Source organism: Cibotium barometz, chromosome 30, assembly GCF_041138505.1.
Source record: "Cibotium barometz isolate CiBa-2024 chromosome 30, ASM4113850v1, whole genome shotgun sequence".
In the NCBI taxonomy this organism is placed as follows: domain Eukaryota; kingdom Viridiplantae; phylum Streptophyta; class Polypodiopsida; order Cyatheales; family Cibotiaceae; genus Cibotium; species Cibotium barometz.
Window position 1 is genome coordinate 40,416,003 of NC_141075.1, and position 144,179 is coordinate 40,560,181.

General features: G+C 43.6%; 1 protein-coding gene across 5 annotated transcripts; it reads left to right on the forward strand.

Annotated features, from left to right (window-relative positions):
- Positions 1–37,146: 37,146 nt before the first annotated feature.
- On the forward strand, positions 37,147–112,906 carry LOC147621487 (GDSL esterase/lipase 7-like). Of its 5 annotated transcripts, none has more exons than XM_086824239.1 (7): positions 37,151–37,373; positions 37,452–37,568; positions 43,094–43,405; positions 57,644–57,768; positions 57,867–58,106; positions 77,267–77,522; positions 112,536–112,906. In XM_086824239.1, the coding sequence occupies exons 2-7, from the start codon at positions 37,544–37,546 to the stop codon at positions 112,754–112,756; spliced, it is 1,179 nt and encodes a 392-aa protein (XP_086680365.1). In that variant the 5' UTR covers positions 37,151–37,373; positions 37,452–37,543; the 3' UTR covers positions 112,757–112,906. The 5 variants fall into 5 exon arrangements, with proteins under 5 accessions (XP_086680368.1, XP_086680365.1, XP_086680366.1 ...); XM_086824240.1 differs by having other exon boundaries at positions 37,536–37,568; XM_086824238.1 differs by having other exon boundaries at positions 37,151–37,568.
- Positions 112,907–144,179: the final 31,273 nt, after the last annotated feature.

Consider the following 144,179-nt stretch of genomic DNA (forward strand, 5'->3'; position numbering starts at 1 on the left):
TTCATAGCCCGAGATTACTTTTTGGGTAGAACCTATGCACTTTGGAGCTTGTAAAAGTAATCTTGGGCTGTTTGAAAGTAATCTTGGAAACCCGTGAGAGATTACTTTCATAGCCCGAGATTACGTTTGGGGCAGAACCTATGCATGTAGATCCTCTTACATAGAAAGAATGAAAGCTTATTATTGGGTAAGCCCTTACTCTTGTATTCTATCTACTATAATATTCAACTTATCTTCACCAACTCTTATATGTACAATATCTTACCCAAAGCTCTATCCTTACTTGCAAGGTCTTTTAATGTGCTATGATTAGATGTGGTATAGAATTATCAATGTCTTTTCATGTGCTATAAGATCATATGGTATGGTTAATAATTTGCAATGACTTTTCATGTGGTATGATTAATCATTCAATTGAAGCCTTTGAAGATCATAAAGCTAGGGCTCATACTTAAAACTTACCTAGAAACACAAGACCATCATCAAAATTGACGAACATGATCCGCCACTCAATACAAGACCATCGTTAAAAGAACACAATCTCCATGAAACTAAAGACCTTAAATTTTCAATACAAGACCATCATCAAAACTGGCCTCAAGAAATCAATGTTACATATAAGCAAAATAGAGCTTGAGCTCAAAGTTACATAAATATCCAAGGCCAAGCTCTCTTAAAAATTACCAAAAAGCTCTCCATGAAATCAATTTTACATATAAGCAAAATAGAGCTTGAGCTCAAAGTTACATAAATATCCAAGTCCAAGCTCTCTTAAAAATTACCAAAAGTCATATCTTTGCACCACACATAAGAACTCCTTGAATCCAAGTTTGCATCTCTTCCTTTAACTCCTTGACATTTGCATTTGAAAACCACTTCTTCGAGAGCTAAAAACAAAGAAAGTAAGTTTCATTATAAAGAGAGCTTCAACACATAATTTACTGCTGTGAAAGTAATCCCGAGTTCCCAGCCCAAATCATAAGGCCACATAAATAACATTGCACATAAGATACTTCCTTGGATTGCCCTTGCATGAGGAAAAAATATTACAAGTTGTACTTACACAAAATATACTTCTAGATTTAGCATTAAAAGGCTAAAAGTGAGATAGACTACAAGGTAAAAAAGGCTAGAAGCGCGATAGATTACATGGTACAAAATGACATCAAAGAAATTTTAATTGGATTGGGATATCTTCTTTAAATACAAGCAAGATCCTCATATTTTGGAGGCAAGAACTCTAATCTCATTACTCGCATCCGGAATGCTCAAAGTAAAGGTGTGCTCTTCGTCTTGTGAGTCAAGATACTATTCTACGATAGAAACTATGGGAGTCATTACAAACTTGAGCCTCCTTTCCCACAAGAGTCGACTCAACACCATTAGAGCAGTGTCTCTTATGACATGTGTAACAAGAAAATATTGTTGCAGCAATCATTGACGTTGGTTTCCATTTACCCCATGCATCCAGCAGTTTGGATCTTCCTCAACCACCTTAAGCATAGCTTCTAATTCTTGTTGTGATTTATCAATAACCAGAGCAATAGGATGGGAATGGCCCATTCTAGAAATTTTTTTGTGAAGTGTCAACTCTAGGGCAATGACATCATGATGAGCACCTGCATCCATTGTACACAACGTAAACCATATTGGAATGCCCACGCCAAGTTGATTTGGCAACACCGTTGTAAACAAGGGTAGGCCAATTGCGTTTGTATTGAAGGTGTTATCAATTGCCCAAGAATTGTTTTGGGAAAAATGCATAGATATCTCTAACATCCATTCATATTGGAGAGCTAAGATGAATGGCCTATCTTTTGGATCCATCACATGAATTCCTCAACATCTACATTATCACAGCTCTCATCCTCACTTGTGCTACTTTCAAAGTAATCTTCGATGTCATCACTCCTTTCACCTCCAAGAAGCCAATCCATGGCGGGAGAGAATGTAAGACAAATGACCTAGCATGAAAAAGGGAATAAGAAGGAGAGGTCGAAGCTTAAGTGGAGAATACAAGATTGCATGGGTGTATGAATGTGTGTGTATGGCTGATACAAAGAAGAGAGGAGAGGTATGGCTTGTGTAAGGAAAATGAAACTTTCTACTTGAACCCGAGATTACCTTTTACCCGAGATTACCTTTTACCCGAGATTACTTTTTTACCTGAGACTACTTTCTGAAGGCCGCCATAAGTAATTATGTACCTCCAAAGAATATTCAAAGAAGATATGGTAGTTAATGAAAATCTTATAAAAGCTTGAATGGACCTAACCCATTGAACTTTTTTAATTCAAAAAGATTCCCGTCATGCCGCCGCCGCCGCCCCTCCTGAGATTACTTTTTACCTTTAGATTACTTTTCCCGCCCGTCGTCGAGATCTACGGCTCTCCTTTTAAGATGTGACTCTCAACACATTCCTACCCTTGATCCCATCTCCAGAGGCGTGTATTAGTTCGAATTGAGGCTAGGTCTAGGTGCTCGAGGGTGGCCGGACTCCCCATGCTCTAGGTACATGTAGCATTCCCACATAACCTTTGCCATAATTCCCCACCTCATTGGATCACATTTGCTATAGCAATTTGAGTTCTCTGAGCTCTCGAGCTAGTGCTTCATCTATTGACAAATGGGACACCATGGCACCTCAAGCATCTTGCATTGTGCCCTTGACTCATCCTTTCCCTTGCCACATCAACCTCTCTATTTGATAGCACCCCCCCTTGCTTTCTTCTGCCCCCCTCCTCAAGCCATTCCTCACCCTAAGGAGGAGCAAAACCAAGAGTGACAGATTGTTGGTGGTTGCAATCATTGGTGCAATGATGAGGGTCAACCTTAGTAATAACACCAACACCAACGTCAACACTTTCTCCCCTTCATCAAGGTGCCCCCCCCATGATAAGGGCCTTTGCCTGAGTTAACGATCACATCATTGAACTATTAGGCATGTTAACCTTGGAGATCTCTCTAGAACTACCCTAAAATCTAAGACTTGATGCCCCCTAGGATCTTGGGTTAAGCCCACATTGAGCAATTAATCAGCTACTCTCCCTCTCCACCTCAACAATCCCCTAGGAGTAGGGCCGACCTCTCCCCCTTGAGGAGTCAATTCAACTTCACTCCCTATAGGATGTGCCTATTGACACCACTGGGTGGGTCTCCTCCTACAGGATGTGCATTTTAACCCCACTAGTGAGCCTCCCTTGCCACTCCCTCCTCCTTTCCTTCCACCCCCTCCTCCTCCCTCAAGCCCGCCTCCACCCATGGCACAAAGGAGAGACTGGCCTTCTTCCTTGAGAACCCAACAACCAGTCACACACAATCGATTGTTATGGCTCACCCAAACCCCCCTTGAAACACATCCAACAAGAGATTACCTGGTGAACTGCAACTGTCGTTGAGGATCTTTCCAATGGTCAAGCTCGTAACCCTTGAGGTCTCCAAGATCCACAACTCCTTGAGGAGCAATTCCACCGCGTCTTCTACGAGCGTTGTCACATCGCCGTGTTGCACTACGTGTACTCGTCCCTCCTCTCACCTCACTTCACTCACACGTACTCACTAACATGCATTGGAGAGAGAGATTAGCAAGAGGATTAGCAAGAGCAAGACTGTATTGCACAATGGGAGAGTTCTTTGTATTATGAGAGATATTCACTTATATACATGGCCATAAGTATTCACATTCGTTTAAGCTGTGGGCCAGTCGGGCACTTTAGGCTCATAAGAGACTTAATGCTATTACAATGACTACTCTCATAATATATCTATGAAGTACCTCACTTGAGACTTCATCCTAACTTACTACCACGTGTTCTTGAAGCGAGAAATCACCATAAATATTCCATCAGACCATTACAGGCACCCATCCAAGTTGTAGATTTAGACACCATTGCTTCATATCTTGAATGTATGACCTTTTGGTGTATCCAGCTTGACTCCTTGATATAAGATAATTGTTGAGATATCGAGCTCATCTAGTGAGGCGGTGGACACTGATGACCCGCCTGGGGAATAGGCCCACACTTACACCACTGGCATGGTTGGTGAGATCATGGGTGATATGCGGCCAGTGGGATGACAGGCTGTGTGACAGCCATTCTAGAGACTGGCATAGTTATAGCGCCAGCTCATTTAGTTGGGTTCACACTATAGAGAACCCTAGTATGTATTTGGTTGAGTACCTTTTCATAGTGTGTACTCTTATCTTTGTATATGGTGTGTTGAGTGTTATGTGAAGAAGAAGAAGATTTTCAGCCTCTCACCTTGTGTGTTCTCTTTTAGGGTTTTGTGAGTGTGTGTGTGCTTTGCAAGAGCTCAAGCTCTCTTCTCCCTTGCATCTTTTCATGGTATTAGAGCTTGGTTCATGCTAAGGGCTTAGCTGCAAGCAAGAGAAGCACAGGAAGCGGTACGAGGGTAAGAGCTTCATCTACTCTTTCCTATTTGTGTTGGCGACTACACCCTTGTCGTTCGGGAGCTCTACGGGAGGCATCGGCAAACGATCTCTAATTTTGAGGAGCTTTCTTCGCGGGAATAAAGCTATAGGGCAACTATACTATCCTATCGGACTATATTTTTTGGGCCAAAAACGCGTTTCGGGCGTGTTAGGACCTCCGTTTTATGGAAAGCAGGCGATTTTGAGCACTGCAGGTAAGTCATCGATTCTCTGCAGAACTCTGTTTTACGAACTGCAGGAAGACAGATTGGCTGTGCAGACATTGTGTGTGCTGCAAGGAGGTCAACAGTTGCCATTGGGTGTATGTATGCACATTGAAATCACTGGTTGTGACATTTGAGTGTAGTACAGTACCGCTGCAGAAAATACAGTAGTTTGTGCAAGACAAACCAGAGTGCTGTTTCTGATAAATTTATGTGTCTGGCAAGATGTCAAATGATGGCATAAACCAAATTGTTGTTGAGAAGCTTAACGAGAACAACTTCCATGCTTGAAGGTTCAGGTTAACAAATTTCCTGATGGGAAAGGGTTACTGACTGGGACCGGAGCATGAAGAGGCACAGGAGATATCGGAGATCAATCTGACTGCTGCAGATGTGAAAGACTTCAAGGATTGGAACCAAGGAGCCAGAAAAGTTATGTATTGGCTCTCTATTAGTATACATGACACCATGATTGGGCACATACAGGATGCCAAGTCCCCCAAGGAGACGTGGGACACCTTGGTAAAACTCTATGAAACGAATACCAAGGCATCAAAGATACAGTTGAAGAATGAACTTCATATTGTGGAGAAAAAGAGTATGTCTATGAATGACTATGTAGCATTGAAGATCAAGGGTATTGTGGAATCCCTTGCATCTATTGGCGTTTCAATAGATGATGATAATGATAAGGTGGAAGTCTGTCTACGTGGTCTTAGGCCACAATACAAGGCGTTCAAGACGTCTATTCAAACTCGGGAAAACATTCCCAATTTCACATATTTGGTGTCTATGTTGATTATAGAAGAGAAGAGCTTGGGTGAAGACCAACAGTCTTCACAAAACAAAAATAATTCAGAGCAACAGGCCTTCTACACAAGCTCGGGAAGAGGACGAGGTAGAGGAGACCGTGGACGCGGCCAAGGAGGTGGTCGAACAGGTAATTAGAATTATGGCCAGCACAACAACAACAACAGTCCCAGAATTCACAACAACAACAACACGCAGGTGGAAGAGGCCAATTCAGAGACAGGGGGAGTCAAAGAGGTCGTGGAAATTGGCAAAGGCAATATAATGATACACGTGGATGCTTTTATTGTGGTGGTAAGCCTTCATGTGCAAGCAGATTGTTATAAGAAGCAGGCTAACATGCAAAATGAGAAATTACAGCAAAAGAACTATGCATCCTCGAGCAAAAACAATGAGGATAATGAAAGATTGTTTGTTATGTAGCATGTCGTTAATGCCATGTCTGAAAATGTTAAAGCAACACAAAAAGATGATGTATGGTACGTTGATTCAGGCGCTTCGAACCACATGACAAGTCATGGGGAGTGGTTCAAGGAGATGAAAAACTTTGAAAGACCAGGTTTTGTGAAATCAGGGGATGACACTGCTCATCCAATTGCCCATGTTGGAGATGTGCCATTGTCTATGCAAGATGGCAAAGTGAAGTACCTTGCAGATGTACTTCATATTCCGAACATAATAAAGAATCTGGTTTCAGTTGGCCAGATGATTGAGTAGGGTTTGCAGGTTCGGTTTAACCCTGATGGTTGTTATGTTGAAGACTTTAAAGACAAGTGCAGGTTGGTTGCGAAAGACAATAGAGTGGGCAGAATGTTTACATTGAATGTAAACATGCCTGAAGTGAGTGCTGCGATGTTTGCAAATGGTTCAGGAATTGTTGCAGACATAGACATTTGGCATAAAAGAATTGGACATGTGAATGTGCAGAGAATGAAGTCTATGCAGACTAAAGGAATTGTGACAGGGCTGCCAAAGTTTAAAGTTGAAGGTATGCAGAAAATATGTGAAGCATGCCAATTTGGAAAGCAAACAAAGCATGTATTTCCACGTAACAAATGTGAGCAGAAATGCACTAGATGTTGTGCAGTCACATGTATGGGGTCCTACGAAGACCATGTCTATGGGAGGCTGCAGGTATTATGTGACATTTGACCACACAAGGAAAGTGACATTTGACCACACAAGGAAAGTGTGGGTATACTTCATGAAGGAGAAGGGTGAGGTGTTCACTCATTTTCAGAATTTCAGAGTTATGGTTGAAAAGCAAACAGGGAAATATGTAAAGTGCCTAAGGTCAGATGGAGGGGGAGAGTACTTCTCCAATGACTTCTCTAAATTTTTGAAGAAGAATGGTATTCGGAGACAGTTTACATGCAGATACACTCCGCAGCAAAATGGAGTTGCTGAGCTGAAAAACAGGCACATTGCTGAGATTGCGCGAGCATTGATGGAAGAGAAGAATATGCCGCATAGCTATTGGGCTGAGGCTGTTTCTACAGCAGTTTTACATCATGAACAGGACTCCAACTACAGCCATACATGATGTAAGTCCAAAGGAGAGGTTTACTCGCAAAAAATCTGATTTGTCCCATCTGAAAGTCTTTGGATGCATTGCATATATGCATGTGCCAGATGAGCTGAGAACTAAGCTGGATCCAAAAGCTGAAAAATGTGTGTTTATTAGGTATTCCCTTGAGCAAAAGGGATACAGGTGTTATAACCCTGCTACACGTGAGTTGTGAGGGTAAGCATAGGGATGTTGTTTTTGATGAGATGAGCAGCTGGTATGCTGCTGAAAAAGAAGCTGTTGGGGCTGATGTGAGTGGAAATGTGGTTGCACAGAATACAAGTTAGCAATCACAGTCTTTGAGTGGACCAGGAGAGTCCTCATCTAGTGGTTCAGTTGATAGACCATGGAGTGGCAGGCTGCGTCATAATACCAGTCTTGCAAATGTGATTAGTACATCACATAAAGGCAAAGAGAAAGTGGTTGAGCCCCTTAGTATGCCTGACATTTCTGTAGGGCGTCTAGTGGCTCAGAGATGAGCCTTGATGAGGATCTTGGGATACCAGCTATGAGAACACCTAGTGTAAAGAAGGCTATGGAAGCCATAAATGCAAAGCTGCAAAGATCTGGGAGAGTGAAGAATCCTGTGGGAGGTTTACCTGTGATGGTTATGTGGCACATCACTATGCATACATGGCAAAAGTTGTGCAGGTTGTAGAGCTCCACATGCATTGATGAGGCTGTTGGAAATGTGTGTTGGGAGAATGTTATGGATGAGGAGATGGATGCACTATATGGAAATGAGACTTGGGATTTAGTGCAATTGCCTGCTGAAGGCAAGAAAGCCATTGGATGCAAGTGGGTGTACAAAGTAAAACATAACAGTGATGGAAGCATAAGCAGGTACAAGGCTAGATTGGTAGCCAAAGGATATGCGCAGACATATGGCATTGATTATGAGGAAACTTTCAGCCCAGTTGCCAAATGAGAGTTGTGATAGCAGTGGCTGCGTCAAAGCAATGGTCTTTACATCAGATGGATGTAAAGAATGCATTCTTGCATGGGGATTTGCAAGAAGAGGTGTATATGTTGCAGCCACCTAGTTATGAGGATGTGAGTCACCCCGAGCATGTTTGTTTTGCAGGTTGAAGAAAGCCTTGTATGGCTTAAAACAAGCACCAAGAGCATGATGTGACAAGATTTCTGAATATCTTGTCACTATTGGCTTTCATGTAGCCAATGCAGATTTCTCGCTGTATGTGAGATACAGTGATAGAGGGGTTGTGCTTATTGTCATCTATGTAGATGACCTGATCATTACGAGGGACCATGATGCAGAGATCTTTGATGTAAAGATCTTGCTTAGATAGAAGTTTGAGATGAAGGATCTGGGGGAGCTCAGATATTTCTTGGGCATTGAGGTGATTAGGTCACCACATGGTATTGGATTACTGCAAAGACAATATGGCTTGGACATGTTGTCCAAGTATGGTATGACAGGCTGTAAACCTATCTCAGTGCCATTGGATCAAAATGGCAAGTTGAGTGCAGATTCAGGAGAGATTTTGGAGGATCCTACTGTGTATGGGCTCATAGTAGGAAGCTTGATCTACATGACGATCACCAGGCTAGATTTGAGCTATGTTGTTGGGTTGGTGAGTCAGTTTATGCAGGTTCCTCGGAAGCCACATTTGGATGCATTGAGACGCATACTGAGGTATGTGAGGTCTACTTTGCATTGTGGACTATTTTATGAATCTGGGATAGAGATATGTGTACATGGGTACACATATCTGGGACAGAGATATGTGTACATGGGTACACAGATGCTGATTGGGCTGGTAGTATCTCAGATAGAAGATCTACTAGTGGCTTCATGTTTTCTTTGGGGAGTGCTGCTGTGACTTGGAGCAGCAAGAAGCAGTCTACGGTTGCTCTATCCAGTAGAGGCCGAGTACAGAGGTGCTACTATAGCAGCATGTGAGGTAGCTTGGTTGAGAAAGCTACTTGCAGATTTGGGTCTATCAGTGGATAGACAAGTTGTCATTTTCTGTGACAACATTAGCAGTATACAGTTAGCCAGGAACCCAGTTTTTCATGCTCGCACAAAGCATATAGAGGTCCACTACCATTTTGTCAGAGAGAAGGTTTTGGCAGGAGACATTGACCTTGTTTATGTCAGCACACATAGGATCAGGTCGCTCACATCTTCACCAAAGCATTGGGTACAGAGAAGCTCCGCAGATTCAGGGCTTCGCTTGGTGTACATGAGATGGAGTTGAGCTCGAGGGGGAGTGTTGAGATATCGAGCTCATCTAGTGAGGCGGTGGACACTGATGACCCTCCTGGGGGATAGGCCCACACTTACACCACTGGCATGGTTGGTGAGATCATGGGTGATATGCGGCCAGTGGGATGACAGACTGTGTGACAACCATTCTAGTGGCATAGTTATTGCGCCAGCTCATTTAGTTGGGTTCACACTATAGAGTTTGGTTGAGTACCTTTTCATAGTGTGTACTCTTATCTTTGTATATGGTGTGTTGAGTGTTGTGTGAAGAAGAAGAAGATTTTCAGCCTCTCACCTTGTGTGTTCTCTCTTTAGGGTTTTGTGTGAGTGTGTTTGTACTTGCAAAAGCTCAAGCTCTCTTCTCCCCTGCATCTTTTCAATAATGGTATTAGATCTTGTTAGCCCTAGGAATGGGTTAACATTCCCCCTTCCTAATGCTGTGATCGCGTCCTCGTGATCGCGTTGAAGACTTTTGTGTGGGGAGAATTGGCAAGTGATGGCTTTTGATATTAAGGGACATTAAATGGTCCTTGTTCCTCCAGAAGGAATAAGAAATGCTAGCTGTAAATGAAAAGGTTAGAGGTTAGAAAAAATTCATAATGGGGTGGGGTGGTTGGGGTATTCGCGAATGATTGCATTTTTATGTTTTTGTGAGCCCTCTTTTTTCGGGATATTTTTTGCTCACGTTGTTTTTGGCAATCATAAGCAGAGTTACATGGGATTTATGTTAGTTGGAAAACTAAGAGATGTTAATAATGGGGGAGAAGAGAAGAAAGGATCTAGAGGAATGTAGACAAAATCATCAGAATGAGATTGTGATTCTCAGTTCCTCATTTGATTCATTGAAGTAACAATCATCATTTGAATAAATTGGCCTTCGATGACGTCCCTTCTTTGTGGTGGCAGGACTCTTGGCAAATGTTGTTGAGTAGGACATGTTCTTGCATGCTTCTTCCCATGTGCGTTTTATGCATTTATGTATATTTAAGTGCTATATTAAGAAGATCTGCATGGAGTACAAGAATTGAGTCACATAGACTCTTATTGAGCTGCTCTAGTTGAAGTAGCCACTTGTTGGGCGAGGCTTGAAAGAATTATGTCAACTTGCGAGGCTTAGATAGATATCTTTACCAAGGATTAAAGATCATTGTGTTGTGAAGATTCTAGCTTTGTTTGGAGAGGTTTATAATTTGAAGGAAAATTTCAGGAGATGGGTTGTACCATAGACCAGGATTTCGTGCAAATGTCCTCCAGTGCATGAGTATGGATATGTACTCAATAGAGCAGTTGCTACATTAACTTAGTCAAAAGAATAGTAAGCTATAGGCTTAACAAAAATGTAATGGCTATTGAAGATTGTTGGGAGTTGCTTGTGATATTCTACCATTTTTAGGTAGGCCATATGTGTGACTCCCTTGTGTTTGTGTTTGTGGTTTTTTTTTTGTTACCTCCTTGCAACAGGTTCTTGTGTCTACTCTCCTTTTTTGGGAGAATAGGCTCTTATGTCTGCTGCATAGCTTCTGCACTCATGTTTCTCATCTAGAGGGGTGAAAAGAGCATTGTGAGTTTAAACATCTTTGATGCGCTCATAAGCCTTCATTGAAAACGTGGGAATTGATTCTTAAATTTGTGGTTCAAGTGTTATGGATTCGGTAGGCACAGCTATTGGTTGGTTGCCATTGGATATGAATGAACACACAAGCTCTTGTGTAGGTGGTCAATGCGCGAGAGGGGTTGAGTGGTTTGCTTGGTGTTTCTTGGGCCTCCATTCTTATCGAATCTTAGGTAAAGCTGTTGGGGTTGAAGTCGATGGTGAGGCTGTCATCACTTTGTTCGATTTTGGAAACCATATGAAAGTATTACCATCATAATACCTTTGTTGTTGAAGCATGTGCATAGGCTTAACATCATTGCCCGTAGGGAAATCTAACCATACCATGATAGAATATTCAAGAGGAACCATGGATGTTTCAGTTTTTGTTTCAGCTTCAAATCCCGTTTCAATTTCATATTTCCATTCACTTTCAGCCTCTTCTTGGCTTTCAACTTTTCAAGAGTGCCCAATGTGTATAATGGCACACTTGGTCCTCTCACAATTCTAACCGAGGTCTATTTGGAAACTTGTGAATCCTCACAGTCCTGTGTTATGTAGCTCTTGATGTCTTGGTAACTCATGTTTAGCCTTGAAAGTTGCAAGGGCTAATGCTATGTTGGCTTCACCATGAGAGAAGAGCACTCCTCCAAATAAGGATTTGAGAGATTGCTTTAATTTTGTAAGGGATTCATCAAATTCCTCACGTGCTTTTTCAACCGCATCATTCGTGCAATCTGCCTCTAATGACTCTTCTTTAGAGAGTACGTCTTTCTCTTGAAAGGGGAAGTGATGGTTCTTATATTTTGGTTTCTTTTTTAGAATTGGCATTATGAGGTTCAATCACAACCAGTGATCTTATATGACACTTAACAATGCTAAGCATGCTCTCCTGAGCTTGCTTTTTGCGTTTCATATATGTCATGCGATCAAGATTTTCAGTTTGGGGTGATTAGGCAGGTTCTAGTTTCTTGATTGATCTATGAGGTGCACCTAGTGACAAAACAGAGCTTGTTTCATCCTCACTAAGTGATGTACTAAAACTTGTATCATCTTCTTACTTTCCTTGGATCGTCAGGTTTTTATTAGGTTTGCTCATGCGACGAGAACGAACTTTCTTTCGGGCTTTTGTATCTTGTGTTGCGCATGTGGGTGTTGTGGTTTGTGTGGTAGCCTTTGAGCTGGATGCTTCTGCATCATGTGTAGATTTTTGCTATATTGGGGTTAGGTCCTTGACAGGATCCTTTCCCTTGTGGTTTATTTCAACCTTGGTTTTGATAATTTTTTGCCCCTTGTTTTTCTTGGGTTTATAAGGTTTTGCTTTCTCTTTTGGCTTCTGCTTTAAAGCATGCTCTTCTACCCATTTTGAAGTATTTTCTTTTGCATTATTTTTTACTATATCTCGTGCCTTGACTTGTAAGCGTGTAAGCACATGCAAGGGTACTGTCGACAATTTCCCGTTTTGCACACTTAAGATGTTAAGAGTTGTATTTTGTGAGATAAGTTGTAGGGAAGAAACTCGCCTTGGGCAATCTTGGAATATGTAATTGATGCCACATCGTTCACATATGGGTTGCAAGGTGTCAGTGACTATAGGCATGGAAGTATTCCAAACTGTGCAGTCTGCCACTTTGTCAGGTCCACGACAATAGAAACACTGAAGTGTTTGGTTAACAGCTTCCTGAGTAGTTTCTACTCTTTGGACTGTTTTTACTTGGGACACGGGAGATGGAGGTTTTGAGTTAATTATAGATAAATTGGGACATAGGGGTGTGTCGTGGACCAAAGGTTTTATAATATATACAGTACAGATAAATAGGCACCTTGTACGCACAATGAGGACTAGGATGGACATAGTGATTGCACTGAACACAAGGCATTTCACCCATCACTTAGAGAGGCATTAAGAATGGTTGGTTTTGAAGGATCTCATCCTCTCTTAGAGATGTCAATTGTAAGCTTTTAAGCAAGGCTGCATAGAATTTAGGGAATGATAATTTCGAGATCAAAATTTTTTTAGCCATTGCTTCACTTGGTTTAGATGAGGAACATATCGTATTGTGATCATCTGCCATCATGTTGTCATCTAAACATATAGCTTCTTTACAACATTGATCAAATGTTTCTAGATTGGATACAATGATCAAGTTGTGTAAGCTGTTATTCTTTAAGCCCATCATGAAATGTCTCTTTAATTGAGTATCATTTAGTTTCTTCTAGGGCTCATAGCATGAGTCCATGATTTTTATCCGAATGATAAAATCTCTAATGATTTTATTTTGTTTCCGCTCAATTGAATAGAGTTCTTTCGTTGCACTCCACCGATCACCTTGTCTTGAGAAGCTATGGATAAAGGCTGTTCTCAAAGTCTTGAAGTTTGACTTGATCACATGCATTAATGTGATGAACCATCGGCTAGCCTTGTCCACTAAGCATAGGTTTAAAGCATGTACCTTGGTGGGATAGTTTAGATTTCCAAAGGCTCGTTGTTCAAACATTTGTATGAATTGAACAAGATCAGTCGTTCCATCGTATTTGCCCATGATTTTGGAAATATGTACAGTTGTATTTTTGTATTTGTTGAGGTCATGTGTGGGTGCTAATGTGGGTATGGACTCATGTAGACCTTGGGCAACCCCCCTTCCTAGATTAGTCAGTATATCCAAGGTATGACCATCTACGGGTTGAAAAGGGTTGGTACCTATAGGAATTGTAGGAATGTTAGGCAAAAGACCAAAGCCCGATGGGATTGAAGTGATAGGGGGTATAAAACCAGATGACACGCTTGTTGTTGACATGGCAAATAGTATTGGGAGGCGCATTTGGGGCATGGATCTCAATGGCTCAAAGATTGGGTGGTTCAGTGATGAGGGTGTCGGCCCACGTAGTCCCTCTTATCGTTGCCATGTCTTGATGCTGCCAATTGCTTCTTTAATGAGGAAGCACATTTTTTTTTTTGCTTTTTAGGTTTTCTTATAGCCCGTTAACAGCTTCAGGATGCCCGACGTACTCTTTGTTGGGTGAAATGAGTGTCTGTTTGCCCTAATGAGCTGACGCAACACGCACGTGAACGACATATATATTTTCTCGAAAAAAGGTGCATGCCAGTAGCATCCCATATGGAAGAGGAGGTTTGAAAACCTATTTTCCATCACTATCTTAAGATGAAATTTTTTTCCAAAAAGATTTTCCATGTTTCGCAGCCTATTTTTGAATGTTTTCTAAAAGGAATTTGGAAAAACTATGTATGAGAGAGTTGTAGTACTTTTGGAGTACTGGAACTTTGTCTCTCTGCTTTTTTCATGATTTTGTCGTTTAGGCACTCAAAATGTAGCCCGAATATGGTGTGCAATCGTTTTTATGCTGTCTTTGGTGATTTTTAGTGCTTTAAGGGCCGTTTTTGCCTCGATTGCTGGGTCAAATTTTGAGGTTGGTCGGAAGCCAAAATGGTGGATTTTGTCCTCGAAAGCTCAAGACCAATTTCGAAGAGCTCGATGTCAGCTTTCTGATGAGCGCTAGAACACGTTCATTGGACTCACAGTTCCAAAGATACGGGCCTTTGAACAGGGCTGATCTCGAGACGAACCCTTCACATCGTGAACCAGTAAGGTGCAGTTCACGGAGTGAAATGGACTTCATGAAAAAAAAAATATTGATTTTTTTTTTGGCGTGAGACCTTACAGTGTGAAACGTCCGGGTTTTTTTTTCGCCGCTAGGACTATTTCACGATGTGAAACATGTGACTCACGTTTTTTTTTTTGCGGGACTGTTTCACGGCATGAAAGTTTAGAAATGGTTCACGGCATGAAATGTGTGGCTCACGAAATTTATTTATTTATAATTTTTTAAAGTCTAGAGGAAAATTTGAATTTCCTTGTTTGGGAGAAATATTTTTTGAATTTTAAATTGGGAAGATATGGGTATTTTCCCATAAAGGCAAGTGGAAATCAAGAAAGTCAACACTTTTATGACACCTCCTTACACCCTTCATAAATGACTCCCAAAATGGACAATTTGACAAGTCATTGGCATCTTTTCATTAGTCTTAATGAGTTATGTAAAAAGTACTTAAGACTTAATAAAGGATTAATTCTTCCACTAATCTTTCCCCCCTTTTGGACTAATCAATGGCTCTAATTAACCACTAATCACTAATTACTTCACAACATTGAGCACATCATTGGATAGAGCATGGAATTGCTAAGCTATATGCATCAACTAATATGTAAATTATTCTATAATTAGAGATTAATTAAACTCTTAATTCTCATCTCTTCTCTTTATGTAAAATTAAGCAAAAGAGAACCAAATTCCTCCAATTGATGTAATTAGATGTTTTTATGCATTTAGATGCTCCCAAAACCACTAATTTCGACCTCTTACATGATCAATTTTGACCCCAAAAAACACATTTTCTAAATTTTTTACCTCTTGAATTGGATTAATCACCCCTTAATGACAAAAACTAGTCAATTAAGGAAGATTAGTCGATTTCAAGGGTTTTTTATGGTTTTGAGAAACATTTTAAAAGATTAAGCTACTCCTAATGCTTGCTAATACTCTAATGCATATAAACCAAACAAAAAACACACAAATCAAACAAAAATTAATGATTCTAGCTCTATGTTTAACTTAAAAGAGAACTAAAAATCACTAAAAATTGCATTCTATTACATTGTTTGATGCAATGGATGCATGATTCTAGCTCTATGTTTAACTTAAAAGAAAACTAAAAAATCACTAAAAATTGCATTCTATTACATTGTTTAATGCAATGGATACAAACTAAACCTAATACACACTATGTGCAAGCCTTGGAAACATTAAAAACCACATTAACAACAACAAAAACAACGATGTAAGCTAAAAATTAAGCAACAAAAGCATTCTTTATAAAACAAAAAAGAGAGCTAATCTATACCAAATCATATACAAATCTCCATTAAAACCACATTTTTTCATGGGAAACCATTAATAAAGACAATGGGCAATGGGTACTGTGTAAATTAGAGAAAAACAATGAAAAAAGCCAAGGGATGACTCCCCGATAGCGGCGCCAAAAATGTTATGGCTCACCCAAACCCCCCTTGAAACATATCCAATAAGAGATTACTCGGTGAATCACAACTGTCGTGAGGATCTTTCCAATGGCCGAGCTCGTAACCCTTGAGGTCTCCAAGCTCCACAGCTCCTTGAGAAGCAATTCCACCACGTCTCCCGCCCGCGAGCATTGTCACACCGCCGTATTGCACTACGTGTACTCGTCCCTTCTCTCACATCACTTCACTCACACACACACTCTCACTAGCATGCATTAGAGATAGAGATTAGCAAGAGGATTAGCAAGAGCAAGACTCTATTTCATAATGGGAGAGTTCTTTGTATTATGAGAGATATTCACTTATATACATGGCCATAAGTGTTCACACTCACTTAAACTATGGCTAGCTGGGCACTTTAGGCTCATAAGAGGCCGAATGCTATTACAATGACTACTCTCATAAGGGGCCTAATGCTATTACAATGACTACTCTCATAATATATCCATGAAATACCTCACTTGAGACTTCATCCTAACTTACTACCACACATTCTTGAAGTAGGAATTGCCATAAATATTTCACCAGACCATTATGGGAGCCCGTCTAAGTTATAGATTTGGACACCATCGCTTCATATCTTGAATGTATGACCTTTTAGTGTATCCAACTTGACTCCTTGATATAAGATAATGGTAGTAGCTCTTGTTAGCCCTAGGAATGGGTTAACATCAATCCTTTTAGATCTTTTTTGACCTTGTGGAATCTTCTCTGCCCCAGTCACCAAGTTCACCCCATATTCATTAGGAGGTCTTCCCTAGTCAATGGGGATACTCCCTACTCATGGCATGGATACTCGATGGACTACGTCTTCTTTTTTCATGCTTACAATGGAGGTGGGAGAATTTTCCTCCCTCGAGATGTGCATGTACTCATGCACCTCCTACCCCACCCCTATCAAAGTTGGATTGGTAGACTTCTCCTTCCTCTTGAGCATGGCTCCAAGGATGATTTAGGAAGATGTGGCTATGACCCAGATGTCACACAACCAATCTGTGTAGTATCACTCTTAGATTATGGGAGACATTTGGGTCATAGATGCCATCAATGCTTCTTACGAGACCACTAGGATGGAGCTCCTTCATCTCATCAGCTACACCTCTTTATTTTCTTTCACCTTTGCACTTGGGGTAGGTGTTAGAGCATGTTTGGTCCTCAAAGTAGAGGGGATTGTAGCTTGAAATGCATCTTTACATTTTGTATATATAGCATTGTGTGTGGGTGAACATCTAGGTCAGAAGATAATGATGTATCTTGTGAGGAGCTCTACATATTTGATATTCTTCGAACTCGAGAGTAGCATATGGGTAATGATGCCTAGGGTTGGTAAACTCATACAATGGAGTGATTCAAGGATTCTTCTGAAACATGGCCAAAATGATGAAGTAATAAGGTGTGGGCCAATGATGGTAATGGGGTTTTTAGATCTTGTATTTGAAGGTGTTAAAAAACAAAAGTTTATTGCAAATTTCTCATTAAGGTGTTTTACACCTTAGCATGAGTGGCCACCTTTGGTTAAATCGACACGTTGGAGGTGATGAAAGAGCGAACGAATCTGTGGTCGCTAGGAGCCTCCAGATCGCCGAGAAGGAACAGCCACGACTGAATTAGAAGGAGCATGGTACTGAGAGAATGTTTGGGGTGATGCTGCCGACTGAAGAAGCAAGGCAAGCATGTGAAGAGCTGAGGTTTCTTGCACTAGAGAAAGCTGCCGATGTTGCATCATGAGAGCTGAGAAGTTTGTGCAGAAGTGGTTTAGCGCAACCAGTTTGATTCCCATCATATCCATGTTAGTGTTGCTGCCAAGCACTGTTCACACGAAGGGATTTTTTTGGGTGGCTTGTGAAGCTTGGGGCTTTGGTTGGGAGGCTGCTTACACATCTCGGCTGTACAATCAAAGGCATTGGAGATCATCTTTGTTTGATCCCTGACAAGGCTATCTTGTTGTGTATGTGTGATGTGAGAGTATGTTTTGGGATGATACTCTTTATAATGGATGTGTGATGTTGATGAGTTTATGTCATTCTGGTTGTGCCTATTCAATTCCAAATCTTGTAAAACTTCATTCTATCCGAGTGTGTGTGGGTGTGGTCTGTGGGGGGTGTTGTGTGAGTACACTCTCTTAAAATATCCACTTATAGGCATCATATTAACTGGGTTTTGAGTTAATAGGCTATAAGATCAATTTCAAGGAGAGAAAGGTTAAACATAAACTAGAGTCACACCTCATTGAGAATTCACAACTTGTAACAATGAAAGCGTTATATGCTGTATAAGGTGTGTGCTCGGGTGGTCAAAAGATTTACACCTCTCTCTTGTACCGGAACCCTATCTACAACACATATCCACTGTGGGTTTTCCACTCAACATTGTAGGTTCTTTCCACACTGATTATGAGTGGTTTGACCTACTCCAGTTACTAGAGGGGTTGGGTTGTGTTTGTATTACTTGAAATCTTCCAGACTCGATAATAGATGTGGAGATTATGGAGGAGGAAGATGTGGATAGTAACTAACTTTATCTGGATAGTAACTAACTTTATGTGGATGTTTTGTATCTTTTAGTAAACAAAGCCATGTATCTACCTCATTGTTATTCCCAGAAGTGGTTCTTTGTATAAAATCAAGTTTCTTATTATATATCAATAGTTTTCATCTTCCTTGGGATGGCTATGGTGATGGGTTGGTTGGTCATTATTCTCATGGAGATTTTACGTGAGGCTCTAAGAGTTGTGTTTTTTATTCTATTCAAGTGTGTCAGTGGCTTGCTTGTTGTCAGTTGGGTGTAAACTTACCCAATATCTAGCATTTTACCATATTTGCTTATTTGGAATAAAAATCAGTGTGAAATCCTCTTTGGAGGTTCATGTTTGTTCAGTAAGGGTTGGCCACGGTTGTTTTGGGGTTCAACAAAGAGTCTTAGGGTGTTCCTCTCATATGCTCTAAGGGTTGACGCTTGACAGAGAGGAGTTTTAGAGGCAAAGACTGATTGCTACTCGTCACCTCACAACATCGAGAGAGGGAGAGAGCTGCAGTAGCTTATGAGACTCATGAGCTCCTGCATACATCAGCACCAGCGTACGATCCTACCTTTGAGGCTGACCTCCCGCAGAGATTTGACGACCTGCGCAACAGAGCAGCCGGCACAACCTCCTCAATGTGAAGAGCATCCTCGACATGCACGTCGACCACCAGTCAGAGATGATGATATTGATTCGGTGCCCATTGATAGTGACTAAACTCACACTATAGCTCGTCACCTCAGAACGTCAAGAGAGGGAGAGGACTGTAGTAGCAGCTTATGGGACTTAAGAGCTCCCACGTACATTAGCACAAGCTTACGATCCTACCTTTGAGTCTAACCTCCCCGCAGATATTTGACGACTCTGCAGCAGCAGCAACAACAACCATCAGCAGCCGACACAGCCTCCTTGATGTGCAGAGCATCCTCGACGTACACATCAATCACCAGTCTCAAAGATGATGATATTGATTGGGTGCCCATAGATAGTGACTAAACACAGACTATAGCTAGGTTAGCTCACTTACATTGTTTTTAGATTTATTAGCAGTGACTAACCTCAGACTAGTTGGGGTAGCTCATTTACATTGTACTTTGATCTATGGAGATAATGGCTAAACCCAAAGTAGCTGGGTTAGCTCACATTATGATGTCCTTAGTTAATGTTTATATTTTATGAGTTGAGGATCATTGCATTTTAGTTTATGTCCATCGTTTGTGGATTTTTTTAACACTTTGGCTATCACATTGTCCATCGCTCTTTCCCATGCCTTCACCATGCCATTGTACCCAAGGATCGTCCAATGGTGACCAAACTTTGCGAGCATGTGGGGGGGACTCCCCCCACATGCTCGCAATGTTTGGTCACCATCTGACGATGTTTGGTATATCAAGTAGCACCCAGTGTGCAATTTTCAAGTCTCTTACTACTCAAGAGTCATGGAAAATCCCACACTTCACCATGCCATCGTACCCAAATATCATCCGATGGTGACCAAACTTTGCGAGCATGTGGGAGGGGCCCCCCACATGCCTCGCGAAGGTCCCCCCCACATGCTCGCGAAGTTTGGTCACCATTGGACGATGTTTGGTATATCAAGTAGTGCTTGGTGTGAAATTTTCAAGTCTCTTAGTACTCAAGAGGCCATGGAAAATCCTACTCTTCACCATGCCATCGTACCCAAACATCATCCGATGGTGGCCAAACTTTGCGAGCATGTGGAAAGGGACCCCTGACATGCTCGCAAAGTTTGGTCATCATCGGACAATGTTTGGTATATCAAGTAGCATCGAATGTGCAATTTTCATGTCTCTTAGTGCTCATCCAATGGTGACTAAACTTTGCAAGAATGTGGGGAGGGAACCCTCCCCCCTCCCCTACATGCTTGCAAAGTTTGGTCACCAATCGTACTGTGTTTGGTATATCAAGTAGCGCCGAGTGTGCAATTTTCACGTCTTTTAGTGCTCGAGAGACCATGGAAAATCCCACTCTTCACCATGCCATCATACCCAAACATCGTTCGATGGTGTCCGAACTTTACGAGCATGTGGGGGGTATATCAAGTAGTCCCCAGTGTGCAATTTTCAAGTCTATTAATTCTCAAAAGGTCATGTAAAATCCTACTCTTCGCCATGCTATTATACCAAAACATCGTCTAATGGTGACTAAACTTTGCAAGCATATGAGAGGAGCCTCCACATGCTCGCAAAGTTTGGTCACCATTAGATGATGTTTGGTATATCAAGTAGCGCTTAGTGTGCAATTTTCAAGTCTCTTAATGCTCAAGAGGTCATGGAAAATCCCGCTCTTCACCATGTCATCATACCCAAAGATCATCTTATGGCGACCAAAATTTGTGAGCATGTGGGGAGACCCCCCCACATGCTCACAAAGTTTGGTCACCATCGTATGATGTTTGGGTACGATGGCATAGTAAAGAGAAGGAGTTTCTATGACCTGGCTCCCCCCAGATGCTTGCAAAGTTTGGTCACCATTGAATGATGTTTGGGTACGATGGCATGGTAAAGAACAGGATTTTCCATGACCCCCCACATCCTCGCAAAATTTGGTCACCATCAGACGATGTTTGATATATCAAGTAGTGCCTAGTGTGCAATTTTTAAGTCTCTTAGTGCTTGAGAGGCTATGGAAAATCTTGCTCTTCACCATGCCATCTTACCCAAACTTCTTATGAAGGTGACCAAACTTTGCAGTAATGTTGGGGGGGTCCACCAAACTTTGCGAGCATATTGGGGGGGACCCCCCCACGTGCTCGCAAAGGTTGGTCACCATCGAACGATGTTTAGTATATCAAGTAGCACTAAGTGTGTAATTCTCATGTCTCTTAGTGCTTGAGAGGACATGGAAAATCTCGCTCTTCACCATGCCATCTGTACAGGTATATATTTTATCATAATTTTGATGCATAATGATCTTGATTTAATGTGTGCAAAAATCAACTTAATGGAATGTGCGAATGTGCACAAGATTATTATATGTGCACAAGATTATTATATGTGCACAAGGTTATTTCATGTGTAAAGGCCCATTAGTATTTATATTTGGGCAAAGGTTTTTATATGTACAAACCTTAGGGATTTTGATATGGTTGATAATATGGTTTCATGTGTAAAGGCCCATTAGTATTTATATTTGGGCAAAGGTTTTTATATGTACAAACCTTAGGGATTTTGATATGGTTGATAATATGTAAAGCAATACCCAAAAAGTGAGAAAAGCACACCCAATTTGTACGCTCAACTATTAATAGCTCCTTGGGTTATTTTTATGAATAGAATTCTTAAAATACTCATGTCGTGGAAGTGGAGCTACACGCATGAGGGGGGAGATTGCACCCAATCTTGTCTTGATGGTGATGTTATTCTATTTCTCTTGTCTTATGCTATGTTCTTGATTTCAATTAAATTCAAGTCTTTGTTTAAATTTTTGATGTATTTTGTGAGTTTTTAATTATTTCTTCAAGAAGTACAAAAGGGTCCCGTGACACCATTATACCCAAACACCGATGGTGACCAAACTTTGTGAGCATATGGAGGGGACCCCCCACATGCTTGCAAAGTTTGGTTACCATTGGATGATGTTTGGTATATCAAGTAGCGCCTATTGTGTGAATCATGGGGACCGCCATGCACATGCTCTTGATGGAATGTAAGCCCAAGATGCTTGGTTCTGTGTCACAATCATGGGGACCTCTATGTCGGTCAATAAGGCCACCATCCACATACCAAAAAAATCTCATGATAATCCGAGCATCACGTGAGGGATAGAATGATGCTGCACTCCCACACACAAATGCTGGTAGCACCACTCGACCACGTGGCACACATCTCTGAACCGCTCAACAACATCTTGCCACAATTGATGATGTCTCAAAGCACATTTCACACATGCGCCCGCACCATCATGCTCACCCTTCCTGTGGCTAGTCGCAACAAAGAATGATCAAATCACTGGGATACTAGACTGCACATGCCACCCATGAACTCATAAAAACAAGTCTTGGTTATTGTTTTCTTTGAGCTATTCTAGTAAACTTAGTTTATTTACGGATCCTTGAGAACTAGAAGTACTACCTGTAGAGTCAATAGAACTGTCGGGCTGACTTGAACGGCTGACTTGAGCTGTGCACCACAACCATTCGAACAAACCCATTGTTGACGCCATGTGACCCCACAATCTCATAAAAACTTATCATGGAGATGGAAATAGTGTTGCACAAAATGTGCATCATGTGAGTGATCGTCAATGGATATAGAAATCGTACTCTCGAGCAATGACATGGGTCTCAGGGGTACTCTCGAACAATGACATGGGTCTCAGGGGTACTCGCTATCCCATCTACATGTGCCTCTACATGTCGATAGCTAATGTGGACCATAATAGCAACCTAGTGAGGTTAGGGAGAGAGACGATTAGGACACCAAAAATCAATTAAATAATATAACTCAAACAAGAAACAAATAATATGAAATATAACCATTACCTTCTCCAAGAAGTAATACTCTGATTATACCTCCTAAAAAGGTGTGAAGGTGTAGTTCTCTACAAAATTGACCACATAGACTACCACACCAATAGGAAACTCTGCCATCCATACTCTAAATTGATGATTCTATCACTTGGCACAATGAGTGTGCCGTATATAGGGGTAGATTAGCTCCCTAAATGTGGTTGTGAAATGACAATGTGGTGCATGTTTGTCTACAAGCTGTAAATTCCTAGACTACCCCACCACTCTGGAGGAGCTGATGTGTCACATACTCATAACGTCACTATTTCACTATCTCTTGGTCACTTGCATCAAGATCTACCATCTGTAGCTGTGCAAGTGAACCACATGATGTGCAATTTCTCTCCACACAAGGCATCATATGGTAATGGGCATCCTCCGCGCATGCACACAAAAGAGAGTGGATGAAATCACAAGGACTGTGATTTCATATGGTAATGGGCATCCTCCGTGTGTGCACACAAAAGAGAGTGGATGAAATCACAAGGAGTGTGAGGCAACTCTTTATGCCCATTAAGAGAACGGAACACATCATCAAAAGTTAGAAATCAACATGGTAGCGACAACGTGTTGCATTGTCATGAGTACCTCACAAACCAAGGCTTACACCCCTCAAATGACCTTTGCCAAATTTTAAGTGCTCGAAATGATGCCACAAACTGAGAATACAACTCTATTTGGGGCATTTCAAAAAAGCAAGCACCGTGCTCAATGAACACTCTACTTGTGACCCTCTTACGCAAAGCTTTCTTGAAAACTGGTGAGGCATGACAATTCTCCTCCTAAAACCTTTCTATCAAGGCTCTAGTGGTTTCATCTAATAGGCGATCAACAACATGTCACGTTGTCATGAGTACCTTACAAACCAAGGCTTACACCCCTCAAATGACCTTTGTCAAATTTTAGGTTCTCGAAATGATGCCACAAACTGAGAATACAACTCTATTTGGGGCATTTCAAGAAAGCAAGCACCGTGCTCAATGAACACTCTGCTTGTGACTCTCTTACGCAAAGCTTTCTTGAAAACTGGTGAGGCACAACAATTTTCCTCCTAAAACCTTTCTATCAAGGCTCTAGTAGTTTCATCTAATAGGTGATCATGCCTAACTACATGACCATTACTCACCCACAAAGCACTAGCCTCATTGGCATCTAAACTTTGCCATCTACTAGAGCCAACTCTAAGTGCGTGTAGTGCTATGGAAAGGATGTGAGAAGTATGTGGCACTCACCTTACCCTTCATTTGGGAGCTACTTATGGTTGTCACAATAGCCCATTGAGCAACCAAAGCGTTCGTAGAGTTCCTCTTCTTGTTAGCTGCATAGAAACAACAAACACTTTGTAGCACCACCATGCCAATTCTCCTCTCAAAGACCTCCAATGTTAGAAAGCACATTGCACCACTTGGCCATGTTGGGCTGATTGATCAAAGCATCAAGCACGCATGCCTATGATGAAGGCGTGAGGTCTTTGAAATAGGAGTGGAAGATTGCATGGGCACGACGATGCATCCCCGACTTTGATAGTTCTTTTTTATCCACACTATGTGCGCCCAAAGGAGGGGGGTTCTTGTGGAAGAGAAGGGGGGTTCTTGTGAAAGGGAAGGGGGTTCTTGAGAAAGAAAAAGGGCTGGTTCATGTGGATTACCTAAACTAAGGGGGATAGTGGTAGAGAAGAGAGCAGAGGGAGAGTGGTAGAGAAGAGGGTGGAGGGAGAGGAAGGGGAGGGGCAAGGCTTGGATCGTTGCTCGTTGATGTGCTCTCCACTCTCTCTTCCTGTCACAAGCTACCCTTTTCTTCTCCTCCTCTTGAGCTTGGTACACAGGGGGAAATCTAGTCCTATCATGTTTTCGACTCCTGCTGCGACTTTGAGAACCCATTCTCAAAGAGCTAAGAGAGAAAAAATTATGAAGACTCAATGATGGAATACTCATGGGATAGTACTAGAGATTTGTGTTTATAAAAGAAAAATAGCTTGTCCACTTCACATCTCATTAAAGTTTCTATCTATATAATATGTGATTGATTGGATAGTTAAGATAAACATAACGATAAAAAGAAAATAGCTTATCCACTTCACGTCTCATTAAAGTTTCTATCTATATAATATGTGATTGATGGGATAATTAAGATAAACACAACGATAAAAAGAAATCTATTATCCACTTAAAAAATCAATTTTATTAATAATAAATATTATAAATCTAAATATTTATCATTACTAAATACACACACACACACACACATATATATACCTATATTTTCTTTCATAATGTGTTTTTTCAAATTCCTACACAAAATATTTTTAGAAAATATTAAATTCAAAAAATTAAAATTTTAAAACAAAATAACATGAAATCTTAAAAAATTACTATTTATCTAATTTTAAAAATATATAAGTTATATATATTTTATTCTTTAAAAATTTATATTTTTATTATCTTTTTGGAAAATACTTAAAATATACTAAATCATTTTTTTTGAAACATTTTTTTAAAATGAGGAGGTGGGAGGGAGGTGGGAGGGAGGTGCTACATGTCTGGCATACCTACCACACATGGCATTTACTTGACATGCGACACTATTATGGTAGCTGATGTGGCTATACTATCCATGTCTACATGGGTTGACATATAGAGGGATGGTGTGGAAAGATGCATAACATAGCATTGCATGATGTGTCATGTCATGTCACCAAGTGAGAGGTGGCATGCAAAGGTGACAAGAAGATATGGCATTTATGATGACTAGGATAATGAGGTGGGAAGTCAACTAGGTTGACTTTCCATTTATGATGACTAGGATAATGAGGTGGGAAGTCAACATGGTCAACTAGGTTGACCATGTTGACATGGAGGGTGGAGCTGACATGGTGCTCATGTCGATTCTCTCTAAGCTGATGTGGACATAAAGTGGTATGTATATATAAGATTTGTGCCCACCCAAAGCTCACACATGACATGATCTCTAGGCTTTGAAGATTACCAAGCCTAGATTTCTAAACCTAACTAGGATTGGTTTTAGGGGAGAGTGGACACATTATGGAAAATTTCACTTGGAAGGATTGAAAATAGACCTTCCCATACTCAAATTAAGTCATTTTTTGTAAATAAATTCATGGTAACAAGTATATTGATCCCTAGAGTTTTTAGATCAAAAGATTCAATATTTGATTTTCTAGAAATAAATTACAATTGATTTAATGGGACTCTAACAGTTGTAACAAATTTTACAAAATACATCTACAAAAACCCAAATGTCAGATTTGTAATTTTACCTTAGATCCACATTCTACTAATCTTCCCCAATCCAATCATCACCAGATCCATATAAATTGAGCATTTTAAATGGTAGATGTAGTGGAAGGACAAAATAGTACCTTTTTTTAAACAATTCTAATACCTTTTATATAATATAGAAAATAGTAAAACACATAAAAAAATTACTCAATAAAGCAAGTTAAGCTCTATGTTATGTGAATTTGTGCAAAAGGGGCTTTACAATTATTGGATATTCGATCGGGTTATAGTTTTAGTTGCCCAACTTTTTATGTGATGTTTCATTAGAAGACCTTGAAGTGAAGCTCCTTGGCTAACTAGAAGAGATTGGCTATTCTTCTTGAAAAATTACCTATTTTCAAGCTAAACCCAAGGGCATCCACTAAACAAAAATAGATAACCTCATCTTGCAACCACCCATGAAAATCTAAAGAAGTCAGCGAGTGGAACTATCTTGAGATCTCTCAATTATGATCTAATTTTCTATATGTATATCAATGCTTCTACATTCATTATTGGATGCATGTTAGCATAGGAAGGGGAGCACAATATGGACTTCTATGTGACCTTTTCTTAGCTATCAACTCAATGACATCAAACACAATTATGAACCACTGAGAGACAGGGGTTAGCCATGATATGAGTTGTAAAGAAGTATAGACATTATTTGTTGGCTTTCAATTTATTTTCTTAATCAACCATCAAGCACTGCTTTACTTTGGTGAATAAGCCTTGCCCCCCATGGCATATCACCACAAATGTTTGCTCATTCTTTTGAAATTTCATTTCACTATCACCATGTGCATTGCGACATCGGATCGCTCTGATCGAAGATCTCCTTAGAAGATCCCTACATCTCCCCACCATCTCATCAAAATTTCATAGCGAAAAAGGAGTCATGGCTGAGGTTCAGCACCTAGTCACCAAAGAAGGTCTCAATTCTACTAGGGCCAAGTTTCAAGACACCAGAGTCCTCAAAGAAGGTCTCAATTCTATTGGGGCCAAGTTTGAAGACATCATAATCCCAAAATTGGTCCTCCTGACTCGTGTGCTCAATTTCCTCGCCCATGATAAGGTTAGGGATTAGGCATCACTCACCATGCTAGCAACTACTTTCATGAAAACTGGCAAATTGGACAGAAGGCTGATGCAAGAATCCTAACACATTGTGCCCACATGCTTATAAAGCTTGGGGGATTCACTTTAAGAATATGTGAAATAGCACGAGAGTTCAACAAAAGGAAATTTTTTACTTCTTTTTTTTGTGATAAATTTACAAAAATATCTTTACATAAGGGTATTATTTAAAGGATTTTAAGCTGTAAGTTTATAAAAAAAAAGGGTTCATTTTATTTTTACCAAATTCATAGATAAGGGATTATATATATATAGGGCTTGAATGCACGCAATGTATACGATTTTTATATAGTGACATCCCCGAGCATCAAAGAACTTCCACCCCTCTGTCTCACCCATCCTTATCCCAACTTATGAGTAGCATCTCTTTAACAAGCCCAAGTTAACTTCCCCTGTTACATTATTGGCCCTCTATGGTCTATTGGGGACGCTCGTCTGACCATTGTGACATGCTTGCAATTAATATCGTGAGTGATGTCATATTAAATACTACATTTAAGTGCTATTGGCATATGCTTTGCGGGTCTATGCTATGTATGCTGTGATTGGGTGATGCCATGTGTACGCATGGTAGTGTTGTTGATATTGGTATTTGATTGCCTCACCTAACATGTTGACTTGTTGAGTATAGGTGATGAGTATGAGGATGCCAAATGAGGCATCGTACTTGTGCGAGGGTCACCGAACGAGGTGTCGCACATGCATGAGTGTGCAAGGGTCACCGAACGAGGTGTTGCACGCGCGAGGATCACCGAATGAGGTGTCGCGCGAGTTTTGTCATGTGCATGGGCGTTTACATCGCCTCAATATTTATGAGTTATACTTCATTATTTTTGGTTGACCGTGTGCCATTTATTTATACTCGAATATTTATGCACCCCGATGTGCACGGGTGTAGTGCGTGTGAACTAGAGGTTCACTATTATTTTTGGTACACACTAGATGTGTGTGAACATCCTCTAGAAGGATTAATTATTTTTGTAAAAGAGCCCTATTTTTGGCTAAAGCTTCATGATTGGCTCAAGGGCTATTTTTTGGGAATACATGATTAAATACTCATGTCGTGCAAGGAGCCAGCACGCATGAGGGGGAGATTTAACCCAATCCTTGTTGATTGATGGTGATGTTTATTTTGCGCACAGTTCTCAAGTCTATGGTTTATCTTCCATGTTTATTTTCATGTCTATGTTTAATATGTTTGAATCTGTTATTTATTTGGACTTGAATATTTATTCGTGATTATTGTGTGCAATTTTGGTACTTTGATTCTCTTTTGTGTGGCAAGTTCCTGACAGTGGCATCAGAGCCAACCACACTCAAAGAGAAGGAAAATGGGCAAAAGCAAAGAGAAAGGAAATTGGGCAAAATCATTACATGAAGGGCAAAGGCTTTGTATAAGGTAGAAAGAAGAAAATCAAAGGTCTCAAGCTTGTATGGTTTGGGCAAGGCAATGATTACATGCATAAACCACTTTGAATCCCTGCAAAACCACACCTAGAAGAAGAAAAGCGATTTTCTACAACTGTGCATCTCTCTGAGATCCAACCGCACAGATGGAATCGGCACAGATCCAAAACCCCTAGCCCTTTTCTCAAAAATTGAAGAGCTCTAGCATCAAAGAAATGTATAATCAATGGCCGACTGCTCTCCTTCTCTCCCATGTTGTTGCGCTACGCCGATTTGTGGAGAGATTACGCTTAATCAAGCTTAAGCAATAACCATTTAAGGTCTTTTCAACTCTTCAAATATCAAAGCTTTCAAATATTTCCAACTTTAAACCCTTCAAAGCTTTCCAAGCTAAACCAAGGGAGCACATGCACATGGAGGCTACGGGCTAATTTCTGAAGGCCTGTAAAAAATTATAGATTTACTGAAAACTAAAATTTTCTTGCCAAGGCTCTCCGCAATGCATTGAGGGGAAAATTTTAATTGTCAAAGCTTTCGAAATTCATTTTGCAATTTTGGACAAATCAAAGGCTTCAACAAATTCTCCGTGTGGTCGAGCAAGTGTGTGTGGTTTCTGATATCTCTTGACGGTATTGTCCGGGAGAATACGAGTATCATCGATGCACTTGAATCTCGAATCGACTCAACTCTTTGCAAATTTTGGGTTCAACGATAAGTATTATCATCATTTATCATCTTTGTTGAATTATTTCTATCATTAATTAATCAATTTCTCTATCTCTCAACTTCATTACCTCTATTACAATGAATCCGCAACCCCTAACTGTGAAGGAAGAGTTGCTAGCTCTTCAAGCTCAGATTTTAGAGGAGAGGGGAAAGAGGGAGAAGTTGGAGAGAAAGTTGAGAAAGAGGAGTAGAGGGGCGGAGTTTGATTCAGGTGATGAAATCTAGCGTACGGTGGAGGCTACCCTTAGAGCCCAAGATTCTAGAAAGGAGAAGAAGATTAGTCGGAAGGCCTTTTCCTTCCAAAACTATGATGGGAAGAAGGATGCCAAGTTAGTTCTCTCTTGGCTCAGTTAGTTAGATGACTACTTTTTGGGGGAAGACTTCTCTGGAAAAGATAAAGTTAAATGTGCTGCTAAATCATCTTATAGAAGGAGTTGCATTGTGGTGGAATGCTACCAAGACAGGCCATCATAAGCCTCGTACTTGGAAAGAATTTCAGAAGGTAATTAAGAAAAACTTTTTGCCACCACAATACAAGGCAAGGAGTAGACAACAGTGGGATGGCTTACGTCAGTTGGAGGAAGAGGCTGTTCAAATGTATGTATACAAGTTTTGGCAGGTTCTCCTACAACTTAAAGCCATTGAGAAAGTTGATGAGAAGGACCAGAAGAGGAAGTTTATAGCGGGATTGAAACCTCACATTAGGGCCAAAGTGAACATGTTCCATCCGCATTCTCTCAGTTCAACAATCTCTTTAGCCATTAATTGTGAGAAGAAGAATAATGCTTCGAACGAGAATCGTGTTACCCAGGAGCTTCGTCCCTTTAAATCTCAAAAACAAGTTTCTTTATCTAAATCTTTTGACATGACTCAAGGATGGCGTCGCAAATTTGGTCGGTTCAAGAACAAAGAAAGCAACAAATCGAAAAGTAAGAAGACCGATAATCTTTCGAAGACAAACAAAGAGGAGCCCAAGCGTCGAATTCGATGTTTCAAATGCAACAAGGAAGGCCATGTGGCATTTGAGTGCCTAGAGAAGAAGAAGAATACACCGAAAGCTAGTGTCAGCATGATCGAAGAGGAGGAGGATGAGGACTATCTACTCGAGCAAGAGGTAACTCCGAAGATGAAGATCTGTTTGATCCAAGTGGTAAGCCGAAATCTTCATGGGTTAAGTCTAAATCTTCACGACCTAAGTCCACACCACATATGTTGTCAAGTCTGCTTTTCAAAATAAAAAATATAACTGCACCAAAGAAGTAAGGAATTTAACAATATCACTTTCACCTTACGAGAAAAAACGAACTTTTTTGGTTGCACCACTGCAAGGTGTAGATGTAATACTTGGCATGCCATGGTGACACCAGTATAATCCATATATTGATTATGACACACATTCATTGTATTTCATGTTCAATGATCAGCATTTGTGTCTTAGGGGAATGATGGAAGACAGGAGTGCATCTTTCCTTAGCCATACCCAGGCTAAGAGAGTACTAAGGAAGAGGGAGAAGACATTTCTCGTCTTTGTGAATGAGATTACTGCTCATGAACCACCTCCCCAAGGACACCTCGCATGATTCAATGATCAGCATTTGTGTCTTAGGGGAATGATGGAAGACAGGAGTGCACCTTTCCTTAGCCATACCCAGGCTAAGAGAGCACTAAGGAAGAGGGAGAAGACATTTCTCGTCTTTGTGAATGAGATTACTGCTCATGAACCACCTCCTCAAGGACACCTCGCATGATTCCTTCCTTTCTCAGTTTTTTGATTGTTTTCTTGATGACCTACCCCCTGGCTTGCCTAGCTCTAGTCCTGAGGACCATAAGATTGACATTATCCCTGGTAGTATACCTCCCTGCAAGGCACCTTATAGAGTAAATCAGATTGAGCAGAAAGAAATTCAGAGACAGATAGAAGACCTTTTAGAGAGGAAACTGATCAGGCCTAGTAGTTCACCCTATGGAGCTCCAGTTCTTCTAGTCAAAAAGAAGAATGGAACCTACCGTCTATGCATTGACTATAGAGCCTTGAATAAAATCACAATAAAAAACAGATATCCTATTCCTTGAGTGGACGATCTTCTAGATAGATTGCGACGAGGAGTAAAGGTATTCAGTAAAATAGACGTGAAATCCGGATACCACCAAGTGAGGATGGTAGAGGAAGATATATACAAGACTTATTTTGGGACACAGACGGGTCATTATGAGTTCTTAGTGATGCCCTTTGGACTCACTAATGCTCTGGCTACTTTTAGCCGCATGATGAACTGCATCTTCCTCAAATATCAGAACTTTGTGGTAGTTTTCTTCGATGATATTCTTGTATTTAGTGATAGTATTGCTGAGCATGAGAAACATTTGGAGATAGTGTTTAATCTCTTACAAGAGAATGAATTGTATCTCAATCCTAAGAAGAGCTCTTTCTTTCAGACATAGATTGAATACCTTGGTCACATTGTTTCTGCTGATGGTATTCGTGGAGACTATAGTGACTTGGCTTGAGACCCAAAGATATTCATGAACTCCAATCATTTCTTGGTTTGTGCAGTTACTATAAACGTTTTGTAAAGAATTTTGCTTACATTTCTCATTATTTGACTTTTCTTTTAAAGAAAACAAACAAGTATGTGTGGACTGATAAACAGGAAAAATCTTTTAATGCTTTAAAAGAATCCCTCACTAAAGCACCAGTTCTGCAATTACTAGACTTTGGTAGACCTTTCTTTATTGTTGTGAATGACTGATGCTAGTGGTACAGGCATAGGGGCAGTATTAATGTAAGATGGTCACCCCATAGCATTTGAGAGTAGGAAACTTAGACCCCCGAGTGCAAGTACAACACTTATGACAAAGAATTGACTGCTGTAGTCCATGCCCTAAAGATTTGGAAACACTATTTGATGGGATCAGAATTCATCATTAAAACAGACCAACAGAGTATCAGGCACCTACTCATCACCAAGCCTTTGATATTTGACAGACACATCAAATGGGCTGCTTTGATTCAGAGTTTCCAGCCTACTATTCTTTATCAACTTGGAAAAGAGAATGTAGTCGCTGATGTCGTTAGTCGACGGCCTAGTGTTCATCACATGACGGCGATAGATAGCTGGACTTTCGATGCTATGAAAGACTCTTATGACCAAGACTCAGACTTTTCAGACACTTGGACCAAAATGAGAGATAATGGGTGGACTCCCCACTCAGATTACTCTTATCATGATGGATATCTCTTCTTTCAGAGGAGATTATGCATCACGAGACCTTTTAAACAGTTTGTTATGGAGGAGTTGCACCAACCCCCATATGCAGGGCATAGAGGAGTATCATCTACTTTACAGACCATTGCTTGCCTGAGACTTTTATTGGCCATCTATGAAGAAAGATATAGCCAAGTTTGTTGCCGAATGCATTACTTGCTAGAAGATTAAAAGCTATAAGGGAAAAACTCAAGGATTACTTATGCCACTCCCAGTTCCCAACATGAACCATGGGAGTAGATTTCAATGGACTTTATAACTGGTTTTCCGCTTATTGCTAATCAAAATGACATGATTTGGATAGTAGTTGATAGATTTAGCAAACAAGCTCATTTCATTGCATGTAAAAAGAAACTGACTACTCATCAAGCTGCTCATTTATTTTTAAAGCATATATTTGTGCATCATGGTTTGCCTAAAGTCATTGTGTCAGATAGAGATTCTAAATTTTGTAGCGATTTTTGGAGAACATTGTTTGATAATTTAGGCACAAAATTAGATTTCTTTATTGCTTTTCACCCTGAATCCAATGGCCAGACTCAAGTGACTAATAGCCATATCCTAGACCTTCTTAGAACCTATGTTTCATCACAGCCTAGGCAATGGGATAAATATTTACATATTCTCCAATTTGCCTACAATAACACTCCTCACTCTGCCACTAAGAAAGAACCGTTTGAGATAGTGTATGGAAAGACCCTTCCCACTCTGATGACTTGTCTTTCCCCACACTATAGAAGCTGCTTATGAATTTACTAGAGACTTTAGCTCTATTCATGACCAAGTTAAAGAGGCTATTAGAAAGGCTCAGGAAAAGTATGTAAAGCAGGCCAATAAGAAAAGGAAAAGTATGTAAAGCAGGCCAATAAGAAAAGGAAACCCATGTTTTTTGAAAAAGGAGACCATGTACTTTTCAGGATATAAAAGAGGAGACTTAAGAGTGTAGAAAAGAATCCTGTTGTCAAACTAGCACCTAGATTCTACGGTCCTTTCAAGATAGTAGACAAAATCAATGACCTGGCTTATAGACTAGATCTTCCATCCCATTGGAGGATTCATAACTCTTTTCATATTAGTCTATTGAGACCCTTTAAAGGACCAATCCCTACTCATCTTGCTAATGAAGAACCTCCAGAGCTAATGATGATGAAGAGCAATTAATACCTGATGAAATTATTAACCATGAGCAGACTACTACAAGAACTGGCAATGTTTATAACAAATATCTTTTGACCTTCAAGAACCATCCAAGAGAAGATGCTTGTTGGATGCCCGAGCGGTTTTTCCACACATGCCTTGACTTAATCCACTCCTATCAAACACTCAACTGAGGTCAGTTGCTAACCCGAGCAAGAGGGATGTTACATTATTGGCCCTCTATGGTCTATTGGGGATGCGTGTCCGACCATTGTGCCATGCTTGCAATTAGTATTGTGAGTGATGTCATATTAAATACTACATTGTAAGTGCTATTGGTATATGCTATGTATGCTGTGATTGGGTGATGCCATGTGTACGCATGCTAGTGTTGTTGATATTGGTATTTGATTGCCTCACCTAACATGTTGACTTGTTGAGTATAGGTTATGAGTACAAGGATGCCGAATGAGGCGTCGTACTTGTGCGAGGGTCACCGAACGAGGTGTCGCACAGGCATGAGTGTGAAAGGGTCACCGAACGAGGTGTTGCACGCACGAGGATCACCGAACGAGGTGTTGCGCGAGTTTTGTCATGTGTATGGGCGTTTACATCGCCTCGACATTTATGAGTTATACTTCATTATTTTTGGTTGGCCGTGTGCCATTTATTTATACTCGAATATTTATGCACCCCGATGTGCACGTGTAGTGCGTGTGAACTAGAGCTTCACTATTATTTTTGGTACACACTAGATGTGTCTGAATATCCTCTAGAAGGATTGATTATTTTTGTAAAAGAGCCCTATTTTTGGCTAAAGCTTCACGATTGGCTCAAGGGATATTTTTGGGAATACATGATTAAATACTCATGTCGTGCAAGGAGCCAGCAAGCATGAGGGGGAGTTTTAACCCAATCCTTGTTGATTGATGGTGATGTTTTTTTTGCGCACAGTTTTCAAGTCTATGGTTTATCTTCCATGTTTATTTCCATGTCTATGTTTAATATGTTTGAATCTATTATTTGTTTATTTCCATGTCTATGTTTAATATGTTTGAATCTATTATTTGTTTGGAGTTGAATATTTATTCGTGATTATTGTGTGCAATTTTGGTACTTTGATTCTCTTTTGTGTGGCAAGTACCTGACATCCCCTGAAGAGACAAAAGTTGGAGACATCTTAAAAGCCCTCAGTTGCCTCACCCAGGCCACCCATGGAGGATCCTTGAACTTCCCATGACCCTCTTGCCACACAAAGAGTAACCATAACAACTGCCTTCAGAAAACCACAAGCCCCATTCCCCAATCCACTTAAGAAGAAGATCCCTTTGGCACCACAAGTGATATATTTGAGCCACATGACTTCTTTGCACAACCAAATTAGGGAGAGGTGCTAGGAGCCCAAGCCAAAGATGCCCAACAAGAATGGCATGTGACTTATGGGCAACCTTCCACAAATCCATCACCCATTCCCATATCATCCCAACCTCTACAACATCTGCTTCGGTCAGCCTCTCACCATCCCATGCCCACCTTCATAAATGTTTCAAGGACGCCGTAGATTAGTCTCTCACAGACCACCTTATCCCAAAGGACCAGGCCCATAACGACCTCCTACCTCCCCTAAGCACTATAGAAATCTACACTCACTAGTGGGTCAAGTTTATTGACATGTAGCTTTGAGACATCCAAGAGGCACACATCCTCCAGCAATAACATGAACTCAAGTGTTGGGATGAGAGCGCTCGAAGCTTACCCACTCCCAAAAACTGCTCATGCCACCAATGAGAAGAGTGCCAAGTTAGGAGCCAAGCTTAAGAAAGCAAAAAGAGAAGTCAATAGGCTTTAGAGCGAGCTCATTTGTTGTCGGGGCCACCCATAGAGGAGCTAGCCAAGACTCACAAGCAAGACATGGATGCCCTTCGGTTACAATACCAAGAACTGGAAGCAGCCAAGATTCACAGCAAGACATGGATGCCCTTCGATTACAGTACCAAGAATTGGAAGCAGCCAAGATTGCAACAGTCCATGCACATGAAGTCCAAACGGACTAACTCCTAGATGAGGTCAAGAAAGCTAAAGCCGAAGAAGCCTAAAGGGATCAACTCCTAGATGCGGTCAAGCAAGCTAAAGCCAAAGAAGCCCAATCCATCTAAGCGATTGAAAAGGAGTGTGACGAGGTCACATCAACAGAAGAGGCAGCAAAAGCCCTCACAAAGTTCCAAGAGACCATCTTAGCCTGCATTAACATCACGCGGTAATCGCCACCCTCTTATATTCAACCAACCCATCGAACTTGTTTGCATGGCCAATTTGGAGAATGAGATGCACATTCTTTGTTGAGGACACTCAAACCTTCCAAAAGGAGTTCTTCATTGCTACCTAGTTACAAACTATTTAGACATTTTTGCATTGGCAACAACTTACTTGAATTTTTATTTTGTCTTTAGTGGGATCACAAGGAATTAGCATGTTCATGATAGATTGTAGAAAGGTTCCTTTTTATGCAACCTTGTAACTTTATTTTGTTTTACTATGGAGGTCTAGTTTGGAACGTGAAGTGTGGTACGCTTAGAGAGTCTTCACAACATGACTTTGCACACAAGGCCTCCCAAAACATGTCTGTCCACATACCAACTTAAATGTATGTACACTAGATAAAGCTTTAAAAACACAATTTAATAGTGGGCTAGTGGCTAAAGCACTCTTCTATTGGTTCGATTCATGTTGGGACCATCATGGGAAAAAGATATTAGGGAGAGGAAGCTAATCATGCCAAAGACGTCTATTTCTTTTTAGTAGTTTTTTGCCATGCGAGCAAGCAAACATGTATCTTGGGGTTGGACATGTACGTTTGGACTTGAAATGGATTGAAGAAAGTGGTTCATAATTATTTCAAGGTGTAATAGTGCTTTGGAAGTTGGAGGTGAGTAAAAGCAACTAGTACTCCACCCGCGCGTTGTTGTGGTATGTAAAAGACATTAAGAAGCGAAATGCAGGAATGGAAGCCGGAATACAAAGGGTCGATCGAATACAAAGGATCAATCGGAATACAAAGGGTCAATCGAAGGGATTTTTTCCTCTCGTTTTTTAGAAATCGAGGATTTCTTTTTTCTCTTGCGGTGGTTGTCCATGTAATAGATGTTGGAACGTAGGGTGGTTACACACTTGGGCGGAGGAGATGCCTTTTAGTGTGTGAAGCCCAATAATATTGCGACCTGCAAGTGCCGGTTTCTAGCCGGTGGCCAACCATTAGCAAGAAGGCGTACGGCAGCCACCCTCCACCTGCATCGGCTCACGCAAGAGTGCAACCTTAGCAATATCATTTTCTTTTTCAAAACCACAGTGCTTATTTTCCGTTTCACCCCAGTATCATATTCTTGATCGCGCAATATCCCAAGCACGACCGGTTCACCGGTACGTCTTGCATGCTCTCATCCTCTCACTATATATTACAACGTTATGTTCATCGCTAACCCTTTTATTATTGCTTAGTTTTTGCCAAATTTATTCACTTTGTTTTCATAAACCCTCACTTTGCTGGAGCGTTTCACGAAGCTTTTGCTTCTGCAACTGCAGCATTTTGCATGCACAGCTTGCTGAAAAGAAAAGGCAATTTTTTTTTTCTGTTTCTTTCAGCCTTTGATATTAGGGGTTTGTAAAATATAAAGCTGAATTGACTGTATTTTATTTAGACATGAGTTTGCTATCCTAGCTGATATAGCTATGGTTAATTAATGTGATAGAGAAGCCAGTTTAACATAACATATAGGGATATACAAGTCCACCACTTTTTGAAAGTGGTAAGTAGGATAAGGAGGATTTTTGCTCTTTGTAAGTGTTAATGTCTTGTGTGTGATGATTATGGAATGCATCAAGGATCTTTGCCTTGTTGACATACAACTTCATGTTTTTGGGCAATGAGGAGTGATACATACTAAGCTTCATACTGGTTTGATCCAAGGGCTGCGATTCAACTGCTGCCGATTCACTCTCTTGACAGGCCCTAAGGTTGGCTTCGCTCCAGCCTTGTGTTGGCAAACTGCCATGCCATTCAGTTCTCTTCTTGGCTCATTGGATCTTAACTTGACCCTTGAGATATCATGCGTGCTTTTATGATAACGCACATCCGAGGCACATGAGAACAGACTCCTGTGCAGAAAAGGAAGACTTGTTGCCATGTTTTCCACCAGTAACCATGGCTTTGTCATTATCCCAATGGTAGTATTTCTAGTTTTCAATGAACCTTGTTGCGATGTTTTCCACCAGTAACCATGGCTTTGTCATTACCCCAATGGTAGTAGTTCTAGTTATCAATGACCCGGCTTAATGCTTATTTAGGTGAAGAAGGCAAAATAGCTTTTCTGCCGTGTGTTTTTGTTTGAGTATATGACCTAGGATGGCTTGCCATGGGTAGGGATTCTTCAGATTACCTGCTAGTAGGCTAGTTATCGTGAAATGGCACACCCATGCAATGCTAGTGGAATAAAGTGTCAATGGATGCTGATATGTGATAGCTTGGGGTTGTACTACCTCAGAAGGATTTGGTGTCATGGAGTACGCTATGACATATTACCCTCGATAACAAGGGCAGGCAACTTGACTCTTCTTAACCCTAGCTTGGAGATGAGTCTAGAAGTCACATATCTATGGTTGGAACTGCCGGTGTAAATCCATGTTTATGGTTTCAAGAGTTTCTTCTAAGTTTCTATTAGTCACCTCTAGCTTTAGGAGACATTATTTTGACAGGCTGATCAAAGATTTGAGTCAGAAGACAGTGACAAGGGATCGTAAACGAAGGTAGGTAAACATCATGACAACCAACAATTCTGCCATCCACATAGCCAAATAAAAGTTCCCAATGAGTTAGCTGCCATTTTCCAAATGTATGTGTATTCGCATCAAAGCAAAGAGCTGCATTCATAAGTGTCCACGGTTGTTGCTGCGCAGCAAAAGTTGGAAGCAGAGTGGCTTTGCGTGCCAAAACATGATAATGGATACTTAGAATATTATGCCCTCCATGCATTTTTGGCAAGCATATAAACTCATACTTCAGGAGTCGCAAGGCTGCCTTATATCGAGAATTTTGCCAAAAGAGTTCAATGCTTTTTGTCATAAAACAAGAGATTTGGTTTTTAGACCAGGCCAGAAGAGGGAGGAAAAATTGAATGTATGCCATCAAAATCGAGAATTATCTACTTGGCCACTCTGACATGAAGTGGCCAAGTAGGGAATTTCCAATATTCCAATTTAATCATAAGTTTTTGCAACACCCAATCTATAGCATCACGAAGTGAAAGATTCCATCCCATCGGATATCCCAAATGTCTAACATATTGTGTAGGTGATGATTTTCCCAGGCCATAGAATGCTGTGCCATTGAACTTCATTGAGGGGCAACAATTTGATAAAAAGACTTGTTGCCAATCCAAACATATGCAAAGTGTTCATGAGATATTGATGATCTGATTGCATATTCTGAGGAGAAAAGAAAGAATCATCAGCATATGCCTGAGCAACCAAATGCCGACCATGAGGGACACGAAGCCCATGTAATCTTCCAGTCTCAGTAAGCTTATCCATATATGTCAAGAAGGGATGTGTAACTATTTGGTCCTCCTAGCTCTATTTCACATAATGAAATCCATGTCTGGACACCAGACAAGTGGAAGAAGACATGGGGACACGGTCCATAAGGATTGATTAAGAAAAAGCACCATTCTTGGTTAAAAAGCAAGAAAAAGCAAAAAGTCAAACAAGGTTGACCATTCTTGGTTAAAAAGCAAGAAAAAGCAAAAAGTCAAACAGGGTTGACCATGAGCCAAGGGCACCATTGGAAAGAGGAGACTAAGCTGGACCAAAAAGCTAAAAGCCGTTTTCTCAAAAAGCAGCTCTAGGGCCAAAAAGCAAGGCCCTGAAGTTGTAAAAGCACAAATCAAGAACTTTGGCTATTATTAATAATATTTAATAAAAAGACAAAAGCAAAGCAAAAGCATTACTTTTTGACAAAAAGAAAGGCAACCCCAAGTATAAAAGAAGCATGAGCCACTCTTGAGCATCAAGTGGAAGAAGATCCTCTCTATCGCATTGCCATCTTCGTTCAAGCGTGGAGATTATCTTCTTCATCATCATCTATGAACCAAATCATGGAGTTTTTCATCGCTACCTTGATTTCAGAGCGCCTCGAGCAACTCCAGTGCCACGTTACCATCATTCCATGCGACTGTACGGATCCATACAACTGTACGGACAGAAAATTTCAGAAATCCTAAAAATTCCAAAAACCCTAAAAATGCTTAAAAAATCATAAAAACTATTTTTTTGGAGGTTTTTATTGCCCGAAAACCATTAAAATAGGTTTTATATCAGTTTTCTTGCTAGAAAGAGCTTCTCTAGGGTTTTCATCATCGACAAGGCTATAGGAATTGTGGAGATTATTCATGGAATGAGCGAGTGGATCTAGAGCTTGGACATGGAACTTGGGCATAGAGCTTGGACATAGAACATGAAGCTTGGACATGGAAGCTTGAACATGAGCATAGACATGAAGAAGTTGGACATAGAGCTTGGGCATGAAGCTTGGACACGAACATGGAACACAGAGCTTAGACATGGAGCTTGGATTTTGGACTGGGATTTGGACTTGGATTTGGATTCATTGGATTTGGATATTGAATCTAGTACTAGCCCGGTGAGAGATACTTATGGGTCATCCCCGTGGTGTGCTCGACATCAACATCAACTTGGATATCCTACATCGGCAGATTTGTTTGTTTTGTATTCATTGATTGTATTGATCCTGGCCAGCATGCCTGTGGATTGTTCCTGAATAAATTCTTGAAAGGGGGAGGGGCTTGTTCCCCACTCAATGTGGTGTACTGTGCAAGATCCCCATTCCCTTTTCTCTCTCCTCTCTCTTTATATTTTTATCTCTTGGACACGTGGTTGAGTCTGTCACACTGCACGCCCTGTTGGGCTTACAGTGGTATCAGAGTACGATTTCTCTGGAAGAAACTTTCTTGGGGTGAGAGCCATGTCGAGAGCAGAGAGAGACCATGGGCCTTATGAAGGGAACAACCATGAGGTTGTTATAGAAATTCTTGATGGGAACCGCGGCCATGACATCAGAAGAGTACCATGACTTTCAGTAGTTGAGACGACCTCTCAGAGACGAAGAATTTATTTCTTGGAGAACCAAAAGAGAACAGGAGCAAAGAAGGGTTTAAATGTTTGCATATTTCATCAAGGATTGAGCCATTGTAGCTGAAGGAGTTGAAGTTGCTAAAGCCTATTTTCGAGTCACTATTGCAGAAGGATCTAGAGCTACCCGCTCTATTTATCATGGAGGAGACAAGGAAGCTACTCCTAGGCCTACTCTTTTAGATGCAGTTTCTTCAGGACAAGTAAGGGAAAGGAAGGCAAAGAAGCGACACAGATCGGAAGATCATCGGATTGACATCATGCTAGGAAGTTCGACAAATAGTTTGCAGTGGTGCTTAGCCCATTGCATGTTTTGACAAATAAAGCCATGGGATCTTGTGGACCTTAGCCCATTGCATGTTTTGACAAATAAAGCCATGGGATCTTGTGGACCAAAGCTGAAACATAATCCTTTTGAAGCATTGAGACTTTATGCTAGCAAAGGACCAGTGTTGGATATTCTAGACCTTTTTTTGGTGGTTAAACATGATGAGATTGCATTGGAGCAGTCCTTAACCAAGAAGGCCATGCTATGGCCTATGAATGTCAAAGACAACAAGGAAGCAGATGCATTATCTCGGAGAGCCTTGAGCCATGAGGTTTCTATGGGTTACCATATGGACTTCACTTTGATGAAGGATCCTTATTGGTCAAAAAGCAAGAAAAAGCAAAAAGTCAAACAGGGTTGACCATGAGCCAAGGGCACCATTGGAAAGAAGAGACTAGGCCGGACCAAAAAGCTAAAAGCCGCTTTCTCAAAAAGCAGCTCTAGGGCCAAAAAGCAAGGCCCTGAAGTTGTAAAAGCAGTGGCTTGGGATGATGTTATGCCTTCCCAGGACCAAGTGGTGTCTTAGTAGTAGGGTACTGTTGGTAGAACAATTCCCTTATAACAGTCGGAGTAGGAGAGGTCTTAAGGGACAGATTTGCCTATGAGTCAGCCTCTTGAGACTGAAGTGGTAGATGTGGATACCAGAACAGGGACCTGTTCGGTGAAGTGCCTAAGGTTGAGGAATCAGGCTGAGGAGTCCTTTTTGATAGTGGGTGCCCGCGTTGATCCGATTATGCAGAAGCTCAGAACTGGTGGACAAAGAAAGTATAAAATTTCTGCTTTTTGACAACGGGACATAATGCGTGAAGAGAATTTTCTGACTAACAACAAGCTTGTTAGGTCTCAACTCTTTTATGCAAGTGACACTAAAGTGAAGAAGAAGAACAAGGTAAAGCAGTGATGTGAGATTTTTTCTTCCTCTAAGAACTCTTTGCAGCTGCTAGACTAATATAATATAATATCCTTTCCCCAAAAACAAAAGTATTAGAGCTGATGCATTGCATTTAGTTAGCATGAAAATCTGTCACTACTAAAATCAGGTCTTGCATGGGACATTAGAATCATAAATACTATCTTTCACAGACTTTCTGATCTTAGACGTTTTCATTATGTGAAGATTGAAATCTGCTAATACTAAAATTAAAGCTTGCATGGGACATTAGGATTACAAATAACATGTTTTAATTGTGAGAAAATTGAAATCTGCTACTACTAAAATTAAAGCTTGCATGGGACATCAGGATGATATTATATTTTTCACAAACTCTCTAATTGTAGATATTTTCATTAGTGAGAAAGCATGTGATGAGAGTGTTGTTGTAATGCTGTAACTCCAGTCATAAAAGTATAGATAATAAAGTGTGAAGGTGACATGTCTTTATCATGCTTTGTATTTGTTGGTTGGTGTCAAGTATAGTAGTATATGTACGTGTTTGTTAATTTAAAGCTTACAATGAGCCTAACATTTACACTTTTTATCAAAATTACAAAAATTATGCAATCTATTTGAGGCCTTGTGTGCTCCAAATTTTGCCAGCTCTTGATTTTTTAGATGAGCAAATCAGGCAATAGCACAAATCAGATTCTACAATGCAACTCTTCTTTGCAGCATCAGGTAGAGGTGAGATGAGACCAACACAAAAGATGCTCTTCCTAGTGATGCTAAGCCTGCTTATACATTTTGATCCTGGGATATCCAATGAGAAACTAGCTGTCACCTATGCAAGCAAAGTACAAATGAATCATTCAAAGACTTTAGTGCCAGCATTTTATATATTTGGAGACTCGACTGTGGATTGCGGAAACAATAATTACTTGGTAACTCTTGCAAGGTCAGACATGCCACCTTATGGAAGAGACTTTGATAACCATGAGCCTAGTGGAAGATTTTCCAATGGGAAAATAAGTGTGGATTATCTTGGTAAGTCTTCTATCAAAAAGTTCAATAGGCTTCTTAGTTAGAGAATTAACTAACAAGCACAAATCATTCATTCTCTACTTGGCTTAGGTGACATTTTGTTTGTTGCAAAGGAGGAAACTTGAGTTCGAGAATTACTCTTACAGTGCAGAAATGGATGTTTAAAAAAATTATTACATTTTTTCGAGGAGGTTTAATTACTGTATTCAGAAATCAACATCTTGTTCATACTAGGATGTCAAGTTATTCACAAGACAAAACCTAGAGGTTTGGATGTATCTCTAAGAGCTTTTCTGCAACTATTTATCTAGACTAGAAGTAACAAACAGCCCATATTCTTAACCTTGCTGCTGCAAATCAGATTTTTAAACCATTCCTGCACGGGAAAGAAAAAGTTTTTTAATTTTTTTTTAGGTTAATGTTTGCTTAGGGCCAAAATGGCCTCCTTTCCTTTTCTACTCTGGGAAGTGGCACTGTGGTACTTGGCATTTGGATGCCTCCATATGTATACTCATAGTTCTTGATGCTCCTCGCATGGGTCCATCTCTCTTAGAAATCCTGAGTGCATGTGGCACATGAATCCCTAAGTATTATGGCATCTGGATAAACCCATTCGCCATCAGAACTTGATCTTGGTACAAGCTCATCAAGGAAGGGGGAGTCTCCAAATCTATCTATGCCCTTTTTTCTTTTTTCCAGGTGGTAGATCCTTCTATTAGTTAATTTTTTCCCCGCCTGAAGTGCGTCACGTGTGCCCGCTGGAAGGTGAGTCCCGCCCGAAAGCAATTTTTCCGTGGGTGCTCAAGCCACGTGAGGTGCAAATGGGGGAGTACCAGCTGGGACTTGAACCGAGGACCTCTTGGTCTTGAGTAAGTGCACCTAACCACTGGGCTACAACTCCCTTGGCAATCTATCCATGTCCTATGAATATATATCTGCCAAATGCCGTCTTCTTCAATGACTCTACCTAGTTCCTGCCTTCTTGACTAGAGTACTTAATAGGTGGCATTGCATCTGCAGAGATGCTGTTTTATTATCCTGTCTGTGTCTAAGTCTTAAGATACTAACTTCATGCATGAAGACAAGGCTAGCCATTGAATCTAAATTTCTTTAAAAAAGTTCTGTGACATTAATGAAAAGGGATTGTGTTTCCAGCTGTGTAGTGCATTGGTCAGCAAGTCAAAGCCTCCAGGTGAGGTCCCGGATTTGATTGGCACTAGCTAAGGCCTCGCATGGGGGTTGGGGGAAGGCCAGGTCAAGGTGTGTAAAAAAATCACACCAAAAAAACAGAAAAGGGACCGTGTTTTCACTTGATGCCCAAATAATGGTGATCAAGTTGCATAGATCATCTTGAAACACTAAAAACCTTTTGGGTGTTAAGCTTGGTAAACTACTCATCCAAGCTCTTTAATTTGCCAATTAGCCCAGATCAAGAGCAATGACATTCATAAGAGACTCTTTGTGAAGGGGAGAATACAAGTGGACACATGGCGTTGAGTCTGAAAACAAACCGATGGGAAATGATATGTAATCCTAAAGGGGTTTGCTTATTAACATGAGCATAGGGCTCTTGATCGTAGCCTTGACTGTTTATATGCATTGGAACTTAAGGTTTTTATGATAAAGGGCATCGTCTTACTAGAGGTAGTGGGATGCCTTAACTCTTGATTTAAGGTTCTAAATATCATCAGCAGATTGTCATATCATGTGAGTGAGAGCTGGACAATACATTGATTAAAGCATGTTGATAAGGATGCCTCAAGTGGATGCATTGTACAAGCCTCACTTGTAATAAAGTCACTCTAAGACGTGTGGTTCATTTTGAGTGATATAACAGAAAGGTTTTCCAATGAGAATAAAGATCACTGTGTGGGGCATCATCTAGGACCTCATACCTCCTGTGTCATGGCCTCTTTGTATCTCCAAAGGATCTCATAGTCTAAAAATTACCAAGGGACTGGGATACCAAAATCGTTGCAGTACATCCATGAAGCAACTGTGTCATGGAGGAATAAAGATAAAACAATCTAGCTTTAGAAAACAAAACATCGATGAGTATGGCAATGTTACAATGTATCCATGTAGTAGTGGAAACAAGAGAAATTGAAATTGAAATTGAAATGATATATTAACCTCTAAGAGGCCATAATGGCCTATGAGACCAAAAGTGAGAGTACATCTGAAGTTGGTGTCTCATCAAAGAGAACAACCAAGTGAAACTGAGAGAGAGAGAGAGAGAGAGAGAGAGAGAGAGAGAGAGAGAAGAAGAAGAAGAAGAAGAAGAAGAAGAAGAAAAAGAAGAAGATATATATTAACGTCTTGCAAAAAACACAACGGGTCTATGAGACAAAAGGTGTACAATGTGTCCATGGAATCTCATCATGGACCTCACGATGTCCATCCTGATCACCCTATTCTGCTCAGAGCGACTAAGGTCCAAGAAGGGGCAGCCCAGGCTGTAATCAAATGGAGGGAGTGCATCAATCGTCGTGCCATGTAATCTCAGCCAGGTACACATCTGGGTGTACCAACATCGTGTATCACCGTCTGTTGCTAACTGCCTGGAAGAGATAAGTGCTAGGTGTGGGTATCTCTGTCTGGGGAGCTCCCATATCCTCTGCAAAAATATCACTGATTGGAACAGGGCTTCGGTAACCACTGGTGCGGCTCCTATCTCTGCTCTGACAATCTCATGAGGTACCGATTGTTTGCTCCGAATCATGCGTGCGATCATAGTCACCAGGGGTCTCTAGTACCTGCCATCCATCATAGAAATCTCTCTCTAGTCCGACCTGGTCGACAAGCGGCTCCCTCCTCATGTGGTAGAGGCTGGGTCCCCATATGGGTGAGCCATATAAGAGTGTAGGTGTGACCAATGTGTCAAACAACCAGAGTTTGGTGCGCGGCTCCTGAAACTGAATGTAGGCACATTGTGTCTCTAGTGCCCCTAGGGCTGCATATCCACGTGCCAATCTAGCCTCTGTTGCTTGCCTCATAGAGAACTGTGGTCCGCTGAATGTGACTCCTAGGTACACATATGATCTGGTGTACTCCACTGATTCACCTCCAAAAGTGAACTTATGGTCGGATCTAGTCACCCAGGCCTGTGCGGTATTGAAGACCATAATCTTAGTCTTCCCAAGGTTCACTGTGAGGTCCCTATCTGCACAAAATGACTGCAAAGCATCCAAATGCTGTTGCAAACCCTCAGGGGAGTCTGCAATAAGTACAATGTCATCGGCATATAGCAATATGGGTATCCAAACCCCTGCCAGACTGGCCCCTGCCCCCCCATCTTGTCAATGTAGTCGGATATCTCAGCAATGTAAAGTCCAAAAAGGGTGGGTGACAGTGGGCATCCTTGCTTCACCCCAATGGTGCTAGTCACTGTATCCAACATGCCTCCAGGAGTCCGTACTCTGCCTATCACCGCCTCATATAATGCATAAATGCCCCACTGCATCTCCTCGGGAACACCAATGTCATGCAGTCTCCTCATGAGTTTGGCACGTGGCACTGTGTCAAAGGCTTTGCGGAAGTCCACAAAGCAGCAATATATCCTCTTACCCTGTGCTCGCCCCTCAATGAGAGCCCTGAGGGTAAATATGTGATCCAAAGTCGTGAAACCTCGTTTGAAACCTGCCTGCCTAGGTGCTTTGAGTCCATGTGTCTCAGCCCATCTACGTAGCTCTCGATTGAAAATAGATCCGAATGTTTTGGCCAAGCAATGGCCAATCATGATGGTCTTGTAGTTCCTTGGTATCATGGGGTCACCACTCTTAAATAGAGGTACAATAGTATGTGCCGACCGACTGTCTGGGAAACCTTCGCAAATGGCCCTGTTAAACATGTGTACTAGTAGTGGTGCCAATACATCTCTGGCATGTGAAAAATGTTTTGCCACCAGACCATCTTGGTCTTGGGCTCTTCCATTACGTAGTCTGTCAATAGCATCCAAAACCATCCGAATGGTGACAAAAGTACTATGATCCGGGCGAGTCGCTGACGGATGAGGGATGGGGGGCTGCCCTGGTACTTCATATAAAGTTCTTGCATATTCATGCCATGCCTCAGGTACTGTGATAGGTGTGGGTGGCTGTCGCTCATGGAACATCTTCCACGCCCTCTTGCTGTCGTGCCCCAAAAATAGTTGGTATATCTCCATCTCAAGCTTGGCCAGGTAATCCCACTTCTTCTTCCGCACAAGGCGTTTGAAGAGCATTCTAGCCTGTCTATGTGTCTGGATGCCAAGGGTGATCTCCCGCTGCAAGCGGTCACAAGTCTCGCGACATTCATCATCGTATCAACCATTCTGTGGGGCTGTATGGAGAGAGAGAGAGAGTATTAATGTCTTCAAAAGACCCAAAGGGTCTATGAGACCAAAATGATGTGTACAAAGTGTCCATGAAATCTCGTCATGGATGAAATAAGAAAAGGCAACAGTAAACTAAAACTGAAAACTGAAAGCTAGGATCTGAGACTCTGAGATTATACAAGGTGAAAAATCTAGATCCTACCATGCAAGGTATTGGGTACAATAAGTGATGGGATATGGGAGGCTAGAGATTTCAATAGTCTGTTGTAAGGATGAGGCTGCTCGATGGCGGGCCAGCATCTCCTAAATTTGTGGCTGATGAGCTGGGATCGGTCGGGGGCGTCTAGCTCTCTAGAGTGTGTGTGCCCAATCTGATGTGATTCCTATGGGCCTAATGCGAGGGGGTGCTGTGTTATAGGCTCCTGTATCGACTGTGATGGGCTCTAATGCCTCCCTATCCACCCCTCTAGGCTGCAAAAAAACTGGTGATGGTAAGCTAAGAGCGGGGCTGTTGGGGGCAAGGATCTCTGAGTAGGGACTCTTTGTGTCGGTTGAGCTCTAGTAGGAAGATTTCCAAGGAACCTCTGATTTGGGTACTCCATGATCTGGGATAAGGGTCCAAAGCCCTCTCTGAATACATAGTGAAATCTCCCTCTGATCTCATAGTAGACTAGGAACTGGCAAACATAGTGCTTCTCTGACTCAACCCCCATCTGACAAAGTCTACATGTCCTATCCTCTTTGGGTATCCTCTTGGCTCTGCTAGTCTCTATCCTCATTCTATGGGATGACACCCTAAGCTCACCAATGGCTATCCTCATAGCATGGGACATGAAGGCATCGAGATAACTTGGTCTCTGTATGAAACCATCTGCTGTTGTGAATCTCAAGAAATGATCTTTGTAGTACTGCATCTTGGTAGGCAATGGGCCTACTGGTGTGATCCATGTGTTACGTGTGTATAGCCATAGAAAATTGTATCGGATCAGCCGGTTCTAGTTCTCATGTGTAAGCCTAATTTATGGGGAATCTGGATCATACTGAAATGGAGGGAGCCGGTCCATTTGTAATCCATGTGCCTAAAACCAGGTGAGTACTATGCCATATCAAGATGAATTCTCTCCTCTGGCCGCTATCTACTGTGACGACTATAGTGCAAGTCGGGGGAGTCGAAGTGGATCCATCTCCCTCACCTTGTGTATATCTGCTACCTGTCTCATAGAAAAGGGTCCAAAGCCCTCTCTGAATACATAGTGAAATCTCCCTCTGATCTCATAGTAGACTAGGAACTAGCAAACATAGTGCTTCTCTGACTCAACCCCCGTCTGATAGAGTCTACATGTCCGATCCTCTTGGCTCTGCTAGTCTCTATCCTCATTCTATGGGATGACACCCTAAGCTCGCCAATGGCTATCCTCATAGCATGGGACATGAAGGCATCGAGATAACTTGGTCTCTGTATGAAACCATCTGCTGCTGTGAATCTCAAGAAATGATCTTTGTAGTACTGCATCTTGGTAGGCAATGGGCCTACTGGTGTGATTCATGTGTTACGTGTGTACAGTCATAGAAAATTGTATTGGATCAGCCGGTTCCAGTTCTCATGTGTAAGCCTAATTTGTGGGGAATCTGGATCATACTGAAATGGAGGGAGCCGGTCCATTTGTAATCCATGTGCCTAAAACCAGGTGAGTACTGTGCCATACCAAGATGAATGCTCTCCTCTGGCCGCTATCTACTGTGATGACTATAGTGCAAGTCGGGGGAGTCGAAGTGGATCCATCTCCCTCACCTTGTGTATATAAGTGGCTGTCTGGAACAGGGCCTCCATCAACATAGGCGTCGCAACAACCTCTGCGTAGATGATCTGGTGGGGAATAGATGGCTTGCTGCATATCATCCATGATACCATCATGATCTGAGCATGCTCTATGTGCTGCCAATGTGCCAGGTATAAATCTGGTGCCTAGAAGGGAGCTGCATACATAAGTGTGGGGGTGACTAGGGTGTCAAAAAGCCAACCCTTCGTCCTCGGCTCCTGAAAATGTGCTTGGAAACATTGCCTCTCCAATAAGGCTAGAGGTGCATATCCTCTAGTGAGTCTACCCTCTCCTACCTGTCTCATAGAAAAGCGTGGACTAGTCAAGGTAACTCTGAGATAGACATATGAATGCACCACCTCAGCTGTACTACCCATGTAAGCGATCTTTGTATGACTTGCAACTGGGTAGGAGGTGAGGAATACCATAACCTTGGTTTTCCCAAGGTTGACTGAGAGCCCCTCTGTGTGCAAAAATCCTGTAAAGTATCCATGTGCTTTTGTAGCCCCTCCTCACACAATCTGCAATGAGTACAATATCATCATCATGTAAAAGGATGGAAACAAGAATAATTCCTAGAAAAGCTCATCCACCTCCGATTTTGTCAATGAAGTATGAGATCTCATCTATGAAAAATCCAAAGAGGGTCAGAGATGGTGGGCATCCTTGTTTCACTCCGATGGTGCTAGAGACCTCATCAGATAGTCCTCTCGGACATCACCCTGCCAATAACTGACTCATATAAGGAAATGATAACCCAGATCATGTTAGACAGGACCCCGAGATGTTGTAAGTGCTGTAGGAGACGGGCCCGAGGCACTGTATAAAAAGCTTTGCGGAAGTGAGAGAGACATTCGTGTCTTCAAAAGATCCAAAGGGTCCATGAGACCAGAAGTAAGACAATAGCTCCATGAAATATACTGGTCCATGGAAAAAAAAGAACTAAAAAGAGGAAGTAAAACTAGCTACCTATGCGACGAACATATGTAGAAAGTAGTACAAATAGCCATGTGGCCAATATAAGATGCCAGTGTGTATGAGGCCCATTAGATGGTATGCCACTCTCCACAATATCAAGCATGGGGCTAATGAGTATTTCTCCCTTGGATATGTCATGTGGAAAGGTAGCTTGAGGGTGATGGAGCATGTCCTGGATCTAGAGCTGATGAGGGGATCGTGGCCAACGTCCAAGGGGTCGAGGACGTTGGGCACATTGGAATGCGGAGTCCCCGGGATCCCTGTGTATGGGTGCCCTCCTCTTGGGATGGTGATGGTTGCTAGCGAGGGAGGGGTCAGGGTGGTTGGGGCCGAAGCTCTCTCAAGAAAGTGTCCTTGTGTCTATGGAGTTCAAGTAGGAAGAGCCCTACTACGCGACGTTGGTCCCGAGAAGTCAATGATCTTGGAGAGTGGGCAAAATCCCTCATGGAACAGATAGTGAAACCTCTCGCGGATCTCATAGTATATAGTGGCATATATAATGCTCCTTTGTTTCAACCTCTATGTGGCATAATTGGCAGATACTCTCCTCCTTGGGTCTCCATATGAGCTCCCCGGCTCTGAAGATGCGCTAAGCTCTTCTTGTCTTGACTTTGAGGTGGTGGGATGAAACCCGTATCTGTCCAATTGCAATCCGCACGACCAGCACTTTAGGAAGAAGAGAAAGCTATTGTACTGTATGGCCAGTCGCCCAGAAGAGAAAAGCAAACTGCTGCTGTATGGTCAGCACACTGCCTAGCTAGCACACTGCCTACTGTATGGCCAGCGCTCAGAGGAGAAAGAGAACAATTAAGGTCAGCCTGCTGCTGCTGTATGGACAATGAAAAGAGGGAGAGAGTGCTGTCCACCTGTATGGCCAGCGAAGAGAGAGGACTGTCCACCTGTATGGCCAGCGCACGAGAGAGAGAAGATAGATCAGCTGCTGTCACCTGTGAGCGACCAGCACACAGAAGAAAGGGAGAATATGCACTGTATGGCCAGAAGATGAGAAATCGCCACCAGAAAACTGTACGGCCAGAAGGAGTGCAGTTGGCTGTTTGCAATTGTGTACAATCAGCACACAGAAGGGGAGAGAGAGGTGGCTGCCCTGGGTGGCTGCCCTGCTGTACAGCCACCAATGCTCTGGAGAGAAAGAGCACGCTGCTGCCTAGGTGTACAGCCAGCGAACAGGGGAGTGAAAGAGAACTCTGCAACTGCTGCTCGCCTGTGTGTGTCCATGATGCGCATCACTCCACCTCCCTTTCATAGAGTCGACCAGCCCCAAATATAGCTGTGCTTTTCCCCTTTTTGCCGAAAGTGGTCGATGGGCCAAAAATACCAGTTTTCATGCTTGTCCCTAACTTGTTGGCCAAGTTTCAAGTAGGCGCCTCCTTTTGTCCACCTGTCCATGCCCAAAATAATAATATGAGCAGCCCATCTTTAATGATGTGTGAACACTATAAGTCACTTTGATGAATAAAAATCCATGTTGCTTATGTTATGTGGCCATCTTTGAGGCCAAACTTTGCCGGTAAATGCTGTAGCTTTCTTCTATGGAAAATCCCTGTTCACACCTTGGTTCCAGTCAGTGTGTGAAACACCGTTCAAGACTGGTGAAGGGACCAAATTGGTAACAGGCTAGACCCTCTAGGTGTTGATCAACGCCAATGTGTTGCAACCGGGAAGGTGATGCAGGCAAAGAAGAATGTGTATGTTCAGCCTTGCTGGGTGGAGGAGCCCCGGGTTCTGATACCACGTTGAAGCCTTGGAGCTGTGTGTAGGAGTAGGAGACTGTGCAGAGTGTGATAGCGACTCAAAGTGAGTGTGTGTGAGAGTAAAAGTGCAAGAATGATTGGCACGAGTACATCTTTGATTGATATGAAATGAAAGTAGAAGGGACTTTTTTATAGGCTTGTTTGAGTCTCATCTTTGGCTAAATCAAAGGCCTAAATCACAGAAGATAATATCTACCTAAAAGGTGTTGACATCACTTCTTAGCTAAAGGCTTAAGAGGGTGTTCCCATGTATACACACTTACTCATAAGAGTAGGGCTATATGAGGGTTATTTAGGAGGAACACATACACACACATAAAGGACTGACACAAGGCGGACTACGAAACCCAACACATCCACTACCATTGGGGTTGCGTAAAAATTATGCCTGGATAATGGTTTGCTGTAGATTTTGTGGGAGAGCATCATGACCTGGGGCCTCTCAACTCGCTGCCAACAATCCTCATCGGATAACCCAGGAGGCTTCTCTATACATCAAGGCTGGTGTGATGAGGGTGTCAAAAAGCCAACCCTTCGTCTTGGGCTCCTGGAAATGTGCTACCACCCAAGTAAGCTCAAGGCTGCATATCCCCGTGTCACTTTGGCATGTGTTGCGGGAAGCATGGTGAAGCATGGGCCACTGAAAGTGATACCAGGGTAGACATAGGATGAGACAATCTCCACAGGATCCCCTTTGTATGTGACGCTCAATCTGGATGTGAAGGGGCAGGAGGTATTGAAGACCATTACCTTAGTTTTACCAAGGTTAACAGTGAGTTCCCGCTGAGTGTAAAAGTCCTGTAAGGCATCCGAATGTATCTGAAGCCCCTTGGCTGAATCTGAAAGGAGGGTGATGTCATCTGCATAAAGTATTAGGGGGGTCAATATGCCAGCCAGTGTGGGACCAGACCCAACTAATCTGTCAGTGAAACTTGAGATCTCTCATCAATGTAGAGGCCAAAAAGAGTGGGTGATAGAGGGCATCCATGTTTCACCCCAATAGTGCTAGAAATCTCTTGCGATGTACCTCTTGGGGCTCTCACTCGTCTGGTGACAGACTCATAAAGGGTAATGATGCTCCAAACCATGGCAGTTGGGACTCCCATCTCCTATAGACGCTGTAGGAGACGAGCTCGGGGTACAATATCAAAAGCTTTGCAGAAATCCACAAAGCAGCAGTAAATTTTCCGATATCGTGCTCTACTCTCCTCGGTGATGGCATGGAGAGTGAAGATGTGGTCAAGAGAGTAGCTCCTCCAAAAGTTTGCCTGTCTTGAGGCTCTGCATCCTTGTCTCTGTGCAATTGAATCGAGCTTTGCCCCTAGCATTGATCCATAGAGTTTGGCCAATGTAAGGCCAATCATGATCGTCCTGTAATTATTAGGATCAAGTGGATCTCTGGCTTTGAGGATGGGGGTGACAGTCTTAGCGGACTAAGAGGGTGGAAATCCTTCACAAAGGGATCTATTGAACATGTAGGCTAGTAGAGGTGCCAGGGTATCATCGGCATGTGAGAGATGCTTGGCATGAGACAGATTTTATTAACGTCTAAGAAAGAGAGTATGTGGCCTCTCTTTGGTGACTTCCCCGGTGCGTGGTGCCACAAGGTCGTGGGCTTGGTTGCAGCGTTTGTGCTCTCTCCTTTTGGACGAGTTTGGGCTGTGGGCATCGTGAGATCATTGATACGCTGTACACACGCCTCCTTGGTGTAAACCTCCACGGCTGCAGTGAGGCATAATAAACGCTACCGAAAAATCAAGAAGCTGCACACTGTTGTCATTCATCAGCAACCGAAAAAAAACAGCAGCCACCAAAAAAGAAAAAAACAAAAATGAAGGATTCTCTCCCTCAAATGTTGCATTAAATGGTTGTACTTGGTATATTACTCGGTGTCAGGTGTGGCTACAGCAGCAAGCTTTATGGTTATACACGTAGAAAAAATGCTTTTAATTTCCCCCATGTGGTTGGGCTATGAGAACTAAAAAATTATGTCATGAATGTTGAAGAGGTGTCTGGCAAATCCCGTCTCCGTGGATGCTGCCTCGCTAGAGTCTCCCGATGACGGCGAAGCTCCATCAAGTACAAGCCCAGACACCTCTGATATGTGTCACCTGTGAGAGAGGGGGCCAAAGCGAGCTCAGAATAGGCAATGAAATCTCCCATGTATCTCATAGTAGACCGTGCATCTGCATATGTAATGCTCTCCGCCGTAATCTCACCAGTCCTGCATAACGCCTGCATGCCAGGGCCACTTGTAGGATGCCCTCAGCTCTCCCAGACTCAATTCTGAGGTGGTGGAAGGACGCCCTCAACTGCTGCCTATAAGACTCAAATGCCAACCTCGGTAGTCTATCCAATGTGTTCAGATGGGAAATGTAGGTGATCGTCTGCAAGAGGGCATCAATGACCAGCAGTGCTGCCCCAAACTTTGCCAAGAATATCTCAATATGGTACAGAGGGCTTCATGTGTGAAAACATCATCACATGCACTCTCTCCAGCCTCCTCTCTCAGACTCCCCAAAATGGGGCCCCATACATCATAGCTAGCCTCATCAATGTGTCAAACAGCCAACTCTTCGTACTAGGTTCCTGAAAATGGGACTAAAAGCAGAGTCTCCCGAGACGAGCCACTGCAGCATATCCTCTTGATAAGCAGGCCTGGGAAGCCGGGTGCATGATGAAGATAGAACTGGTGAAGGTTATCCCCAGATATACATGAAGTAACTATCACCACGATCTCACCTCTATATGAGAAACAGTGTGTGGCTTCCACCTGATATGAGTTGTTGAAGACCATGATCTTGGTTTTACTAAGATTCATTTGAGGTCTCTCTTCCCACAAAAAAGTATGAATCGCATATGGATGTCCCTGCAGCCCCTCTGCTGAATCCGAGACAAGGGCTAAAAAATCTGCATACAAGAGGTTGGGGACTACTGTCTAGGCTATTGTGATCCTGTATCCCCCAATGTGTCAATGAAATCTGAGATCTCATCAATGTATAGCCCCGAGAGTGTGGGAGGGAGTGGGCAGCGCTGTATAGCACCAATTGTGCTACAAATCTCACCTGACATGCTGCCTGGATCCCGAGTCCTGCTTATCATTGACACATAGAGTGCCAAGACCCCCCACATCATCTCTGGAGGTAAAGTGGAGCTCCTGTAGGTGAGTGAACAGCCGTGATCTCGGCACTGTGTCAAAGGCCTTCCTGAAATCCACAAAGCAAAAAGACATGTTGCTTCCTGTAGCCACGCTCATACCTATGGTCCCAGTTCATGAACCCAAGATCAGGCACCCCCAAGTTTGTGAACCCCAAGTGCAGGCACCCCAAAGGGTCACCCACCAGTCACACAAGGAGGGAATCTTTGGCTGCCCCACTCCCCAAACTTAGGGGCCACATTGGCTAACCAGTTGACCGCTTGGAAGCGGTGCTCACCTACTTGTGCTCGGCGCCTCTCACCTACTCCAACGGCATTTGTCAGTGACCACTTTTAGCACTTGGCTCTCGTGATGGCCCAAGGGGTCATGCCCATTGTATAAAGAGAGACCTTGGTGTGTTGAGAGGGGATCCCCAATGCAATACATGGTTTTGTGTTGTTCCAACTCTTGCCTACTTCAATCTTGTGTATGTGCATGTCACTCTTGGTGATTGTTAGCTCCTGTGTTGTATTCCGTTCTTGAGTTTGTGTGAGTGTGGAGTGGAGTGGGACAGAGTGGTCGCCATCTCCCTAGCCTGTGCCAACTCTTGAGGGTATACTGCCCTAGAGAGGACCCTAGTGATTTTAGTGTGCCGACACATCGGGCAACTGAGTATGCGTAGCCCGTAATATAAAGATGTGGTCTAGGATCGAATAGTTCCTCCTCAATCCTGTGTCCTATGGCCCTCTGTTGGTGTCCCTTTGCTCATGAGCTAATCTGAGCCTCCAAGACTGCTCCGCAAATCTTGGCCAACGTATGGCCAATCATGATGTTCCGGACGTTATTTGGGTCTAAGGTTTCTCCTCCCTTATAGATGGGGACAATAGTGTGGGTAGTCCAGGATGAGGGAAACCCCTCACAAAAAGCCCTAATAAAGATGTAAGCTAGGATAGGAGCAAAGGCCTTCCAACCATGGGCTAAATGTTCTGTGTGAAGGTCTTCATGGTCCTTGGCTCTACCGTTGTGTAGCTTTAATAGGGCTTTCGTGACATTAGGGGTGGTAAAGAGGGTGGTGGATATGGGGCGTGTGAGCTATGCTAGATGAGTGCTGATTTTGGATGCAGGCATAGGTTTCCCACATGGAAGGGTCTGTGATGGAGGGGTGTGGCTTCTTCTCGTCAAAGATGCACCAGGCTATCGGCACTCATAAATAGCCGGCTACAATTCCTCCTCACACTAGGCGGCGGAAATATTTCTGCATTTCATGTGCAAAGATCGACACATTCATTACCGAGAAGGCCAGGGTGACCCATATCTGTCTTAGTGCTGTCATTGATGCTTTTTATGGTTGCAAAATAGGTTAAGATTTTGTTGCCAAGATGTCCTTATCCTCTACCTCCCTACTCTACATATACGTGCATTCGGTGGGATGCCCTCAGCTCTGCCAGACAACCCTGAGACGGTGAGAGGATACCCTCAGCTGGAAAATCGCTATCCGTATAGCATGTTCCATGTGCCTCCGCAGATGACATGGGCTCTCAAAGAATCCGTCCTCTGAAAGTCTCAGAAACTGCTCACTGTAGAACTGAGGTTTCGTGGTGAGTTTTGGTGGGGACACCCATGTCTGCTCGTGTAGAGCCCTACTAGGTCTAGCTAAATAAGACTCCTTGATCCCGATCCACGACCTGAGAGATGATGCCAGCAACCATGAAAACGATGGAAAAGATAACGATGAGGATGATTAGAGGATTGACAACAATGATGTTGCTGATGATCCATGCCAGCCTAGATTGTTAGTACGGTTTAGGGACACAGATGTCAATCCAAGGAATTGAGATAAGCCTTCATGTCTAATGTAGCAAAATGTGGAATAAAATGGAAATGCAAAATCAATGCATCTGACTACAGAGTTTAGTCAAGGTGTGCTTTGCATATTTGGTGCTGGTCAGTGCATTCAGGAAGGATATGTAAGAAACAAAACATAAAATATATGAGTCTCTTAATTCAGGTGCTGTTCTGCAAATAAACCTCTAAAATGACAAGGAATTAAATCTCAAATGATGATGCTACACTAGATAGAAGCCGTTAAAGTCTGGACATTAATATAAGGAAGCAAAAGCTGAAGCAATAAAGGCATTGAATTAGCTGCAAAACTATACCATACTTGTACTCTCAATAGTAGAAACTGCAGAGCTTCTAAGTTTTTTTCTTAATGTACAGCTCTGTACATGGGTTTACCAATGGTTCCGACAGCACTCGGGACACCAAATGTCACAAACATGACAAGAGGACTCAACTATGCCTCAGCAGGTGCCGGAATACTTCCAGAATCTGGTTCTGATCTTGTAAGATGCCTAAAAGTCCTGAAACAAAAAACTTTTTAGTCATTAAGAACAAGAGAGCTTTCCTAATACAAAAAATGACTTGTACACTAATTTAACAGGGCCAGCACATCTCCTTCAGTGAACAGCTCGGCATGTTTTCAAATTCTGAGGCAAAGATGTCTATACTATTGGGGCAGTCAGCTACCAAAGAAGCTATTGAGAAATCAGTGTTTTACTTCTCTATTGGCAACAATGATTTCATTCATTACTACCTGCGCAATGTGTCAGGAGTACTGGACAAACAGAATTCTGTAGAGTTTAGCAGTATGCTGTTGGAAAGCCTGTCCAATCATTTGAAGGTAAGATGCTATAAATAATTTGTGCATGGAAAAAATAGCTAGGAATGGAATGTTCAACACTTTTTATGGTTCAATATCAATTCAAGTATAGCCTAGATTAAAAACTGAGTTCTTACACCTAATTTTTGGGAACCAACACAATTTGACACAAAGAATTCTACATGAAAAAGTCAATGAATCCTTTGATGGAATCCTCTGTCTCATGGAAAAAGTACTCATGCTTTGAGGCTTGGTTCTCATGTGACTGAGCTTTATGAAAGTTTCTTGAGTGTCCACCTGAAAAGCTCTCTAGTGTCTTTTCTGAAAAAAATATGTGCTTCATTTCTTGCATTGTGGATCCAGCTCCTAGTTCCATTCTGTTTTTAAAGATTTGTAAACCTGGCATCATGAATCTATTCTATTCCGGCTTATAGCCGTGGTTGTTGTATGCCTTTTTCATACTTAATAGATGTCTCTTTCTTGAAAAAAAAGAAGAAAACCTGTTTCATGTGTCTTTTTGGCTGTAGTCTAGCCTGCATTCCTGGCTGTACCTTTTGTGTGGACTAAAAACAGAAATTTCTAGTTCTCACTCTCTTGGTGCCTGCACAGGTCCCCAAGGGCACCAGGTGATGAAATGCTAATTTGATATTGTTTGCAGTGGTTTTGACTAAGCGTTCTTTCACCTTTTGTCTCTCCCACTTCTTTGCTTGCGTCAACATATGTAAAAGCTTTTATTGTGTTCAAGTCAGCTGCCGGCCTCCCTTTGATTGGCATTATGGCTTCTGCCCAACCCAATCATCCCCGGGAGAACAATCCTTTTTTCTGAAGAAAAGGTTAGGATCTTACAGGTAGATTTTGATTAAGAAGTCAAGACTATACTCATTGGAAAGATTTTTGAGTCTCATCCTTCCTGCTCTCAAGCTAGGGATTGGATCTTGGCGGCACTTCACACACAGAGCTTGTGGAGACAGGTACTCAACTTAGTCTTCAAGATGTAGGAGACTCTTTTGATGCTAGTTTGTATCAGCAAGCTATTGGATCCTTTCTTTATGTGTGCAACACGAGGCCAGATATACAGTATGCGGTACGAAGCATTGGCAGGCTATTACGCGGGTTTTCCGCTATTTACAGCGGCACTCAGTATTTTGGATTATTTTATCCAAAGGGAGGTGAGTCACAACTGCATGCTTTCAGTGATTCAGATTGGGCTGGATGTTATGACACACGTGTCCACTAGTGGGTTTTGCTTTCGCCTTGGTGATTCATGTATATCATGGCTCAGCAAGAAGCAGCCTACAGTGGCCACTTCCAGGTGTGAGGCTGAGTACAGGGAAGCTTTTACTGTTACAGTTAAGTGTGTGTTGCTCAAACATCTTATGGGCTGATTTGAGTGTTGGATAGTCGTCTAGCACTACGATTTTCACTGACAGCCAGAGCGCATTAGTAGTTGCGAGGAACCGAGTGTTTCATGCTCGCACTAAGCACATTGAGGTGCATTACCACTGTCAAGGAAAGACTCTCTGCAGCAGAGATCAGCTTGGTCTATGTACCTACACATGACAACATGGCAGATTTATTCACGAAGGCTCTTCCTCGTGAAAAGTTCGAAGCTTTTCGTAAAGCTTTGGGCTTACTGCCTTTCCACGATGGATCGGTCATACCCTGTATGTGTTCACATCATCACTCCAGGGGAGATTTGTAGCATTATATAGTAGTGATGTGTGTGAACACACTTAGAATCGCCGGGATACTTTTTTCCTCACTAGGAGGTTTTCTCCCCAGTGCGTATGTACACCCTCTTATCTACTCATTTTGGGGTGTGTACTTATCTTTTGTATCTGGCACACATTTGTCAATTCTAATCTAGTGAGTTTGTGTACTCTCAAGCTTCTCTATCTTGTGTGTATGCATTGTTGCAACCCTAACCATAATTCCAACACAGAACCTGTCCAAAGGCTAACTTTATGGAAGCCAAAAAATTCCAATAGATCCGTGAGAGGCCGGGAAACCTGAGGAAGATCCAACGAAAGTTGTGGTCTTCTAGTACTGGGGCGGAGTTCCAACGGTATTGGAAGAAGAATAGTTTCCTCGGGCTGAGAGAAATCGGGTTGCTCTCAAGATTCTACGGGATTGCCTTTGCTGAATCAAAATATGCTTAGTAGTAGAAGCCCATTCCAACAAAGCAGGCATCATAGGTGTAGTCACAGGTTTACAGTCTTCAAGATTTTATCATCAAGCTTATTGCGTTGTTGGTCAGGCACAAGAGCATAAACAAGACAACCAAAAATACGCAAATGAGCCTCAGAAGGCTTCCTGCCATGCCAAGCTTCATAAGGAGTTCTAGACTGCAAGGCCTTGGTAGGGCATTTGTTCAACACAGTTTGTGCACATAGTTCCCTCTAACGAAAAACCATGAGGTAAATCTTGGGATTTCACCTTATGATAGGGTGGATTGGAGCTTTCTAGAGGACACTATGATCTGGATGGGATCTCAAGACTTTATTCAACATCTCACAGCCAGGTTTTCATTTAGGGAGCCTGAGGCGACAGATTCTCCCTTTTCCGCTCGGTTCGACAGGGTTGTCCTCTGGCACCGTACCTCTTTCTATTTGTCGCCGCGAGGCCATGAGTAGTTTTCTCTCCGCCTAGGAGACCGGACTTCAGGGATTGTGTCTTCCTCTCCACATGTAGGAGGAGTTGCTAGACTTAGAGTTTGCAGACGACACAGCAACCTGTCTTGTTGGAGATGTTGGGAATCTCCAGAGATTCGCGGAGGCGATAGAGATTTTCTGCCGTGCACCAGGGCCGGAAGTGATGGGAGGCCAGCCAGGGCCAAGGTGGCATGGAGAGTGATCATTCAGCCACGTAGCAGAGGGGGGCTAGGTCTCATTGATCCAGCTATATAGAGCTGTGCCCTGTTGGGCAAGTTTATTGTCAGAGGACTACAACCCGGTGGTGAGCCTTGGAAGGATTTTCTCTTGGCCCAGATTTCAGCCCGCACTTTGAGCCTTGGAGGCCCGTGGCCGCAGAGCACTAGATGCATCTTCACAGAGATGCGAGCCTGTGGTTTTAGTCCTGCCTTTGAGGACAGATTCATAGCCAGTCTACTTTGTGCTTGGGATCATCTCAAGCCAGCCCTTAGACAGATTGTTCCAATGGCCTCAGAGAAGCAGCTTCGACAGCCTTTGATCTGGAACCCCTTGATCCGTTTACCTAGTGGCCACATGCTAGGGGCCCGACCGCACATATCCTAGGTCTCTTGGAGATTGGGTTGCACACAGGCAATTACCTCAGGAGGAGCAGGAGAGGCTTGACAGGGATCTGGGGTAGAGACAAGCTCAGCATTGAATTGACTCAACTATGCCTCCAGAGTGGCTGACTCCTATTCCAAACCCGACTCCCCCAATATGGCTAGGCGTGTTCACCAGACATGATATTCTCATGGCGGTCTATGGAGCAGATGAGGACACTTGTCAACTCACTTTTTCTATTGGATTACATGGCAGATTAGAGAGATCAGAGCACCCCTTGGAGGATTTCAAAGGCTGCACCTTGCAGAGGGTGAGGGTGATTGGTTTTTGGGCACGTGCATGGCACATAGATCCAGCACCGGCCACGGTGGCTAGGGAAAGATTTTGGTGGTTATGGATTTGGGAGTGCCGACCGGTTGCAGTGGGACCCTGGAGAGTGGACGTGGCATGATCCCACAGATTGGGTGGAGACTCTGGATGCCCCTTTCTTTGCATGTACAGCGAGGCTCGGCCGCAGTATCCAGATGTCGAAGATAGATGGCACACCGGCAATAGCAGCACATTGGCAGTCTCAGGGTCTATCACAGCGCTTCCTTTCAGATTTTTGGAAGAGGCTTTGGGACAGCTTTCGGCCTAGGAAGATCACTCTCTTCCTCTGGTTGACGGCACACAGGAGTCTGGCAGTGGGTACTTGGTTGGCAGTCAGAGGGCGGCCAACAGCTTGCCCGAGGTGCGCGGCCACCCCCAGGAGTCTCAACGACATTGCTTTTGGGATGGCCCGAAGGCTCAGCAGGTTTGGCAGCGGATTCTCTGCATCTTTGCTATGGACAGGGCATCGACCCGGATTATCACTTGGGGTACTATCGCTTGGGCCACCGAGGCTAGAGTGGTCAGGGCTTACGAGGAGGATGGGGGAGGCCATGCCCTTCGGGTCTCCCACCATCGTATTGGAGTAGTACCAGTCATAGCCCCACTTGCAGGTGTTTGGCGTCCAGGCTCATGTCGGCGTTGGGAGATTTGTAGTAGCATAGTAGCTTGGCACATCTGGCGTGCTAGATGTAGCGAGGCCATGGAGGGTACCCACACTCTGCCGGCTGAGACCATCAAGAGCATATGGCTCGACATCATTCACACCCTCCGCGGTCAGTGGGGAAGACTGTAGGGAGGTTCTGACCGCATGCCGAAGCGGCGGGAAGCCTTCTTGAGACTTTGGAGGCTTGGCCCTTTCCTCACTGATAGAGGCGGTGACCCCATTTGGCACTACAGACCACTTGTGTGGTTGTTTTCTCCCCCCTCCCCCTTTATGAGATAACTTTCTCCTCATAGAGTGGTCAGGCGGAGGAGAAACATCACTCCCCCTTGTGATCACTTGTTTCCCGCCCTTATATGAGGCGAGTTTGTATTTAGCTCTTCGTGGTTGTATCTTTTTCTCGGGAAAAAATAAATCTTGGGCTTTCACCATACATCGTGCCATCTCCATGAGAGACCTGTTCTTCCTCTCAGCCACACCATTTTGCTGAGGTGTGTATGGCACTGTACATTGATGCCTTATGCCTTTTTCAGCCATATATGCATGAAATTCCTTGGACATATACTCCCCCCCTTGATTTGAACGAAGGGTGCTAACTTTACATTCATATGCATTTTCAGCCATGGATACAAAGTGCCTAAAGCACATAAAAACCTCTGACTTCTGCTTTAATGGATACACCCAGCTATATCTGGAGTAATCATCAATAAAAGTGACGAAGTAGAGATATCTCCTAATAGATGGTGTCCTCATAGAACCACATACATCACTATGTATAAGCTGTAATTTCTTAACAGCTCTCACAGATCCATCCTTTGAAAATGATGCCGATGCATTTTACCAAGAATATACCCCTCACATACATGTCTAGCAGGGATCTCAAGAGTTGGCAGACACCATATCATGCCTTTGAAGGCGTAACAAACTGTCATAATTCAGATGGCCAAATCGTGCATGCCATAATTCTGCATCACTCATAGCACGAGTCATAGAGATTAAGCAAGCATCATGCTGCAACTTCTCAAATACATCCATCTTGTATAGGCCATGAAACAAGGTACTTGAGGTAATGATAGAATAACCATCATTGCTATCCTAAACTGTACATCTGTCATCCACAAATTTCACCATCAAGCTTGAAAAGGCTAAGGCTGAGATTGATAGCAAGTTCTTCTTAATGCCTGGCACATATAAAACTTTAGAAAGAGTAAATGCGCCCCCATTTGCAGTAGTGAGCACAACTCTACCAACTCCTTTGACAGGATATGAGGAACCATTTGCACATGTGACAGTTCCTGCACTTGGGACAGATTCTAAAGATGAGAACAAATTTTTTTATAAAGTAATGTGCTCACTAGCACCATTGTCAAAGTACCAAGCATCCGATTCTACCACTGACATGCATACATCATGAACAGAAGGGTCATAACTGCAATGTACAGGCCATGCCCAATCGTCTTGAGCAAAACTTGCAGATTCCTTCTTCTCTGCACTTGGTGCAGATGCATCAGCCACAGCCATGTCCGATTCTTGCTTTTTCTCCTTCTCTAGCCTTTTCTTGCACTCATTTATGTAGTGCCCTGGTTTCCTGCAATAGTGACACTTGCTCTTCTTTTAGGCTTATCACCTTCTTTCTCTGTATCCTTACCTGAGGATTCTGATTTTGGCTTATAGCCACCATGCAAAGAAGCTTTACCGTTGCCTTTCTGACTGGCAACAAAAGCTTGGTCACCAACTCGCATAACACATCTGTTTTGCCTAGATTGCTCTTCTTGCAAGAGTACTGAAACTAGCTCATTAAATGTAAGGGCATGTGGATTTCCCTTCATCACGAGTCTAAGGGTAGAGGCAAAACTCTGATAAGAATCCGACAATGCATTGAGAACTGTGGGCACCAATGTAGTATCAAGATATATCTCATCCACACTAGCGAGCTGTTCCTTAAAATCTTTGATCTTGGTTAAGAAGCTGTCCATTGAGTATCTCTCATTCATGTGCTCAGACTCCAACTGTTTGCGCATATATGCAACACGTGCTTCATTGCGCACCTGGTATAATGTAGTAAGTGCATCCCATGCTTGTTTTGAAGTCTTACATGACCGAATATGAGGAATAATGCTTCGCTTTATAGAAAGTGCAAGCGATGCGTGTGCCTATGCATCTCTTCCATCCCATCTCATTTGAGCAGCAATGGGAGGGACTGGTGGTGCATGTGGAGGAGCCACATCTGTATCAGATTCTACTTTAGATGTACTTGCAGCACCTGGTTGCATTGGTAGTTGTGAAATAGGATGAGTTTCACTACCATTGACTACATTCCAAAGGCCTTTAGCAACCAGTACATGCCTCATCATAGAGGACCACAATGTGTAGTTAGTCCCATCAAGTTTGTCCTTAGTAGACAACATGTTGAATACATCACTACTGTCAGCCATGACTGTCTACGAAATGCAAAATCTTTCAACACACTGCAAGTACTTAGTATTCACTGAATGCAACCCCGGATGGTTGCCAATTGACTAAATCACCTGCAAAGTGTATGAAAAATAACACAGAGTAGAGAATAGAGTGTTACTGGCGAAAGTATGATGGTTGATGTTATTGAAGACATTGTAGATGCTGCTGCACACCAAATCTTTGCCACTGCACAGCCCAATTACCCAAAATCGAGCAGAAGTAATCTAAAATGACATCTCTCTAGAACGTATGCAGAAACCTTGCGGTGCCCAAAACGCGCCATGGACCCCGAAAACTTTGTATACAACACACTACAGTTTATATCTTCTTCTCCTAAGATGGTATCTCAATCGGAGACAGAAAAACAGGGTCGTGAGAAGGGAGGTAGACTACTAGATCAAGTGTCAAGAAAGCTAGCTCTGATATCAATTGTTGGAATTAGGGTTAGGGTTGCAACAATGCACACACACAAGATAGAGAAGCTTGAGAGCATACAAACTCACTAGATTAGAATTGACAAATGTGTGCCAGATACAAAAGATAAGTACACACCCCAAAATGAGTAGATAAGAGGGTGTCCATACGCACGGGGGAAAAAAACCTCCTAGTGAGTGTCCCGATGCTCCTAAGTGTGTTCACACACATCACTACCATACAATGCTACATTCTGGAAGTCTCCGCCCTTCCAGAGACACCTTCCATGGTTGCAGGAGTTGTCACAGCCATTGTTGATAGGGTAGCATCGGCATGCATTTCCACAAGAAAGCAGGCTCCTCTAGAGCTTGTTCATGTAGATCTCTGTGGTAAAATGCCAACCATTGCAGTGGGTGGTCCTTCCTATTTCTTGTTACTAATCGATGACATTAGTAGGAATATGTGGGTGTATTTCTTCGGAATAAGGATGAAGCTTTTGGAAAATTAAAAATATGGCATGGTAGAGAATGAGACAAGGAGGAGGTTGAAGAAATTTCGAATAGATCGAGGATGAGAATTCACATTAAGTGAAGTTAATGCTTGTTGCAAGGAGCATGGGATCAAGAGAGATTTGATGGTTTCTCATGTTCCACAACAAAACGGTGTTGCAAAGCGCAAGATAGTGTCATCAGGGTGAGGAGAAGGCTCCGTCCATACGATCCTTCAACGAAGATGTAGCCCAACAGATAGCCACCGTTGACTGTATAACTCCACAAGAGGTGGATTCATTAGATGATGAAGAGAAGTCTACAACACCAGAGAAGAGGCATTTCCTAAATGGGTGTAGCAACTTTTGGATGGGAAAGCTCTACCTGCAATCATAGAAGAGTTGGTAGCTATTCGGAGATCCAAGAGAATAGAGGAGCAGAAGCGAGCCTCTGCTCGCATTGTCAATATGGCCTTGATGGTTGAGATAATGAAAGTACAGGAGCCAACAAGCTTGGAGGAAGCATAAGCAGATCCTGGAGGGGGACTATGCAGTCAGAGTATTGTAGCCACCAAGGGTGCCCACATTGTATTGTTCCGGCTGGACCATCCCAGGGCGTCACACTGTCACACTGCCACACTGCCACATTATCACACTGCCATAGTGGATCATCCCTAGAGGAATCATCCCGGAGCATTCGGTGGACTATCGAGAAACAAAGGCACACCACCAACTGATACATGCGAGGTGCACGCACCGGCATTGAAGGCACCGTACTGACACTCCAATGTGCATCTACTAGAAATAGTAGGAGATTCCATTGAAGGCCTGTGACTTTGATGGCGTCTACCAGAGATAGCAGATGCCACCGACTCCACCGGCTCCATGTCTTGTAGGCATCATTTAGATGGTCCCTCAACTCATCCTTGAGGGCATCCTTCATGCTTCATCCTATCCTTAACCTGGGTACTGTAGTCACTTGTCTATTTCAGGGTGTGTGTCGTCCTATTCACTGTGACCACTGCTGGGTGCCCATGGTATAGTGAAGAGCATGTAATAGTGTCTTGGAGTAATACGAATATTGTTTGAGTATTCTTGCCACTCTTGCCAATCTTGTCATTTGTGTTATGCTCCATTCTAATCCGTCTATTCATGTGTGTGCTGAGATGTGAGCATTGAGGACTCCGGACATACTGTCCAGGAGAACCATCACTTTAGTGTGCCGGGCAACCAACCTTGCTACAAGTACACTAGAAATTTGGCACGCTAGGTGGGACCACTGGAATATGGTGGAAGGCTTGATAGGCAAGTCAATAGAAGAATGACATCGGGATACATATCTATGAAGTGGTGATGATAACCTGTATGTCTGATAAAGACTTGGGATCCTTTGGGGCTGATGGGGAGTAGTAGGCGAAGGATGGCGACGATTTTATTAGGGTCGGGTGCCAAGCCTTCAGAAGAGATGATGTGACCTAGTAGTATGCCTTGGACTACCAAGAAGTGACTTAAAAGGGATTGAGACATAACCGTTGGGAAGAGCAACACTTGGCAAAAACTAAAGTTAACTGTTTAAGGTGTTCCGAAAAAGCTTCTATACGAGAGACTAGTTGAATGCCTGTGAAGTTAGAGAACTCATCAAGGAAAGTGGGGAGGAAACTAAGAAGGCACTCCTTGAAGATGTTGGTGATGATCCTTTGAAAGGTGGCTGAGGAGCTGCAGAGCGCGAAGGGCATGTATATGCCCCATTGGGTCATGAATGTTGTCTTGGTGTGGTCCACCGAGTGGATGGCTACCTGGTTGTACCCACGCTGAAACCGTCCATGAAATTGTACAGGGCATGCTCAACCACATCTTCTAAGACACGATCCATGAATGGGAGTGGAAATCCGTCCTTGATGGTAGCTTTGCTGAGGGACAGAAAGTCCATGCAGCACGAATCTTGTTGGTTTTCTTCTCGGGGGAGATGACCATAGGGGAATGTTCCACCGGGGAGATGATATGGGCTTCCTCGATCTTTTTTAGCTCCACTTTGATTGCCTTTGCATACTTTGGGTTGAGCTTGTAGAACCGTCCAGGAATTGGCTGAATTCCTTTCTTGGAGCGGTGTAGTGTGAACGCCAATGTCGGCTGGTACACCATCCAAGGCTTTGTATGTCCACGCAAAGGCATCCTTATGCATTACAGGCTTTCTGTGCGGATATAGATCTGACAGTGAACCTTGGGAAAACCAAGGTTATGGTGTTTTAACACCACACAGGCATGGGTGACGAGATCAGAGCCTCAGTTCACTTTCCGAGGGGAACCGGTAGAGTACGTCAGGTCATATGTCTACTTGGGAGTTACTTTCACACGACCGCGTTTCTCCCTGAAGGAGGCAGCAGCAGCTAGATTAGCTGGAGGACATGCAGCCTTGGGGGCACTTGAGAGGCAGTGTGGACACATACAGTTTCAGGAGCCACGCACCAAATTGTGGCTATTTGATATGCTTGTCTCACCGACCCTCCTGTACGGAGCTCCAATTTGGGGGCCCAGTATACATCATAGATCTCAGAGAGGGACAGATGAGGGATGGAGGCAAATGGAGAGACCACTGATTATGATGATTGCCCGCATGATTCGGAGAAAATCATCAGTACCACATGAGATTGTTCTGGTTGACCGTTCTGCCAACCTTCCACACTGCTACATCTCCCCTTTGCCAACCTACTCTCAAGTGACCTACCTTCCACCATCATTCCCAATCCTCCTGCACTAGCCACTACGGCACCCCCCACCGTCCTACTCGCCCTTCTCCACCTCGCAAATCGCCCCATCTTCTACTATAGATGTGGAGAATATGGCCACTACCAAAGCCGGTGCCCCCTTCCTAAAGGTGCACCACCCTACTGGCACTGTCCAAAATCTAAGGATCGTTACACCCGGGATTTCCCCAAGTAGCAGGCATCCACTTCAACCGCCTTCACATTCCAACCAGTTCCAGCCACCCACTTGGTTTCAGTAGGACATCCATCGTCCACTTCTTCTGCTACACAAAGCCCTTAGTTCCCCACCCTTGATGTGTCCGTCACACCCACACAAATCATTCATGAGGATACACCATCAGCCATAGTTGTCACCCGATCACAAAAGACGGCCATGCCTAAAGAACCAACCCATGCAGGGAATGAGCCCAACGATACCACTCTTCCACTTCCCCGCATGACCATAGACCAATCCTTCTTGCAAGCCTTCAAGGACCTCCACAACCACCCCTCTGTGTCGGACAAACCACCTACCCCCTCCCTCCCACATTCCAAACCACAACTTCCAGCTTTCTCTATGGAAGATCTACTCAGGGAAAATAAGATGGCAGTGAACCTCTTCGATCTTCTCCAGATTAGCCCCAATGTCCGACAATGCCTTAGTGCACTACTGGAGCAGCTCGATAGTATGCCAACCAATTCTAGCGGTGGGCAGTATGGTGGGTTCCCACTCTCTACAGGGTCACGCATGGGTTTCAGCTGAACCAACCCCTCCCGACTACCGGAGCCCCTGCCTCTCTATGGAGATTCATGGTAGTACCACACTTTCCGGGGCAATTGTGGCTCTGTAGTAGACCTAATGTCAGACTTCACACTCCATGTAGTAGGTCTCAAGGTAACGAGACCAGCCAACTTCTATGTTCTGATGGTGGCCAACCAACGGGAGGTGACTCCCATAGGCCTAGTGGAAGGTGTCACTATCGTAATCCAGGGAATCTCGTTCTTACTTAACCTTGTGTTGATCCGGCTCCCTGAAGTCATAGGGGCCTACTCATTACTCATTGGCTGACCATGCCTTAGAAGTACAGGTGTACTACTTGACTAGGGTTCTGACCGTTTGTAACTTCCCCAGTAGCACAATCCATAGGAGCTGAAATTGGAGGAACATGTGGACCAAGGGATCCATGGTGCCACAATAGCCCCCACTTTGTCTCCCACCCCTTAGATGACCATGCCTTGGCTTATGACTGAAGGAGGCCTTGTCCCCCATGGTGATGAGTTGGAACTACTTGACTGGCTCCAAGAGGCGGAAGGTCTGATATTCTATGTGGTGGACATCATGGAGATAACAAACAACTCCACCAACCCTCCCCCAACGCACTATGAGGCCATAGGGCTAGGGGAACCTATCACACTGCCACAGAGAGCGCAGGATGGTCAAACCTCACATAAGGTCAACAAGAACCCAATCATGGGCCTGACTAATCCCCCACTGCACCAGCATAGAGCATTAACACAAGTGCCTGTGGAAGAACCAACAATCCCCCTGGGGGAGTGTCCTAAGTCCTCAACGGAAGAACCCTACGGCACTTTCCACACCCCATCCAAGAATTCAACCTCGACACTACAGAGGAGCCCCGTCCCATCCTACTAGCCTCTTGGTTTGGAGACCACCCAACCCTACTTGAGTAAGCCGCCGCCTCCTTTCAATTTTACAGGTGTTTCTGTAATCCCTTCAGAGAGTCTGAGATTAGAACAATATCATTAGCATATAACAAGATGGGTATCAACACCCCTGCCAGGCATGCCCCTGGGCCTCCCAATCTGTCTACATAATCAGAGACCGCATCAATGTACAGTCCAAAGAGGGTGAGCGATAGCGGGCATCCCTGCTTCACCCCTATCGTGCTGGTCACCCTATCAGATACTCCGCTTGGAGCTCGGACTAAGCCTGTCACATACTCATACAAAGCATATATCCCCCACTACATATCCTTGGGTACCTCAATGTCATGCAATCTATGCATAAGCTTGGCACGTGGTACGTTATCGAAGGCTTTGCGGAAGTCCACAAAGCAGCAGTATATCCTTCTCTTCTGTGCCCTGCCCTCTTCAATAAGTGCCCGAAGTGTCAGTATGTGATCCAAGGTAGTAAATCCACACCTAAAGCCAGCCTGTCTATGTGCTCGATGACCATGCCTCTCTGCCCATCGGCTCAGCTCCGACTCCAATATAGAGCCATATAGTTTGGCCAAGTAATGACCAATCATGATTGTCCTGTAGTTGCCTGGTACCATGGGGTCCCCACTCTTAAAGAGTGGTACAATGATATGCTCTATCCAGCTTGTCGGGAAACCCTCACAAATGGCACGATTAAACACATGTACAATGAACGGAGCCAAAGTGTCTCGTGCATATGAGAAGTGCTCTCCAACTAGCCCATCATGATCTTGTGCCTTTCCATTCTGTAACTTGTCTATCACATCTAGCACCATCCGCATAGTAAAAAAGGTGTTGCTATCTGGTCTAGCTCCCGGTGGAGGGGGGGTGGGGGGCTGTCCTGGTGCATCATATAGCTCTCTAGCATAAGTATGGCATGCCTCAGGTGCAGTAATCGGAGTACCAGGCTGTCTCTCCTAAAACATCTTCCATGCCCTCTTACTGTCCTTCGCCAGGAAGAGTTGGTAGATCTTCTCCTCTAGCTTAGCCAGATAGGCTTGTTTCTTCCTCCGCACAAGGCCTCGAAAGATCATCCTGGCCTGTCTATGCGTGTGAGACCCAATGGCAATCTCACGCTGTAGCTGTGCTCGTGTCTCACGACACTCATCATAATACCAACTGTTCTGTGGGGCAGTGCTGCGGGGGTGGGTGGAAGGGATCATAGTGCAGGGAAACGCATATGAGGCAGATGCATGTAGTACACCTGCCAATCCTCTTGTGATCTCATCGAGAGTGCTATGCGGGTCTAAAGCGAACAAGCCATCAGATACTGCATCTCGGTAAACCCCAACTATCTCACGTGTAAACTGATATCTCGGGTACCTAGGTAGATGAGTGGCCGGCCCATCTCTCGGGGATCTACCTACTAGTGTGAAACTCAGGTATGCATGATCGGCTGCTATGCCAATGGGCGTACTGGAAATCCCGTACATCAGGTATCAATGAAGGAGATCCCATCAAGTAGGCCATTGTGCTCGCTCCCCCTTTAGAGTTCCAGTGTGTGAGAGCATCTGATCCTTGCCATCTCGACAAGCCATTGTATATGACCAACCCATGTGCACTCCCGAGTGTGAGAAAATGCCTGCCATAATCTGTAATCTCCCCCTCATCCTGTGTTGATCTCTGCAACCCTACATCCTCTGCCGTGATCTCCCGGTACATAGCCTCTTGAGTATCATACAGCTCTGTCTACTCTGTGCCTGTACGTGCATTAAAGTCTCCCAATAGTAATATGTCTCCCATGCCGGCAAACCTCATGATATCATCATATAGTGGTATATAGGGCGACTCTCCTGATGGTGCAAACTTGGAGTGGGCTGGGGGAAAGTAGCATACCGCCACATATAGCTCGCGGAGCCCCCCTCCGCATATTCGGACTCACATGTACCTCGCATCTGCATCTCTATATACCACATGTATTTTGTCATGAAGCTCCTCCCTGTATAGTATTACCACTCATCCAGATCCTCTGGTACCTCCCACTGTGCGTGGCTGAGGGTGGAAAACTGATTCCCATCTATTAACCCTGTACGTCAGGAAGCCTCTTGTTTGTGCACTGATGGGTTTGCGTATACATAGCAATATCACTGTGTCTGAAAGTATCCTCAAAGTATCATGCATCTGTTCTAAGGGCTCCGTTGCAATTCCACACCGTGAATCGCAAGGTCTCATAGGCCGCGCACCGTCAAGCGGGCCTTCTCTCCGTAATGATGACTCGGCCATCTCTGTGTACCACCCATTTTCCCGCTTTCCTTGCCTCAAGCACACACGGCATGTGTTTCTTCCAGTGTGCTATATCTGCCGGTGTAAGGTCCTCATCCAAATAAATCTTTTCCCCCCTTAAGGGCCATCCTTTTGGAGAGGAAGGCCGCCTTCTTCTCCAAGTCACCAAACCTGATGATCAATATCTTCGCCGTGGTTTCATCTCTGCCTACTCGCCATGCTCCGGTAATGGGTACATCAGTGGCTCCAATTTTTGTTGCAAGAGCTTTTGCATCCTGTTGGGGATTTCCCTTATCTTCCCACCCAACTACACGTACATGTAAGGCACGTGCCTGTCTCTTGGCTTCCTCTTCCAATGTAGCCTTCATCACCTCTACTTTATTGACTGGTGTATCCTTCTGTTTTTTTACTACAATCCATGGGTTGACTTCCTCAATTTGTTTCTTTGTGGCACTGGCAATTTCAGCCCATGAATGCATTTCCTTCTCACCTGCAGCCACTTTTGCCTTACATGATTCCAAAGTGTGTTGCATTTCTGTGATGTCTTTTTCGCGGTCATACATGTCTTCAAAGTGCCTTCGTACGATGCAACTGTTGTGCCATTCTCTCGGAGCATGTCATTCTTCCATTTTTGCATCTCTTTTTTCATTTCCGTGTGCATCAAGGCTTGGGCTAATTCCATCTCAACCCGTACTTGGGCTTGCATTTCTCCCTTCAATTGGACATATATCTCTTCCTTTAGCGTTTCATATATCACTTTCCTTTGGGCATGCATCTGCTCGGTCCATTCCTTTTCAAGCTCCTATCGCATGGTGTTCATCTCTGTCCTTATGTGAAGCTATATCTCCTCATAAGGGCCTCATCTCGTCGGGCCATCTTCGTAATCCTTCGTGAGCCAGGGGACATGATTCCTTCCCTCAGTCTTCTGCGTTAGGCATTTGGTGCCTTCGTGGGGGTGTGAAAGGTTGACTCACCATCCTGTTCCCCCTCTAGGGGTTGAGACATGTTTTCCTCTACTAGTTGCTGCCTTGGGGGCCTGAGTAAGGGTGTGTGGAAAATGTAGGGCGTCCTACGCACAGGGCAGCCAGCAAGCCTACAGCGGCGGGCAGAGCAGAGCAGCAAGGTGGCCTGCACACAGGGCACCGAGGCAGCCTACAGAGGCGCGCACGGAGGCGGGCACAGAGAGAGAGAGAGAGAGAGAGAGAGAGAGAGAGAGAGAGAGAGAGCCCATGTGCTGTTCAGCCTTGCGCTTCCCTGCAGCCCAGGAGTCGCGAGAAAGAAAGAAAGAAAGAAAGATTTTATTAACGTCTTCCAAAAGACCGAACTCGGCCTATGAGACAAATCGGAGTACTTGTATGGGGTATCCTCTGTCATCCCAACAAAATGAAAAAGTACTGAATAAAAAAGCTGAATCTGGGTGTGCAGGAGAGAGAGAGAGAGAGAGAGAGAGAGAGAGAGAGAGAGAGAGAGAAATGAAATGTAATGATATATTAACATCTCTAAGAGGCCATAATGGCCTATGAGACCAAAACTGAGAGTACATTTGAAGTTGGTGCCTCATCAAAGAGAACAACTAAATGAGACTAAAAAGTACAATAAACTGATTGTCCTACAGTTATGAGAACAAAATTGTAAGACTCTGAGATGATACTGACTAGAAAATACTGGAAAATACTGAAAAATGTATATCAGGTAGATCCATGTATGCTGATCAGTTGAAGTGTTGCCCTCTCCTTAGATCAAGTATCTCCGCCATGTAGCTGTCTAGAATGGAGAGGTCGTAGAACCGAGGTAGACGCCTCTGATGCCGAGCAATAATGGCTCTGATCTGGCGATGGTGAGGATGTCATGGTCGGGATTCTGGTGGGCGTGGCCGACGAGCACGACATAAGATAACTGCTCTATCAGTGGTGACTCCGTGGGAGCGTGGTCGGTGCCATGATGGCCAATGGAGGAGGTATCAGGAGGTGTGTGGGCTGGGTTGCTGGTGCTGGTGCCAAAGAAATCTGTCAGGGTCCTCTGTCTAGGTACATTATGGCCCGGCCTCCTGTCTGCCAAGAGTCTCTCTCTGTGTCTCCTGAGCTCAAGTAGAAACAATCCCAGGCATCTTTGATCCTCAAACTCCATGACTCTGCGTAACGGCCCAAAACTGTCTCGGAAGAGGCTGTGATATCTCCCTAGGATCTCATAATAGACTGTACATCGGCAAATGTAGTGTTTCTCTGTCTCTACCTCCTGGTCGCATAGCTGACAAATGCGGTCATCCAAGATCTGATGCACATATCGCTCTGTCTCAATCCGCAGCTGGTGTGATGAGGTCCGGATCTGTCCAATGGCACAACGTATCCCATGTGATAGGTGTACATCCATGTACGTCAGGCGGGTGATAAAATCATCTGGTGAGAGGTGTAGTCAGTGTGACAAGCGTATCAAGTAGGCACAATTTGGTGCGTGGCTCCTGAAACTGTATGTGTGCACACTGCCTCTCAAGTGCCCCCAAGTTTGCATGCCCTCGAGCTAATCTAGCTGCTGCTGCCTCCTTCAAGAGAAACGCGGTCCTGTGAAAGTAACTCCCAAGTAGACATATTACCTGACGTACTCTACCGGCTCCCCTCGGAAAGTGAACTGAGGCTCTGATCTCGTGACCCATGCCTGTGTGGTGTTAAACACCATAACCTTGGTTTTCCCAAGGTTCACTACCGGATCTCTATCCGCGCAGAAAGCCTATAATGCATCCAGGTGTCTCTGTAATCCCTCCGGAGAGTCTGAGATTAGAACAATATCATCAGCATATAACAAGATGGGTATCAACACCCCTGCCAAGCATGCCCCTGGGCCTCCCAATCTGTCTACATAATCAGAGACCGCATCAATGTACAGTCCAAAGAGGGTGGGCGATAGCGGGCATCCCTGCTTCACCCCTATCGTGCTGGTCACCCCATCAGATAGTCCGCCTGGAGCTCGGACTATGCCTGTCACAGACTCATACAAAGCATATATCCCCCATTGCATTCCCCCGGGTACCGCAATGTCATGCAATCTGTGCATAAGGCTGGTACGTGGTACGGTATCAAAGGCTTTGCGGAAGTCCACAAAGCAGCAGTATATCCTTCTCTTTTGTGCCTTGTCCTCTTCAATAAGTGCCCAAAGTGTCAGTATGTGATCCAAGGTAGTAAATCCTCTCCTAAAGCCAGCCTCTCCATGTGCTCGATGACCATGCCTCTCTGCCCATCGGCTCAGCTCCGACTCCAATATAGAGCCATATAGTAATGACCAATCATGATCGTCGTGTAGTTGCCTGGTAATATGGGGTCCCCACTCTTAAAGAGTGGTACAATATGCCCTCACAAATGGCACGATTAAACACATGTACGATGAGCGGAGCCAAAGTGTCTCGTGCATATGAGAAGTGCTCTCCAACTAGCCCATCATGATCCTGTGCCTTTCCATTCTGTAACTTGTCTATCGCATCTAGCACCATCCACATAGTAAAAAAAGTGCTGCTAGCCGGTCTAGCTCCCAGTGGAGGGGGGGTGGGGGGCTGTCCTGGTGCATCATATAGCTCTCTAGTATAAGTATGGCATGCCTCAGGTGCAGTAATCAGAGTACCAGGCTGTCTCTCCTGAAACATCTTCCATGCCCTCTTGCTGTCCTTCCCGTGGAAGAGTTGGTAGATCTCCTCCTCTAGCTTAGCCAGATAGGCTCGTTTCTTCCCCCGCACAAGGCGCCGAAAGATCATCCTGTCTATGCGTGTGAGACCCAATGGCAATCTCACGCTGTAGCTGCGCTCGTGTCTCACGACACTCATCATCATACCAACTATTCTGTGGGGTAGTGCTGCGGGGGTGGGTGGAAGGGATCATAGTGCAGGGAAACGCATATGAGGCGGATGCATGTAGTACACCTGCCAATCCTCTCGTGATCTCGTCCAGAGGGCTATGCGGGTCTAAAGCGAGCAAGCCATCAGATACTGCATCTCTGTAAACTCCAACTGTCTCACGTGTAAACTGATATCTCGGGTACCTAGGTAGATGAGTGGCCGGCCCATCTCTCGGGGATCTACCTACTAGTGTGAAACTCAGGTATGCATGATCGGCTGCTATGCCAATGGGCGTACTGGAAATCGTGAAACCCTGCACATCAGGTATCAATGAAGGAGATCCCATCAAGTAGTCCACTATGCTCGCTCCCCCTTTAGAGTTCCAGTGTGTGAGAGCATCTGATCCTTGCCATCTCGATAAGCCATTGTATATGACCAACCCATGTGCACTCCCGTGTGTGAGAAAATGCCTGCCATAATCTGTAATCTCCCCCTCATCCTGTGCTGATCTCTGCAACCCTACAGCCTCTGCCGTGATCTCCCGGTACATAGCCTCTTGAGTATTATACAGCTCTGTCATAGAGAGAGAGAGAGAGAGAGAGAGGTTAACATCCACAAGGGCCAAATACCACCTATGGGACCAAAAGAGATGCAGTACATTAGTTGTGGACTGAGAGTCGAACAAGAGTCATGAGGTTTCAAAGGAAAAGGAAAAGGAAACCTAGAGTAACTTCAGCTAATACAATTTCAAAACATCACTTTAAGACTAAGTAGGATTTGCCTTTTGGGAGTAGCTATTTCATTGTGAAAAACTGCCCACTTTCCATAATGGCCCATTGGTTGGGGCCCACCTCCAGCTGTGTGCTGGAGGTGGGGAGCTGACTGGGGTGACAAACTGGCACAGGAAGTTGGCGAGCGGGAGCAGGGGAGCAGTGACAAGGTGAGGTGAGTGCTTGTGATTCTGAGCTGGAGAGAGAGAGAGAGAGAGAGAGAGAGAGAGAGAGAGAGAGAGCCACTTGTTTTAATGCTGTTGCAGTTCCTGATTGGAGGTGGCATTAAAAAGGTTGTACTCGTTGGGATAGGACCCTTGGGATGTGCTCCCAACTTCTTATCTGCGTACAACAGCTCTTCTGGAGAATGCATATCAGAAATCAATTCTTTAGTAAGAGAGTATAATGTTGGGCTCGCCTTATTGACTGCAGAGCTTCGTTCAGAATTCCCGGATTCAAATATCATATTTTGTGATATATTCAATGGTGTCTACGACATTGTTGTACATGCTAGATCATATGGTGCGTATGCTATTTTAAATTTTGAACAGACTCTGTATCGACAATTAATATGTAAAAACTAAATTTGAAGCATTGAAAAGGTTTCTGCATGATAGCGTATAGGGTAGACCATGTAACGAGATTGTTCATTTTGGTTGTGGCCAAATCACATTGGTAGCACTTATCAATGACACAAGGACTTCCTGGTTCCAGATCCCATGAGCTGAGGCGCTTTGTCCACCAGAATCCATTAGCCACAGCTGTGCTCCCCAACAACCTGCTTTCTGCTCCTTGGCAGATTCATGAGCTGGTCTTTTTGCTGATCATCCCCAATCGCCCCTCTGTCTGCAGTTATACACTTCTTTGTTTGGCCGTCCCACCCCCCCCCCCCCCCCCAGTCTACAAATTCTCTCATTTGGATTGCCATGTCCAAGCTCCGAACTTGGCCCACCTCGACCGATTCTATGTGGATGAATGGGAGGTGTCATCTTTACTGGCACCACCATCTCGTATCGCTCACTGATGGTGTTACTTCTAGTGGATCCTTGGCAACAGGATTGACGGCAGCGGCAGATCATGAGAATACTGGACTCCCTTATTACAGATCCTAAGGTTTGCATTCACACGTAGAGGGGACCGCTGCCACAACCCTGGATAGCACTCTTCAGGAGATTAGCAGATTGCTTCAGTCAATTTCCCAAGATGGCCTTCTGTGAGCAGGACTGGCATCATCACTGATGGCCCGGCCCAATTCTGGGCACCGGCCAAGACACAATTCTGTGCAAGGTGAGCGGTTTGTATTGTGCCTGCATGACAATAGATTGGATGTAAAAGGTAAGATTTGGGCCCAAGACCTCATCTACTCCACCACACAGCTTTTTTGAAAGACTTGATTTTAAAAGAAATTTGTTATAACATAATGCTTTCCCACTTTTCTGTCTGGCAGTCAAATAGTACACATGTCAACGCACCTTCTCAGATATTGATCCTGACGCTCTTCGTAGTGGAGACGAGGGCTAGTTTCCATTGCCCCAAGTGATGAAGCGCTTGCTTTGGAAATAGTGGGTGAAGAGATAAAATATCATCCTCTGGGTCTGCTGTGCTGAAGGAAATATGAAAGCAAGAGCAAACTAGAAATGAAACAAGAACACAAATGAAAGACAAAGAGTTACCTTGAGATGAGTGTAGACAAGACACAAGATTGATACTTTCATTGATGTGACACCCACAATATATAGGTGAGAAGTACAAGATAGAGTAGATTGACTTATGGGACAATTATAGAGGTGCCACATGGCACTAGACTCAAGACACAAAGACTCAACTGAAACTAGACTAGAGAAATAGTACACCTAGTGTGCACTTATTTCCAACACCCTCCTTAAGTGGACACTAGGAGGAAGACAAAAAGACAAGACTATGATAAGACCAAGACAGAGAGACTAGACAAGGATTGAGAGACAAGCTGGAAGACAAGATGGACAAGACTAGAAGACAGACATAAAGACTGATAGACTGAGAGACAAGACATGAGAGACAAAAGATCCTGAGACACCCCTCCTCAAGTGATATCCTCATATGGGTCCACAAGGGTAGGGACAAGAGTGGATCTAAAACAAGACACAGTCAGATTGATAGACAAATAGACAGACAGACAAGACTAGATAGACAGAAGACTGACTAGCAAGAGCAAACTAGAAATGAAACAAGAACACAAATGAAAGACAAGGAGTTACCTTGAGATGAGTGTAGACAAGACACAAGATTGATACTTTCATTGATGTGACACCCACAATATATAGGTGAGAAGTACAAGATAGAGTAGATTGACTTATGGGACAATTATAGAGGTGCCACATGGCACTAGACTCAAGACACAAAGACTCAACTGAAGCTAGACTAGAGAAATAGTACACCTAGTGTGCACTTATTTCCAACACCCTCCTTAAGTGGACACTAGGAGGAAGACAAAAAGACAAGACTATGACAAAAGATAAGACCAAGACAGAGAGACTAGACAAGGATTGAGAGACAAGCTAGAAGACAAGATGGACAAGACTAGAAGACAGACATAAAGACTGATAGACTAAGAGACAAGACATGAGAGACAAAAGATCCTGAGACACCCCTCCTCAAGTGATATCCTCATATGGGTCCACAAGGGTAGGGACAAGAGTGGATCTAAAACAAGACACAGTCAGATTGATAGACAAATAGACAGACAGACAAGACTAGATAGAAAGAAGACTGACTAGCAAGAGCAAACTAGAAATGAAACAAGAACACAAATGAAAGACAAGGAGTTACCTTGAGATGAGTGTAGACAAGACACAAGATTGATACTTTCATTGATGTGACACCCACAATATATAGGTGAGAAGTACAAGATAGAGTAGATTGACTTATGGGACAATTATAGAGGTGCCACATGGCACTAGACTCAAGACACAAAGACTCAACTGAAACTAGACTAGAGAAATAGTACACCTAGTGTGCACTTATTTCCAACACCCTCCTTAAGTGGACACTAGGAGGAAGACAAAAAGACAAGACTATGATGAGACCAAGACAGAGAGACTAGACAAGGATTGAGAGACAAGCTAGAAGACAAGATGGACAAGACTAGAAGACAAACATAAAGACTGATAGACTGAGAGACAAGACATGAGAGACAAAAGATCCTGAGACACCCCTCCTCAAGTGATATCCTCATATGGGTCCACAAGGGTAGGGACAAGAGTGGATCTAAAACAAGACACAGTCAGATTGATAGACAAATAGACAGACAGACAAGACTAGATAGACAGAAGACCTGACTGTAGACCTGACTGTAGACAAACAGATGGACCTTGAAGACATCCCCTCCTCAAGGGCAATCTCTGCCTCTTGGGTAGGGACAAGAGAGAGGTCAAAAAGCATAATGAGTAAGACACTAGAACCCCTTGACCTACATCATCGGTGGTCAAAGTGGTAGACAAGAAAGGTGAAGTAATCAGAAAGCCCACTCCTCATCATGTGAGGAATGAACAGCAAGATCTGCTGATTGAGATGCTGCAGCAACATGGGCTGAGGTAGATGCAGGGGCTGATGTAGAGGTTTTAGAGTAGCAGTCCTTCTCCCGGTGATTATCACGGCCACAAATGGTGCATGGATGAGCCTTGAAGCAGTCCTTCTCCATATGATTAGTTTTTCCACAATGGGTGCAAGGCTTTCTTACCTTAGAACCTCCTTTCTTTGCTAAAAATGCAGTGTCAGTTACCTTTTGTTGTTTTGTTCTTTCCTCTTCTTGGAGAGCATTGATGATACCTTCAAGAGTAGGATTATTGTGATACTTGAAGGTAGTGACAAGAGTAGCATAGGTGTCAGGTAAGCTTTTGAGAAGCACAGCAATAGCAATATCTTCGGAGATGGGGGACTTCACTGATGCAAGCTGAACCATAAGACTGCGAAAATAATTGACATGAGAGGCTATAGTAGCTCCCTCCTGCATATATAGATCAAAGAATGAGATCATAAGTGCAATCTTAGAGTTTTTAGAGTGGGGTCCAAAAAGGGTATCCAAAGTGATCCATGCTCGAGAAGCAGACTGTATGTCGGAGATGTGATGAATGTAATCATCTCCAAGACCGAGCAAGATGATAGCATAGGCTTTGTCATTCTTGGCAATGGGAGCATAAGTGATAACTTGCTCAATGTCGGAATCTTCGGGAGCAGCATGGTGAACAACGTCCCAAAGACTTTCTTTCATAAGATGGCACTTGATTTTGATTTGCCAAGTATGAAAGTTGGACCCATTGAATTTGTCGATAGACATGAGAGAATGAGTAGAAGAGGCCATGTGGGAAGGTCTTACCTCTTGCTAAAATGCAAGGGCAGTGTCTATTCCCTTACAAGATTGCAGAAATGAATGAGAGAAGAGATCCAAACTGTTTTTAGAAGCCGGCTCTCTCACCACTTGTCAAGGCCATAGCATGTGACAGCCCATCGAAGCATGAGGAACTAGCAGTTTGCAGATATGAGGATAAGAAAAGAACTGACCAGCAAACTGAAGGAGACAATGCATAGTACCTTGTAGACTCTTCAAGAGGAAGCGATGGCAGAACTGAATGCAGCAAATAGCTCGTTAGGAGGAAAGTCGATCTGCAACTTCTTCTAGATGATGCGCACCCTTGAGTCGATGAAGAAGGAAGCCAAAGGAGAACAGTACAGCGGGCTGTATGAGTCTGAATAGGGTGGACAGCAAGAAAGTGGGCGGACAGAAAATTCAGCCCGGCGGGTTGATTACTGATATGACGAGCTGCATGTGCAATACTAGAGGACAGAAGCGAACATATAGAAACGGTAAAATACAGAAAAAAACGTGAGGCAGCTGTTGGAAATAAGTGCACACTAGGTGTACTATTTCTAGTCTAGTTTCACTTAAAGTCTTTGTGTCTTGAGTCTAGTGCCATGTGGCATCTCTACATTTATCCCATAAGTCAGTCTACTCAATCTTGTACTTCTCACCTATATATTGTAGGTGTCACATCAATGAAAGCATCAATCTTGTGTCTTGTCTACACTCATCTCAAGGTAACTCTTTGTCTTTCATTTGTTTTTGTTTCATTTCTAGTTTTGCTATTGCTTTCATGTTTCTCTACATGGTATCAGAGCAAGTTTTTAGGGTTTCCTTGTTTTTCTTATGAGCTTTCGCCATTCTCTCCAAGTTGTCCCACTCAACTCAGCGCAGCCCATCTGTTGCCCTGCGTAGATCTGCACATGTTGTGTAACTTGACTTGCATTTGTTGTCCAACGTCACCTCTCAAGCTGCACGTGCTGCCCAGCACATTCTGAACCTTCTGTCCGCCAGCTTTTGCTGTCCGCCGGCCTGTTTACAGTTGCTGCTGCCTGCGCTTCACCCTCTACAGGCTGCGCATCACTCCATACCTGCAGCTACTGTCGGTCTCCCTCTCCTCTTGAAGAATCTACAAGGTACATGCTACATTGTCTCCTTCAGTTTGCTGGTCAGTCCTTTCCTCATATCTGCAAACTACTAGTTCCTCATGCTTCGATAGGCTGTCACATGCTATGGCCTTGACAAGTGGTGAGAGAGCCGGCTTCTAAAAACAGTTTGGATCTCTTTTTCATTCATTTCTGCAATCTTGTAAGGGAATAGACACTGCCCTTGCATTTTAGCAAGAGGTAAGACCTTCCCACATGGCCTCTTCTACTCATTCTCTCATGTCTATCGACAAATTCAATGGCTCCAACTTTCATACTTGGCAAATCAAAATCAAGTGCCATCTTATGAAAGAAGGTCTTTGGGACGTTGTTCACCATGCTGCTCCCGAAGATTCAGACATTGAGCAAGTTATCACTTATGCTCCCACTGCCAAGAATGACAAAGCCTATGCTATCATCCTGCTCGGTCTTGGCGATGATTACATTCATCACATCTCCGACATACAGTCTGCTTCTCGAGCATGGATCACTTTGGATACCCTTTTTGGACCTCGTTTTAAAAACTCTAAGATTGCACTTATGATCTCATTCTTTGATCTATATATGCAGGAGGGAGCTACTATAGCCTCTCATGTCAATTATTTTCACAGTCTTATGGTTCAGCTTGCTTCAGTGAAGTCCCCCATCTCCGAAGATATTGCTATTGCTGTGCTTCTCAAAAGCTTACCTGAAACCTATGCTACTCTTGTCACTACCTTCAAGTATCACAATAATCCTACTCTTGAAGGTATCATCAATGCTCTCCAAGAAGAGGAAAGAACAAAACAACAAAAGGTAACTGACACTGCTTTTTTAGCAAAGAAAGGAGGTTCTAAGGTAAGAAAGCCTTGCACCCATTGTGGAAAAACTAATCATTTGGAGAAGGACTGCTTCAAGGCTCATCCATGCACCATTTGTGGCCGTGATAATCACCGGGAGAAGGACTGCTACTCTAAAACCTCTACATCAGCCCCTGTATCTACCTCAGCCCATGTTGCTACAGCATCTACATCAGCAGATCTTGCTGTTCATTCCTCACATGATGAGGAATGGGCTTTCTGATTACTTCACCTTTCTTGTCTACCACTTTGACCACCGATGATGTAGGTCAAGGGGTTCTAGTGTCTTACTCATTCTGCTTTAGGACCTCTCTCTTGTCCCTACTTGAGAGGCAGAGATTGCCCTTGAGGAGGGATGTCTTCAAGGTCCATCTGTTTGTCTACAGTCAGTTCTACAGTCAGTCTTCTGTCTATCTAGTCTTGTCTGTCTATCTATCTGTTGTCTGTCTATCTGTCTATCAATCTGACTGTGTCTTGTTTTAGATCCATCTTGTCCCTACCCTTGTGGACCCATATGAGGATATCACTTGAGGAGGGGTGTCTCAGGATTTTTTTGTCTCTCATGTCTAGTCTCTCAGTTTATCAGTCTTTATGTCTATCTTCTAGTCTTGTCTTTTTTGTCTTCCTCCTAGTGTCCACTTAAGGAGGGTGTTGGAAATAAGTGCACACTAGGTGTACTATTTCTAGTCTAGTTTCACTTAAAGTCTTTGTGTCTTGAGTCTAGTGCCATGTGGCATCTCTACATTTATCCCATAAGTCAGTCTACTCAATCTTGTACTTCTCACCTATATATTGTAGGTGTCACATCAATGAAAGCATCAATCTTGTGTCTTGTCTACACTCATCTCAAGGTAACTCTTTGTCTTTCATTTGTTTTTGTTTCATTTCTAGTTTTGCTATTGCTTTCATGTTTCTCTACAGCAGCTCCCAGCTAAGCGGCAGCCAACAGCGAAGGTGGCGGCCAACAAGAAGAGGGGCAGTCGCTCACAGGAAACAAGGGCAAAGATGAGGGGAGCCAGGATAAACCTGCTCTGATACCATGAAGGAAATATGAAAGCAAGAGCAAACTAGAAATGAAACAAGAACACAAATGAAAGACAAAGAGTTACCTTGAGATGAGTGTAGACAAGACACAAGATTGATACTTTCATTGATGTGACACCCACAATATATAGGTGAGAAGTACAAGATAGAGTAGATTGACTTATGGGACAATTATAGAGGTGCCACATGGCACTAGACTCAAGACACAAAGACTCAACTGAAACTAGACTAGAGAAATAGTACACCTAGTGTGCACTTATTTCCAACATGTGCCGCTGGGCAATCCCAAAGTTTGCCAGTGTTCTGCATCATTGACAACCATATAAACTAGGAGATCTTGCAGTGGTGAAATTGCTTGAGAGGTTTTGCCAACTGAGAGAGGATGGGACCTATCATGCCTTGAGCTAGCCGAGGCATCACTTCCTTTGGTCCCACTGCAAACAGTCTAACTCCACTGTAGAGGACCTTACACCTTACCCTACAGCAAGTTCAGGTTGTGCTTCCACTGCCACAGCAGACCGACTGATCCATCTCCTTTGGATATTGCAGAAGACCCTTCTTAATGTTTTTTGATTTCGGAGAACAGGTGACCCTCCTGTCCTAAAGAGAAGACCACTTGGGAGGTCTTCCCTGACGTCGGGTAGGAGGGAGGATCAAAAGGAGTTGACCATTCATATCAATGGTGTCTATGAAGTCATTACCCACCAGGTAGATGTGCTGTATTGTGTTCAGTCAGGATCTTGGAAAAGAAAAGCCAAGACCTATATGACTGGGCAGGGCTGCATCCCAATGGGAAATATAAGATCACGTCTACAGCAGGTGATCATAGGGTAGGCACACAATCGTTCCAATTTAAAGGCTGCGGTTGGGGCACTTTCTTAGAGAGTGCTAGTCGGGGCTTATTACAAAAGATTGGCTTGCAAGTTGGGAAAAGGATTAAACTGGCTGTTAGACATTAGAATAAAGATAATGCTTAAAATAACCGGGATGCAATACCCAAACATGTTGAGAATCAAGCTCAACTAGTGCGAATATTGTTGCCACGTCATAATGACATCTCCACCCTTATGCCACTGACACGGTTGGTGAGATTATGGTTGATATGCCGCTAGTGGTTTACAGGGTTTATGACAGCCACTTTGGTTATTAGAGTCATGGCATAGTTATAATGCTAGCTCATATGGTTGGGTTCACACTATGAACCTTGAATGTTGTAGTAGTGGAGTACTTTTCCTTATCGTTATGTTATGGTTTTTGAGAAGTAAGAAAGAAGAAAATTCAGCCATCTATCTCTCTCTTGTGTGCGTGTCTACTCGTGTGTGTGCGTGAAGAAGTTTGCTTGCAAGGAGCTCGAGCTCACTGCTTGCATTCTTCTCATGGTATTAGAGCGCCGGTTCACATAATGAGCTCAAGAGGAAGAAAAGGAAGCGGTACACGGGTAAGGGTGACTCCATCTCTTTCCCGTTGAATCAGAAGCAAGTCTTTGTAGGTAGCTACTAGTCAAGGATATCTTCAGTAGGCACGGAAGGAGGGGACACTGTTATATCTTGGAAAGCCCTCTACGGTAAAGAAAAAGTGCAATGTATCGTGTTTCAAGGTGCAAAAGGACTACTGTTATTTTGGCCATTTGGAGTCATTTCAGACCGTGTTTTGGCCATGCAAGGTTTGCAGAAGTGTCGTTAGTGACAATTTTAGTTGTGCAGTGTTTCTATGCATGTTTTACACAGGCTGTTATGCACAATGGTTGATCGGAAGTACCTACGGAGATTTTGGGATCTACACGTATGGAAAATGTATGTTGATGTGATTGGTTCACATAGAGTGGTTGCATAATAGGTTTACAATATCGCTAGTAATTGTATACGATCTGTCAGATAGATTATTGAAGACTGGAGGATTGTTGTGAGTGAAGAAGTTACTGCAGGTTCAGTTTGGCCTACAGAATACCATTTTTGGTGCAAGTGAAAGTTACTATAGTCTGACAATCTATCCCAGATTATGAGTGAGAAGCCGGAGAAGCTTGTTGGAGATTCACGAGTGGAGACCTATCACCCTCTTGAGAACAATGTACAAAATCCTATCCAAAACCATAAACCGTCGACTGCAGCCCCACCTCCCATACCTGATCCATGGCACGCAGACATGTTTCATCTTGGATAGGAGTATCTTGGATAACATCTTTCCCTTCTAAGGGGTACCGCCACAGCCCGTTTATGTCAACAGGACTAAGCGGTTCTCCTTCTGGATTTCGAGAAATCATCCCCTACCCCGGCTTGGCGACCAGTTGAGTCCTTCCAGTGGATTCTGAGAGGTACCCCATTTCATTACCTTGGCTGCCAGGTTGGGATTGGCATCAACTTAGAGCAACAGCTTGCCCCCCATTCTTGTGAGCATTCGGAAGAAGCTTCTTTATTGGAGCACTACTAGGCTCTCACTCGCTGGTTGAGTAGTGGTGGCGAATCAAGTGGTCCTTCTTGGCACCATGTGGTACATTACCTCCTGTTGGGCCCTCTCGAGGGCGTGTATTGGTCAGGTACTACATTGATCTGCAACTTCCTTTGGGCTGGCAGTGATGGCAAGCTGGCACGGGAAGGTGGCGTGGAGAGTCATCATTCAGCCTTGCCACAGAGGCAGCCTAGGCATTATTGATCCTAATATGCAATGCAGAGCCCTTATGGGAAAGTTGATCATTAGAGGACTCCTCCCTGGTGGTGAGCATTGGAAGGACTTTCTCATGGCTTGCATCTTCATCCACACGGATAGCCTCCTCCGAGCCTGGGACCACATTTGTTCCGCTCTTCCTCAGGCTCCCCTAGTCCTAGACAAGGAGAGACTTCAACAGCTGCCGGTTTGGGAATCCCTTGATTACGCTTTCTATTGGCCACCATAGACCGGCCCAGTCTCTTGGAGAGTGTCTCACCTTCAAACGGCTTCCGCAAGAGGCTCAGAAGAGGAGCCTTGCTGGGATCCGAGGTAGATACAGACTCACCCTCGACATCGACGACTCCATCCCTCAGTGGCTTGCACTGCGGTCCAAGATCTGCCTCCCCTTGCGTGGGTAGGGGTTTTTACCAGACATGATAGCCCGATGTTAGTCTATGGTGTAGATGGAAGCACGCACCCTAATGACTTTCTCTATAGGGCCACAGGAAGATTGAGCCGATCTCCTTCCTCAACAGAGGACTAGCAGAAACTGCACTTTAATACAGAGTGTGAGAGTGATTGGGTTTCATAACCACAGATGGCACATCGACCCACCTCTGACCAAAGTGGCCAGAGAGAGATGTTGACCCACCTCTATGGGAGGGCTGGCCACACGGTGGGATCCTGGTGAGTGGTACGATCCCTTCACCCCCATGGATGCCCATGACATCCCTTTCTTTGAGCACACTGTCCATCTGGTCCACAGGATTCAGATGCTAGAGGTTGACATCACACCATCGGCTGCAGCACAATGGTAGACAGAGGGCATCCCCATGTGCTTCATTTTTGGAAGCGGCTGTGGGATAGCTTCCAGCCACGGAAGATTACTCTTTCTGTGGCAAACAGCACACAGGAGCTTGGCAGCTGCCTGGCAGTTGGGGGTTAGTTGGCTCTGTGTTCTAGATGTGGACATCCTTGGGAGACACAGCGGCATTGCCTTTGGGGTTGTCCCAAGGTGCAACAGGTTTGGTTGTGGATCCTCTACATTTTCCCCATAGACCAGCACTAGCATGCACCATCACCGTGGGGGGGGGGGGGGGGGATATAGGCCTGGGCTTCTGAGATACCATCGGCCGTGGCATACGACGAGATGGGACAAGACCTTGCCCTTCTTCTCTCTCATCACAGTATCATGACATCCCCGTTATCAGCAACCCCATTTGGGAGGAGGCCCAGAGGCCTCTCAGAGGTGGGAGATCATCAACAGTTTAGTAGCCTGCCACATTTGGTGTGCTCGTTGGCAGCGAGGTCATAGAGGGAAAAATGATATTAGGAGTTTATTACATGTGATGAGGAGCTCGAGCTTTCAGAAGAAAATCCCACTCCATAACAGGTACAGGCCTTTAAGGCATGGCATGAGAGGGCCAGAAAGGCTATGTATTTTCTCTCTATACTGTGTTCACTTCGATGATTAGCTATATACAGGATGCAGCTAAAGGTTTTAGTGTTGCATTCCACAAGAGATGTAGAAGCTACAGGGGGATGGAAGATGTCCATGGTGGTGAATGGTGGACAAGGGGTGGGAGAGAGAGAGAAAGAGAGAGAGAAAGAGAGAATGGTGGACAAGGGGGAGAGAGAGAGAGAGAGAGAGAAATGAAATGATATATTAACGTCTCTAAGAGGCCATAATGGCCTATGAGACCAAATCTGAGAGTACATTTGAAGTTGGTGTCTCATCAAAGAGAACAACTAAATGAGACTTAAAAGTACAATAAACTGATTGTCCTATAGTTATAAGAACATAACTGTAAGACTCCGAGATGATAGTGAGTAAAAAATACTGGAAAATACTGAAAAATGTATATCAGGTAGATCCATGTATGCTGATCAGTTGAAGTGTTGCCCTCTCCTTAGATCAAGTATCTCCGCCATGGGGCTGTCTAGAATGGAGAGGTCTACGCGCCTCCGATGCCGAGCAATAATGGCTCTGATCTGGCGATGGTGAGGATGCTGTGGTCGGGATCTTGGTGGGCGTGGTCGACGAGCATGACATAAGATAACTGCTCTATCAATGGTGACTCCCTGGGAGTGTGGTCGGTGCCCTGATGGCCCAATGGAGGAGGTATCAGGAGGTGTGTGGGTTGGGTTGCTGGTGCTAGTGCCGAAGAAATCTGTCAAGGTCCTCTGTCTAGGTACATCATGGCTCGGCCGGTGTAGAAAATGGCTCTTGTAATGAGCCATTTTCGTGCCTAAGGGCTCAAGGGGGCTAGTCCATGTCCTCTCTGTGTCCACTCTGATGATATCCATCCCGATCACGCAGTTTGCTCTGAGCGGGTGAGATCCAAAAATGGACAATCCAGGCTGTACTGAAAGGGTGGTAGTGCCTCTATCCGCAAACCGAAAAAACATTGCAAATTGTGTCATGGATAAGCTGGAGAATGAAGAAAGACTGGCCAAGATAGATGAGGTAGAAGCACAAGTGCAGCTGCTAGCCACCCAAGTCCAATAACAAAATCAACAAGCAACCACGTAGAACGAGCTCTGACAGCACAACTCTGCACCATCTATTCCATGGTCACCTTATTTCATCTCGGTCATCCTCAACCTTACCTCCTCTTCTACCCACCCCACAAGGGCCACCCATGAATCTCCTTCCCCTTTTGCACACGCCATCACGGACGCCCTTGATCCTTGCTACCTAGACTTACCCATCTCCTGGCTATCTTCCCAACCATCCTACACCCTCTAGCACCATTGGCGACTTTGGTAGGCCAGTGCCACCTCCTATCTCTAACGGCCATGCCTATGACCCTCGTCCCATTCTAGTCCCACAAGACCACCACAAGCAGACAACTCCTGTCACCCCACCATGTGGGAGTCTTTCCTTTCACTCCAAGCCACCATTCAACACCCGATCACCAGCTCTGCGAGTCTGGCATGCCAATGTGTCCGGAACCAGCCACCACAAGATCAATTCCCACAGTAACCCCACGCAAGCCCCACCCAACTTGGCAAGCAAGTTTCCCTCTTAGTCTCTCTCCAAAAAAAAAAAAAAAAAAAAGGAAAGAAAAAGTGCCTGGTTCATCCACTCAACCCTTGGTTCGTCCGTCACCTTCTTCTTCCTAGTACATCCATCCACTACCCTTCTTCCTCTTCGACCCCGTCGATTATTTACCAATGTCTAACTGCTCTTTTTCCTGCTTCCACCCTTTCATTCTTCTTTGTTACATTCCATGCCCTCCCTACCTTTTCTCCTAGCGGATGACCTTCCTCCTCTCCATCCAAAAGGAAGTCCTTTTTAATCCTATGGGGACGTCCTTTTTAACCCATGCAAGGATGTCCTTTTTACCATCGTCCTTTCTAACCCTTTGGAAGACGTCCTTTTTACCCCATTCAAGGATGCCCTTTTTCCCTTTGTCCTTTTTACCCCTCTGGAGGACGTCCTTTTTAACCCATTCAAGGATGCCCTTTTTAACCCCTCTGGAGGACGTCCTTTTTAACCCATTCAAGGATGTCCTTTTCCCTTCGTCCTTTTTACCCCTCAGGAGGATGTCCTTTTTAACCCATTCAAGGATGTCCTTTTACCTTCGTCCTTTTTACCCCTCTGGAGGATGTCCTTTTTAATCCATTCAAGGATGTCCTTTTTCCCACCATCCCTTTTAACCCATTAAAGGATGTCCTTTTTACCATCCACCATTGCGGATGTCCTTTTCACAACCTCCTTGGAGGACGTCCTTGTTTACCAATTGAAGGGCGTCCTTTTTACCATCCACTCTTGGTGGACATCCTCGCCCATGCTCTTCTAGCAGACATTCTCTTATAACTCTTCACCTCCCCCTAGTGGCGGCCATCCTTCCAGCGTGGTGGCCATCCTCTTCTTTTGGCGGCCATCCTTCCAACGTGGTGACCATCCTTCCCTCTTGGCGTCCATCCTCTCCATCTCAACCACTCATCCCCCCTCACGGATGCCCTCTTTCCCTCTCCCTCGTTTGTGCGCCCTCTTTCCTTCTCCATGACTGTCTGTCGTCCCTGCTCTCCATGGCTGTCCGCCAACTTCAACGACCCGTCTCCCATATTGGTCATCAACCTCTTTATCGGCTGTCCGCCTCTCCCGTCTCTTGGATTGTCCGCGTCTACCAACATTGCTTGTCGACCATCCGTCACCTCACTCTCCGCTTGGAGCCATCTGCCCAAATTGCCTTTCCGCTATCCGCCAACTCCCCTCTTCGTCTGTCCATCCCCCTCCCCACCCTTTCGGCTGTCCGACCGGCTCCCCACTCTCACCCTTCCCCCTTTGTCAATTCACCTTACCCGCCCTCCCCTTTTTGTCCACCTTTGCCCATTTACCCACCCACCCCACCTTTCTGGATGTACTTCTCACCATCCACCCCCTATGGCGCACGTCCTCTTCTCTCCATCTTGGCGTCTATCCTTTAACTGCCCTCTTGGCGTGGCGGTCCTCTGACTCCCCTCTTGGCGGCCATCTTCTCTGTCTTCGCGGACATACTCACGGTCATCACCCCTTTCTCTACCATCCTCACTACCCCCTTTAGCGGACATACTCACACCCATCACCCCCTTTCACCGGCCATCCACGACCCTTCCTTCGCGGCACCCTCTCCATTCACCCCTCAACTTTCCCCGCCTTCGTCAAATCACCGCCAATCCCCGCCTTGTATCATCCGCCCACTCTCCATCTACCCACTCGCCCCTCCTAGCAGACTACCCGTCAAACCCCACCCCCTTGCCTCCTTGCTGACATACCTTACCTACCCCCTTCATCGCCTCACCACCCGACACCCCCCTCTTCTTCCTCAGGGTATTGCTTCTCTAACATGCACAAGACCCTCCCACCTTGCCCTTTGCTTCCTCCTGACTAAGCTGCTGGTTGGAGGAGATGCCGAGCATACATATTGCAACAGAGGCCTTCAAGGTGCCGTGCCACTTCAGCGGCCGCCCGCCAAACCCCCCTTTCCTCGTCGACTATCCAACTACCCTCCTCGATTACTGGCAGCCACCCCCTCTCACGACTTTGCTTTCTCTCTGTGTATGGTGACCTCCTTTCTTCCTTTCTTATCTTGGTTTCTCATATCTTACTTCTCCTATGCCTCTTGTGTGATCCGACAACAACTATGGCAGTACATGTACAATACTTGTGCTTCATGCGAACTTCTCTGCATCAGCATTTTTCCACTTGCATGCAATTATGTCACTTTTCTGTGTTTGTAAAATGGAATGATGGAATTGTAAGATTGAGCTTTGACCCCTCACATCAAACATGTATGTAAGTTCTAGGAGCCAAGGGGGCGGAGCGTTCGACTCCCCCTTGGTGTAGTAATGGGGGATGGTTGGTTTGTGGTGATGCAAGCTTGACCCCACCTCATGTCTTGGTGGTTGATGATGAAAAAAAAAAACAAAAAAAACTCCGTAAGGGTACTTCTCCAGGCAACATACTTCCCTCTTCCTCACCGAGGATGGTGAGCACTCTAGTGGTGGACGACCTGTAGCCACCAAGGGTGCCCACATGGACTGTCCACGCTGCAGCAATGGACTGTCCATCAAGGGTGCCCACAAACCGGGATTGTCCACCAAGGGTGCCCACAAACCTGGACTGTCCACCAAGATGCAACCTGGACTATCCACCAAGATGTAACCTTGGACTGTCCATCGCAAAGCGTGACTGGTGAGTCAACGGAGGCGCCAAGCATGGATCATCAAGTGGAGATGCACCACCACACAAGGAGGTGCATTGAAGGCTCCAACGGCACCGACTGACACTCCACCGCATCTCCAGAGATAGGAGTTTCCACCAGAGGCTACACTGCCATCCACTAAGGGTAAGAGATGCCACTGTCTCGACCTCAGGCATATATGGCCCTCGTCCCATCTTAGAGGACATCCTTATCCTCAGCATCATCCTCTCACCTTGTAGGACATCCTTATGCTCTTCCCTCATACCACTTGTACCTCTGTTGTCATACCACTTGTACCTCTGTGTTTATCATTAGTCTTTTGAGCTGTGTTGTCCTCTTCACTGTGACCTTTCCTGAGTGTGCACGGCAGAGCAAGGGACCTGTATCAAGTGTTCTCCGATTAGTGCAAGCGTTTTGTTCCTCCTGCAGTCTCGTCTCGTCTCTTTGTGTTGTGTTGCTATGTAGGGTCTCGTGTATCGCACTGTGAGCTTATGTGATACGATGTGAGCATAGAGGAGGACTCCAGACATACTGTCCAGAGGAGAGCCACCACATAGTGTACCGGGCAACTAGCCCTGCTACAGATATGAGGTGGAAGAAGCCAATTCATAGACAGGTGGAAGAGGCGACTCTAGAGGAAAACCAGGGCCTATAGTAAAGGATTGTTATAAAAAGAAGGAAGTTGCAGCAAGGAAAGGAAACTATGCATTGTGAAGCAAGTAGGCTGAAGATAGAAGCGGGCAACTTTTATAAAAAAAATTCTTTATTTTTTCGCAAAAAAGGAGACTTTTATTAAGTATGAATAAACCTTATCAAATCACAACCGGAAGCTGGAGCAAAATAAAATGTCATCCCAAAATGTAGGTTGATCTCAACCAATCTGGGGCACAAAGGTACCAAGAGGGTCTTGTGGGGGTGGTTGAGAAAAAGATCCCTTGATTCCACTCCCTCATGAAAGCAATGTACTTTGCATACGTAGATCTGGAAGGTCCTTGTATACGAGTCCATGTGGCCATAAAAATGAATAATATCTCCCCATATAGTACAAATGCATTGAGTGTCATATATCTGAGTGCCCTCAATAGCCTTTGTGCATCTGGCCCTCCAAATCTGCTAAGCTATGATACTAGCAATGAGCTCCCAAGTAGTAACAATCCTCTGCAAAGTTGGTCTATAGTGGGTATGAGGAATATCTTGAAGCATGCAACGTTGGGCAACACCTCTGTGTATCATTATGGTAGTGTCATGATCTATGCCCTTAAAAAATATTTGTGGACCTGACTAAGTGAGCCAAGCAATAAATCCCTAAGAAATAGATCCACATGGTTCAGAGAATTAAGGGATTTGGAAAAAATCAGGTTATGTAGAAACATGTGATTATACAATGCACTTTATTGAGCATGTTAGGAAAGTCCCTTTGTCTATGCAAGATGGCAAAATGAAGTATCTTGCTAATGTACTTCATGTGCCGAACATAACAAAGCACCTGGCTTCTATTAGGAAAATGATTGAGCAGGGTGTGCAATTGAGGCTTAACTCTCATGGTTGTTATGTGGAAGATTTCAATAACTAGTGCCGCTTGGCTGCAAAGGGAAACATAGTGGGCTAAATGCTTACATTGGAGCTAAGTATGTGTGAAGTGAAGGATACAATGTTTGTACTTAGTATAGGTGTGATTGTAGACATGGATATTTGGCACAAACGCATTAGATACGTCAATATTTAACGGTTGAAGAATATGCAGTCCCAAAGTATTGTTGCAGGTTTGCCGAAGTTCAAAGTGGATGGAATGCACAATGTAAAGCGTGCCAATCAGGCAAGCAGAGTCAAAGACCCTTGGATGCGGTGCATTCTGATGTTTGGGACAAACAAAGACATCATCGATTAGAAGATGGCATAATCATGTATCTTTCATTAATGACCACTCTAAAAATATATGGGTGTATTTCATGAAAGGGAAAAGTGAAGTGTTTACTCACTTTCAGAGCTTCTGGTAGAGAAAGACAAGGGCAACATAAAATACCTAAGGTCAGATATGGTGGGAGAATATTTCTCCAGTGAATGGAGTAACTATTTGAGAGAGCATAAGGTAAAGAGGTTGTTTACATGTAGGTACACTCTACAACAAAATGGGGTTGAAGAAAGTAAAAACATCATATTGCAGAAGTTGCTTGTGCATTCGATGAATAAGAAAGGGATGCTTCATTATTTTTGGGATGAAGCAGTAGCAACTGCAATTTATATCATGAACAATTTGAACAATTTATAGCACCAATCCATGTTATGACGCCTAGTAAAATTTGACTGGCATAAGTGTTTGGGTGCATTGCTTATGTACATTACCAGATGAGGTGAGAAGTAAGTTGGATCCAAGATAGAAATTGGTTTTCCCATGAGTAGAAATTTTATAGATGCTGTAAATCCACTATGCTTGAGATTTGAGTGAGCAAGTATGTTGTGTTTCATGAAATGAGTAGTTGGTATATGCCAGTGAAAGATTCTATAGAGACTGAAGTAAAGAATGAGGTAGGTGTCTTAAATGCTGGGCAACAATCACAAGCACTTAGTGGATTAGGAGAGTCCTCTAGTAACGTGTCTATTGTGAGATCATGGTCAGGCAGGTTTAGGGAAAATGTTAGGCATTCTCATGTGTCTTGTGGTGGTGCTACAGGTGTTCAAAATTCAATAAGTTTACATGTATCATGCAAAGGAAAAGAAAAGATGGATCAGCCTTTCATAATGCTTGATGTTTCAGCTCGTCATTCCTCTATTGATGGAGATAGTGGCACAGAACAAAGCCTTGATGAGGAGTTTGGGATCCCGGCTATTGTTATACTTGGTGTAAAAAGAGCCAAAGAAGTGTTGAGAACATCTGGCAATGATCAAGGTGTACATAGGTCCACTAGAGTTAGATATCCTAGTGGACAAGTTGAGATATGATGGGTATACAGCCCATCATTATGCATATATGGTCAAACCTATACAAGAATTAGAGCCCACATGTTTTGAGGAGGCACTTGGACATAAGCATTGGGGAGATGCCATGGATGAAGAGATGGCTGCATTAGATGCTAATGAGACACGGGATTTGCTGCCTTTGCCTAGGGAAAAGAAGGCAATTGGATGTAAGTGGGTCTACAAAGTGAAGTCTCTTTCTGAAAAAAAAAAAAAAGTGAAGCGTAATTTAGATGATTATGTTAGCAGGTACACGGTAAGATTGGTTTCCAAGGGATATGCACATACATATGGCATTGACTATGAGGAGACATTCAGTCCGGCTCCTAGGATGGCAACCTTAAGAGCAATCATTGCTATGGTTGAAGCTAAGGGATAGTCTATATCAGATGGATGTAAAGAATGCATTTTGAAATAGTGACTTACAGGAGGAAGTTTACACAATGTAGCCACCATGATATGAGGATCATGCACATCTAGATTTTGTTTGTAGGTTGCACAAAGCCTCATATGGCTTGAAGCAGGCACTAGAGCATGGTCAAACAAGATAAGGGAGTATCTTGTCACTATTAGATTTCAGATATGCAATGTTGATTTCTCACTTTATGTAAGAAAGGCTGATAGGGGGATTGTGCTTGTAGTCATCTATGCTGATGACTTGATTGTCACAAATGACAATGATGATAACATTTCATGCTTCTTAAGAAGAAAGTTTAAAATGAAAGATTTGGGTGAGTTGCGATACTTCCTAGGTATAGAGATGATAAGATCACGTGATGGGATTTGTCTTTTGCAGAGACAATATGCTTTAGATATGTTGTCTAAGTATGGGATCAGAGAGTGTAAGAAGCCAATCTTAGTATCATTGTAGAAAAACACGAGGTTGTTTACAAATATAGGTGACCTCTTGGAGGACCCTACCATCTATAGGCGTAGTTTAATTTACATGAATATCACTAGACCAGATTTGAGCTATTCGGATGGATTGGTGAGTCAGTTTATGCATGCCACGACAAAGCCACATTTAGATGTGGCTAGATACTCAGGTACATAAAGTTCAAAGTATATTATGGACTTCTCTATGAGGCTGGGATATAGGTCCAGCTACAAAGGTACACAGATATAGTTTAGGTTGGTAGTATCTCGGAGAGGAGATCTACTAGTGGCTTTATGTTCTCTTTTGGAAGTGTTGTTGAAAGCTAGAGAGCAACAAGGAGGAGCTGATGATTGCTTTGTCGAGCACAGAGGTTGAGTATAGGGGCATTGCTATGGCAACATGTGAGGTAGCTTGGTTACAGAAGCTACTTGTAGATATGGGTGAGCCCATGGATAGGGGAGTTGTCATTTATTGCGACAACATGAGCAGCATACAGTTGGTCAATAAACCGAGTTTATCATGCTAGGACGAAGTACATTAAGGTGCGTTATCATTTTGTGAGGGTGAAGGTTCTAGCAGGTGATGTGGATTTGGTATATGTTAGCATAGAGGATCAGGTGGTTGACATCTTCACAAACTCATTGGATAGAGAGAAGCTTTGCAGGTTTAGAAGCTTACTTCAAGTGCATGGTATAGAGATGATCTCAACAGAGAATGTTGAAATATTGAGATCAACTAGTGTGGATATGGGTGACATGCTAGGATGACACCTCCGCACTTATGTTACTGGCATGGTTGGTGGGATTATGGTTGATATGCCGCCAGTAGTTGACATGCTATATGATAGCCACCTTGGTCACTAGAATTATGGCATAGTTGTATAGCAAGAGAATATAGTCCGGTTCATGCTATGGACATTGTATATTTTAGTAGTAGAGTACTTTTTCTTATAGTATATACTTTTATCTTTATCTTATGGTTGTAGAGAAGTAAGAAGGAAGAAGAAAATTTAGCCATCCATCTCTCTCTTGTATGCTTGTCTACTCTTGTGTGTGTGTGAAGAAGAAAGCTTGCAAGGATTTCAAGCTCACCTTCTTCCCCGCATTCTTCTCATAGGGTTCCTATGAGATTAATCAACAATAAGGGGCCCTCCACTGGCTTGCTTCTCTACTCTTGTGTGTGTGTGAAGAAGAAAGCTTGTAAGGATCTCAAGATCACCTTCTGCCCCACATTCTTCTCATAGGGTTCCTGTGAGATTAATCAACAATAAGGGGCCTTCCCTTGGCTCCAAGTTTGATGTCTCCGCCCTGCATATAGAGAGAGGGACCAGCCATACCTGAAGAAAACTCTTTCGTGCCCATCTCCATGGATTATGTCAACAATTACCTTCCATGTGCTACCATGCCCTTTCAAAGGGCTACTCACGCTCCCCTAGCCTTTGCTTGGGCATTCTGATTGGCATACAGACTCAATGCCATTCCTAGCAGGCGCTCTCCTTGGTGATACATCTTTGCCAAACTCGATCTTTTTCCACTGCAAATGTTCTCATTCCACCGCTTAGAAGGGAGCATGGCTATACAACAGTCCCCTCTTCGGGCTGACATTGCAGATCTCTCCCTCCTTTATTGAAGAGCTGAATACCATCAAGGAACAAATGAGGATCATTCGAGAGGAGGAGGAGCAACATAAAGAGAAGACATCTTCATGGGTGGAGGTGATCACAGAGACACAAAAGAAGATGGACGAGGCGGAGAAATGGATCGAGGTCGCCAAGAAAGGGAAAGGTAAAGAATCCCCACCCATCCCCACTCCCACCATCATCAACATGACCCTTGAAGAGGAGCAAAGGAGGAAGACCCGGGCCTTACATGTACGAGTGTCCGGTCTAAAAGATCGTGATGATGCGGAAGGGGAAACCAAGGAGCTCTTCTCTATGATGGGCATTGAAGCCACACACACAAAGGCATGGAGAGTGGGAAAGAAGAGAGAAGGTAGTGGTGAATCTTCTAAGGAGAGAGCACTTATCATTCGTTTCCCCTCCATGGAAGCGAAGGACTTCTTGAAGAGACGTCTTCAAGAAGACGGGAATATTTCTTGCACTCTCGCAACTTGCCCACATGAAAGAAGTTATGCCCGAGATAAGGGCAGCCTGAGAGAAAGGGAAAGTGGCCTTTTATAGAGATGGTAGAGCGGTGATTATGGAGAGGCGCTCTTCATGACGGCGCGAGACCTATGGGACTACACTCAAAGTTGCTACTTGGAATTGTAATGGATCTCTACGCCTTGATGTAGGGGCTTTTGAGGATAGTTTCACTAGGAGGGACATCATCTTCTACTGTGAGACGCATCAGGCTCCTGGACAGTCCATGCCACATGTTAGTGGATACCGATGGGAGACAACTTGTAGACAGGAGACTCGTTCAGAGCATAGAGGACGGGGCTCAGGAGGACTGGCAGTATTGTTTAGAGAGGAGCTGCAGCCACTGATACATATAGTCCGCAGAGATGAGCAGGCTAGGTACATGTGGGTTAGACTGAGGGCAGAGACGGGTAGATATCTCTACATTGCTATATGCTATTTTGCTCCTAGTACATCAGTGTATGCATCACCTAGTGGGCAATCTTTCTTTTCTATTTTGGATGATGACATTTGGGAGTTCTCCAGGGATGGTGACATCATTCTCCTGGGGGACTTCAATGCCAGGACCGCCCATAACCAGACAGTATTTTATGATACCTCAGAGGAGATGTTGAGGGAGCTTGATGTTAGGGATATGGGCCTATCTAGACTCTCGCAGGATGAGGAACATAATGTGTATGGGCGGTATTTGAATCCTGAATGGCCTACAGAGATTCCCGACAGCGGGCGGTTTCACTAGCTTTCCACATTGGCATGGTGCTAGTACAGTGGACTATGTTATGGCTCAGCCCAGTCTCATTCCCTCTTTTCAGGATTTTATGGTAGGCACTAGGCCGGTTGGAGTAGCAGTGGATCATGCTATCTTGTCCTTCACTCACATTTCAGTTCAGCACAGCTCCATTGGGACAGGTCTTCACACACACTCGTTATACCTTTACGAGGGAGAGTGACACCGTGTACACGGATGAGATATACAGACGCTTATGTGCCGAGGAGCCGGGACGGCCATTAGATGAGCTCACTCAGATATTGATAGAGACGCTTCATGCTGCAGCATCAAAGGCATATCCCCATAGTCAGCCTACACGGAGCTGATCTGGGAACATGCCCCAGAACAGCTGGTATGATGAGGAGTGTAGAGAGATGAGGACCAGATTACAGAGAGAGGTGCTCATGGGTGTTACCACTCACAGATAGTCACAGATTACCTTCCGGCGCCTAGTGCGACGAAAGAAGAGGGCTTATCTTGCTCAGTTAGAGAGGGATTTGTATCAGTTATTTATGAGTCAGGACTCAGGCGAGGCATGGAGACTATTCCATGAGCATTCACCATCACCAGCCATTACCTCCACAGAGATTTGGGGTGAGTATGCAGCATCCCTGTACACAGCACCAGGACAGCCGCCCCTGCCAGACCCATTGGAGCCATGCCCAGAGACATGTGCTTTCTTTACTGCTGAGATGGTAAGGAAAGCTATTGACAGGATGAGGACTGGGAGAGCATATGATCATGACGGTTTGGTAGCAGAGCACTTTATTCATGCCAGAGATATGCTTGCAGAGCTTATTGCTATGATGTTTAACCGAGCCATGTGTGAGGGTTTTCCTGAGACTTGGAAGATGTCCACGATTGCGCCTATCTTCAAGTCAGGGGATCCCATGCTTCCTGGGAATAATCGTACCATCATGATTGGTCACACATTGGCTAGATTATATGCATCTATTCTTGAGCATGAGTTGAGTAGATGGAGGGCATACGTGCATCAGGGCAGGCAGGGTTCAGGAGAGGTTTCTCCACTCTTGACCATATCTTGACACTCAGAGCTATTATTGAGGAGGGCAGATTATATGGCAGGAGGATTTATTGTTGCTTTGTGGATTTCCGCAAAGCTTTTGACACAATACCGAGAGCCAGACTGATGCGCAGACTACAGGAGATGGGAGTGCCCACAGAGCTGATTTGGGGAATCATGGCTTTATACAGGACAGTTGTGGGGCAGATACGCACTACTCAGGGTATATCTGAGATGGTTCACTCCACTATTGGGGTGAAACAGGGCTGCCCCCTTTCTCCCACCTTATTTGGGATGTATGTGGATGAGGTTTCGAACTATGTAGAGCGCGAGGGTGACAGAGGAGCACAGCTAGCAAGGACATGGATTCCGCTGTTATTGTATGGTGAGATGATATTGTGTTGATCTCAGATTCTCCAGAGGGGATGTAGCGTCATTTGGATGCATTGCACACGTTTGCACACGATAGTGGATTGTCTGTTAACCTTGGTAAAACCAAGGTGATGGTTTTTAACACCACAGCACAGTGGGTTAGGAGGTCAGTACCCACCTTTACATATGGTTAGGAGATAGTGGAGTATACAGATGCATATACTTACCTTGGTGTGGTTTTTAGTGGCCCACTATTTTCCTTGAGGAGAGCAACGGAGACCAGATTGACCAGAGTTTATGCAGCATTGGGGAGACTAGAGAGGATGTGTTCGTAGGTTCAGTTTCAGGAACCTCGAACAAAGCTCTGGCTCTTTGACACTTTGGTCACTTCAGCCATGCTGTATGGAGTGGAGATATGGGGACCCTCAGTGGATCACCACAGCCGAGCTGGTAGCACTGATGGATGGAGATGTATGGATAGGCCCTTGGTTTCTATGATTTCCCGGACGATTAGGGCCAAGGCCTCCGTACCACATGATATTATCCGTGTAGAGATGGCTGCCCCCCCATTGGTAGTAGAGGCACTCACTCGATCAGTCTCCTTTATACATAGCACTTGGGCTCTCCCTAGAGACAGATATGCTCACTTAGCCCTGGAGTCTTCACGACAGTTGGCATCACAGGGAGACGGATCATGTTGGTATGCACAGCTGACAACTTGGTTCCAACTGCATGGCTTTACTATGGACAGGCTACCTCCATTTCAGTACTCCCTAGATGCACCTTCCCTCTCTCTCACACGGGCAGAGATTACCAGACTTATCAGGCAGGACTTGACTCAGCTGGACACTAGGAGGACATGGATACATCCGACACACGGGCTTGGTACGAAGATGGCTTCCTATAGAGATCATCTTCTCCAGCTCACGGAGAACGGGTTTGTGATTAGACCCAGCTACATGGATACTCATCTTTCTCATGGGGTACGGTGTGCTATTGGTCAGATGCGCACATCCTCACACCACCTAGAGATTGAGACTGGCAGATTCAGAGGAGTACCAGCTGAGGCCAGGATTTGTCAGTTGTGCCAGATGGAGCCAGAGACAGAGTTACATTACATATGTCACTGTCTAGTATATTATGAGATACGAGGCCGTTTTCACTGCCTGTTCAGAGGGGGTTTCGTACCACTTTCCAGAGTCATGAGATACCAGGATCAGAGATGCCTCGGATTATACTTGCTGGAGCTACGTAGACATAGAGAGGGTCTCTTGAGAGGGAGGGGATCAAAGAGGGAGAGACACCTACAGAGGCAGATTACAGACTTCTTTCGACCAGAGATTGAGCAGTCAGGCCAGCAGGCATTGCAGCTAGCCCCAGAGTATAGCCGCACCAGAGGTACACTGGTTGATCGGGCTATAGAGCTGGGGCGGTCCAGGCGTCCCAAGATGAGAGGCCCATCTCGACACCGGCGAAGACTACAACAGAGGATCAGGACCATACTAGCACGGCATGGGAGACGTCCAGTCAGAGTACTCACCATGGAGGACATTGAGGATATCCGCCATCAACCGATGAGAAACATCTTTGGAGGATAGTGATGTATATGATGCTTACCTTTGTTGCTGGAGTTTTCCTTTCCAGATGTTATCCATTAGGAGCTCCTAGTACCTTACTTTTCCTCATAGTTGTTGTAGTTTCAGTTAGTTGTTTAGTTGTTTTAGCTTTTCTTACACAGACATTCTATCAGATCCACCAATTGTTGTAACCTTTTTGGTCTCATAGGTCATTTTGGCCTTTTGAGGACGTTAATATATCATTTCATTTTCTCTCTCTCTCTCTCTCTCTCTCTCCTGCTAAGATGACTGGTTGACCTGCGCGCTGCTGACCATTGGCTCTGTGCGCACCCTGCGCGTTGCTGAGATGTGCACGTGTTGAGATGACTTGCGCGCCTCTTCTCTGTGCGCAGCCACTTGCGCACCTCTACCCGCCTCTCTGCTCTGCTCTGTGCGCACCTCTGTAGTCCGCCTCGCTGCTCTGTGCGCACCCGCCTGCGCGCCTCTGCCCACCTCTCTGCTCTACTCTGTGCGCACACCTCTGCTCTGCCTGTTTTGTTTTGTGCCCGCCTCTCAACTCTGATCTCTGCGCAGGCAATTGCCCCCCCATTTCCCCACCCACCCTTGCTCAGGCTCCCAAGGTAGCAACTAGGGAAAACATGTCTCAATCCCTAGTGGGAGAACACGATGGTGAGACAACCATTCACACCCCCACGAAGGCACCAAATGCCTACCGCAGAAGACTGAGGGAAGGGATCATGTCCCCTGGCTCACGAAGGCTCGGAAAGATGGCCCAACGAGATGAGGCCCTTTATGAGGAGAGACAGCTGCACATAAGGACAGAGATGAACACCATGCGACAGGAGCTTGAAAAGGAATGGACTGAGTAGATGCATGCCCAAAAGAAAGTGAGATACGAAACGCTAAAGGAAGAGATATATGCCCAATTGAAGGGAGAAATGCAAGCCCAAGTACGGGCTGAGATGGAATTAGCCCAAGCCTTGATGCACACGGAAATGAAAAAAGAGAGAAGAATGACATGCTCTTGGAGATTGGCACAACGGTTGCATCGTACAAAGGCACCTTGAAGACATGTATGGCTGGCCGCAAAAAAGACATCACAGAAATGCAAAACACTTTGGAATCATGTAAGGCAAAAGTGGCTGTGGGTGAGAAGGAAATGCATTCATGGGCTGAAATTGCTAGTGCCACAAAGAAACAAATTGAGGAAGTCAGCACATGGATTGAAGTAGTAAAAAAGCAGAAGGATACACCAGTCAATAAAGTAGAGGTGATGAATGCTACTTTGGAAGAGGAAGCCAAGAGACGGGCACGTGCCTTACATGTATGCCTAGTTGGTTGGGAAGATAAGGAAAATCCCCAAGAGGATGCAAAAGCTCTTGCAACAAAAATTGGAGCCACTGATGTACCCATTACTGGAGCATGGCAAGTAGGCAAAGATGAAACCAGGGCGAAGATATTGATCATCAAGTTTGGTGACTTGGAGAAGAAGAAGGCCTTTCTCTCCAAAAGGATGGCCCTTAAGGGGGAACAGATTTATTTGGATGAGGACCTTACACCAGCACAGATAGCACACCGGAAGGAACACATGCCGCGTGTGCTTGAGGCAAGGAAAGAGGGAAAATGGGCGGTATACAGAGATGGCCGAGTCATCATTACAGAGAGGAGGCGCGTGTGATGGTGCGCGGCCTATGAGACCATGCGATTCACGGTGTGGAATTGCAATGGAGCCCTTAGAACAGATGTAGGATACTTTGAGGATACTTTCAGACACAGTGATATTGCCATGTATACGGAGACCCATCAGTGCACAAACAAGAGGCTTCCTGACATGCGGGGTTATAGATGGGAATCAATGTTCCGCCCTCAGCCACACGCACAGTGGGAGGTACCAGAGGATTTGGAGGAGTGGCAATACTTTCCAGGGAGGAGCTTCGTGACAAAATATATGTGGTACATAGAGATGCAGATGCGAGGTACATGTGGGCCCGAGTATGCAGAGAGGGGTCCTACGAGCTGTATGTGGCGGTATGCTACTTTCCCCAACCCACTCCAGGTTCGCACCATCAGGAGAGTTGCCCTATACGCCACTATATGATGATATCATGAGGTTTGCCAGCATGAAAGACATTACTATTGGGAGACTTTAATGCACGTATAGGCACAGAGCAGACAGAGTTGTATGATACTCAGGAGGCTATGTACTGGGAGATCACGGCAGAGGATGTAGGGTTGCACAGATCAACACAGGATGAGGGGGAGATTACAGATTATGGCAGGCATTTTCTCACACTGGGGAGTGCACATGGGTTGGTCATATACAATGGCTTATAGAGATGGCAGGGATCAGATGCTCTCACACACTGGAACTCTATGAAGGGGGAGCGAGCACAGTGGACTACTTGATGGGATCTCTGTCATTGATACCTAATGTGCGGGGTTTCACGATTCCCAGTCGGCCCATTGGCATAACAGCCGATCATGCATACTTGAGTTTCACACTAGTAGGTAGACCCCTGAGAGATGGGCCAGCCACTCATCTACCTAGGTACCCAAGATATAAGTTTACACGAGACAACTGGGGTTTACCGAGATGCAATATCTGATGGCTTGTTTGCTTTAGACCCGCATAGCCCTCAGGACGAGGTTACGATAGGATTGGCAGGTGTACTACATGCATTGGCAGGTGTACTACATGCATCCGCCTCATATGCGTTTCCTTGCACTATGATCCTTTCTACAACCCCCCCCCCTTCCCCCCCATAGAACAGTTGGTATGATGATGAGTGTCGTGAGACACGGGCATAGCTACAGCGTGAGATTGCCATTGGGACTCACACGCATAGACAGGCTAGGATGATCATTCGGCGCCTTGTGCGGAGGAAGAAACGAGCCTACCTGGCTAAGTTAGAGGAGGAGATCTACCAACTCTTCCTGGGGAAGGACAACAAGAGGGCATGGAAGATGTTACAGGAGGGACAGCTGTTGGAAATAAGTGTACACTAGGTGTACTATTTCTCTAGTCTAGTTTCAGTTCAGTCTTTGTGTCTTGAGTCTAGTGCCATAAGGCACCTCTACATTTATCCCATAAGTCAGTCTACTCAATCTTGTACTTCTCACCTATATATTGTAGGTGTCACATCAATGAAAGTATCAATCTTGTGTCTTGTCTACACTCATCTCAAGGTAACACTTTGTCTTTCATTTTATTTTATTTTTTTTGTTCTTGTTCCATTTCTAGTCTGCTCTAGCTTTCATGTTTCTCATCAGAGCAAGTTTTTAGGGTTTCCCTGTTTTTCTTATGAACTTTCGCCATTCTCTCCAAGTTGTCCCACTCAACTCAGCGCAGCCCATCTGTTGCCCTGCGTAGATCTGCACATGTTGTGTAACTTGACTTGCATTTGTTGTCCAACGTCGCCTCTCAAGCTGCACGTGCTGCCCAGCCTATTCACATTCTGAACCACCCTGCGCCGGCCTGAACCTTCTGTCCGCTAGCTTTTGCTGTCCGCCGGCCTGTTTTCCAGTTGCTGCTGCTGGCGCTTCATCCTCTACAGGTTGCGCATCACTCCATACCTGCAGCTACTGTCGGCCTCCCTCTCTGGATGAGCAGCACTTGTACTACTTACTCACAGAAGCTGTATTACACCTCTGCAGCAGTCTACGTCTATCTGCTGGAGGCGGTGTTTCTTCATCTACAGTCTACGCATCATCTAAAGGCAGTTCAGTCCTCTTGACGAATCTACAAGGTACTGTGCATTGTCTCCTTCAGTTTGCTGGTCAGTCCTTTTCCTATCCTCATATCTGCAAACTGCTAGTTCCTCATGCTTCGATGGGCTGTCACATGCTATGGCCCTGACAAGTGGTGAGAGAGCTGGCTTCTAAAAACAGTTTGGATCTCTTCTTTCATTCATTTCTGCAATCTTGTAAGGGAATAGACATTGCCCTTGCATTTTAGCAAGAGGTAAGACCTTCCCACATGGCCTCTTCTACTCATTCTCTCATGTCTATCGACAAATTCAATGGGTCCAACTTTCATACTTGGCAAATCAAAATCAAGTGCCATCTTATGAAAGAAGGTCTTTGGGACATTGTTCACCATGCTGCTCCCGAAGATTCCGACATTGAGCAAGTTATCACTTATGCTCCCACTGCTAAGAATGACAAAGCCTATGCTATCATCCTGCTCGGTCTTGGAGATGATTACATTCATCACATCTCCGACATACAGTCTGCTTCTCGAGCATGGATCACTTTGGATACCCTTTTTGGACCCCGTTCTAAAAACTCTAAGATTGCACTTATGATCTCATTCTTTGATCTATATATGCAGGAGGGAGCTACTATAGCCTCTCATGTCAATTATTTTCGCAGTCTTATGGTTCAGCTTTCATCAGTGAAGTCCCCCATCTCCGAAGATATTGCTATTGCTGTGCTTCTCAAAAGCTTACCTGACACCTATGCTACTCTTGTCACTACCTTCAAGTATCACAATAATCCTACTCTTGAAGGTATCATCAATGCTCTCCAAGAAGAGGAAAGAATAAAACAACAAAAGGTAACTGACACTGCATTTTTAGCAAAGAAAGGAGGTTCTAAGGTAAGAAAGCCTTGCACCCATTGTGGAAAAACTAATCATATGGAGAAGGACTGCTTCAAGGCTCATCCATGCACCATTTGTGGCCGTGATAATCACCGGGAGAAGGACTGCTACTCTAAAACCTCTACATCAGCCCCTGCATCTACCTCAGCCCATGTTGCTGCAGCATCTACATCAGCAGATCTTGCTGTTCATTCCTCACATGATGAGGAATGGGCCTTCTGATTACTTCACCTTTCTTGTCTACCACTTTGACCACCGATGATGTAGGTCAAGGGGTTCTAGTGTCATACTCATTATGCTTTTTGACCTCTCTCTTGTCCCTACCCAAGAGGCAGAGATTGCCCTTGAGGAGGGAATGTCTTCAAGGTCCATCTGTTTGTCTACACTCAGTTTTCTGTCTATCTAGTCTTGTCTGTCTGTCTATCTGTTGTCTATCTATCTGTCTATCAATCTGACTGTGTCTTGTTTTAGATCCATCTTGTCCCTATCCTTGTGGACCCATATGAGGATATCACTTGAGGAGGGGTGTCTCAGGATCTTTTGTCTCTCATGTCTTGTCTCTCAGTCTATCAGTCTTTATGTCTGTCTTCTAGTCTTGTCTTTTTGTCTTCCTCCTAGTGTCCACCTAAGGAGGGTGTTGGAAATAAGTGTACACTAGGTGTACTATTTCTCTAGTCTAGTTTCAGTTCAGTCTTTGTGTCTTGAGTCTAGTGCCATGTGGCACCTCTACATTTATCCCATAAGTCAGTCTACTCAATCTTGTCTGGTACTCCGATTATTGCATGCATGCTTATGCTAGAGAGCTGTATGATGCTCCAGGATAGCCCCTAGGAGCTAGACCAGCTAGCAGCACCTTTTTTACTATGCGGATGGTGCTAGATGTGATAGACAGGTTACATAAGGGAAAGGCACAGGATCATGATGGGCTGGTTGGAGAGCACTTCTCATATGCGCGCGATACTTTGGCTCCGCTGATCGTACACGTGTTTAATCGTGCCATTTGTGAGGGTTTCCCGGCAAGCTGGACAGAGCATATCATTGTACCACTCTTTAAGAGTGGGGACCCCATGGTACCGGGCAGCTATAGGACGATCATGATTGGTCATTACTTGGCCAAACTATATGGCTCTATATTGGAGTCAGAGTTGAGCCGCTGGGTAGAGAGGCATGGTCATCGAGCACAGGGACAGCCGACTTCAGGAGAGGATTTACTACCTTGGATCACATACTGACACTTCGGACACTTATTGAAGAGAGCAGGGCACAGAAGAGAAGGATATATTGCTGCTTTGTGGACTTCTACAAAGCCTTTGATACCATACCACGTGCCAGGGTTATGCATAGATTGCATGACATTGAGGTACCTAAGGATATGCAGTGGGGGATATATGCTTTGTATGAGTCTGTGAGACAGGCAAAGTCTGAGCTCGAGGTGGACTATCCGATATGGTGACCAGCACGATAGGGGTGAAGCAGGGATGCCCGCTATCACCCACCCTCTTTGGATTGTACATTGATACCGTCTCCGATTATGTAGATAGATTGGGAGGCCCAGGGGCATGCCTGGCAGGGCTGTTGATACCTATCTTGTTATATGCGGATGATATTGTTCTAATCTCAGACTCTCCGGAGGGATTACGGAGACATCTGGATGCATTACAGGCATTCTGTGCAGATAGAGATCTGACAGTGAACCTTGGGAACACCAAGATATGGTGTTTAACACCACACAGGCATGGGTGACGAGATCAGAGCCTCAGTTCACTTTTCCGAGGGGAGCCGGTTGAGTACATCAGGTCATATGTCTACTTGGGAGTTACTTTCACAGGACCGTGTTCCTCCCTGAAGGAGGCAGTAGCAGCTAGATTAGCTTGAGGGTATGCCTTGGGGGCACTTGAGACGCAGTGTGCACACATACAGTTTCAGGAGCCGCGCACCAAATTGTGGCTACACGGACCCTCCTGTACGGAGCTCCAATTTGGGGGCCTAACATACATCACAGATCTCAGAGAGGGACGGATGAGGGATGGAGGAAAATGGAGAGACCACTGATTATGATGATTGCCCGCATGATTCGGAGGAAATCATCGGTACCACATGAGATTGTTCGGGCTGAGCTGGGTGCCGCACCAGTAGTGACAGGCCATATTCCATGCAGTTACCTTTTTACATTGGCTATGGGAGCTCCCTCAGTAGAGGTACTCCCGATTGGCATTGACCTCATCCATACAGTTGGCAGAGGATGGAGATACTCATTGCTGGTATGCTCAGATGAGATCATGGTTTGACCTACATGGTTTGCGGATAGAGGCACTACCACCCTTTCAATACAACCTGGATTGTCCATTTTTGGATCTCACCCGCTCAGAGCAGAACCGCGTGATTAGGATGGATATCATCAGAGTGGACACAAAGAGGACATGGACTAGTCCCCTCGAGCCCTTAGGCACGAAAATGGCTCATTACAAGAGCCATTTTCTACACCTCTCACCAGATGATTTTATCACCCGCCCGGCGTACATGGATGTACACCTATCACATGGGACACGTTGTGCCATTCGACAGATCCGGACCTCATCACACCAGCTGCGGATTGAGACAGGGCGATATGTGCATCGGATCTCGGATGACCGCATTTGTCAGCTATGCTACCAGGAGGCAGAGACAAAGGAGCACTACATTTGCCGATGTACAGTCTATTATGAGATCCGAGGGAGATATCACTGCCTCTTCCGAGAGGGTTTTGGGCTGTTACGCGGGGTCATGGAGTTTGAGGATCAAAGAGGGCTGGGATTGTTCCTACTTGAGCTTTGGAGACACAGAGAGACCCTCTTGGCAGACAGGAGACCGAGCCATGATGTGCCTAGATAGAGGATCCTGACAGATTTCTTCGGCACCGGCACCAGCACCAGCACCAGCACCCCAGCCCACACGTCTCTTGATACCTTCTCCATTAGGCCATCAGGGCACCTGCCATGCTCCCAGGGAGTCACCACTGATAGAGCAGTCATCTTATGTCATGCTCGTCGGCCACACCCACCAGGATCCTGACCACGGCATCCTCACCATCGCCAGATCAGAGCCATTATTGCTCGGCATCGGAGGCGCCTACCTCGCTTCTACGACCTCTCCATTCTAGACAGCCCCATGGCAGAGATATTTGATCCGAGGAGAGGGCAGCACTCCGACTGATCGGCATACATGGACCTACTTGATATACCTTCTACTCAGTATCATCTAGGAGTCTTACTTACAGTTCTTATAACGGTAAGACAGTCAGTTTATTGTACTTTTCAGTTTCATTCGGTTGTTCTCTTTGATGAGACACCAACTTCAGATGTACTCTCAGGTTTGGTCTCATAGGCCATTATGGCCTCTTAGAGACGTTACTATATCATTTTATTTCATTTCTGCTTGCAGAGGCTATCCATTCCAGCCCTTATTTTTTCTCCACATGCAGGCCCTGCTCTTACAGCATTTTATACAGAGAACTCCACAACACCTTACCCTGATGCAGTCCTCATGCGGCTCTTCATGGTAACCAGTCCCTTCATAGGGCTTCTTCTGTGATACACTTAACATCAGCACCATTTCACATGGATCCCACTGATGTTCGTGCAGCCCTTGTCTTGCAGACTATCCTCCTGCCATCAAGGTGGAGGATCTCCTTGTTTCTGTATTTCTACAGCCCTCCACTACTCAAGATCCCCTCACTCATGTAAGGGACGTCTTCTTCGACATCGGCCACCCAAATTGCATCGGAGGCCCACCATCGCCATCATCACTATTCACTGCCATACTCTGACATTCTCAGCCGACCATACAAGTGTAGCTAGAGCTTGGCACCAAATCCACAAGCCTCTGCATCTCCTCCCCAAGAAGGGGGGAATATTCAGTGTATACAGCTCTTCATCGACTTGATCATGCTCTCACAAGTGTTCTTGTCATGCAATCACATGATCCTAAACTCTGTAGGTAAGCTTGGCAAAGTGGTTGAGCCTCCTCATGAGACATTTGGCACGTGTGGCTGGTATTCCCTTTACAGGCCTCACAATGCCTGAAGTAGAGGACCTTCAGTTCTTGCATGTGTACTGGCTTGCTAATAGGTCCTCTGAGCCTCCTTCACAACCCAAAACAGCAATTTGCAAATCACACGCTCACTGAGCCTGCTCCATAGCCCAACTGGCACATATCAGATCAGAAGCCTGCAAAATCCCTTGCAACTAGCTTAGTAAACTAGGATGAATGGAAGGTAGTAGGACTTGCAGTGCTCGATAATTTTTTTTTTTCAACTAATCAAAATAAGGACAACTCAATCTACCCGGTTATACTACATGCCAGTTTTATAATCTTATGCATTTTTTTTCTTTTCCCAGAAAAGAGACTTCTATCAAGTAATATATAAAATCACACAAAGGGAGATCTCAAACCAAAAGGTAGGAAGACCTCAACCAATTGGGAGGCACTATGCTGCTATTAAAGCCCCGTAGGAGTGGAGATGAAAATACCATGGTTCCACTCTCTTATAAATCTGATGTGTTTAGTTTGTGCAGCTCTAGAAGATCCCTATATAGAGGCCCAAGTGGCCAAAAGAGTATGAATGATGTCACTCCATATACTGCAAATACACTGGGTGTCATATACACTGGCTGTCATAAACATGAATACCCTCCAAGGCCTCTGGAGCATCTGGTCTTCCAGATGTGCCACACCGTGATACTAGCAATAATCTCCCAGGTGGCCTCACTACTCAATAGAGGTGGTGTGTATTGTAACTAGGGGATATCCAGAAGCAAACATCTCTAAGCTATGTCCCTACGGACAAGTATAACAGGAGCTGGACGGTATTGCCTACGGGTGGATAAAAGCGCCTACGGGCCGATGAAAAATGTTAACTACGGGAGGATCTTGGGCCTAAGGCTAGTCGTTGGGAAAAAAAAGGCATAACAGGATCTACTCCCCTGCCCTCAAAAAGAAGCTCTATGCTTGACTGACTCAACCATGCAATAGCACCCAAAGTAATATAGATAGGAGCACTCTTCAATTTTCGCAAGAGCTGGGCTATAAATACCCAGATCCTCTATGCTCCTTTGCACTCCCATAACCAATGATACACAGTCTTGGATGGAGCTGGGCATTTAGGACAAGAAAGGTCCATAATAGATCTCCACTGGTGGGCAACGCACCATGTAGAAACAGCCAGAAGTAGGATATCGGGCTCCTCCTGTACGAGTGAAAATACACTAAGTTGCCTTTTTTTACAATTAAGCAGTAGGCACTGCCCTAGTCTGCCACTGCAGAGGCCAATAACAAGATCACCCCCCACCAAGGCTAGCGGGGGCCTCTGCGAGTGGACATACTCATGTGAATAACTAGACTGGCAGAAGAGCCTGGGCTCTCCTTGTAGTGCCTCTCTGCAAGAGACTGGGCCTGATGCATGATGAGTCACAAAGCTAGGTAGGTTGCCATTTTTCCTCTAAACTTAGCTTCTTCAAAATCCATTGTCTTAAATTTTTGGCAGGTTTCGAGAATACAAACACGGCTTGCTGTGGGGCAGGAAAATATGGAGGATGGGTGAGCTGTCTTATGCCCCAGATGGCTTGCTCTGATGCAAGCAAGTATATATTTTGGGATGCTTTCCATCCAACAGAAAAAGTGAATTATCTCACATCTCTATTACTATGGAATGGAACCGTTTGCTCACCATTCAGTGTACAGCAGCTTGCATCATCATCATCATAGACTAAAAGCTTGCAATGTATCCTATAGAATCAATTAGGTTTTTTGTTTTACATCTCTGGGTCCAACATGTGGGTCCACCTTGAAAAGAAATCTATATTTTGCAGCTGAGAGTTGTAATTTTACTTCAATAATGAAAAGTAATATAATTTATTCTGTGGGTATTTCAATAAGTGGAGCCTGTGTGTATTTGGTTCTAAACTTCATATGAACATTTCCAATTATATGCATGTCATGGATGTAGACAGACAATATGAAGGGTGAAAGATTTAAAGCCAATTGTTGATGAATTGCCGATCGTGTGTTAGTGCAGCGGTTAGAATGGAGTTCGAGAGTCCCCAGGTTGTGGGTTCAAATCTCTCCTGTGCGAGCGATGACACTTTTGTGTGTGGGTGATAACATGTGTACTTTCTACTTTCAGGCTAAGATAAAAGAAAAGTTTTTTCCTTTTACCAAAAAGAAGTCTTCTATTAAGTATAACAGAACATTAAATCAAGGGGCACAACATTTGGGTCCAGATGACTTCTAGCAATGCCATGCATACAAGGGCCTGTTCACACAGCAGATCAGTGCCAAAATGGTTGCCAACTGGTTTGAAACTAGGGCAACCGTTGAACTGGCTGTCCATTTGGATGGCAAAAATGCCTAAATTATTGCTGAAATTATGATCACAGTTGGAAAAAGTGGCCACTTTTCCAAGAATGGGGGGAGATCTCCCTTGCCCAAGAGAGGGAGTTTCCCCCATCCATTTCCCTGGACAAGTGTGATTTATGCTCAGAGCCCGAGGTTTCTGGATTTTGTGTGTAAAGGCCCTGAGAGTGTGAACCACATGGTGTAGATAAGCTTTGTGATAATGCTTATATGGAATAATTTTTTCACACGTCAAATCTTGAGATAATTTGAAATATGTTAAATTATTTATTCTTGTTCTCATTGCTTTTGAAGGTGGACTGGTGACTCATGACTAGAACAATCCAGGGTTAGGTCATTGTGTAGTGTGATTAGTAAAACTAAGAGAGGTCATTGTGCAGTATGCAAACAAGTCCTCCAACTTTGACCAACTAGATATCATCAAACTGCCTCCTCCAGGAGCAAGCACAGGCCTCAGCCTGAGGCCTATTCGCACGCTAGCTGGAATTGCCAATTGGTTGGTAACCAATTACTTGAATTTGGTTCATATGCATTTACTCAAAAAAGATCTCCCAACAAGAAGTAAAACTTTGTGGCAGGCTTAAGACAGGTTTTCGAGCAATAAAGCCATTCCACATCAGAAAATGCAAGGACTACTCTTGAAGGATCAACTAAATACACATGCATAAACAAATTTAGTACAAACAACATAGAAGTGTGTAGGCAAGCTCACCGCCTCCGCATTCACCCTCAAGCAGGGGGGACTAAGGTTCCAATCCCATAGGCTAAGCTAGTAAGCCTTGGTCTCCCATACCACTAGCGTGTCCTTAGGGATCCTTGGCAAGACCACACGTGATCCATCATGTCCATGGCAAGAGTATGACTACTGTGGTTCATACTCAGACCAATAACAGTCAATGACAATAATAACCCACGGCCTCTCTTATATAATGATAATTGTTGCATAAATAACCATCCAGTCTCATACATAGCCAATTCACATGGATGTTTAAATAATTAACCTTAGCCACCCGTATCGTAGGATCTCCTAATCTTGCTAGATTAAGCCTAGCCAATACATGGTATAAGACTTTTGGTGAGTAGAGAGGAGGTTGCCAGCTTGCCTTGTGGGTTTGAGCATACAGCATGGAGTTCTTTGTGCAAGTATTCGGCCCAATTTACAATCACGCCCTGATGGACTTTGGCAAGGGTGGAGAGGTTGTAGCGTTTGAAATGATCAGCCCAATGTGTGGTGAGGAGGATGGAGAGGGCTCTTACTGGCATCATCAATTCTTGACGGGTGATGTGCCATTCCATGCCATCCTTGGTCATGGGGCCCTAGAAGGTGTTGTGCACATGCCTCATGACATGGCTATGGTGCACATACGGATGCTCGATTCTGGGGAGTTAGAGTGCGTCCCTGAGCAAATTGAGACTGAGGTGCACTGTGAGGGGAGTGCCTTCCGAGTCTAGCACCTGCTCTATTGCCTGGCTAGCGTTGTAGGTCTCGATGAAATAGCGACAGTTGAGGAGGTCAGGTCCCCAGGGCTCCACTATGGGTAAACCATCGAGCCCAATTTGCTCCAGGCGTGTGACCATTGCGGGCTCTGCAATGGCACTCTAGCATGGCTCGGTGTAGTAGAGTAGCTTGTGCTCCACTTTGTGCATGTTCTTCATGAAGCTGTGAATAGTGTGGCCATCGAGCCGCCTCATAAGTGTCTTGCCTAGATGAGATAGTTGTGTAGGGTGCTTGCCATATTCCTCAAATCGATGGCTTGTGTGCCGTCTCTTCTTTTGGGGAGTGTGGGAGACAACCTTGAAAGAGGAGTTGGAGTGCTCGGTAGTGGCCATGTGATGGGTGTTAAAAGATGTAAGTTTACATCATCTCTAAGGTATGCAAAGCCTTGGAAAATGCGTCGCCTGTTTGGTGGAAAGTGATTCCTATATCAAAGGAGGAATCTTAGGTCGCCGTCTTCTCCAGAAGCAGTTTTGCAGAGCTAGCCTAACTGGCACAATTTAGCTGACCCAATTGGAAACTGCAGAATTCTAGTTGCACCTACCTCTTAAAATTGGCAACAAGATTATAGAAATGAAGCTTCAATCACGACTTGTCTATCTACCATCGGTGACAAGCTGTTCACCTACCTAGATCATTATATAAGCTTGTCTTGTATGCAGCTGCTCTCAGTGAACCAGAGTGAACAAGAAGTGAACAACCTTCGTGAGCTACTGAGTGTGTAGCCTAAGCCTAACACTGACAGCACTGTACGGATTGTAATATTTGAGCTGATTGAGCTCCTTAGCATTAGGATAGGGTTTTGGGGATTAGCCTATCCAGATTAGAATCATAATTTATCATTCTTGTATCTCATATGATTTAGTAGTATAAACACTATTGATTTGGCTTCAACTTGTTTATTCAATCTGATTACTAGTTGTGTCGCATTTCCTCTTCCCCATAATTTTAACATGGTACCAGAGCCTCGTTTACTGCCATTGTGTAGAGTCTACCTAGGCGTCACCTAGCCTCTGAGATCAAGCACACCAACATCTACATAGCTTCAGTCACATGCTACCTCAGATCTGCGCCGCCTCAGATCTGCAGTCGTATTGGTCTGCGTCGGCTCTACACAATTGCTAAATTAGTCTTTTGTATTCTCGCATTTAACATTCTACACTTGGGTTGCAGACTCGACATTAGCCACTTCCACGTGCAGACTCAGATCTGTAGAATCTACATCGGCTTCTTTCGACCTACTGATGCCAAGTTATCTTTCGATCTATTGATGCCACGTTACTTTTCGATCTGCTAATGCCACATCATCTTTCAACCTATTGAAGCCATGTCATCTTTCGACATGTTGATGCCACGCATCCATGAAGAACATCCATGGTAGAAACATCACTTTTGCAAGTGACAGTGACAAAACCCTCTTGACAACAAGAGGTAGAGGAAGATCAAATAATCAAAGTGTGCGAGAAAGACATAACAACTACCAACCCAACAACAACAATGATCAAGGTACTCATGAAGGTACTTATTCTTCTAATGGTAGAGGTGGCTATTCCTCTAGAGGTAGAGAAAGATGTAGAGGAAGAGGTAGAACTTTCCATAACTCCATTCAATGTTATTACTGTGAAAAATATGGACATGTTGAGAAAGATTGCAGGAAAAAGCAAGCTGATCTGAAGGGGAAATCAATTAGCTATGCTGAAGATAGAAGCTCTCAAAGCTTCACAAATGCCAACACTTTTCTCTTATTGAAGAGATCAAAGAGGCCAACCATGCAGACCATGGCAGCAAGCAAGATCCATGGTGGATTGATAGTGGGACAAGATCCCACATGACTTCTCATGGTGAATACTTTTCTAAGTTGGATTCTACTCATGAAGGTTTGATTTACAATGCAGACGGCACTCCTAATTCTATCATAGGTAAAGGAGAAGTTTCCCTTGAGCTAAACATAGGGGAAAGGAAGCAGCTTGGAGATGTCCTCTTGGTACCTTCACTCACCATGAACTTACTCTCAGTTGGAGCCATGGTGGATAAAGGCTTCAAAGTGGAATTTGAAGGTCAGCAATGCTTGATCAAAGATCCTCAACAAAGCTACAAGGTAGTTGGAAGAGGTCAGAAGCATGGCAAACTCTTCAAGTTGAGTGGAACCATATCAAAACTGACAGCAATGCAAGCTGATAGGTCAGCTTCCTTACCTCCATCATAATTATGGCATAAAAGGTATTGTCCCTTGAATTTCAATAGCATGTGTCTGCTGAAATCAAAAGGCATGGTTTTGGGCATGCTACCTCTGCAAAAAGTTGATAAAGTATGTGAAGCCTGCTACCTTGGCAACAAGCAGTCTAGAGAACCGTTTTCTAGAAGCACACGTAGAGCAAGAGGAGTCCTTGACCTCATTCATACAATCAGTCCACACTCTTTCACTTGGTGGCAATACATACTATGTTTCCTTCATAGATGATTACTCGAGATGCACTTGCGTTTTCTTCATGAAATCTAAAGTTAAAGTATTTGGCATTTTCAAAGAGTTGCGTGTTATGGTTCAGAACATGATAGGTAGAAGAAGTCCCCAGGTCAGATAATGGAGAAGAATACCTCTCAAAAGACTTCGGCAAATACCTTCTTGAGCATGGCATAAGAAGGCAATTGACTTGTAGCTACACACCTCAGCAAAATGGAGTTGCTGAGAGAAATTGCTAGGAAAAAGAACAGAGTCTTGTTTGAGTCAGCCATGTGTATGTTAAAGGAGAAGAACCTCTCCAACACCTACTAGGCTGAAGTGACCAGCACATCATGCTACCTAATGAATAGATCCCCCACCACTGAAGCACTCCAGGGCATCACCCCATATAAAGCTTTTCATGGACTTAAGCCTCAGGTACATCATCTCAGAATATTTGGTTGTTTAGATTTTTCTCATATTCCACATGCAAATAGGAAGGATCTTGATGAAAAGTTAAGAAAGTGTGTGTTTGTTGGATATATTAGTGATGGGGCAGTCCGGGGCGGGCAACAAGAAGAGCGGCCTCTAAGCACTCCTCAAGGCTCCCGTGTTACTCAATGGGCTTGGGGCACAACGCAACACAAACATAAGAACCCCAAAACCACACACTCAACAAGAAAAGGGGCACCACCTAGTTATGTGTGTGAACTAGGACACCAAAGATCTTTCCTTGTAGCCAATAAATACAAGCTAACCATATACATCAATCAAAAGGCACACACACCCTCAACAAACACTCATAACATATGATATTGTGTGTGGAGGAGACTAGCATAACACAAATAGATGCACACCAAACTTGGAGAAGAACTTAAGAGACAATATAAGCTTGATTTTGTTGTCGGTATACACATGGTCTTAAGGTTACGGGATCTCTCTCACCATACAATCCTCTTACCATGGATTGAAAGGCAACAAATAAAAAACAGGCCCTCAAGCCGCCAAGCATAAAATCACACCACAAAATACAAGAATCGAATTTACCTTAAATCAAACATCGAATTTACCTTAAATTAAACATCGGATCGCTTTGCTAAATCAACTTTGGAGATGTAGGATTCCAAGATTTTGTACACAATTGCACCCAAACTACTAATCTTATTTATGCAACAAAGGCAAGATACAATTATGATAGGGAGTATGACATCACTCAAGGCCTCACAATGACATAACTAGCTTCAAGCTTCTCTATGCAATCAAAGGTATTGATGTATAGAGAGAGCTCACAAGTTCACTATCTCCTTACACACTAGAGTTGGGAGAGGTGTACAATGTGTAATCCCCCTTCACAAGGAATGGAGGGTCTTTATTTATAGGTTTGAGAAGCCCCATTAGAATTAAGCCTAATCAATTTTATTATGAGAAATCATAGATTATTGATTTTTTATTTTGAAATGAGAGTGGGCCTCTTCTTATCCCTTGAGTCTCATGGATGTGGGCTCAAGGTGAGAGAATTATTGAAGGTGAGAGGAGAGTGTGATGTAGAGGTTTGAGCAAATAACTTGTAGTAATGCCTACTCAAAAGTAGTAGAGTGGGTGCTTATTTACATATGTTTAGTGGTTAGTAGTTAGTAATCACTATAAAAGGTTAATAGTATAATGTACAAATGGGTGGCTTAGAGGTTGAGTGAGGAGTAAAGATTTGGAAAGATCCTTTGTGTGGTTGAAAGCTCAAAGAAGCTTGGACTCTCCCATGTGTAGATCTTTAAGTTAACCACCGCTCTCCTTCTTGCATTCGATGCCACAAAAGTTGATTGAGGTGAAGAACATGGGGGTTTTTGTAGATGAAAACCCCATATTTGCAGAGGTTAATATGATACAGTCATGCTGAATTTTTATGTATTTTTTGAGATTAGGAAAATAATTTAGTAATATGGGAGTGGTAGGGAGAGAAATGGAGATGAGGTATGGGTGTAGAGTAGATATGAGAGCAAATGGAGATGGAAGGAGAGGGCAAAGGTGAAGAGGGTGAGAGAGGACATGAAGTTTGCAGGTTTGATGGAGTGAGAAAGGAATGAGTAAGTGTGTAGGTGATGAATGTGTAAGGGAGGTGAGAAGAGACTAGGTTTACCTTGTCGAAAAGTGGGCAGACTTGGGTCCAATAAAAAATTCATATCTCACCGCCATTAGCTCCAAAAATTCTCCAAAAAAATTTGAGCACATTCCTGAGCTCACGAGCTAACTTTTTTCTCTTGATGATGACCAGTCCAAATTCGGAGTGGAGGTGGGCGCAAAAATTTCAGCAGAATCATGTATTTTTTGAATTTTCAAAATCTTTGTGTAGGTCCCCATCGGTGGAATTTCTTGATAGCTCCAAGAGTGAGCCCCCAATACATCATATCCTGACCTTAGAGACTCAAGTGTATGTGGACACTTGCATGGAGGAGATTTTTTTCATTTTATAGAAGGATTTACATAATAAGAAAAAAATAAGCTAGTACTTTAACTAGTCAACATATCATGATAATATGGTTATTATGATAGGAAAATAAAATAAACAAAAAGATCTAATTGCGAATAAAATACTAAAATAAAATATACAAAAATAATTGATATATGAAAAATAAAAATACTATACTATGGAAGTCAAAAAGGGAGGGAGACCCTCATTATTTTAGGGTAGATGAGAGAATAAAAGATGAAATAGTCTAAGGGAAAAAGTGATTTAGGTAGTAGATTTTTTATTTTTTATTTTTATTTTTATTTTTTTGGCTTTTTCTACACAGTGTGGGTAGAAATGTGAGAGCATAGGATTTACTTATGCATGGTGAAGTTAAAGCATATGTACAATGATGGTCCAAAAGTATTATAAAGAAGAAAAATAATAATAATAAATAAATAAATAAAAATATACTTAGATTTTATAATACACACACCTAATGACGTATTAACATAATTAGAGAAAATAGAGACCTCCATATTTAGGCCCTTATATGAAATGAAATATTTACACAAAATGGGTCGTAATAATTTTATTTATTTTTGATAAGTAGCTAGCAAAAACTTTTTTTTTAATAATATAAAAATATATAAAAGATATGGGTAAAGTTCTTAACGCACACACGCCTATTTACAATGAAAAGGTATTTATGACAAAGAGTTTATGTGATTTTCCTTGGCCGAGGTATCTCCCTGTGGTAAAGTGGATAGTCGAAAAAACGGCTATCATTTAGCCCTCCCCCTAGATGATGGTATATTCATGTACCATCATAAAGTAGGCCTTCTAAAGCAAGTCGTGTTTTGCACCACAGACATCACTCAAACAACAGAAGTTACATGCCCTTTTATCTCCTTTTTGTGGTTGCTTTTGTAAGTCTGTCGGTAGAATGCGACTCAAGTATGGCTTGAGTCTGTAGCCATTAACCTTCTTAGAATGTTCTTTGCCATCCAAATCCATGAGCTGATAATAGCTAGAGTTGAAAACCTTCTTGACAATGTATGGTCCCTGCCATCTAGTTTCAAACTTGGCATCAAACCGGTTGAGTCCGGTATGCCCATAGTGCTCCGTCAAGGAACTCGTCCCAAAGCTTCGTCTTGTTCTTCACCATCTTCCTTATGATTCCTGCAATGACACCATTAGCCTTCTCTACTAACCCATTTGATTGGGGATAGTAGGGTGTGCTATGATGATGTGAAATATGAAGCTCTTCACAAACTTCGGTAAGCAAACCTTTTCTAAAACCTGGACCATTGTCAAAAGCAATCTCCAAGGGTGTGCCAAATCTGTAACATATATGAGTGTAAACAAATTTGCTTATAGTCTTTTCATTCACCCTTGCCACACTTTGAGCATCCACCCACCTAGTCATGTAGTCTATGTGGCCACTAAGATGTACAATTTTCCATTTTTAGTTCTAGGTAGTGGACCCATAGCATCAATGCCCCATTTTTCAAATGGACCACTTGCAATGACTAATTAGCGTGGACCATGTAGCAACCTCTTATTACCATTGACTTGGCAGTTATGATAGCTCCTACACCAATGTTGGACATCCACATGTAAGCTTGGCCAAACATACCCAGCAAGCAAAATCTTTTTCACAGTTAGTTCTTGAGCAAAATGGCCACCACATGCTTCTTCATGCAAACCTTCTAAAATGGCTGGAATCTCCTTGGTTGTTGGTACTCTTCTGCACACTTGATCTTTTCCTTTTTGGTAGAGGGCACCTTCTAAGAACAAGAAAGAACTTGCCCTCTTCATGAGCCTCCTCTTTTGTGCCCTTGTGAAGTCTTGTGGGAATTCACCTTCCAAGATGTAGCTCACTATGGGAGCCAGTGTCTCCATTCCTTGGTACCGTGGTTGCTTAATAGCCGCTGCAGCCAAGACTACTTGCATTTGCTTCTTAACACATGCAACAGCTTGTTGTGCAATTAGATCAGCATCCTCATTTTGTTTCCTAGGAATATGATACAATTGCACCTCCTCAAATTGATTAAACAACCTACGGATAGCATGAACCTTTTGCCTTAATATTTCATTCTTGCATGCCCAAATGCCTAAAATTTGCCTTACAATAAGAAGTGCATCCCCTTTTACCAGGAGACGTTGTATCCCTTGATTGATGCACACCTTCAAGCCATGAAGTAGTATGTCGTACTTTGCTTCATTGTTGCTAGTAGAACTCGGCAAGTTGACCTTCTCCTTCATAACCACCTCTCCACTTCGGTTGAGCAGCACCAGCCCTCCCCCTGCTTTACTTGTGGCTTTTCTAAAAGCTCCATCAAAGAACAAGGTGAATGCATTAGGTATAGTTTTGGGTGGTGGCAATGGTAGGGTCTTTACTTCAGGCACCTTAATCTCCTTTTCATGCACTCTATAAGTGAGAATCCCTGCCAATTGTGCATGCACACTATCTTCTACCTTGAAAGAGTATTGGAATTCTTGCAATTCCATAACCCACTTTGTGATTCTAGCGCTGAGAGTCATTTGAGAAGACACCCAAGGAAACAAATTTTCTGCAGTGAGAATTACAAAAGGTTTTGGTAACAAGTTGGATCCAAATTTTCTCACCGCAAAGATGAGAGCAAGCATCATGAGTTCCGCTTCCGTGTAGCCTTTCTCCAAGACATTCATGACCCTACTAACAAAGTAGATGGATAGACCGCATCCTAGTACTGTGGGGATCTTGCTGTAACAAAACTGCACCCACTGTTTCCTTTCCAACACTAGAGCTAACGAAGAAAGTGTACTCCTAACAAGGAGGCATGAGTGTTGGTAGCTCTGACAAAATGACTTTAATGTTACAAAAGTACTCCTCAAGCTCATTAGACCATGCAAACTCTACTTGTTGAGTCAATTTTTGCAAGGGGTGAAATAACTCTGAGGCTAAGTGAATGAAGCGTGACATGTACTTCACCTTTTGAATGAATGAGATGGCCTCCTTGAGACTCTTTGGAGATGGTAGATCGATAAGAGCCTTTGCCTTTGTAGGATCCACCTCGATGCCTTTGGAAGAAACCTTATGACCATGCAAGATTACTTCATCCTCACCGATATGATGTTTGTCGGGATTGAGTTGGCCCCCCATGTCGTAGAGTTTCTTCAAGCCTTCTTCCACCCTCTGCACATGCAATGACTTAGAGCTATAGATGCAAAAATCATCTATGAACACTCTAATGGATTTCCCAAAGAATGCTTGAAACACCATGTTCATGAAACGTTGAAATGTTGCTGGAGCATTGGTCAAACCAAATGGCATGACTCTGAAAGCATAACAACCGCAAGGAGTGATGAAGGTTGTTTTCAATTGATCCTCCAATGCAATCCCAATTTGAAAGTAACCAGAGTAGCCATCACATATCGTATACCTGCTACCTCATTTAGGATCTCATCTTAAAATGGGAGAGGAAAGTGGTCCCTTTTTGTCGCCTCGTTGAGTGGACGATAGTCCACACACACCCTCCATTTGCCGTTCTTCTTGGGAGTGGACCACGACGGGAGAGACCCACTCTAAATTTTTTACAGGATATATAAACCCCATTGCTAGAAGCTTCCTCACCTCTTTGAGTAGTGCTTGCTCCTTGATGACTCCTAGTCTTCGTAGCTTTTGTGCCTTAGGTTTGGCTTCTGGCTTTAGCTCGATCTTGTGTTGAATGGCCTCTACGCCACGCACATCTGTGTAATCTTTAGCAAAAAACCTAGGAAATTTCCTTAGTACACATTTAAACTCCTCTCCTTCCTCCGATGTAAGCTTTTTTGAGAGCGTAGCATCAAACATTTCTTCATCATGCACAATTTGGTCTTCTTGAGAGCCTACCTCCTCCAAACCTTGACAGGGTGTCTCTTTGTCTTTTGCTCTGAATCTTACCCCCATGACTTCAATGGAAGACTCCTCTTCCGTAGTGCTACTGCTGCTTTCTTCCTCTGAGGTGTCATCGGTCCAATCCTCCTCTGTTTCACCTTAAGAAGATTCTTCATTTATCTCCTCTCGTCATTGCTCCTTCATGTCAAAGATAATCTTCTTACGATTTTCATTCCTACAAATCAACTTTCCATTTTCCCAATCCTACAAAGCTTGCATTCTCATTAGCCATGGTCTACCTAGGATAAATGGATAACCACTTCCCTTGGTAGACATAACATAAAAATCAACAACCTTCTTAATGCCAAAAACTTCCACAGAAACATTCTTACAAATCCCAAGACACTTTGCTTTGCTATTGTTTGCCATTTTCACCTTAATTTCAAGTGTTTCATGAATATGCATGCCTAGTCTTTGCATAAGGTCCTCTGTCATGATGCAAATTTGTGCACTCCCATCTACTAGACCCTTCTTAACTAGCCTTCCCTTGATGTAGCAATCTAATATAGGTGTAATGTCCTCATCCATCTCGGCTTGTGAGATTTTTACAACAACAGGCACATTCTCTTTTGTTTTTCTCCTAGTGCTCACGGCCTTTGTTAATTCTCTCCTAACTTGTGGACATAAGGCTAGAAATTGAGGCCACGAGATATCAGGACCCTTACCTCTCATGTCTTCCAAAAGGTTGTATGGAGCCATACCATGTCCAAGGAAAAAATCTTGGAGGTTTATACGACGTCGTCTCCTCTTGACTTCCTTGTTTTCCTTCACTTTCTTTCCTCGTCCATGGTCACTTTGTGATGCCACACCCTCCTTTTCCTTCTCTTTTCCATGCCCTCGTTTGATACCATTTGCTTCAATGTCTACCTCCTTGGCCTTTGTTACCTCTACCACATGTACATTTGGGTCCGGCAAGGGCGGCATTCCTTCCATTCCTCGTGGAGGTGGTCTTGTTGTATTGGGCCTTTGCAAAATCATCGGTTGTTGTTGACTAGTGCCTTCACCTGCATTCATCACTGGATAATTCATGTTAGGCTTCCTTGTCTCCCCACGAGGCCAAGGACAATTATACATCCCATGCCCTGACTCTCTGCAATTCCAACATTGCAAGAGTCGCCTAGGTCGTGGCTCTCGTTCTTCAACCCTTTTGGCTTGGCCCTTCTGTTCCACAGCTTGTGCAAAGTGGTTAGACAAGTTAGTTAAAGACTCATTTAGCTTTTCTGTCACCTCGACTGTGACCTCAGGTAATTCTCTACGAGTGCAAGACTGTACCTCTTCCCTAGGCTTTGAATCATCAAAGATAAAGCCCCCCCTAGCATACACCTCATCTTTCGGAGTTTCTTGGTAGCCCTAGCCTCAGCAACATCAAATGTTATGGGCTCTCCTGACTCTACTTGCAATTTTAGTGATGTGGGTACATCCCTGCAATAAATCTCTTCTTCTTCAAGAATTCTGCACCATCTCTAGAGTTAGGAAGACTACACAACCAAAGAGTCCAAAGACGTAAGAATTCTTGCTTATAACTCAAGTAGTCCTCTAGATCCTTTTGCTTATGAGCAACTATTTCTTGCCATAGCTTTTATGTGTTCAAAGGAGTGAAGTAATTGTCTCTAAAAAGTTGTATGACTCCCTTGTAATCTACTCGTGCATGTGCAAGTAGAGATTGAAACCAAGTGAAAGTATCTCTTCGTAGGACCAACTCAAACATGTCTAAGCACTCTTGGTCTCCTACCACTCTCTTTATGTGGAGTGCCATTCTAAAGTTTGATAAGAACAACTCGGCATCCTCACCGAGCTCTCCAAAGAATAAGGGGTAGCCACTCATTTGCCTAGTGGTATCCATGCTTATCCATGCTTAAGAAGAAGAAGCACAAATATGATTGCACAAAGGTCTCCCTTCAATCTGCTAACCAAAAAGGTTACAACAATTGGTGGATCTAATACAATGTCTGTGTAAGAAAAGCTAAAACAACTAAACAACTAACTGAAACTGAAACAATAACTATGAGGAAAAGTAAGAGAGAGAGAGCGTATGTGTGTGAGGTCTGGCACGATAATGCAAATGCACACTAAATGGAATAGCTATTACATGCCAAGAGGCACACATTGAGGGAGAGAGAGAGAGAGATGTCTCTTTTTCCAGGCTTACTCATAGCTCATGGCAAGGACAAAAACTATTGAAAAGGAGACGAGGTAAGGGGCAGGAGACAAGGTAAGGGGCCTAGATTGGCAGCAAAGGGTGCCTCTCAAAAGAAGCCAAGAAAGGGAAATCCTATCCACATTCTGAAATAGGCCTAAACAAGAAGTTTTCCCAAAACTTCTACATTCTGAGGGAAATCAGAAAAGCTCAGAAGTGTGTAGAGTTGTGGAACCTAACTCTAAGGTGGAAGAGGATAGCCTTGCTCTGTCTACAGGAGGCTGCTGAAGATTTTCTCCTAGAGTACTTCAATGACCTATGTGTTGTGAGTGCCCACGTGCATGTGATGACAATAATACCCAAGGACAGTGACACTTTGAAGAGGCTTAGATGGAGATATGAAAAGTTTCTACACCCTGCAGAGTTTATAGATCCAAAGATGAGAGATATCCTGATGGTTCCACCAGCAAGAGCTCCAAGGGATAAAATAAAAATTGTAGAGATTACACATGATATTAATACAAGAGCAAGGGCACAACAGGAGGCCAGACGGGAGGAAAAGAACAGGATTAGAAAAGAAAAGGATCAACAAGTGAATAGACCCCCAGCGAATCTACAAGAACAATACATCAAAGAAACAGAAGAGTTGGAAGAAGCAGCCAACCTGGAGATGCTAAGGAGCTTTAAGAGGGGTGTGTTTGTCTTTATGGCAATGGAAGATGGTGAGAGACAATTCTCCCTTGACCTGGTGGATCTCAGGACTCTGATGTGGATAAGACAGCACAGATCTCAGACACTATCCTATATGTGTGCCTAAAGTAAGTATGCGAATTGCCTTTACTGATAATATCGTCCTTCACTCTTTAGGTTTTTTCCTTTTTCCTCAATGATGTACCCTTGTTTTTGCAGTTTAATAAAGTGCCAGCTTCCTCGAGAGAGAGCCATTCTAAGGTGCATATTCTAAACTCACAACACGATTGCTAAGAAAAAAGAGCACTTCCCAGCAAGAGATACAAAAGTGGTTCACATATTTGAACATGCTCGAGGTTACAGTATTCCATATGAATCAAGTATGTTACTTCTCTATCTTGTTAGTCATATGCATCTAATAGATAGGGGATGCCTTAGTTTTAGACATTTCTACTTTTGCAGGAACCATTGGAGCCTTGCGTGTATAGAATTGGATAAGAGAATTGTGTGGACCCTTAATTCAATACCAAGATCACATCCTGAGTTAGGATTGTAAGTAAACATCCAAAGCACCTTTCTCTAGTATCTTAGAGTGCTTGAAGTTGGCAGTGTATCTTATTGTGAAAGCTTATTTGTTATATAGGTGTATAAAAAGGCTTCTTGCTGTTCTTGGTGCCCAATATGGAGACTATGAATTGTACAAGTCAGAGATCAAGTAGGTTCAAGTGTCCAAGCAAGGAGACTCACACTCCTCTGGTTGGAGAGTGATGATCCATGCGGAATATATTTGCAAGAGTCTCTTCTCCATGAACCCCTTCATGTCCAAGATAAGTGAAAGAATCATCGGGTGGACATTGATTTAGCTAGATTAGTTTGACATTGTGAATTTTGTGTATTCCAGACCGCCTTACAGAACTGTGATAGCAACTATGTGGAGCACTATAGAGTGACCATGGTACGTTCAATACTAAAGAATGCCATAAAGATGACTGAGAACAACCAGCCGGACTTCCCCGATGCTACAGACATTGAGATGCTTCTTCAAGATGAAGGGGGGGGAGACAAAATCTTCAAAGCACATACAGGCAAATGCTGAAGGAAAGACAGAGCCAAAGCTTGAAGAGCCAAGGCCCGATGATGAGGTGAACAACGAAGAATCCAAGGCCGAGGAGGCAAAGCAAGTTGAAGAGGCACAGCCAAAGCCTGAAGAGAAGACAAAGGCAAAGCAAACTGAAGAGAGAGAGCCAAGGCCTGATGAGGAGGTGAACAATGAAGAACCCAAGACTAATGAGGCACAGCAAGCTGAAGAGACAGAGCCAAAGCCTGAAGAGAAGACAAAGACAAAGAAAACTGAAGAGATAGAGCCAAGGCTTGATGGAGGAGGTGAACAATGAAGAACCCAAGGCTAATGAGGATCCCAAGGCTAGTGAGGATCCCAAGCGTGATGAAGATCCCAAGACTAATGTACCTGATGTAATGTAACCAACTCAATTTTAACAATTGTTTTTATTAAGTACTTCTTGTCCCTTAACAATGATTATAAGTTTCGAGAGAATCTAAGATTGAGGAGACAGAATTGTATTTTGTATATGACCAAAGGCACTATTATCTTGACCCAGGTGTTTATCATCCTAACAAACCTAGGGTACTATTGCATATGAAGCGCTTTGAGGATATTCAACATCCCTTATGATCCCACAAATACATTATTAATTGATGATACCCCTGAAAAGGCAATATATAATCCCATTGGAACATGGATATCACCCCTTCCTTTTGAAGGTAACCCAGATGATGTTTATTTAGAAGGACAATTGATTCCATATTTAGATGGATTGTACAAATCAAAAGACTCTCTACAAGATTATGTAATGAGAAACCCCTTTTTGTAATGTAATGTCTTCAACTGTAGTATTCTCATTGAAGTAATGTGTCTTGAAAATAGTATACATTGTCTTGTTTTTTGAAAATAAAAATCAGACAAAAGGCTCTTGATTAATTATGTTAAAAGAGTGCATTCAAATGGGTAATGTCAAGTAGGAGTGTCATTAACAAGATAGACTTGATTAATTATGTGAAAAGAGTACATTGAAATGGGTAGAGTCAAGTAGGAATGATCTTGGCTGTGTTACCCAATTCTTACATTGTATTAGTCGCTCCCTTCTAAGGAGGACTTTTCTTCCATTGTGAATAAAAGTAAAGTGTGCTGGCATGTCTTGCAAGGATTCTTCAACAATATCCTTCCTTAACTGTTGTAGATTGCATTTCTCCCATATAGAAACAATTGTCACCAGTGTTGAAGCTTCATCAATCACTTCAATATCTATGACTTTGTTGTCCATTGCAGTTACGACTTCCTAATCCATTGGCACCAACTCTCCATTGATGTAACAGGACCTGCTATACCAAAAGGACAAGATAGAAGTTTGAGTTGCAATCATGTACTTTGCAACTATTGTCTCTAGTATAATGTTACAATGGATATCGTCAAAAACTTTACTCTGCCATCCCTCATCAAGAAGTCTTGCTAAAAGGAATGTATCCAAATCTTTGCAAACGAGCATGGTTCTTGCTATCTTCACTTGGAATAAGCTAAAAAGCTCCACAAACATAGTAATTGGTAGGTAAACCACAATTTTCACTACAGGAGTTGGAATGCTCTCTCGTAGAGAACGTTGCACATCCTTGAAGACCTTGCTCCTTGCTGACTCCATTACTAAGGAGTCTGGGATAGTCCAATCCATGTAGTTCCACTCAGCTTCTTGCAGAGGTAGCTCTTCCAAGCGGCCACAATTGTGTTTCTTGTTTAGTAGACGATAGAAATGATCATACAAAAAGATACCTGCATCTACAAGGCTTTTGCTCCTCCCCTCATACTGTAGCCGACCAATGTGTGTATGACCCACATTCATAATTCCAATGATGCACTCAACTGGCTCCCACTCCTCATAGGATGAGGGATACACATCTGCAACCATAGAGATGGGGAGTTTACATAGTTGATCAGACCATTATGAGAAAATGGAAGATTAACAAGTGATAGATTAACTTACAGTTTGGTCTATGTGAGAGCAAAGACATGTCATCTTGACTCTCAAGCACAACCTCATTATGCCTATATACATGATGCGCTGCACTAGGACCTCCTTAATGGTTGTCCTTCCAACCTCTATCTTGAAGTCTTTTACTCTTCCTTTCCATGACGCCCTGAAGATATTCTTGTTGCTTGTCTTTTTTCTCTTCCTTGGCTACATAAGGACCTAGGTTCCCTTGGTGATTAGCACTTCAGTCCATTGATTTTGCGCATTGAGAGAGTTGGATACAATTATGGCAAACACTGATGATCTTGGTCTCCTTGCCCTAGGAATTGAATCATCTATGATGGCATTAGTGGGGCAAAATCAAGATGATATAAAACGAGATTTGCTACCCATCGTTTCAAGAGGAAATGGAGTGCAGAAGGTTGAAGCTTGGGGAAATGCAGTGCAGAAGGTAGAGGAAATAAAAAGAGCGCAAGAAATTGTTTAACCTAAGAGGAAGTTTGAGAAGGAGGAAATTTTTCCTTCTCTACAAAGATACGTGTATTTAATATATGGATAGGAATAGAAGTTTCTCTCTCTACAAAAGTGTAGGTGTGTTTAATGCATTCGGGTATAAAAAATGAGTATCAAGTGTAAGTAGAATACATTTTAAGGTGGATTTAGGAAAAAGAAATAACCTATTTTTCAATGTAACATTGCCTTGTTCCTAATTGGATGCGCTCCTTTTTCTCTCTATATGAAAAGGCCCTACGAATGACCTCCAAAATATCCTAATGTGAAAAAAAGGAACGTGCTTAATAGGAAAGATACATATACATAAAAAAAAAGACACATAGAAAAAGACAGGTACAAAAAATCAAAATACATAACTTCAATACGATACATGAATATATTACCTAGAAACATCTAAGATCTTCTTATAAATAATATTTACTTATTTGTAAGCCAAGCAATGAGGTGGATATCCTCCCCCAAGATTGAGACCATAACTGAGTGGTTTTAATAGAAAAGCTGTAGCTATCAAATCAGGTCAATCACATGCATGTTATCTCGAAAGTAAAGCATCTAAAACCTCTTGTTAGTTTGGATTGCAAGTAAAAATAATAACCAAATCAAGCTTTAAATCAAGCTTTCTCTTGGAATAGATAATTGCCATTGCATCTGATATATTTAGATGGTCTGCCACTAAAACGCAATGGTAAATAGCAACAATGTTGTAGATAACAAATTGCTTCTAGGTTCTTCTTGTTACCAAATGCAAAACTTCTTTGTATACAACATTAGTAGTACAAACCATCTCTGGACCACTCACATTGATCTCACAGGTAGTATCTTGAAGAAATACCCTAATAGCATTTGATGATCGTACACGTGAGAAAGCAACATATAATTGCCCATGACTAAACAATGGAGTTACCAATTATAATCATAAAAGAACCATTGTTTGGCCTTATGATTTGTTTATTGTCATGCCAAGCGCAAGTCTAATGGGGAATTGTCTCCACCTCATATCATATACGGAAGTTGCAATGTACTTAGAATAAAAGTTATCCTCGAAATGAAGACCCTATCTCCAATGTTAGTACCAGTAATAATTTCCACCTCTAAGATCTTTGTGTGGAATTTCTTGCATATTAATCGAGTACCATTGCATAATTCCTCTCGGAGATTTAGATTATGCAATAAAATTATTAAAGCATTTCTTTTCAAAATCAACCGATGAGATAGATAACCACCACCAAGATTAAGAGTATTTAGTTACTCTATTATATACAAAAAAGAACCTTCACCAGTGTTATTGATTGAATCAACACTCAAGTACTCCTTTCTCTCCCCAAGCATGGCATTCAATGCACTACTATTTATTGCATCAACCTCACAGTTTCGAGATGCAAAAATAACACGCTCTCTAAAATATGATGCATAATCTACAACGCCTAGAAGCCCTCTATACACTCATTTAATCAAGTTTTCATAGACCCTCTCTCTAAAAGCATTTTTGGTAGAATTAACATGATACCTTCTTTTATCCCTCCATGTCTGTTCCATTGTCAATGTCTAGAACCCACTATGAATTCATGCTCTGTTAAGTTATTACCATTTTGAAGCACTCCATGTTCTATGTAAACTTCAATACTTTAGTGTCTCTCCATATTTGTAAGTGACATAATGCGGCATTAACAATGGCCTCTCATCCTCTCTTTGGAACAACCGACAAGATCTACCTAAAATCTTTACCAAATAATATGACCTTTCTATCAAAAAGCCGCTAATTGGCCATGATATCTCTCAATGTCCTATCTAATTCTTCAAAGGCATATCAATGGATCATGGATGCATCCATATTATTAGCTTAGCTAGCTTTCATCCCTCCAACTCAACCAACCTTTGGCCATACTATTGAAGAATGTTCTCTAAATGCAATAGAGCCTCATTCTTTGCCACTACTTGACAATCATTTAAATACTCTATAGTCAATTCTAATGCATAAAATAAATCATCCAAATGTTCCAGTGAAAATCTTGCCCACAGAAGGCCGGGAGAGGTAGGCTCACAAAACACCAAAATTATGATAAACAAGTGTCTCAATTGCGATCCAATTTGATGAAACATGGCCTCTTACATACACACAAACCATTCTTCATCACTTTATAATAAACCTCTAGATATGCATGCTCCGTTAAAAGTAGGATAAAGTTTCCCATCAAAAGTGCACAAGTCATCAAAAGACTTACAACCTTTGCAAACAATAAGCAACATACGTAAGAAATATTGCTCATCACTAGCATGATAAAACACGTAGGTTATCAGATCCGATCGATCATGTGCACTCTACCCTGAAAGCAATGCTCTAAAGATATTTTAGACCAATGTGGATTGCAAGTGAATGTAATGAGCAGATTTGGCTTACCCTTCTTCTTTCTTACAATTTCCATTGCATTCTGGTATAACTAATACATATATCGTGACCCTCCTGTAAAAGAAGATGGTGACATAACTGTACACCCTATAGTGTTGGCCCGTATAGTTCTCACACCATCAACTACATTAGCCATGTCTGATAATCCTTGATACACTTCTGCATGCAAGTTGTTTGATTATTGTGTATCCATATTGTTGGAGTATGCACAGGCAGAAGCATAGACAAGGAAAGAGAGATAGGGAGCAAAGGGGAGAGAGAGCTTGTTCACAAGATCACCTTTTATATAAGCATGAAGCTTTACAGTGGCAATAGCCAACAAAGAAGTGTATAATGTAAAGAACTAGTCACAGTCCCTAGGAGCTGGCAAACTACTCCACGACCTACTAACAAGAAGAAAATAGAATAAAGCTCATAAAATAGGCACAGTCCCATCACACAGAGATGCACAGTTTCTAACACCCCCTCTGCAGCTCATAGTGTACAAGAGTCTGAAGAAGATAAGCTGATGAAGATGCAACCAAGGACCCAATACTGCAGATACCAAAATCACCTCGGAGAGCACCCGCCAACCTGTTTTCTCGAAACCCACTGTCACCATGAATAGCAAGAAACTTTGCTTGGCTACGAATTTCCACACAAGTGTGTAGTGAACTCCAAGAATAAGATGATGAGCTACTGGACACACCGCACCCACTATCCCCCAACAATGAACTATGAACACATCGTGTCCCAAAAGCCTCGAACAATGAACTTGGAACTCAACCAGTCCATAATCTGTCATATACCAAGGATGACCTTGTCTTGCCAGATTTTTAATGCTTAAAACTCTGCCTCACGATTCCCATGCACCAAAAAATGGAGCTGCTACCAACACCCTTCCTATGCATACAAGCCTCCTTTTGTTGGAAGCACATAGGGGATACATCATGTATACTAGAGCAATACACCATCTTGGTCCTCTCGAGCCAGAAGCACCTTGGGAGCCCTAGATGAGGTATTGGAAGTGTCTGTACCACTGTCGTGTGCTGTGTCATTCCCCTTCTTCTAAGATGAACTTGCCCTTGGTCTTGTCTTTCTTCTCGGACAAACATTCCTTAGATAGATGTCCTCTCTTCCTACATGAGAAGCAACAAGTCCGACCTTTCTTCTAAACTAAAGTAAGTGCTTGATTTGAACTATTAAGAGACACCTTGATCTTACCCTGAGAAACAAGGACAAACTCTTCTTCCAAGAGAAGGGAGCTAAGGTCATCAAAATCCAATTGAGTGGTTGTGACTTGACACCTCAAAGCTCAAGAAACCACATCATACTCCCGGGAAAGCTTGGTGATGATGTAGCCAACTGAGCAAAGGACAAAGTAGCACCCATTACCAATAATAACTGATCTTGGATAACTTTGGCCTTCATGAGAAATGACTACATAGAACTACCACAAGAAATAATAGACCATAGAGTTGCTCTTGCAAAGTAACTGCCCACATCGATGAATCTCAAGCAAAGAGATCTTCCAAGTTGTACCGTACTTGATAAGCACTGGTAAGAGTTTGCTCGACTGATGAGACCTCCTTTGTAATGGTCCACATAAGCATTGAATGCACTTCAAATCACCATCCTTCTAGTCTTGTAATTTCACAAGTGAATTCATCCTCTTGAACCTGGGTCCAACACCTCGGGGTTTGAGGACGCTCGAGCTTCTTCTCACTGTCTTAAAACAATCTCTCACAAACTCTTATAGTGAACCAAATCTGCATATTCAGGTTCCAATGGACATAGTTGGTTCCGTCTAGCTTGTCATCCTTATTCGTATAGGACAGACCCATATCCACAGCAACAAAGTACACAAATCTTAGCTTATTACTCCAAGACTCCTCTCGATCATTTTCCAACGAAGCGAGACACCAAGACCAATCAGCTCCCTCTCAAATTTGACAGAGAAAGAGGCTGATCAGCAGCAAAACAATCCACCAAAACGCACTAGAAACACCTAACCGGAGTGAGGGAAAAGCGAAAAAGAAACAAAGATATCAGGGACGCTTGTCAAATTACACCACATGCAAAGAGAACACCTTCCACTATAGTCCACGCTGTAAAAACGGAGAAACAGCTCTTTCACTATGATCAAATGCTGAAAATCAACACCAAGAAGTTGCTAATGATACTTGGCACAAAGCAGCAGCATCAGGGCAACTTGGGAAGTGGAATGCTAATGAAGAAGAGCATCGGGAGCAAAAAAATACAGCTGGGTGGTTGCAAGATGAGGGTACTCACTTTCAATCACTCTCTCTAAAATTGGGACATCCACCACGAATCTCGGGCGGGGTACCTCGATCGTGATATCGCCATCAATTAAAACACGACACGTGCCTCCCAAACCTAAAGCGACATATCTCGAACGAGATACTGACTGACGCCACGCTAGCAAGTCCAGGTTTCCAATCATCATCCATGTCACCAGTACAGGTCACCGCCACCACACTATCTCGATCAAGATATTCATGCCACTCGGATCCACATCAATGCCACGGTGTATCCCCCTAGACACACCGCTCAAATATACACTCAGTATATTTGACCAGCCCATCTCCACCATCCACATATCTCGAACGAGATATTGAAATAAAATATCGACCATTGAAATATCTCGTTCGAGGTATAGAGATGCAATCTCATCCCTCCACATACCTCGTTCAAGATATAGAGATGAAATCAAGACCGTTTAAAAACCTCGAACGAGATTCGTCTACAAAATCCGAGCCGTCCATTCACGCACATTTGAAGATGCGATCCCAGCCGTTTAAATATCTCAATCGAGGTATTAAATAAATCTTGACCATCAAACATACGTCGATTGTGGTAATGACTTAAAATCTAAGCCGTTCGTGTACCTCGAACGAGGTATTGAATTCAAATCTTAGTCGTCGATCCTTTACCAACCCTAAAATTAAGTGCGTATCTTGGCCATTTGTCTCACTAACCCTAAAATCTAGAGCGTACATCTTGCAAACTCTAAAGTGCATGATGATGCCACCGAACCTCGTTCGAGATTATAAAACCGAAAAAGTTTTTTTTTTGCCTCATTGTCAGAAGTCGTTTTCACTCTCCTTACTCTCTTGATTTGGATTAGTATTAGTGGATCCATTAGCATTGTTTTATAGCTTCATTAGTGCTACTTAGCACTAAGCATTAGACCTTTCACATTGGACCTTTGTGTTAGGCTTAGGTTTTAGTATGGAGTCACACAAGGAGGGCCACGAGGAGGGCCGCTCGTCTATTGTGGATCTCATCGCGGAGAAAGACCGCGAGTTAGCAGCTATCCGTAAGAGTGCTAGAGACACACCGTCTACATTACATATTGTGGCAGACTTGGAGGCGATGCTATCGTCCCTTCGTAGCCTTCATGATATTGTTTATGTAGATGAGTGGATAGCCCACCATCGCACTGCTCCGTGTGTCACATGGCCTGACATATCGTCAGGTCTGTGATCTTGGTCCAATTAGGGATGGAGCCTACTTAGATCTTTTCCTAAATAGCCGTGGGATGAGGCCTGGGGCGGGTAAGTCCCTTACTATTTTGCGGTGTTCGCATCCTCGTATGGAGGCACATATCTATAGTCGATATGTTACCACATATGGGAGGATGAGGCCTGGGGCGGGTAAGCCCCTTACTATTTTGCGGTGTTCGCATCCTCGTATGGAGGCACATATCTATAGTCGATATGTTACCACATATGGGAGGATGCCGAACAACGGTCAAATTTCCATATACTTCGCAAAGCAATTATATGCGAAATTTGTCTTAGGGGAGGAGGTGGATTACACTAGCTATCAGCCTAGTGGTGGTGCTGGCCGAGGCCATCTTCAAGACCAGGATAGGCGATCTCCACCAGCCCTTCTCGTGTAGCTCCTACAGATCTGGCGTTTGCCTATGTCGACAATCGAGGCTCTTGGCACCCAGGTTAGTATCGACGTACGGAGTACCACGAAGAGCATCCAACACGTGGTGCGCTTGTTCTCACGATCGATACTGACGAATATGTCGAGGTATTTACACATTTATTACTTCTTAAGTTTATTTAGTCGTTTATTTACATGTTTATATATACTTTTTTATATTTTTACATGAGCGGCATAATTGATTGTGTCACGTAGGGTCCCACACCTACCACTGAGAGACTCACTCAAGAGTAGGTAAAGGCGAGAGCGGAGATTGACCGCCTTAGAGCTAGAGCTTCTGGAAAGGCACGACATGCGAGAGTCTGACATCCAGCAAGTAGGTTTCTCTTGTACATAAAAGAGTTATAATTAAGGTCCTAAGTTATAAATTTCTTTAAGTAATACCTAATGAGAGACTAATCAATTATTTTTATGCTTTACTTTTTGTATAGACTCGGATCGGACTGAGGTAGAGAGTTCTAGAGCTGAGGTGCAGCAGCACATGATTATGGAGCGGATTGCACAGCATAGGGCAGAGCCAGCACATGATTATGGAGCGGATTGCACAGCATAGGACAGAGCAGTTGATGCTGCATGTTCGGGAGTTTCGTAGATCCTCAGACGTGACAATGCCCTACTTGCCTTTATATCCACGGCCTGTTATTACAAAGATTTTTCGACGACCTCTCCCTTAGGATGCACCACCATTCCTCCGTGTGATGCCTGCTGCGCTCTCTGTATCGAGGACATTGACAATACTAGTGGATATGCTCTGGGATGTGAACATTGTTTCCATTTATCTTACATCACCCAAGAGCTAGTACGCTTCTCAGCATGTCCATCTTGCCGCGTACGCGTCGACCTAGCGACATACAAAGTTTTGGGCATTGACGATCTTCACCCAGGCTTCGCTCGAGTAGATGCTAGGACTGGCAGGCCTCTTGATTTTACCTCAGCTACTGACTTGGCACTCGATGCCGCCGATGATGACAGACATCAAGAGCTGAGGTGCCTCCAGAGATTGAGTGGAGTGCACATGAGTTTGATGCATACCAGATAGTCCTTCACGAGAGCCAGATCACAGCATAGGAGCGTGTGGGTGGTGCTGGTCCTCGTGGCACCTCGTGTGATGGTGCTAGCAACGTGTCCTTACATTAGAGAAGCTTACACGCGCACATTGGTAGACACATACCATTGCTGATTACAGATTTTGGGTTTCCAGACAGAGACGTCTTGCAGTAGCACGACGTAGAGAGAGAGAGAGGGCTATAGCAGCTTACCACCTCATGATCCTATCTTTGAGGCAAACCTCTCCGCAGATATTCAACAACCCTTGCAGCTGGCACAGTCTCCTTGACATGCATAGCAGCCTCGACGTACACGTCGACCAGCAATCAAAGATGACGATTTTGATTGGGTTACCGTTGATAGTGACTAAACTCAGACTAGCTGGGTTAGCTCACTTACATTGTACTTAGATTTATGGGCAGTGACTAACCTCAGACTAGCTGGGGTAGCTCATTTTCATTATGCCTTGATCTTTTAGTACAATGTAAGTGAACTAACCCAACTAGTCTGAGTTTAGTCACTATCAACGATAACCCAATCAAAATCGTCATCTCTAATTGCTGATCGACGTGCGGGTCGAGGCTGCTGTGCACGGTCGAGAGGCTGCCGGGTACAGGGGTCATCGAATATCTACAGGGAGGTTTGCCTCAAAGGCAGGATCATGAGCTGGTGCCAGTGTACTCGGGAGCTCACGAGTCCCATAAGTTGTTATAGCCCTCTCTCTCTACGTCGTGCTACTACAAAACGTCTCTGTCTGTAAACCCAAAATCTGTAATCAGCAATGATATATGTCTGCCCACTGTGCACGTGTAAGCTCCTCTACTATAAGAACATGCTGCTAGCACCATCACCCAAGGTGCCACTAAGACCAGCACCACCCACACGCTCGTATGCTCTGATTTGGCTCTCGTAAAGGACTCTCTGGTATGCATCAAACTCATGTGCACTCCACTCAATCTCTCGAGGCACCTCAGGCTCCTGATCTCTGTCTCATCGGCGGTGTCGAGTGCCAAGTCAGTAGCTAAGGTAAAATCAAGAGGCCTGCCAGTCCTAGCATCTACTCGAGCGAACCTTGGGTGAAGATCGTCAATGTCCAAAACTCTGTATGTCACTAGATCAACGCGTGCGCGGCAAGAGGGACATGCTGAGAAGCATACTAGCTCTTGGGTGATGCAAGACAAATGGAAACAATGTCCACATCCCAGAGCATATCCACTAGTATTGTCAATGTCCTCGATAGAGAGAGCGCAGCAAGCATCACGGAGAAATGGTGGTGCATCCTAAGAGAGAGGTCGTTCAAAAAACCTCTGTAACAAGCCGTGGATATAAAGGCAAGTATGACACTGTCACGTCTGAGGATCTGCGGAACTCCCAAACATGTAGCATCAACTGCTCTGTCCTATGCTGTGTAATCCGCTCCATAATCATGTGCTGGCTCTGCCCTATGCTGTCCAATCCGCTCCATAATCATGTGCTGCTCCGCCGCCTCAACTCTGGAACTCTCTATCTCAGTCTGAGCCTACACAAAAAGTAAAACATAAAAAAAATTGATTAGTCTGTCTCATTAGATATTACTTAAAGAAATTTATAACTTAGGACCTTAATTATAACTCTTTTACGTACAGGAGAAACCTACTAGCTGGATGTCAGACTCTCTCGCATGTCATGCCTCTGTAGTAGTTGTCGTCTGCAATGCAGCTCTAAGGCGGTCAATCCCCGCTCTTGCCTCTACCAACTCCTGGGTGAGAGAGTCTCTCAGTGGTGGTAGGTGTGGGACCCTACGTGACACAATCAACCATCCCGCTCGTGTAAAAATATAGAAAAGTATATATAAACATGTAAATAAATGACTAAATAAACTTAAGAAGTAATAAATGTGTAAATACCTCGACATCTGTCGTCAGTATCAATCATCGTGAGAACAAGCGCACCACGTGCTAGATGCTCTTCGTGGTACTCCGTACGTCGATGCCAACCTGGGTGCCAAGAGCCTCAATTGTCGACATAGGCACAAACGCTAGATTTGTAGGAACTACACGAAGGACTGGTGGAGGCCGCCTACCCTGGTCTTCGAGACGGCCTCGGCCAGCACCACCACTAAGCCAATGGCTAGTGTAATCCACCTCCTCCCCTAAGACAAACTCCGCATATAATTGCTTTGCGAAGTATATGGGAATCTGGCGATTGTTCAGCATCCTCCCATGTGCGGCAACATATCGACTATAGATATGTGCCTCCATACGAGGATGCGAACACCTCGAAATAGTAAGGGGCTTACCCGCCCTAGGCCTCATCCCATGGCTATCCAGGAAAAGACCTAAGTAGGCTCCATCCCTAATCGGACCAAGATCACAGACTTGACGATATGTCAAGCCATGTGACAGAGGAGCAGTGCGATGGTGGGCTATCCACTCATCCACATAAACAATATCGTGAAGGCTATGAAGAGACGATAGCATCACCTCCAAGTCTGCCCACGATATGTAATGTAGACAGTGTGTCTCTAGCACTCCTACGTATAGCCGCTAACTTGTGGTCTTTCTCCGCGATGAGGTCCACAATAGACGAGCAGCTCTCCTCGTGGTCCTCCTCGTGTGGCTCCATGCTAAAACCTAAGCCTAACACAAAGGTCCAATGCTTAGTGCTAAGTAGCACTAATGAAGCTATAAAACAATACTAATGGATCCACTAATGCTAATCCAAATCAAGAGAGTAAAGAGAGTGAAAACGACTTCTGACAATGAGAAAAAAAAAACTTTTTTGGTTTTATAACCTCGAACGAGGTTCGATGGCACATGCATTTTAGGGTTTACAAGATGTATGCTCTGAATTTTAGGGTTAGTGAGACAAACGGCCAAGATATGCACTTAATTTTAGGGTTGGTGAAGGATCGTCGTTTGAGGTACATAGACGGCTTAGATTTAAGTCATTACCACGATCGAGGTACATAGACGACTTAGATTTAAGTCATTACCACGATCGAGGTATGTTTAATGGTCGAGATTCATTTAATACCTCGATCGAGATATTTAAACGACTGGATTCGCATCTTCAAATGTGCGTAAATGGATGGCTCGGATTTTATAGACGAACCTCGTTCGAGGTTTCTAAATGGTCTAGATTTCATCTCTATACCTTGAACGAGGTATGTGGACGAATGCGATTGCATCTCTATACCCCGAACGAGATATTTCAATAGTCAAGATTTTATTTCAATATCTCGTTCGGGATATGTGGACGGTGAAGATGGACTGGTCAAATATGCTAAATGTACATTTGAGCAGTGTGTCTAGGGGGATATACCATGGCATTGATATGGATCCGAGTGGCATGAATATCTCGATCGAGATAGTGTGGTGGAAGTGACCTATACTGGTGACATGGATGATGACTGGAAACCCGGACCTGCTAGTGTAGCGTTAGTTGGTATCTTGTTCGAGATATGTCGCTTTAGGCTTGGGAGGTACGTGTCGCATTTTAATTGATGGGGGCGATATCATGATCGAGGTACCCCGACCGAGATTCGTGGATGTCCGAGTTTTAGAGAGTGAACGAAAGTGAGTACCCTCATCTTGCAACCACCCCAACTAACTGAACCCTTCTACTTCTAATTAGAGTGCCTATTATATTTCTTTCTCTAGAAGTATCTCGATACACATTGCATTCTTGGTCAACAAGTGTCTTCAATCTCACCAATTGGTGTGCTATTAAATTTCACCCCACCTTCTTTATTTCTAATTGGCTATTTTTTACGAAACATTATTCTTTGTCTAGCAATATTACATGATACTTTGCGCATTATATGCAACTATCTTATCCAGTCAACACGTGCTATATTAAAACATTGCTCCACTCCAATAGTCTATTTTTGCTTCGTCCAACCATCTTCTATTTATAAGCACAACTAAGTCCAAAAGTATTTAAGGTCATCAAATCTCTCTCTCTCTCTCTCTCTGTCTCTCTCTCTCTCTCTCTTCATAAATTGATTTTGATAAAACATAAAAAGCTTAATATATATTCTTATCTCAAGTAAGAAGATTATACAAAACTCTTATGTATCAAACTAAGAAATTATATCATACTACTTTATGTAATAATAAACCAAGTGAAAAAAGCCAAAATACAGATGTCTTTATAGCATACCACATGTGAGGCACATATTTCCATAATTGAGCATGGCGAAAAACTACAAAATTGATTAGGAGATCCCAGGGAGTGAAGAAGAGTAGGAGTACAAAACACGAATGGGTACATAGCCGACTATCTTATATCCTCTTTTAATGAAAATTGACGAAGAGAAGTCTTTATAACATATCACATGCGAGGCGTTGCAAGACAATCCAACTTGTAACTTTTATTTCAGTCATAAGAACATTTAGCCTATTTAAACTGGCTTTAAGAGTTGATAGCTTGGTGCACAAAAAGGTAACTAGCATGCTCCTTTAAGGCATTGATTTGCAGCCTACACCATTTGTTACACATGATCAAGCGTTCATCGCTTCCCCACAAAAGATGTTGCATGTACCCATACATGTATGACCATTACATGATATTCTATTTGAGGAGTGTTAGCAATGAGAGTTTCAGAGGAAATTTCCATGTCCTCTCTCAATGTCTTCATACCATCCCCTACATCATGTTCTATCTCAACAGTGTTGGCAATGAGAGTTTTAGAGGACATTTTCATGTCATCTCTCAAAGTCCTCATATCATCTACACTCATTCCATGGATCTGGTTCCATAGATAGTTTAAATATCTTATGTTTATGACATGCTTATCTTCAGTGCACTTACACATCTCTTGAATCAACTTCAAACGTTTTACAATATTAATAACATTTCGTTTGAAATGTAAGAGACACTTAGGTGGCTACTTGGTGACACACCACAACCATCCCCCTTGCAAGCTGTTTAAATGCATGGAGACTGGTATTCTCGTTGGGATGAGAATACGATATTAGAAATGATGTCTTTTTCATTTGGAATAACTTTATCGGCTATTAGAAGAAGTCATCTCCTTAACTATATTACACGTAAAATTATTTTTAATATGCATTAGGAATTTTTTGAGGTCATTTTTGGGCCTTGTAAGGAAGTTTGATCGGAATATTCCCTCCAAAAAGGGACACCGGATAAAATTTTTGCAAACGAACTCCAAATTTGTCGGACCTCATATATTTAGATTCTACTCTTCAAAAACTATCCATTGATATATAACACGATAGGGTTCGGAGAAGGGACAAGATAGATACCTAGAAGATTCCTTTTTGCCTGGAGAAGATTCACGTTACATAACACGATAGGGTTCGGAGAAGGGACAAGATAGATACCTAGAAGATTCCTTTTTGCCTGGGGAAGATTCACGTAACAGTTCGGAGAAGGGACAAGATAGATACCTAGAAGATTCCTTTTTGCCTGGGGAAGATTCACGTTACGTGAATCTTCCCCAGGCAAAAAGGAATCTTCTAGGTATCTATCTTGTCCCTTCTTCGAACCCTATCGTGTTATATATCAATAGATAGCTTTTGAAGAGTAGAATCTAAATATGTGAGGTCCGACAAATTTGGAGTTCGTTTGCAAAAATTTTATCCGGTGCCCCTTTTTGGAGGGAATATTCCGATCAAACTTCTTTACAAGGCCCAGAAATGACCTCAAAAAATTCCTAATGAATCATCAATCTACTACACAAACATACACACACACACACACATACATACGTATATTAAGCACATGTTATATATATGTATGTATATATACACATACATAATATATGCATATATATATATATATACATACATACATACATACATATATATATACATACATACATACATATAGATATATATATGTATACATACATACATATATATGTATACATACATACATATATATGTATACATACATACATATATATGTATATATATATATATATATATATATATAGAGAGAGAGAGAGAGAGAGAGAGAAAGCTAGAGAGAGAGTTAGCCAGTTTGAGAGAAATAGAGACAATTAGAGAGAGTATGAGAGATTGAGAGAGTGAGTGAGCGAGAGTAAGATAGAGAGAGAAAGAGAGTTAGAGAGAGACAGATATACAGACAAAGAGGTAGAGTTAGATACAGAGAGAGAGTTAGAGACAAAGTTAGAGAGAGAGAGAGTTAGAAAGAGAGAGTTAGCGAGAGAAATAGAGGGAGATAGAGAGAGTATGAGAGATTGAGAGAGTTGAAGAGAGTTAGAGAGAGAAAACTAGAGAAATAGAGAGAGGGGGGGAGAGAGAGAGAGAGTTAGACAGAGAGAGAGTCACTAAGAGTTATTGAGGGAGAGAGAGATAGTTAGCTAGATAGAGTTAGAGAGGGTGAGAGAGTTAGACACTACACTAGACTACTACTTCTCTATACTAATATACTAGATAAAGTTAAAAAGAGAGAGAGTTAAAGAGAATGAGTCACTATACTAGACTACTACTTAAAGAGAATTAAAGAGAGAGAATTAGAAAGAGAGAGTTAGAGAGAGAGAAAGAGTGTTAGAGAGAGTTAGAGAGAGAGTTGGCCATTTTGAGAGAAATAGAGAGAGTTAGACAGAGTAAGAGAGTTAGAGAGAGTGAGAGAGAGAGAGAGAGAGGGTTACAGAGAGAGCTACATAGAGTTAGAGAGAGAGCAAGTTAGAGAGACTTAGAGAGTGAGTT

Coding starts and splice junctions, on each gene's coding strand:
- LOC147621487 (XM_086824238.1), top strand. CDS start 37,544: ATGCACAGCTTGCTGAAAAGAAAAG. Junction 43,406..57,643: donor AATAAGTGTGGATTATCTTG/GTAAGTCTTCTA, acceptor CTTAATGTACAG/CTCTGTACATGGGTTTACCA. Junction 57,769..57,866: donor CAGAATCTGGTTCTGATCTT/GTAAGATGCCTA, acceptor CTAATTTAACAG/GGCCAGCACATCTCCTTCAG.